A 109,278-nucleotide genomic window follows, 5' to 3' on the forward strand; every position below is an offset into this window, starting at 1 on the left:
AGCTAGGATTCTTGTATACATCCCAACATATTGATGGTGTAAAAGGGCAAAGGCAAACGACAGCTCCCAAAGTTAAGGGTAAGACCCAAGCCAAAGGCAAACTCTAATCTTATGCATTGAAACCTAAAGGCGGGGAAGAGAACTTGCTTCCACTGTGGTAAGATCGGACATTGGAAGAGAAATTGCAAATTGTACCTAAAGGAAGTTAAAGAAGAGAAGTGAGACTTCTGCCTCAAGTATGTTAGGATCGACCAGGTGCGTTGTGCATGTTTATACGTTTTAAAAACGTGCACAGCAAAAGAAAATACAATAATAAAATCTAAATTATTATAACACCCGTAACACACGCATGTAAGATATAACATGTACATGGCATAGCTAAGAAATTAAAATTTTAAAAATAATAATTTTATTCTATGTATACCTGACGTATGACACTCAGTGGAAATGACATCAATCAAGCGGCTCTGTTAAAATCCACCTCTATCGACAATCCACACCAAGTTCTCATCTGGACGGCTTCTCAAGATACAAGTCATGTCGCTGTCTACGGTACTAGCTGTCAACCAGCAACGGTCGATACAAGAGAAAACCCTAATATCAAAAACGTGCAAAAACACACGTTGCATTCGTTTCTGGGGCTTTTTAACTATCGTCGACAATTCAATTTTTGATGAAGTTATGATGTAAGACACACGAACAAAACCTTTTTGGCGAAGATGGAAAACTCTGAAAATCTCGAGCTTCCGACAGTGTATATTGACAGCGACCCGACATTCTGGCAGCAACTCCACAACTTGGCAGCAGCTCCGTCCCGACGAATTGGTAGCAACTCTGTAAACCTTCTCCTTAGTGACCGGCGATAACCCTTCACAAGGGCTCCGGTAGCCGGTGGGGAGGCAGGATCTAGCAATGAAGGGAAGCTCCGACAGCATAGTGGTGGTCAACGACCGAAAGAGAAGGAGGTACAAGTGGATGGTCGATTTTCTTCTCGCGGTTGGCTGGGAACAGGGGCACATGGAGGAAGAGGAAGCTTTAGGATTTCTCACACACGATCTCCAGGCAGCTGGCGACCTCCTTTTATGGAGGAAGAAGCCAAATCACACCAGATCCCTTTCCTTCTTTGCATGGCGGTCGATCGGAGGAGGAGATCAAATCTCCTTCCATTCTTCACGTGTGAGGCAGACGCGATTCCCTTCAATTCTTACTCATGCGTGAGGAGATATGAGGATTTCTTTCCTCTTTCATGCATGTCGACTATCGGGGATTTGTTTCCCCTTTTGCGCGAGCAAAAGCTAGCAACGGAGCACGCGTGATGCGTGTGAGGAAGAATCGGGGAGTGCCTGAAACTAGTTTGGGTTTGTTTCGGGTTTGGGTTCAGACCGATTTTGGTTTAGTTCAACTTGGTTCATAACCAAAATGTTTGGTTCAATGATCAAAACATCTCCGATTCAAACTAAATCAGTTTTGTTTATTTCGTCTTCACAAGATGAAATCCATCATCGCTTCCGATCTACCAAAGCCTCTTCCATTAGGAACCAAAATAATTTGATTCATTTTATCTTCACAAGATAAAATTCCATCATCTTTACCTTTTTTCTAGTCCAACCAAACTTATTTCTCTCATTCTGAGAATCTAATTCTTAAACTCATTTTAAGTCCTTTTGAGAAATTTATAGTACGTGTGACCCAATAGGTTCCCAATTATGTTGGTCGTCCGTAATTAACCCTTAATTATGGATCGATCATGAGTGACACCTAGTAGTACATCATGACCCCCAATTGACCAAAAAATCAATGATTGATTCCAGAACCATTTATAAATCCTTCAGCAGCTATAATAAAATGTATCTCATTCCTTTCATCGTCTTATACCTGTTGGATTCAGAACATGGTCTAATTGTGTTAGTCCCCATTAGGCTGACTACGTCACCATAGCCTAAACTTGCTTTCTTATCCTATGGAGTCAAGTTACTCATATATGTGTCCAAGAATATCATAATCTTGACATATAATACTTTGGCCAAAGACTTTCAGTAACAATCCTAACAAGCAGTCGCAAAGTATACATCTCTTTTTACAAAGAGCGGTGAATTCTCTATGGATTATTCAAATACCTTCGGGCACTTTGACTTATACCCAATCATCTTGGGTCCACATCTCCTCGGAGATGATTTGCTTAAGATGTCAAAGTATAAGCCTCCATGACCAAGGTGACTTGAATACCGCAAGTCAAAGGAAACTCGCACTTAAGCTGCACTGAGATCTTCATTGATATATGTATAGAATCATACAAAGTCTCAGGGTAGGTCACTCCAATAAACTAGTTACCTTTAACGAGGCATCCACGTTTAACTCTCAACATCCAATGTTTTCAATTAGTGAGAACAGCTACTTAGTAAACCAAGGAGTTTAAAACATGCTAGTCTCAATAGGATCGATGATGTCCACGTTCATCAATTCATCGACTAGAGATAATTTCAATACATTCATAATTGCACATGTAAAGATGCTCACAAATTGTGATCCAATCATAAATTCTCTCATGCTATGAATCATATTACAGTCATTCAGTAAATAAATTTAAGATTCAATCAAACACATGAAAAATATGCACTTAAATAGTAAATTTTTATTTATTTAATAAATAGTATAACCGTAAGGCGATTGCCTTAGGACATCTCTCAAATATAACAAGGTATATATGTTATAGAAGTCAATCTATCTATTTCTTCTTCATGTGTATTAGATATCGACTGTGCATCTCACATTTACACTAATGTGCAGGGCCTAAGAAAGACTAGATCGTCGATAAAAAGTGAAGTGGATCTACAAGTATGCAATGATGCAAGAGTTGCTACTATAGCTGTAGGAACATATTCTAATTTATCTTTGCCCACTGACATTATTTTGGAACTAGAAGAGTGTTATTATTTGTCTGCCTGAACTAAGAAAGAATATTATTTCTATTTCTTGTTTAGATAAGAAATGTTTCTCATTTATAATAAAGAACAAATATTATTGTGTTCATTTAAATGATATATTCCATTATAGTGCATTTCTTATGAATGGACTCTATGTTTTGAACTTTGAAACTCAATCTATAACATAATACCAAATAGTTTAAACCTAATGATTTAAATCAAATATATCTCTGACATTGTCGCTTGGGTTACATAAATGAGAATCGCATATCACAACTCTATAAGGATAATGGGCTTTTGGACTCATTTGATTTTGAATCATATAAGGTATGTGAATCTTATCTTTAAGGTAAGATGGCAAAGACTCCTTTTAGTGGACATAGCGAAAGAGCTAACGATTTGTTAGGACTCATACATGATGATGTTTGTAGCTCCCTTTCAGTATTTTCATTACTTTTACTGATGATGTCAGTAGATAGGTTATATGTATCTAATGAAACACAAGTCAGAATCTTTTCAACAGTTCAAAGAATTCAAGAATGAAGTACAAAACCAACTTGGTAAGCATATTAAGATGCTTTGATCAAATCGAGGTGGTGAATACCTATAGACAAGAGTTTTGTGACCATCTCATTGAGTTTAGGATCATATCTCAACTTACTCCACCTAGAATACCACAATGGAATGGTATCTCAAAGAGAAGAAATCATGCTTTATTAGATATGGTATAATCAATGATGAGTCAGATAAATCTTTTTACATTTTTCTAGGGACATACTCTAGAGACGGCTATTTTCACACTTAACCGCATTTAGTTTAAAGCTATCATGAATACACCATATACAATATAAGCTGGAAAAAGTTTCAAGATATCTTTTATGAAGATTTGGGATTGTGATGCTTACTTCGATGTCAAGTCTCAGAGAAACAATCTGATATAAGTGATATTTTGTAGGATATCTAAGGAAACAAAGGGATATACTTTTATAATCTTACACAAGGCAAAGTGTTTTTTGCTAGAAATGATATTTTTCTAGAAAAAGAGTTTGTTTCTAGAAAGACTAGTGAGAGTAAAGTCAATATTGAAAAAAATCAAGATACACAAATTAACACTGAGATCTTAATGAAAATTGAACAGACACCACAAAGAATTGTGGATCATGAATTTGTTACATCGCAAGAAGTTGTAGAATACCAACATGTTTGAGTAGAATAAGCTCTACGCAAATCTGATAGGGTACATCGTCAACTTAAGAGATATTCTTTTCTCTTGTCTAACCACGATGATATAATGCTTGTTAGTCTCAATGAATCTACATCCTATCAAAAAGTGATAATGAGCCTAGATTATGAGAAATGGCTAGAGGCCATAAGGTTTGAAATGAAATTCATGTACACTAACCAAGTATGAACTTTTGTTGATCCACCTGAAGGGATTAAACCTATTGGGTGTAAGTGGATCTTTAAGAGAAAAGCTGACATGGATAGTTATATGCATATATATAAAGGGTGATTGATAGCTAAAGGATTCAAGCAGGTTAATGGTATAGACTATGATGAAATTTTTTCACCAATTGTGATGCTTAAGTCTATTTGAATTATGCTTGTTATTGTAGCTTACTATGATTATAAGATCTGTCAAATGGATGTTAAAACTATATTTTTGAATGGAAATTTACTCGAGGATGTATACATGACACAACTTGAGAATTTTATAGATCCAAAGGATGCTGGAAAGGTATGTAATTTGCAAAGGTCCATTTATAGATTAAAGCAAGCTTCTAGAAGCTAAAATCTTCAATTCGATGATGCAATCAAAGCTTTTGATTTTATCAAGAATGAAAATAAACCTTATGCCTACAAAAAGATTAGTGGAAGCACTGTCATATTTCTCATCCTGTATGTAGATGATATACTTTTCATTGGAAATGATATCCCCATATTGTAGTCTGTAAAGACATAGCTTGAGAATTATTTCTCAATGAAAGACTTAAGTGAAGCAACCTACATTTTGGGTATTACGATCTATAGAGATAGATCTAACAAATTGCTTAGCCTAAGCCAGAGTACATATATTGACAAAGTACTTAATCATTTTGTCATGCTGAATTCTAAAAGGGGATTCCTGTCAATGTCTTATGGTGTGATCCATGGTGCTGATCAGATTCCTTATACATCTACTATAGGGTCTATCATATACGTCATACTTTGTACTCGCCTTGATGTCTTGTATACGTTAAGCATGAAAAGTAGATACCAGTCAGATCTAGGTGAAGGTCACTGATCAGTCAAGAATATTCTTAAGTACTTGAGAAGAATGAAAAATTATTTCTTGATATTTGGAGGTGATAAGGAGCTCGCTATATAAAGGGTTACAGCGATGCAAGCTTCCAAATTGATAGGGATGATTCCAGATTGCAATCAGAGTATGTATTTTACTTAAATAGTACTATTGTGTGCTAGAAGAGTTTAAAGCAAGACACAAATATAGATTCTACTATGGAGGTGGAGTATATTGCTGCTTCTGGTGCAGTAAAAGAGGCTGTTTGATTCAGAAAATATATTATAGAGCTTAGTGTAGTTTCTAGCATAGCAACCCAATAGACCTATATTGTAATAACAATGGTGCAATTGCAAAGGCTAAGGAACCTCACTCTAATGAATGATCCAAACACATATTACGTCGGTTCCATCTCATTCAAAAGATTATCGATATAGGAAATGTGAGGATATGCAGAGTATCGACTGATGCTAACATTGCGGATCCTTTGACCAAAGCTTTGGCATAGAGGAAGCATGATGGTCACACTAAACCAATGGGTGTTAGATATTTCAGTGATTGGCACTAGTTCTAGTAGGAGATTGTCAGTGTTAGCCCTTAAAGATAATCATGAGATGATTGACAAAGAAATTTTGTATCATATTTCATTAATTAAAAGCAAAATTTATGGTTATCATATTTACTTCAAATATATGCTAGATGAATAAGTATAATAATGTCCTAGGGTAGTAGGTTCTAGTCTACAGCATATCAATTGGTTGAATTAATTGTGAAAAACTATATATATATATATATATATATATATAATACTACTCTTAACTATTCCTAGTCAAGCTTTAATATACAAAGGCAATATTAATGCATTGAGACTAGCATGTAAGTAACTGATGACTTAATCTCATAAGTCATGGATATAAGATATTAAGTTGACACATGTGTATATATTAAAAAATATATACTGAATTGACTTGCCATGAGAATATTTCATGAATCGTTATATGAGTGTCATAAATATTCTTATAGTGACTATTAGTATAAATAGTCCTTAAACCTAAAGTCACTACGATTCCCTACATAAAGAGTTAAGTACTTTAGTATCAGCAAATGTCACTTGTAATAAGGTGGACTATAAAGTCAATCACTGGATATATAATAAATTATGTAGAGGCATGTGAGTGATGTAGATGAGATTTATCCCTTCCATATGACGAAACTGATATCAGTGGGCCCCTTGATTAAGTAGAATTATTAAAATGTATAGTCATGCTCAAATAAGTTAATATGAGATATTAAGCTCATTTGGTTAAGTGAGTCTATTTGAAAATCAAGAAACACAAAGATTGATAAGGGGATGACACGGGCTATGCCTCATGGATCAATCTAGATATCGAGGATAGAATGACTAAGTTATACAAGATAATAGATACAGAAAGATTAGATCGGATCTTGACATTCTCATCACTTGAGTAGTAATAATACATTGTTAGATGTCACTCATTGCTTATGTATCTAAAATATTATTTTAGATACATTGTTAACGTTATGAGAACCTATTGAATCACATACAAAAAATATGTTGATTTAGAGATGAGTTTATTTTAGTTTGACTAAAATATGATGGACTCTAAGATTATAGGTTAAGTCTAATCCGAGTTAGATTCAAATGAATCCAACCATTGGATTATTAGATTGAGTCTAATCTGAATTAGACTCATTGGATTCGACTCAACCACTAAAAAAAATTAATGTCCATTAATAGAGATTAATAGAGTATTTATGAAAAGGAGAGCAAAAAGTAAAAATCTTTTGTATTCATTGGATGACCTTTTTGTATTCATTGGATGACCTTTTGTATTCGTTGAATGAGTATAAAAGTCATTTTTAGGCATTTTCATGGATGATTATTTTTCTAGTCTCTTCTTCTTCTCTTGGCCGAACCATCCAAGTTGCTAGCACAACGAAGGTGCTTCTTATCTGAAGGCTAAGTTTGTGCGACGAATGAAGGACGTATTCATGTGGATTGTTACGTCCCGGGAAGCCGTCCGAAAAATTTTGACAGCATCTCCCCTGTAACAATGACTATTCCCTAAATACATGCAAATATACTCAGCCACAGGCGACTGGAATAGGACAACTCGTCCAATCAATACACAACACAGAATGCATATAAGGCCTCCATGGCCACAATCACCAACTCATGCATGTATTATCAAATCTGCAATAGCATATAGAAAATCCACGTATCGAAAATCTCGTAAAAACCGACAAAGCAAATAACCACGAACAATCCAACACAAATACAGTCCATAACACACTACAAGTCCAAATGGAACCACAACTATAACAATACGAATACCAACTAAAAATACTCTCAGATGTGAGATAGCAGCAGTCGACCGAATCACCAAGCTCCAAGTAAACTATCTGATACCTGGGGAGAAAACAAATAACCCCAGGGTCTGGGTAGTGAGCATTAGATACTCAGTGGGTACAGGAAAGAAGTGCATGTAAGGTACAACAACAGGAATAATATAAGAATCAGACTGAAATGAGCAGAATAGACTGAGTAAGAAATATACTACAGCTAACAGGTATCCGCATGGATCAGGGTATATCAACTAACCAGAATAGGTATAAATCCTACTGTACAACAGGTAAAGAATAATCCACAGGTGTCATGAATCAAAGCTATATCATGGTATATCAAGAATGAGTCATACTGTGCAACAGATAAAGAAATCTACATGTATCATGTATGACATGACATACAAGTGCAACAGTCATAGCAAGCAAGTGCAACAATCGTAAGCATATGTTGGGAATAAAATAAATATCTATATCAACCTACCAACGGTGCATGTAAATACGTAGCAACCATAGCAACCAAAATATCCGTCACTGTCCGCACTCTACATTCCCCAATCACCCCCATAGAGCAGTGAACTGAGGGGCAAGACAGGACATACTGCCAGCTCCGACAACTGACCACTAAAGATAAGTGGGGAGGGGCAGTGTGGCAGGAGGGCAATGTAGCCAGTCCTGGTGCACCCAACTGTAGTACAACATCTTACCTGTGCATGGCACCACAACACGGTGCAGGTAAGATCCACCAACAGAAATATCTACAACTATCATGGATGTATGCTAATCATCCCAACATGTAATAGCTAAAGTCAATTAGCATGCTCAACAGAATCAGTATAGATCAATATAGGTCCATGTTATCAGAGTTAAGACTAATCTAATCATGGATAGATCAACTAAAGATCATACAACGAGTGTCAAGCAACAAGTCATACAGGTATCAACATGATGAAGATATCAAGGGTATCAACATGGCAACAGTAGATCATCATAAGGTCAAAAGCAGGTATCAAGCAAAGATGATCAAATGTATCAACTAGATACTATCACAAACAACAGGGGTATCAACAGGATAACAAGATAAAAATAATACATGCACTAGAATAGAATAACCTGTAGTGACCAAGTACAGGGTACCCACCTGAGTCAGGCGTCTATCAACAATCGAACCCCAAAAAATATAATAGGACAAATCCAAATCAAGGTCCTGCAACAAATGATAATATACACTTATTACTGTATCAAATTACAGTAATTAAACTTCATAGTTTAATATAAACCATCCAACTAATCCTAACCCTTGGTTAATGATCATCTCACTAATTGGTTAACTTAATCCAAACCTTAACATAGGTTAAACCCAATTAATCGAATCCAAGTAATCTATTAGTTCCAACCTAACCAGATCCATCATCCATAAATCAATCAACACTTAATCAATTCCTATTGAACAAAAATAACCAAATGCAAGGTAATAATCTCACCCAAACCAACCAAGAAATCCAACAGTAACCATCTCAAATTCAACCGAACAGAACCCACCTTATCCATCTTCCATCCATAAACATTCATTATTCATAAATAACAATCAATTGAAATCCACCATAAACTCACCTCAATTGGATCAATTGCCCTAGATCTCCAGCTAGCTTAGGTTAGACTCTTTCCTTCTTCCCCCTTGCTTGCTGCCGAAACCCACAGACGACCAAAACACAACAATAGCTGAGAACAAGGAAAGATCCCTCAAAACCCTATTCACAAATTCAAGCCCTGGTTTCCTCAAACTGAGGTGCATCAACATAAATCCCAATCAGATCAATAAAAAGGAGAACTCACCTTGATCTGCTCAGAATCCTAACTCCCAAGCTTCGGTTCTCCCTTCTCCTTTCCCTCTTCTTCACCGATAGCTCAAACAGAGCAAAGATCAAGCCACACGCTAGGGAAAGAAGAAATCCAACAGCAACCTAAAGAGATTCAAGCCCATAAATCCTAGATCTAAGCTCAAACCTAGAAATCCAAGATGTTTCAACTTAAAACTTACCCGATTCTCTTCTTCGATTCACCGCCGATTGCAGCTGATGAAACCGCCGCCCGATCTGCCTCTGCTCGACGCCACCACCACACCTCTACCGAAGATGCGTCGGCAAAATGTCAGTCGCCGGCAATCCTCCGCTCCGGCACCGCGTTAGCAGCTCCTCCAGTCGGCGTCGACAGCGAAGGAAGGAACAGAGGCGCTCGATCGGGAGAAACTAGAGAGAAGCTCGCGATCGGGATCTGAAGCCGGCCCCTTTTAACCGGAGTTAGCGGGTCGGATCCGGATACAACCCATTAAACCATTACTTCCTAATTGGGCCTAGACTCATTGGGCTGAAATTGGGTTGTATTTTTGGGCTTCTAATATGGTATTTTACATTTAATTAATATTTGAAACAAATCAAAATAAGTTAGAATACAGTGAATTAAAAAATGCAGTTAGGAGATCGAATTAATCAAGCTAAATAACTTAATTTGTAGTTTAATTAACCTCATTTGTTTAGCAGCGATCTTTTCCTTGATAAAAATGCACTTCAATTCGTTTAAAAGGTCCATTTCATTCTTGCATTATTCTTTTATTCTATCGTCTTGCACAACGTCAATCACTTTGCAAGGAGAGACATTTCCAAGCTCCTTTAAAAGCCAAATGCTTCCTCGTAGTGCATGGTTTGTGTCGATCCTCGGCTTGAGTTGGTTACGATAGAGCAGAGTTGTTGAAGTGGGTAAGGGTAGAATCTCGGTGAAGTCGAGATAATGCTCTCTTTCATCGTGGCCAATTGCAACTTCTCGATTTACCTCCTTTCAGATGGTTGTGGAGCCGATCATATGAGACCATTGGAGTGACGGATTCCACCTTTTACTGAAGTGTTGATCCTCGATCTGTGTTGTGGCCTTGCCTGCGTAGATCGTATTACTTGACACGAGCTTATATCAAGCATGATCCCAATTGCGTTGTGTTATGCCAAGCCAAGAATATTGATAACTCCCTTCAACCCACTTGACACCTAAGTAATAATTTTATTGGCGGAATCGACTCTTGATTAAGTTGATGAAATTTGAATTGTATTGTGATATTTGATTAATATGTTTGATGGTTGAGTAATGTGTTAAATAGATAAAAATTAATTGAATATTTAATAGTGAAAAAATTCAAATGAATCAATATTAACTGGACACTTAGAAGTCTAATAAGGAATTGACAAGGTAGATATTCAAATGAGACAAAGTTAGTAGGTTAGATAAACTAGACATTTGACAATGAAAATTCAAATAAGTGTTAGCAATGAAAGTCCTAATAGATTATAGAGAACTGAATATTAAACACGTGAGAGAAAATTCTGACAAGTCATGAAAAACTGAATGTTTTACACATAAGAGAAAATCATAATAGGGCATGGAAGATTAGATGTTAGACAATGACGAAAATACAAGTCATGAAGGACCAATGGCGGAGCCAGGACTACCGATCTACTTGGGCTGATCTCAATCCCCAACTTGCCTTCTTTTTTCTCACTGTCAACTCATCTGACATTCTTCTTCTTCCTAAGCCGTCTTCTTTTCTCCCACGGCCGACTCACCCGACATCCTCCTTCTCAACATCGTAGCCATTGTCGGGCCTCGACTAAAGCAGAATAACATATAGCTCCACCCTTGGATATATATATATCATGTGACATACCAATAATCTGCTCTGACCATGTAATGAATACAATAAAAAATAACTAATACTAGATATATGGTCCTCTAGTAATTCTTAATTGGATCAATAAACACTAATTGGTTCCTGATCTGTTTGATTTTTTTGGACTATGCCAACTTTATTTGGTCATTGAACCTTATCTTTCTACAACTTTGATAACTCATCTTTCTTTAACAAAATAAGATGTACTACTCCTTTATGTAGATATTCACAATGCAAAAAAAAAAAAGCTTCATTGCTCTCTGAGCCAATCAAGAGTAGTAGTATGTTATAAAGATCATACAAATCACTTGTGATAAGTAGATGGTAAAGATCTAGTCTTCATAGCAACTCAAGTTTAGGCTAGTATTAGATGAGATAATTAACAAGATAGGTAATCAATAAATATGAAAGTGCACCACGTAGTCCCATACACTTATTTGTGTTTATTTCAAAAATGAAATTTAGTTGCATTAATGTATCAGTGTGATTCACATTTTCTTTCCATGTGCCGAACAGAGAAATCAAATAAAAATGACCAGACAGCTAAAAGAATAATTAACATTCATCTAATAGAGAATCTAAAGAAATAGTTAAAAAAGAAAAAAATAATAACAAATAATAAATTTCTTCACAAAATCAATTTCTATATAAAGAAAAAAATTCCTACCAATTTATCCAAATTGAACTAAAATACTTCTCTAACTAACACCATCTTTTTTGTTATAGAATGCTTTTCTATTGTACCTCCAACAATTATAATTGAATAACATTAACCCACGCAAACTCTATGTTAGAATCTCGTTTGGGCATGGGCAGAAGTTCCTTCCATTTCATGTCATTATCAAGCATGTAGACATCACTGTTTACAACCTGGATAAGTAAGAATAGAATTTGAGGAATATGAAAATAAGAGTGCTAAACTAAATAACCGCTAAGAAAGAAGTCACTAGCTGAAAAACATGGAACACTATAATATAAGTGTTGCAACGCGAATACCATGCCAGTAAATTCAATCTCACCATTTGGGACATGATTTTGAATAAAATACATCAAAGTTTATAAAAATAAATAAATATTAAATGATCCTATAATCTTTAATACTTGAACTCATTTTTCCTTTTGAGCTCATGTTTGACATTTACACTCTAACTGGGCACTAGATATTTTTCTATATCACATGTAAAATTCACTATAGGTATTTTTCTCGATCACATGTAAAATTCAATCAGAAACAATCACATTAGGCACTTTCATCAATACCATGTTGGATACTCCTATTGAATATAAATAACAATCTACAATGAATTTTTTTTAAGTATTGACTTAAGAATGATAACTAACCTCACTTCTTCAGGCACATTTGAAAGAAAAATGATGCATTGCAGGAAAAGGTAGCAGGAAACGTAGCATGATACACATGGCATTCCACGTGTATCATGCCACGTGGATTTTTTAATTCCTTTCCTGCTATGCGCGCTCTTCGTTTTCGAGTAGTGATACCTTTTCAGCCTCTGCGCCAAATCCTTTTCCCTCCTCCCTCGAAACCTTTTCCCTCCTCCCCGAAACCCTACCTTCCCCTCCTCCCCGAAACCTCTTCCCCCGCCGCATCCTTCGCATCCCACCTTCCTTTCGCGTTGAAGGAGGAAACCTTCGAAACCCTTATATCCTTCTCCAACGCGACCGTCGCCGCATCACTGTCGTTCGTTGCCGATCACAAGAGGAGACCGTACAAGAGTTCCTGTTCCGGCTGATTGGAGTTAGAGGTATGTCTTCCTTCCGCCCGCACCCCCCTCTTCCGACTCCAGTCGGGGGGCCACCTCCAGCGCCCAACCAGAACCGTCCCTTCCCTCCTCCCCTTAACCTCTAGTTCCAGCTCTACCCATCCCAGCCCCACGGCGGCTACCCCGCCTCCGTCGCCGACACCTCTGGTTATGGATGGATCCCTCCAGGCTCCGCTCCCCATCCTGGATTCGCCGGTTCATTCAACCTGTCTGCGAACCAACAGCAGCCACAAGCCCCTTCCATGGCTCACAAGCCGCCACCGCCCTCGGGTGCTTACCCGCCTCCACCCCCGCCGCCGCAGCCGCAACCTTCTATGTACTACCCTTCTTCACAGTACCCTCCCCAGTATAACCCTCCTTCTGATCAGCCGCCGCCGCCCCCTCCGCCAGCATCGCCACCTTCCAACCCTTCTATCCCTCCGCCGCTAGCAGAAGCCGTCGCTCCCCCTTCACTGAAGCCTCCCGCTTATTCCCTAAAACAATTTCATCGATTGTGTGAATGTTTTACATTCTTTTTGTATTCTCATGAACTAGGCATGCTTCTGTTCTTATTGCATGATTTCGGTTCATCAACATTAAATTTTCTTGCATGATTTCAGTTCAAAAAAAATTCATACACTTGTGATACAAGTCTCGTATTCGTGTATTCTGATACAAGTTCATTGATTTTCACCTTGTTTGAATTTAGGTCCTAAAATTGTCATGGAGCTAGTAAGGATTGAATCATGTGTGCCATTGAATGATAGTGATTTACAAGTATTAGGTGATTCATCAAGCAGTAAGGAAATTGATACTCCACAAGTTGGCATGTTTTTTTCATCTGAGGAGGAAGCTCATGATTTTTACAAAACGTATGCTCAAGGTCTTGGTTTTGGTATTTCAAAAATGTACTCTAAAAAAGGGGATGATGGTCAACAGAAGTATATTTCATTTGGATGTTCAAAAAATGGTAAGAGCGTTCAAAAAGGTAAAAATTCCTTTTATCCTAGACCTTGTAGCAAAACGGATTGCAAAGCACGCATGAACATTAAAGTCCAGGATGATGGGTTATTTCTCATTACTAGTATTCATCTTGAACACAATCATGCGTTAAGTCCAAGGAAGTCAAGACATTTTAGATGCAACAAAGTGTTAGATTCCCAAACTAAGAGGAAATTAGAGTTGAATGATCAAGCGGGAATAACATTGAATAAAAGTTTTCAATCATTTGTTGCTGAAGCAGGTGGCTATGAAAATTTATCGTTTGATGAGAGAAAATGCAGAAATTATGTGGTTGAAGCACGCAAATTAAGACTTGGGCATGGTGATGCAAAAGCATTAAATAATTACTTTTGTCGAATGCAAAGTAGAAATTCAGATTTCTTTTATACGATTGATGTAGATGAAGATTGTCGTATAAGAAATATATTTTGGGCTGATGCTAGATGTAGGGCTTCATATGAGTATTTTTCTGATGTTATTACATTTGATACTACATATCTCACCAATAGTTATGATATGTCGTTTGCTCCATTTGTTGGAGTAAATCATCATGGTGAATCATTGTTACTTGGTTGTGGCTTAATATCCAGGGAAGATTCTGAAACATTCATTTGGCTATTTAAATCATGGTTGACATGCATGAGAGGGCGAGCTCCACGAGGCATTATTACGGATCAGTGCAAAGCCATAGAAATTGTAATTCTTGAGGTATTTCCAGACTCTCATCATCGCTTTTGTCTTTGGCATATAATGAACAAAATACCAGCCAAGTTTGGTAGTCATGTCAACTATAAGTTGATAAAGAAAAATCTGAAAATTATTGTTTATAATTCTTTAACTCCTGAAGAATGTGATAGCAATTGGAAAAAATTGATTGAAGATTTTACTTTGGAGAACAATGATTGGTTGAGTTCTTTATGGGGTTGTCGTCATAAGTGGATGCCTGTGTATGTGAAAGATAAATTTTGGGCAGGGATGTCAACAAGTCAAAGAAGTGAGAGTATGAATGCCTTTTTTGATGGTTATGTTCATTCGAAAACAACTTTGAAGCAGTTTGTTGAACAGTATGACAATGCTTTGAAAAGCAAGATTGAAAAGGAAAATAATTCTGATTTTGTATCTTTCAATTCAATTATTCCGGTCATTAGTGGTCATCCAATTGAAAAGCAATTTCAAAGTGTTTATACTAATAAGATATTCAAGTTGTTTCAGGATGAAATCAGGAGTTTGATATTTTGTAACACTTCCTTTGTGAAGCAAGAAGGGTCAACTATCTTATATGAAGTGGTGGAAATTGTATTGGGAAAAGAGGGAACAACTCCAAAAAATATTTCATTGTTGGTACAATATAATGAGGTGGACTGTGAGATGAAATGTTTGTGCCGTCTCTTTGAGTTTCGAGGAATTTTATGTAGACATATGCTTTCTGTTTTTATCAAAACAAATGTCACTAGAGTTCAAGAAAAGTATATTTTGGAACGATGGCGCAAAGACATTAAACGTCGGTATCAAGGTATCACCAATATTTATGATGATTCTTATTATAATGAAGAAGAAAGACAAAGATATAATAATCTTCAACCCTTGATACAAGAAGTCCATCAACTTGGGTCCAAAAGTCCTGAGAGATTTTCTATTTTAATGGGGATATTGAAAGATGCAAAACAAAGACTCATGGATAATAATATTGATGATTCGTTAGATGGTGATCATGATAGCAACACGATACATGGGGAATCAAGACTTGAGAACAAGAAGTTCCACACTCCACTAAAAGTAAGATCTCGTGGACGTCCACCAATGAAAAGAAAGCAATCTAAGGTTGAGCAACTTGTGAAAAAGGCGGCGACAAAGAGTAGAAATCAAGCTAAGGTTTAATTGATTTTACTTTGATTTTATCTTTTGGATATAATTTATTTTAGTTTTTGTAATTTGTTAATATTGAACATAAGTTCTTTGTTGACAGGATGTGAGAGATGGCGGCAAAGAGCAAGAAGATTTGTCAAATTTTTAAAGATTTATAATGGGAACTTGTCATCTCTGCAGGAGCATTGTACAGATCAGGCAATGAAGGTAAACAGTCATTTATCTTAGTGCCAAGGCAGGTTAGTGACACCTCTACTAGAATTGAGACATTTTGCAAAGTCTGTTGATTATGTCTGCAGTATGTGTGTATTCTTTTTAAACCTCATGCCTTCATGGCTTTCACCTCTGTTGTCATTGGCTACTAGGAACATAAAGGACTCTGATTTGGAAAAATCAATAATATCTGATTTTTAATTTGTCAATTGACCAAATCGATCCAGATTGTTCAATCTTGATGGGAATTGGGTGCTAGAAGATTGAAGATTTATTGATTTCTTAACTGGACTGACTGGCGTATTGTTGAATATTCTGCAGGATGTCAAGAACTGTCATAGAGGTGACCACTGAAAATTTTGTAGGAAAGTCCACCAAAAGTAGTGTTTAATTGCATGGAAATGTGTGTTGTAGTTAACTAATTAGAGAATGGAAATCCTACTCTGGAGTTCAGATACTTAGAATATGCCTCATTACTCTATCTTCTATTCATGACTTGTACTGCTGGTGGAAATTTTGTTTGCATGCATGATTAGGTAAATTTTGTTTGCATGCATACCTCATTACTCTATCTTCTATTCATTCAGATACTTAGTATCTCTGTGCTGCATATGTAGTTACTATTTCTCTTTTCTGGATGCAGGATACAGAGATGACAAGTTCTTCATTAGTTGAGTTGGAGAAAAAAGGTTTTCAGTTCTTTGTCTACGGTGACAAGGGAACAAGCCCTTTATATGTCTTCAGTGATGTCTTCAGCAAAGTTCCAATAAATTCACAAAGTTCCAATAAATCAAATCATTCTGCTTAAGCTAAGATTATCTTATCTGGAAGTGGTCAACTCCATGTTGACAATGTCTTTTAAATTTAGATCCATTCAAGGAAGATGAATGTCCACCCTAATGTGAACTTTGAAGAGCTGGCAAGATCAACAGATGATTTTAATGGAGCACAACTTAAAGCAGTTTGTGTTGAAGCCGGCATGCTTGCCTTGCGTCGGGATGCAACTTCAGTTCTCTTTTGTGCCTGCTTTTGTTGCTTTTAATTTACATTTGCGAACAGCTTAATCCTGCAGTTTATTCCTTGTTCAATTATTGTATTTGCAAAGTCTTCTAGTATTAACTTTCAGTGCACTGATAACTACACTTCATTTGACATACTGGTAGAATACAAGTCGGTGCCTCCTAAGTTAACTCCTAATTTAGTGTTCTTTACGTTTGAATCATTTCAGTCAATTTGGCTTTGATGAGGTTAAATTTCTGTATAGCTTTAGGGGCCAAATTGAGAAAATCAAGGTTCAAATCGATGCACATTTATAATATCAACAATTGAAACTTCAGGATCCATTATATATATATATATTTTTAAATTCTTCGGGTCAAACTGGTAGCTTGGGTTTCCAGCAGCATATTTGCATTCTATGATTGTTGTCGTTTGTTCCCTCTATACCTTGATCCATAGGGAGTCTTCTGGTATTGTTAGATTCTCTGTTTACTTGAGATGCTTCTCATTGAATACAGAAAAGTGAGGCAATACTTCATGAATGCTCTTTTAATCTAGTTGACATTGTATACATCTTGATTGTGTTGTCTACAAGTCAGTTGGGCTATCAGGCAGTGAAGGCTAAGAAATGGTGAAGGTATATCATTAAAGAATGAATGCCAACACAATTCTGTGTTTTATCATGTTCTGTTGGGAATTGGATCATTGTTAGGCAATCTGAGGCATCAAAATTGAATACTCTTCATGTTTCTTTTTTCTCTATCAATACTTCAGAAGTAGATGTGTTGTGCGCTTTATCACTTGTGATGTACACAATTGCACTCAGATGGTGGTTGTGCTGATTCCTTTTGCTAAAGATGTCTAATATGCAAGTAAAATGTACGATGCTAACAATTATAAACTTGGAACAGTGAAAAAGGAAAAGAGGTCTAATATGCAAGTAAAATGTACGAGAGGTCTAATATGACAACTTAAGCATCAAAAGTAATACAACTTAGGCATTTATAGCTTTCCAAGCATACTTTGCCACTTTTAATGTTCCAAGCAAAAACAATTATAACTCCAACTACAAGTTTGTGAAATATAATAAATTAAATTCAGTTATATTCATCTGAATAGAAAGCTACACGTGTGACAATCCACATTATCAAACACATCATCACCACAAGTAGTTGTCGATTTCTTTTCTTTGTTTTATCCAATTCAAAGAGTAACTTGCAATTTTGGATCTTCAACTCCTTCATGGTATCCTCTACACTTTTGGCATTAGCCTCTAACTCCTTCATTACATTCTCTGTAGTTCTAGCATCATCCTCCAATTTGGTTATTCTTCTTAGCAATCCTGGTATTACTTGTGTTGATCTACTACACATCTCTTCATCAACCCATGCCCAGAAACCACACCCCCCCTTCATTCTGCAATTCCAAGTTATTTATGAGATTAAATGTCCATGTTTTGCACACAAAAAATTGACAAATAATGTTAACTTTTTCCTACCTCAAATAGTGAGCATATAGCAAATCTCCTGCCTGGGTTATCAACAGTCCATGAGGTGATGATTTTCGCCATTCGTCCACATCTGCATTTCGGTGTATTAGTGGTGTAGTACTTAGGCATTTTTAACCTGCAAGGACAAACATACCTTATAAATTACAAACTCCAAACATCACTAAAAAACTCAAACTTCAATAATATATGAATCAATTTGCATCATCACAATATTAACATACAATAATGAGCCGACATCCTATGGCAGATATCATGGTATACACAAAATAAAAGAATTTAAAGATTATACTGAAAACAAGCAATAGAACAACCTAACACTAGCTCAAAGTTCTGTAATAGCATGGGCATGTCTAACTTCTATTTCAAAATGCAAAAAAATTATTAATTCATTTCCTTAAAGATGACATACACCTATTAATAAGCATTAATAAAATTAATTAACTCAGTCCAGACATCACAAATCAAAAGACCCCGATCTGCACTCCAAGTGCAGGCTAAAACCTTTGCATGTTTCACAGAAGTGAAAACCTGTTCATATGCATCATGTCCACAAACATAGAAACCATCACTATCCACTTCCAGATGACAATCAGATTCATCTTCACAAGGTAAACCACAAACATAAACATGGTAGAAATTACCTGTTTGCTCAAGACCACAAATCCATCAAAAACCAACCGCTATCGATTGAGATGAATGATATGAAAGAATCGAGGCACAATCATGTTCATTACCAAATATCACTTCTTACCTGTTCTTTCAGTAGTGAACAGTGAAGACTTTTGCTGCAAATCAAGTAGATGCGGCGGTGGCGGAGAGGAGGAGGAAAGTAGATGCGGCGGTGGCGGTCACAGAGGGAAGATGCGGCGGAGAGACTGAGGAAGGAAGATGCAGCGCAGAGGAGGAGGAAGAAGGAAGATGCGGCGGCGGTCACAGAGAAGGAAGAAGGAAGATGCGGCGGAGAGGCTGAGGAAGGAAGATGCGGCGCAGAGGAAGGAAGATGGGGCGGCGGTCGCAGAGGAGAAGGACTTGGCCGGCGGAAGCAGAGGAAGAGGAGGAAGAAGGAAAAGGGCGGAGAGGCGCAGAAGAGGAGGAAGAACTTGGCTGGCGGAAGTAGAGGAGGAGGAGGAAGAAGGAAAAGGCGCAGAAGAGGAGGAAGAACGGAAGCAGAGGAGGAGGAGGAAGAAGGAAAAGGCTTCGGGCATGGAAAAAGTTCGGCGAGCGAGAGAGGAAGGCTTTAGGTTTTTCTTCGTCCTAATCGGCAGCGGGCTCTCGTGGCATGACATACGTGGACTGCCACGTATGTCATGCTACAATTTCCTGCTACACTTTCATGTTCTCTATCACTACTCTATCATGCAATGGGATCCACATCCATACAATTGAGTATGTCATGTTGAATTTCATGTTACATATTTTATATAGCATATCATTTTTCTTTATATTTAACCCTTGACAGAGAACATCAGCGTTGCTATTTTATGGGGCAACATAATAATATAATAAATATATGAAAGAAAAATGATACGCTATTTGAAAAATGTAACATAAAATTTAACATAACACACTCAACTGCATGGATGTGAGTTTTACTGTATAGATATAGGATCCACTATGAATGTGTTATGTTAAAGTTGGCATGGGAAGCTTAAATAGGATATTTAAAATGTCACAAGGTAGAATTGAATAGGAAAGCTTTATATTTGATTTAATTTATAGAGATATGGTTTTAAACGGTTTTCACTAAATTCTACAAAGCTGATAACCAAGGAAAATGGGTACAAGACATTGATTTGCTACTGGACATTTGGACAGAGGGTTTTCTTTTCGGACACCGACTATATTCGGAAGGTGGATATCTCGACTTATCTTTTAGATATGTCTTTTTGATATGTATGATTTCTGCTAGTGCTATTAGTAATTTTCATGTCTTTTACCACTGCCCTGATATGCTACTACATAGTCATATTGTATGTCTCTCTACCTACTACTTATTTACTTGTCATATTACATATATGTAGTGATATACTGTTTCTTTACTCACATAGATTGGTCATTTTACACGCATTAGTTTTATGCATTATCCTTGCATGATTGTATGCTAGCGATCATCAATTCCTTTGTAATTTTACTATATAGATATAGGATCCACAATGAGTGTGTCATGTTAAATATCATATTATATTTTTCATGTAATCTATCTCAAATATAAATAATTTAAAATTCTATGAGTTTTAAACTTTGACAATAGAGGTGAAAAAGGGTCGCGTAAAATTAAATTTTTCCAAAAACAAACCGATCTGCCGTCTCCTCTCTCTCTCTCTCTCTCGCTTTACCCTTCGCTTCTTCTCTCTAAATTTGGTGACGATTTGAACCGACACAGTTCGTGCTCTCCTTCGTGCTCTCCCTCGCCGATGGCTTCCGATGGCTTTGCCGACAGGAACACTGTGTTTAGGAAGCTCAAATCGAAGCCCGAGAACAAGGTACGCCTGTCCCTTCTCTCTCCTCGCCGTTGATTCCCTTACGTCGCGTTTTATATCGATTTCCTTGCGATTCTGAACGGAAACCGAACGGATCTGGAGGGACCTCTACCTAAGGCTCCAGATCTCGTTGACTCTGATGCGTGTTTATATTTGTTTCACTAGATGTGTTTTGATTGCAACGCGAAGAACCCGACGTGGGCGTCGGTGACGTACGGAATCTTTCTCTGCCTCGATTGCTCCGCCGTTCACCGCAGTCTCGGCGTACACATCAGCTTCGTGAGGTATGGAGACGAATTCGTTGTTGTATTTTTGTTACGAAGGAACAGGCTTGATGTGTTGGTTTTACACTATTGGAATTTTAGATCGGTGTCGGGCTTGTTTTGTTTAGGATTAAACCATCTCATAATGTGATAGTACTAATTTACTTTCGTCATCATCATCTAACATCATCATCAAACGATGCTACTCCCAACTATTTGGGAGGAGGTGACACATATCTTATCTCTCCAATGAACTCTATTTGAGTTTTAAATCATCTATGTTGTGCCAAGAACAATTTTATCTGGCCTCTCTTACGTCTAATTGATTCAACTAATGTAACTATAGAATATGCCATCTTTGAAGATATTCATTTTTTTCCCTATATATTGAAGCTACCAGATTGTGGTTCTCAGATAGCAGTATATTTAATTTTACATTTTCCAATAACCTTATATATTCATGCATTCTCATATTACCTATGCTAACTTTTTGTACGTATTGTTTTCACCTGTTGAACATTGATTTGTAAAATATGATAGGTCATATTTTGGTCTTATAAAATTTTTCTTTTTTAGCTTAACAAATATAGGATGATCACAAGACATGGATGTCAAACTTGGTTGATCCCCATATAGATTGGTCGAGTTGGATTGGGATTGGCAAGAGCTGATTTGATTTTAGCCATATCTCAGGCATGTGTCTGAGGGTTGTCATAAAATGAAATCATGGTCAGGATTTGCAAGATTTTGATGTAAATTGATTGAATCAATGAGATTTTTTTTCTTCTCAAAATCAGCATATTTATCTCTGAGATCTTGTTTGGGAACAAGAAAAGAAAGAGGAGAACCAGGGATGTACCTTTGATTTCATTGTTTCACATCTGAGAAGAAAAGAAGATCCAGCTTTGATAGAAGAGGAAGCGAAGGAAGAGAAGGTTTAGTTTTTGGTCTCCAAGATAAGAGGGAGCACCCAGGAGAAGATATTCCATCTTTGATCAGGGGAAGGACAATGGATACATGTGTTCACTAGGAGGAAAACACTCTGGTTTCTACTTGGAGGAGGAAGGAATATTTCATTACTGTGATAATATATCATTACAGTAATTTAATTAACAGTTAATAGTTTAATAGTGTTAGGCTATTTTCTAGGTAAAATGCTAAATAGTATTAATTATTAGATAATAACAAGATTGAGTGCTGATAATGTGTACGCATGTAATTTATTTTCATTTTAAGTATAGTATCAAAAATTTTACATATTACATATTATCTATTAATCAATATATATAATAAATTTGTTATTAATAAGTAATAAATTTGATAATAGGTAAATGGTGTGATAAAATATTTGACTAACAATAATAATATCAATATTATTTCAGTGCTCTAAAAATATCACATTAAATAAATTTAATCAATAGATAATTATAAATAAATAATTCTGTAGTTATTCAATAAAATTTAGTTGAGTAATGTTAGAAATCATAATATTATTTGTTGTATATTAGGTACCAATTAATGTTTAATTAGTTTTGATAAAAAGAGTTAAAACTGTCTATTTGATTAATACTAGGAATAATAATATCATTAATTTAACAATTACTATTGACAATAATTGAAAATAAATAATAAAATCAATTAATCTTTTAATCAATTTATCTAGAGGATGAATTGAATACTAATAACAAATTATTCATTTTATTATATATATATATATATATATATATATATATATATATATATATATATATATATATATATATATATATATATATCAATAAGAAAAAAAAAGCAGACTCAATAAGAATTACTATTGACATGCTTGATAAGAATTTCAATAAAAAGCAGGAACCAGCTTGATAAAGGAAATAAACAAGTTTCAACAGGCTCAAGTTCGTCTTAGCTCGTTTTCGCTCCTAGTTAAAGATGAAGACTAGTTATTGAGAATTATTTGTTATGCTCCAGTAACTCTAAAACCAGTAACAAGCATGTCATATTGATATAGTTACTAAGTTTTTTTTTTTCTTCTAAATTCCACCATAACAACTATCTTGTGTTTCTTGAATATAATATATCTAATTTATCTAATTCTTTTTATTTGGTTATTTTGACGTGTAATACTTATCATTCTGGTAAACACGATGAAATCTGCCTGTATGTACAAGGTTCTCAGAATTTGCTTTCCCCCCTTTACGTTCTGCCTTCAATATTTTTGGGCATGATGGTGTGGGCATTTGGATAGTATCCGTTCATTGTGGGTGAAATATGTTACTATGTCTTTGAACGTTTGTGTTAAATCCTGTGTGGATTGTTTCAAATATGAATGTACGAAATTTTATATAGCTTCAATGATCATGAATAGATCTACAAACTTGGACTCTTGGGCTCCTGATCAACTGAAGACCATGGCTTTTGGAGGCAACAACCGTGCACAAACTTTCTTTAAACAGCATGGCTGGACAGATGATGGCAAGATTGAAGCCAAATATACATCAAGAGCAGCTGAATTGTATCGGCAGTTGCTTTCAAAGGAGGTTGCTAAGAGCTTTGCAGAGGATACTAGTTTACCTTCTTCACCTGTTTCAGCATCTCAGACACCAAATATCTTGAATGGACTTCCTGAACTTAACCTTGTAGATTCACAGAATAAGGCTACAGATCAGACAATTGAACCTGAAATTCCTCGCTCGCCTAAAGCTCCAATCCGTTCTGCTGTTATTAGTTCTGTCAAGAAGCCCATTGGTGCAAAGAAGACTGGGGGTCTTGGTGTACGGAAGCTTACAACAAAGGTAAACATTAACCTCAATCCTTTAGTTGACCACTAACTTCTCTAATCTTTTGTCCTTGCCGTGAGTATTGATCTTATCTTTATTCTTACTTTAATTTTGCTTATTCTTTTGTTTTTAATAAAGAATCATTGAGTATTCCATCTTTACTTTGCATGAGATTCAACTGTAGTTGAAACATGCTTTTGGGGTATAATGGTGGTGTCCTAACTGTTGTAATCTGTTGACTGCAGCCAAATGAAAATCTTTATGACCAAAAGCCTGAAGAACCTGCACCTGTATCTGCACCAGTCTCTGCTAATTCGAGGACAAGTGGTCAGTCATTTCCCTCTCGGTTTGAATATGTGGAGAACACACTTTCTGCTGAGAGCAGTTCTAGTGGCCCTCAAGTTCTGAGTCATGTTACTCCACCAAAATCTTCTAGTTTCTTTGAAGATTATGGAATGGACAGTGGATTTCAGAAGAAATCTACCTCATCATCAAAAGTGCAGGTATTATGGTTACGACTTTATTCACTTGCTTTGGTTGAATCGAATCTATTCAACCTTGTCTTGGTAGTGATTTGTGAATTCTATAATTTATTTTATGTAAGGGTTACTTAACCAGACGGTGACTTTTATCCCGGGGTAGAGACTCTTATTTTGCATTTTACAAGAGATTGATTTACGAGACTCAAACTCACCTCAAGGTCACATGATAGCAATTTTACTGTTGCACCAAGGCTCCCCTTCAAGGAGTTTGAACGAACAATATATAAATTCGTTAAAGAGATTAGCTATTGGAAATCAAATATAGAATATTCACCATCTTTTCTCAATTTCTAGATTCAAGTGTATGCTGATATTTACTCAACATCTTGCATATGAAGCTTGTTTTAATTATCATGCTGATCAGATTGAAGAAAGTGATGTGGCAAGGCAGAAATTCTCAAATGCAAAATCAATATCATCAGCCCAATTCTTTGGTGATCAAAACAACAATGAGGCTCAAATTTCCCTGGAGAAATTCTCGGTATGTTACTTCATTATCATAAAAAAAAACAGCACTAAGGGATGCTAAGTGGATCATAAAAATGACTTCTTGCACTTGTATTATAGCTTACGCTTGTACAATTGTATGCTGTTGGCATAATGGCTGTTCATAGAGTCAATTAAATCTTCATGTCTCTGACCTACAGAGTTCCTTTAAGCAGTTGATTTAATAGTGCTTTGTTTGTCATTTTATTCCGGATGCCTTGTTAATGCTTTTTCAGTACTGTCCATCAGATTTCTGAGATGTTTGGGAATCAAGATTTGCTGCATATTGTATATTAATCCACTGAAAAGTAATATGATTTGGAGATCCTTTCTCATAATGTACGCAGTCTAGCAAATAGCTAACATCTCTCCCTTAATGTCTTAATTTGTCTTAATCTTTGATTTTGTTTAGTTATTATGCCCACAAATCTAATCCTTAATATGGTTAGTTTAAGCATCATAAGCTTACAAGCACTCTCATTTGGTTTATATGCTTTGTATAGGGGTCTGCATCCATTTCTAGTGCTGATCTGTTTGGTCATGCAAATAATTCTACAGTTGACCTGACTGCTTCAGATCTCATTAACAGAATCTCATTCCAGGTACCTTCTTGATAATGTTTATTATAAGTTGATTGGGTAGCATTCAGCTCGCAAGGAACCATCAAGTTTCATGCTGCCTTGTTATACATTTCTTCTACAAACATTTAACTGATGAGAATTTCCACAATATACTGTCAAATTTTTCATAGTTGTGTGTTTTAAGCAAATAAGCTTTTTTTTTTTCAATATGATTTGCTTTTCTAGGCATCCCAAGATATAACCTCTCTCAAGAGCATTGCTGGTGAGACAGGGAGGAAGTTGACATGCTTAGCTTCGGGTCTCATCAACGACTTCCAGAACAGGATCCTTTGAGCTAACACATCGAACCTACAACTCCAACGTTAGCAGATTCGCTGTGTTTGCCATAGAAATTCCCAAAAGCTTTAATCTTTGCATTTTTTTTTGTTCTTATCCGAGTCGTATAAATAAACTTGGATAGTTTTTCAAACTGCTCGTGATGTATTTGGACCTGGTTAACATATATCACAACCATCTTGAACAAACCCATGTATGTCTGCTGATCTCAGGACGTCTACTTGTGAACTCGGCAAAACAGATCCCTGAAGAAGTTCATTTGTTTCAACTAGTTGTGTAATTATTCAAGAATGCAGTTAGTTTTTATTTGTTAAGGAAGCGGTTGCTTCAGAGATTATGAAAAAAAGGGCAAATTTTTCAGGGAAAAGGAATAATATTTACCATTTTGGTGCAAATACATGATCAACAGATAATATTTACCCTTGGCAAAGCTTTTGAATATGAATTTGTTGGTTCAGCCAGTTAACGACTTTCAACTAATCCTGTTGGCGAACTTAACAAACATTTTCCGGTCTGACCAACCATTCCACATGCACAACCTCTTGGCTGATGAATGGTTGATCTACACAATACAATATGCTACTTGTACCAGCTCCAAACTTCTCTTCTTCCAAAAAAATAATAATAATGATACACTTTCAGATTTACTTTGATATCTAATGAGAAACTTAGATAAAGTTGGATTAATTAAAATTGAATACTTAGATTAAACAAATAATAGATTGGTCAATTTGAAAAATTCCTGCTCTGTTTCCAAAGTCGTTATTGCTTATGACAGCAAGGATCATGAGCAGATTAAGTAGAGGTCATGTGAGCTGGTTTACTCACAAAGATGCCAATACAACTAGTTAATGATCAAGTATTATAATGATGATACCTAATACAACTAGTTAATGATTAAGCATTAAATAATTTTTATTGTAAAATGAGACAATGAATTCAGTAATGGAGTTGAATATTTTATATCAGGTTGAATTTCATCTTTTTTGTTTTTTAATTGTTTTATTAAAACATAACATGCTGTTATTTAGCAAATCATGCATCAGCCTTATTTTTTATATATTATCTTCAATCTAACATAAAATGAGACATCATCTGAAAACCTAAAATAGATACACAAGTATTTTTAGAGTGAAATCCATAAAGTCATTGTTATATTGAATCCACAAATTTAAAATGATAATTTAAAATATAATTTATGTCCACTTAAAGACTCAGTTAATATTTTTATTAATTCTTATGATTATTTTATCAATGTATCATATCATTGGAGCTTTGTTTTTCTAATGAATTGACTGAACACACTGATCTTATCGATTTAGTAAAAAGTAAATTAAAGGGAGTAAATTGGCGTGCATTAGCAATAAACAACTAAACCATAGTCCATAGAGAAGAGAAGGTAGAGAAGGGATAAGAATGGAGGATCCCTGTCATCTCGATAAGAATTCAAACCCCTCTTCCACTTCTTCTCCCTCAAGGCCAAAGCTTTTTCGCTTCCAAACCACTTGTCGCCAACTCTGTTTCGATCGGTGGAGAATTAGCAGAATCGAAAATGGTGGTGGACCAGGAATCCTCTCTGAAAGAGCTCAATCTCAAGAACAAGCCAGTCATGGTGAGGCTTCTGTCAAAGATTGAATTTTTTTTTTTGTTTTCTTTGATTCGAACTAGAAAAATTGGATTTTTTTTTTGGATTGGGAACAGGGAGGAGGTTGGCCGGAGGAAGCGGCGGGGCGGTGGCCCCAGTGGCTGCGGCGGCTGCTGGCCGTCCGGTTCTTCGGGCAATGCGCGCTCCATGCCGACGCGCACCGGAGGGAGTGCAACATGTTCTGCCTCGACTGCGCCGACGGCGCCCTCTGCTCTCTGTGCCTCGCCCACCGCCACCGCGACCACCACACGATCCAGGTTCGGAGAGGGATATTCCCTCATTTCTTCCTTCCTTCGCGTTCGGTACTTCGATTTATGATTCCGACGACGGCGCGGTGATGGATTGACGATGATGATGCAGATTCGGCGGTCATCGTACCACGACGTGATCCGGGTGTCGGAGATCCAGAAGGTGCTCGACATCGCCGGCGTGCAGACCTACATCATCAACAGCGCTCGGATCGTCTTCCTCAACGAGCGTCCCCAACCTAGGCCAGGCAAGGGCGTCGGCAACGCCTGCGAGGCCTGCGACCGGAGCCTCCTCGACTCCTTCTGCTTCTGCTCCCTCGGCTGCAAGGTCCTCTTTTTCCCCAATTCCAAACCCTCATTATCTCATCCACCTCTCGCCCACCAACTGTTCGACGAAATGCTTCCTTAAGGTTGCCGGCACCGGCAAGAAGTCACCACTCGAGAGGCAACCGACGGCGTCGGGATCCGACGACTCATTCGCGAGCTCCAGCCTCGAGAGCGCGAGGACGCAAAGCTTCACCCCCTCAGCCTCGCCGCCGTCCGCCCAGAGGAGGAAGGGCATCCCCCACAGAGCTCCCTTCGGCAGCCTCATCTTCGACTACTAAAGCACCAAATTACAAACACTGCTCGACTGCATTCTGGATATATTCAAACACAAGGTCAACTGCGCTCAGTTCATCTTCATTTACGGAGCCGGAGAAGAGGATCACGATGGAGGACTGCCATTTTCTGGGTCCGATCACGATACCTCGTGATCAATGACGTGTAATAAACTGCTGATCTTCTGCTTCGTTCCCGGACTTGCTCGTTCGAGTTTGCAGAAACCTATGTGATTTTGATCTATTTCCCACTGCGGCAATGCGTCGAACACACGGCATGCATTTGCCATCGTCGGTTGACCATCGCCGTCGAGCCTTCTGCCTCCCGACGGCCGACGAGTGATTGGCCGTTCGCTGTTAAGCCACGTAGCTCGCGGTCGATAGATTCTGTGTCAACGAGAATTAGATTCGCCGGCGGATTTAATCTCAGCCGTTCATATTTTTTTTCTTAAAAAATTTACGTTGTTTGTAAAGACGACACGTGATTATGCAAATGCCCGTACGGAGGAGGGAGGGGGACAGCACATGCCTTTGAAGAAGCGTAAGCGCCCAACTAGTGTTTGTGGAAATGCCCCACAGGCAGGGCAGGGCAGGGCAGGGCAGGTGTTGGGGTGGACCCACAATAAAGTTTGTAAATTGAGAGATCGCATAAATTGAGAGGATGATGACCTTCTTCCCTTTTCTTTTGATGTGGCAAAGTGATAGGCTGAGTAGGAGGGAGAGGCATCTAATTCCCACTTGTATAATTCTATGGATGACTTTCGAGATGGGTGTGGGACAGCCGCATAAATAAGTGCAAGAGATAGATATTCTTTTAAGCTCTTCTAAAGCTCAATGAGTACACATTTTGAAAAGTGTTTACTTTTATAAGGGAGGATAGAAATTGTGTAGAAGTTCTCGGGATTACTACGCGATGATAAAAGATAGAATAAATTTTGTAGACAATGAGAATTCAAATCTCATTCAGAACGCATTATGTATGAGAAGTTTAAAAAATTTATGATGTTAGACTATCCGTCAGTACTCATCTGCATTTCCTTTGTGAGATCGAGTCGATCACTTTCAGAATTAATCGAATCGTAAAAATTAAATATCTAAATTTAAAAAAAATAAAAAAGAGAGAAATTTTATAGAAATGTCTAATTTGCCTCTCTTGCCACAAACAATAGAAGATGGTGCTCGTGAATGACAAAGGTGAGTCTTCATCTTAACCGGTCAAACATAAATAAATAATGCATTTAGTGATTTTTTTCCCTCTTCGTTTCTCTCTCCACGTATAATTGAAACAAAATAGAAGGATAAATAGTGCAGCCATTAAGGCTTAACAGAGATTCTCATGGTATCGCGGTTCAATCATCTACTAGGACATGTATTGATGATGAATTTAATGAAAATTTTGAATTTGACGTTCGTAGGCCAAAGCACCCATGAACGAAAAAAGTCCATAAGTTTGTCTTCACGAGTAGAGTATCGATTTGACATTAGAGGGTTTTATTAGGACGATGAAGATTGCGAGGGTCGATTGTCGATGACTTAACGTTGTGCTTCCGTGATTTACTCTTGGAGATCGATAAAAAATCGTATGTGGAAGTAAGAATTGAACATCTAGGTTATAAAAAATAATGGAAGACAACACCTCTTCTTTGTTATTTTCATAAAAAAATATTTTACATTATTATAGTAGCTATACTACAGCTGTTACAACGTAGTGTAGTAATTATAATTAAGTTGCGGTAGTTTTGAGTGGATATAATTAAGTTGAAGTGATTTTGTTAACTTTGAGGTAATTTTAATTAAGTGATAAGGAATATTTTAATATAATAGTATTTTTATAATGATTTATATCTAAATTAATTAAAGCATCTTTATTTATATACATTACAGTTAGTACAATTGTAGCTGATATAATAATATTAAAATAAGATTATTTTAAAGATGACAAGTAAACTTGAACGTCATTTAGATATATATATATATTTTTTTTTGAAAAAAAAAATAATAAGAAGAAGAAGGGGTGAGCTTTTTATTGTTTTTTTTCCTAAATAAGATGTTAAAGTGTTAAAGTGATCTGATTGGCACATGTCAACTATCTATTAGTTACCTTGCAATCACGTATTTACTTCTGTTTGTAATTGGAAAATTCGTCCCCGGGGCAATGGTGCAATGGTAGGACATCCGAATTGTAACCTAGTGACCCACGATTCGATCTCCAGCTACGGCGCATTTATAGGAATTTTTCTCCAAATAGGGAACGCAATCAAAGGATGCTGGGCATCTGTATTTATAGGAATTTTTCTCCAAATAGGGAACGCAATCAAAGGATGCTGGGCATCTGGATTGATCGCCGTATGCGCTTCTCGATTTATCCTGGTGGTCGGTGGGAAACTCCGTGGAACCGAATATCATTGGCCACCCCAGAGATGTGGCTACTGGGATTATCATTTTTTTTTTGTAATTGGAAAACTCAACAAATAAGTGGGTCTGGAGCCAAATGATGATTTCCCACGTCATAAATAGAGCTATTGTATAAGTCAAATCCATAATAGAGTAGGTTAATTTATTAAAAATTTATGATATGACAGAATAGAACAGACTGATCATCAACTTAGCAGATTAAAAAATTTCTAATCCAATTTAACCCAAGATGAGTTGCAGATTAGACAGTCCAACTTATGAGGTCTGTCAAAAAATTTAAAAAATATTAAAAATAATAAAAATTTTAAATTGAGATTATAGTTTAAATGAATCAAGTTGAAATTTTTAATTTTGGATTAGGATTTAGATGAATCAAGTCCATTAATTCATTGAATTTTTTATTTTAATTTTAAATTTTGAAGAAAAAATTAATAAGTTTTATCAATCCGTGGGGCAACTCAAGTCCGTCGCGGACCGACCCACATGTGTCGTGAATTTAGGTGGATCGATCTATCTGAATCCATCTTAAAATAGATTGATAAAATTTTAATTAAATTTATTTAAATTATTTAATAGGATAGATTAATCTAATAGATTCGATCTAAATTAACGACTCTAATGATAAATGATCACAAACCAAAATAAAAAGACATGCCCCCTTTTTATTGTAATCATGACAAGATTTTTTTTATATCAAAATAACATTCATTCCATCTCAACCCATATTTATTTTTAAAATACTCTTGTTCCAAGTTTTTCTAATAGTTATAATTCATAATTATTATAAACGATCAACACCAGCAGTAACAGTATAGCAGTTATATATAATTCATAATTATTATCATCAATATTATATTATAACATATACTTAATTATTATATAGAGATAGTTCATTTATGATTAACACTGTTTAATTTTATATTATTATCATAGCTATTACATAACGAGATTATAATTATTATACTAAGATTCTAATAAAACAGAGTATTTTTTTTAAAAAAATTGCCCAATGATCAATGATACATTACTTAATTTACTATATTTTACATTTAGTCGAAAATAAAAAGAAATATGACATTTCCTCTCCCTCTGCCTTGATAATTAATATCTTTCAATTTAGACCACACGCATAAAAATCCAAATCTAATATTTTTAAAATGCATAAATCTAATTATTTTATTAAAATAAAATTATAATAATGCCATTAATGAATCAGTTAGCTTGTCTGCACAGTCAATGCATTTGGCGGCCGCCGTCACCTTGCTTGTACCTCCGGAAAAGTTGATCGGTCTTCGCGCTGCGGTAAGCGAAGCAGGCCATGGCGTAGACGAAGACGAGCGCGACCAGCGTGATCACCAGCACCACGTCCGCCTTCCTCCACTCCCTGCGCAGGTCGGCCAGCAACCCGGCCTTGCAGGACGAGCAGGCGTAGCAGAGCGCCGTCTGGTCGTTGCTCCACAGCGCGCAGTCGACGCCGGCGAGCGCGCTGATGGGGCTGATCCAGTACGTCGGGTTCACGAACGTGTACCCGCACGCCGTCGGCGGCTTGCAGCACCCGGACTGCGCGCGCGCAAAGTCTTATATCAACCATGTTAAGTAGATATCGTCGTTCGGTGATGGTCGGAATATTTGAGTACCTGCAGGGGCGTGAGCCTCGCGGCGAAGAAATCCTCGGCCGACCGATACGTCTGGTTCAAATCCGCGCACGCGCTGGTGGAGCTCAAGCACCGGCGGATGCGCTCCCACCTGTGCCGCCCCTCCACTCTCCGCCGGAGCCAGCCGGAGTAGTCCTCCAGCTCGTACTCCGAGTAGGCCCTGTTGGTGGCCGGATGGGCCGAGCCGTTGGCGGTGACGGCGTAGATGAAGATCACGAGCCCCGCGAGAGCGAGAATGAGGAGGAGCATGGCGGCGAGGTGGAGGAGGAGGAGACGCGGGATGCGCCAGAAGGCGCCGACGACGCCGGCGAGGGCGACGACGAGGAGGGCGATACCGAGGACGAGGACGGGCCACTGGAGGAGTTGGACGCAGGAGTCGGGTGTCTGTCCGGCGAGCCAGGCGCCGACGACGATGACGGGGACGGCGAGCAGGACGGAGAGGAAGTTGATGGCGGCGAGGAGCGTGTGGTCGAGAGCCATTATTGTCGATGGGGGAGGTGAGAGGTTGAGTTGGATTAATTAAGAATCGGCGGCGGTTTCTTGTGGCGAAGGGAAGGGAGGAAGATAGCTTGGCTTGAAGGTTCTGTTTCCATGAAGAATTCTTCTTCTTCTTCTCTTTAGCAGCCGGGCATGGGCATGCAGCCATGGCTGATGCTAAAGCGTAAAGGTGATGAAAAGAATTCCTTTTGGCTCTTTGAATCTTAATGAGCTGTTTGTTCCATTCCTGTCTCAAGCTTGGATATTAAATTAAGAGTGTTTCGATGTCCCGTAAAGAAGATTAGCTAGCTGTAAGTGATTGCTTTTGGATAGCTCGATCGATCGAACACATCAACAAAGTGAGAGACGTATACAGAAGTTAGCATTGTGAGAGTAGCTTTTAGGTCTCCTGCGCTGCCAGCTTTCGACTACTCCCTGCACTGCAGTGCAGTGCTGGAACAGAGGAATGGAATATATTCCATGTCCAAAGTCTCGCAATTCGTCCAGAATCAATACCCAACTCTCAGACTCTGAGTTGTGGAATCTTTCGGGTCAAATCTCGATGAAGTCGAGATAATACTTTGCTCCATCATAGTTAAGGCAATACCCTCTTTCATCGTGATCAACTGCAGTTTCCCGATTTACTTTCTCATAAATGATCGTAAAGCTGATCGTGTGAGACCACTAGGATGATGGATTCCACTTTTTGCTGAAGAACTGTGGAATCTACAGCTAGCTATAGTGGGAATGGTTGAGTTCAGGGGCGGCTCAAGCCTCCTAGAGGCCCTAAGGGAATTTCAATAAATTTTTTATATAAAAATAAATTTTCTAGTTTTTTAAGATGCAAAATTATTAATTAAATTTTCATATTCAAGTTTTAATAATAATATTTTTTTTCAATTGATAACATTGCTAAATTATTTAATCTTTTTTGAGACATAGTTGAACGTAAATAAGATTTTATTAATTTTAATTTTAAAAAATTTCTTTCTGCTGAAGCTACACTAACAGGTATGGTAAGTAATATTCTATAAGCTATCCATGCATTATAAAAAGAATTTAATTTGACAGGGAAATGAGGAAGGCGATACCTTTAGGTCTTAACATCATCAAAAAATCTGTAACAAAGACTTTTTATTATGATTCTTCCTCTCCTTGCACCCCTTGTGATGATCTCGAAAATGTTTTGAGGAGAGAAAACAAGCTATCAAATAAGTAAAATATTTGAAGTTGAGTAAAATAGGTTGTTAGGTTAATAAGGAAGGAAGGAGAGGAATATAAAGAAACTAGTAAATTAGAGTTTTGAAAATTAAATAGTATTAAATATATTGGAATCATGCCAAATCTCTACAAAATCAAATGATCATGCAAAATCTTTCTAAAATCCAATAAAAATATTTTAATAATTTTTTATTCTCTTTATATATATATATATATATATAATAATTAATATATAAAAAATATATATAATAATTAAATTTAGGGCCCTAGGCATAGGCCTTAATAGCCTATGCCTAAAGCCTTAAGTTGATTATAGTTGGATAGATATATTACAATAGATAAGGATTGAATTTCGACGAAGTCGTGATAATGCCATTTCTGTAGTGATCAATTACAACTTCTCGATTTATTTCCTCATAGATGATCGTGAGACTGACCATGTAAAACTATTAGAATGACGAATTTTATTTTTTACTATAGTACTATTGTTAGTTGCAGATTGGTGGACTATATTAGACACTGTCTCATGGAGAGTCACTTCTACCTATGTAAAGAAGAATTTTTTTTTCTTTTTTAATTCAGATCTCCAATTTGAAAAAAGAAAAAATTTCATCATCGACCATTCAAATAAATTCAAAAGTATGAATAATACATCGCTTTGCAACCAACATCTTAAAATTATCATAATTAATGATTAATAGATATCTAATAAACTACGGAACTCTTCCCCCGCGTGGTAGTCCGGGGGTGGGATTGGCTTTTTGTGGTCGAAGATGGCGGCCTTAATTAGCTTTATCTTCTTCCCCTTAGCTTTAATTTATTCCTCCTTGACCCATGCACTTTCTCTTTCTTTCGTGTCTCTCGCTCATCGACTACATGTGCCTCTTTCTCCTCATATCTACCTCTTCCAGTTAATTAATTTTGTGCAGAATATTTTCCAAAAACAAAAATCATCTATGAGAAAACTATTTTTTGTGCAGTTAAGGAAATATTTTTCCGACAGAAAATTAAAAGGAGGACATTTTTAATTACTACCGTTAAAAAATATTTCTTTTTAGAAAAATTATTAAAAATAGATGTTTTATTCTAATGGCCTTCTAAATTTATTTCACGTACGGCTTTGATCTATATCCTTTTAGAACAGTTTTGATCAAAATTATTTTAGTTTAAAATATAATAGTTGTGATCAAAATTAAATTAAAAATACTTCAAGATGGTGACTGAAAAAGCTTCTAATTGTCTCCCAAGCTACGGTGTAGTGGGTTCATTCAAAAGAATATTTTTCTCGTGTGAGATCAAAAGAGCACCTCTTATTAAAAAGTATACTTTAAAAAAAAAAATCAAAAATAAATATTTCATCCATAATTTAATATCTAAAATACTAGCTTCTCTTAATTTTAATCAAAATTACATCACCTTAAAACAATTTTGATCAAAACTGAATCAAAATTATTCTTAATTAAGTACGTAGAGCAACTTCAACTAAAATGAGATCAAATTTACTCCAAAATGAAATTTTGGTCAAAGCTACTTCAAAATGAATCATAGAAAAGTATTTTAAAATTTAAATTATCCAAAGAGCACTATTTGATAAAAATTTAAAAGAGAAATATCTTCTTTTGATAAAACTTGCATGATGCATCAAGCCATCTTCTTCTCTATTGCCTACTTTCTTTGTCATTTTTAAATTTACTTGATGGATAAAATAATTAAGATTTAAAATCCATGACCTATGCAACATTTGAATAATTAGTGATCACTTTTTAAATTTACTTAATGGATAAAATATAAGACTGTACCGTCTATTTTAAAATTAGTTGATGTAAATTGGATATCTAATAGGAAAAAAAATTGAGAGAAACCTCTCTTACCAACTATCTTTTTTTTCCAAATGTTTGTTGTTTACCCCCTTTAGTTTAATCTTAATTGTTTACTTAAATTATTGATCTCATGGAATATTTGTTGAATATGATTTTAATTGATTTAATGAAATCGTAACAACTATCATTAATTTTTTATATCAAAAGTGATCAACAACATGCTCAAAAAAATAATAAAAAGAATATTAAAAGCATAATAATACCCATTTATTATAAAATTGATTTTTTTTAACTATTCACAACAATTGATGGGATGAAATAGTATTTTCGAGAAATAGCAAAGTAGCTTGGTAAAAATATAAAGCATAATGCATCTTTTTTTAATATTTAGTAAAAAAAAAACACTCTTAAATTTGTTTGATAAAATGTCACGGCCACCAACTCTTAATGGTGTTTAAGCAAAACAGGGGATACCTTAGTCGACCAACCAGCATTTCCCACGTATATAGACAATTGGCACAGGAAAGAAGGGAGATGGTAGATAAAGTTGCTCAGCTGCCTCTTCCTCCCTACTTTGCTTTGATGCCAAGCCAATTGGATTCCTTCTTTCTCGCAAAACAACAGCAAGATCTTGATAATTTATCTCGATTTTCTCTAAAAAGGTAGTTCTTTTGATTCAACCACTGCCTTTTTCTGCTCAGGGAGTAGTATTTTGCAGCAATCGGGGAGCAGGGAGCTTCTCTGCTCTCTGTGATTGCATTCATGGCCGCCGCCGGCGACAACCAGCAGACCTGGGTGCCCTACGTGCCGACGAGGGACTGCTCCATGGGCTTCTGCAGCATCTACTGCCCGCAGTGGTGCTACGTCATCTTCCCGCCGCCTCCGCCCTCGGAGTTCTCCGACGACGGCTCCGGCGTCACCTTCTCCCCCCTGGTCATCGCCATCATCGGCGTGCTCGCTGGCGCCCTCCTCCTCATCTGCTACTACACCGTCGTGTCCAAGTACTGTGGAGGCTTCCGGTCGGTGCGCCGGTGGCTCAACCCCCCGGGGGCCGCCGGCAACAGCCTCGATCTCCCCGGCGGACGGCCGCGCCGCAGCGAGGCCGGGTGGCCACAGGACTCGCCGGCGAACGGCGTCGACGAGGCGTTGATAAGAAAGATCGCGGTGCACAAGTACCGGCGGGGGGACGGCGTGGTGCAGAGTGCCGATTGCTCCGTTTGCCTCAGCGAGTTCCGGGAGGAGGAGAGCCTGCGGCTGCTGCCCAAGTGCGGCCACGCCTTCCATCTCCAGTGCATCGATACGTGGTTGCGGTCGCACTCCAACTGTCCGCTCTGCCGAGCCAGTATTAACATTCCCCTACATCCGCCGCCGCCGCCGCCGCCGCAGCCTCCGGTGGCTGCGACGGCGGAACGGGTGGTCCTGGAGGCGCCGGGAAGTGACGAGATGGCGATAGTCGTGGAGGAGAGAGTGCAAGAAGAAGAAAGGCGGGAGCTTGGAAAGCACGCGCCCCAAATTACGGCCGAGCAGAGCCGGCACAGCAAAGTCGATATCAGGGAGGACGACGACGAGGAGGAGGAAGAAGAAAATGATCGGCGACCGATAAGGCGATCGTTCTCGACTGAAAACGCGTCGAACCAAGACAAGGTTTCAATCGCAGACGTCCTGCAGATGCGAACGGAGGACGAGGCGTCGTCGGCCGCGGCCGCTGGCACCAGCACGTCGGCGCACGGTAACGACGGCCGCCGAAACAGAGCACCGCATGGCGCCGCGAGCAGATCGCTCCCCAGTGGCAGATTCTGCTAATTCCAACTTAATAATTCTCGAATTACTTGGTTGAATTCATGAATCCCTAAAGAATTTTTCCCAGGCAAAAGAATCCAATCCGAAAGAATTCAACAAGTGTCTCTTTTTTTCCAGTTCTTTCTTTCTTTCTTTCTTTCTATTGCTAATAATTCAACAAAGAAACAGAGCAAGCCAAAGTTCTCCTCGTCGCCATCGCCATTGGAGTCTTTTCTTCAGGGCCACGAGTCAGCTTTCGGTGGGTTTGACAAATCTGCAGGGACGACGCCATTGACGCAACTGGCAAATGGATCTTTTGCGAAAGGGAGGGTGGTTTAGAAGACTGTACTGTAACCGAGAATTGGAGGTTGGGAGAGTGTCGTTGTCGATTTAGGTTGGAGGAGGAAGGAGAGTTGGCAAGTGATTCAAAGAAGGTGGATTAAAAAAAATCAAGATAAGGTTTGGAGAATGGCGAACGGAGGAAGATGATGACAAATCTTTTGATCAGTAGGTGGTGTAGGTTGAGACGTCGCCCCAGAAGAAGAGCTAATCATAGAGTGTGTGTGTGTGTTTTTCTTTTTCTCAAATTATTAGTATTGATAAAAAAAATGAAAAAGGTGCTCCTTTGGTTATCATCAAAAGCACATTATTTCATGTTTGAGAAAAAAATTCAACCGGTTTGATTTCCAAATTTTTTTAAAAATGAGATTCATCTCATCTTTTATCATCATACTATATTATAGTCCTAGAATTAGAGTTCGAGCTCCCGAAACATAGCTGAGTTGATTACGATACAACAGAATTACAGAAGAGAACAAGGATTCAAATCTTGACAAAGCCAGATAATACTCTCCTGCGTCATGATCAACTGTAGTTTCTCGATTTACCTCCTCACAGATAATCGTGAAACCGATCGTGTGGGACCGCTAAAGTGACACACTCCACCTTGAGCAGAAATAGAGTTGGAGTTTGAAGTCAAAAAAAATATCCTCTTCCTTAACCGATCATGTGAAACTGATGAAATGACGGATCATGATCCTCCAATGTCTTGATCCTATTTAGAAATCCTTCCATGTAATAATTTTAAAGACAATATAAGATGAGCATTTTGGTAATAGCAATGTTGTCTTTGTACAATCATTTGTATAGTTTCTTGTGCATACTCATGCACACCCCCACAAAGTAGCTGAGTTAGTACTCGAGTGATAGATTTACAACATGAAATAAAATTCGAATTCCCACATATACATACTTTTGAAAAATTAATTCCTCCCACCTAAGAGGTTGCTCGATACCGTGATTTATCTTCTTCGTGCAGGTTTACCGTGGCCAGAGAATTAGAGTCTGATGCCTTGATTCCGCTCATATTGACGCTCATCGTGTTTCCTGCCATTTGCTTGCTTGTGCTGTACTATGGGGAGTAAATTTTGGGACATCATTTAGGCATCTTCGGAATAAGACTACTAGGTCATTTAGGCATCTTGTGCCGAAGCACCTCTAGATCATTTTACTAGACAACACAGTCTCAATATGATGCTGTACCTGCGCGAAGAGTAAGTATGATCCTACTGAACTGAACTATCTACAAGATCTAAGGTGTAATGGCCAAGTCTTCCAGTTCTATAAAGCTTTAGTAATTTTGTAGCAACTGTGCTATGTCTGTGCGCACTTGACTCTAGAGAAACTTTAAGAGGCTCTTGCAATGCTTTAATCTGAGATTCGATCAATCTCTCCATGTCACATTCATTTTCCAAACCTCCCTCAAACGATGATATGCAATCGAAAAGGGTTTGACGAACATCTTTGACAATGAAATCCTGCACAGAATCCTAATCGTCAAGTTCTGCATGTTGGACGAACACAACCATGCGAAACAAAAGTAGAGGGATGAAAGTAACATATATTAATATGCTCCTGATTTTATGATAAACTTTGGATCTGCTGACCTGTGTAAAATCTGAAGCATATTGCCCCTTTCTTCTATGTTTCTCTAAGCTACCAGGCATGCTATCTGTAGTATCCTTCGGCGTTGCCCATCGTTTGTATTCTTCAGACAAGTTTAGAATAGCCAGAAAATACCGAGCGAGTTCATGCTCATCCAATAGATTATCCTTGATAGCTCCTGTTGTGGAGAGAGATAAGAAATGTACTGATCCAGCAAGGAACAGAAAACAAGATAGAAGTTCAGGCAGCTTCAAACCTGTCAAGGCTAGTTTAGCGCCTGAATGATAGTGAGCAATTTCAGGTCGAAGAATACCAGGTGTATCCAATACGTAGAGGTTGGGATGGCTTCCAAACTGTAAAGACCATGTTTCAAATTGTTGAAAATGGAAACTAATATCATAAGGTCTACATGAAAGAAAAAAACAAGGGCATACCATTATTATCATTGTTTTAGCAACTTGAATGAGATTGACCTTAGATTTAAACCGCATATTGACCTTAGATTTAAACCACATATTGACCTTAGAATTTTCTTGGATTAGACTCTACTAGGTGAACCATGAATATAGGGTAAGATATATCAACTATCTTGATTAATCAATCTACTCATTCAATTTGTTAACGGTTTAGATGGATGTGGATATAGTTATTTTATTTGGGTTTTTTGAGTTGCATTTCAATTACTCAGCATACTTGAAAAGTATACAGTGTCAACTTGTGATTGATATGGACCAACATAGATGCTACCTAAAGCACTCAAGATCTTATTTAATCTCGAATTTGAAAATGTTTGGTGTGATATTCATTAATGAAATGATTTATTTGACTACGATGTCAAGGAAGAACCACATCGTTTTGTCCCCACCAAGTGCCACCTATGAACATACGGCAGAGGAACTAGACTAGCATCATCAACACTAGTCCTACGAAGAATGCCTCAGTGATGGAGTAAGATGCTTATGGATTATGTCAGCACCATGGCGAGCATCATGAAGCTGAGAAGGAAGCAAACCTAGAAGTCATTGATTAGTTGGCCATCTGGGATCCTCTATAGCAACCGACGCATCATCGGTCAGACACAAACGAAGCAGAAGTTCATGAAGGCAAACCCAAAGAGGGTGATTTAGAGAGATAACAACTCCGAGAGGTCAAGCGTGAGGGTGAAGAGGGTCCACACGATGGCGTTGTTAGCCATGGTGGCGGAGATGAACATGTGACCAATCTTTGAGTTGAGCAGTTTGGTCTTAGCGAGGATTTGGGCAAGGACGGGGCAAGCGATGACAGAGTTGAGAAAGAGCAAGCACAATATTCATTGCATACCTTGCGAGAAGAAGTTCCGTAGGGCGAGGACGGTGGCAGAACTGATGCCAAAGGTGAGGATGGTGCTGACTGTTCTAATGACGATGACCGTCTGTCCTGACCTTTGCATCACTTCATTGTCCTGATGCTGACAAGGAAGATGACAGATTCATCAAACATAGCAAAGAAATCTGTTGGAGTCCAACTTGCTTAAATTGATGGGCATTCTTTGTGGCAATCCGTGGGTTGATGGTGGTTGGAAAAAAAAGAAGAAGTGATCTAATACCATGTTGAAATTGTTAGGACCGATGAAATAAATATATCTCCACAATGAAGAATATTGTCTACTTTGGATCTAAGTCCTCATTATTTTATTTTTGGGCTCTATCCAAAGGTCTCATACCAATCCTCCCCTCAAACAAAGGACCAATCCTTCCCTCAAATAAAAGACCAATGGAAGCCCCTACCAACATCCCATGGTCCGAGCCTCCCTACCTTCTTTGTTTATTCCTGAGAGTCCCCATATGGCTCCATCTCCCCTACCTCCTTCGTTTATTCCTGAGGGTATGACTCTGATACTAATTGTTAAGACCGATAGAATCAACATATCTTCATAATGGTATTATATTGTCTACTTTAGGACTAAGCCCTCATGATTTTATTTTTGACTTTACTCAAAAAATCTCATACCAAGATATCTTCCATCTTATAAACACATTATTTTTTCATATATTTTAAATGTGAGACTTTGATTATATTCCAACAAAAATAGATAGAGATAAAAATAAAGAATAAAAAGAAAAGTAAAGAGAAGATAATTGCTTCAAGGCTAACAAACCTATTTATACATATTCCTAAAATAATATATGAAAATATAATAATAATTAAGGTAATATATCATGATAAACATGGTAATAATAAATATGATTGAGATTGTAGTCTAAATATGATTTGTAATCAGTAATTTGAATTCAATTTTTTATTCTTATATGGGTTGTCATCTTTATTCTTATTACCATCTTTATCCTTATTATTTTGTATTTTGATGGTGTTCTTCCTTACCCGCTTAAGATCCTTCTCTCTTTATTCCTTCAAATCTGCGATGATATCTGTTTTTTGATGGGTTTGCTTTCGATGTCCTATGCTCGTCAATCAGTGATCGGCATTGCCAGAGTGACCCCTCCAACGGTCAAGTAAGTGTTGGATCGAGATGTGAAGCTTGCGGGTGTGTGCAAGAAAGCGAAAGGAGTCAAAAAAGATAGAGAAGATTAGTATTTGTGTGAGAGAAGAAAATCATTCTTTCACTTACTTTTACGGAGCTTTATATAACCGTGGAGGTGAAAATCCCACTTAGGCTATCAAATGAGCCTTAGGCAAGCCATGTGTGTGACCACACGAGTGAGGCATCGATCGTTGACTTGCCGCAAGCATGGAGATATCACATTAGGGGGTGACAGTTGTTAGTTTATACTCCTGGCATTGTCGAACCGTTATCCAGGTGTCACTCTTCAAATAGGTAACCTTGCTAGGGTCATTCTCGCGTTAGGGGATGTCGGAGGTTGAGATCAGAGAGAGCCCACTCGGTTAGGATTCCTCATTGTTTAGGAATCATTGTGGCCGTGCAAAAAAAGGTTGAGACTTGGTGGGGCCCTATTCTTATGGAGGGCGTCGGCCGGTGTGAAAAAAAATAGGATTTTACACATACAAAACGTATGGGAAAGAGAAAAATATAATACTACTGACAGTAACTTCAAAAAAAAGAATTTCAAAATTAAAATTAATAAAATATTATTTACATTCAATAATGTCTTTAAATAATTTAATAATTTTATCAATTGAAAAACAAGGATTATCAAAACTTAAATATAAAAATTTAATTAGTAAATTTGCATACTAAAATGTCATAAAATTAAATTTTATATAAAAATTTATTTTAATTTTTAAATTTTTTAAATTATAAAATAAATTTAAAACCATCAATCGATGTCGGTCTCAAGTTTAGATGAAAAAAAAGATGAAAGTGAATATTTATTTATTTATTTATTATTGTTATTATTATTATTTTGCCTAAGCTAGGTCCCAAACTTGATTGAGACGGCCTTGAATGAGAATGAGAGTAAAGTTGATGAATTTTTTTATGAATGTTACTTGACAAGTTTTGATGAAACTAGTAGTTAGAAAAACTATCAAACTCCTCTAAGATGTCCATATAATAATTTTGACTAAAAATAGTACATAATTATTTTTACTCAAATGATAAATTTGAGTGAATATATGTATTCTAAGAAGCCTGTATAGTGTTAGATTCTCTACGATCGTGTTGTAGATTTATAGCAATTTGCGAAATACAAGAGATAATTAAATGTGAAAACAAAATAAAAACTTCAAATCACACCTGAATCCAAAGAGATTGTTATCTTGAAATTTTGAGGGCTAACAGGATTTGATCTTCCATAGAGGTTAGGGTGGTATCTCCTCTTTGGATGGAAGAAACGAAGAGTCAATCGTAATTGATTATCTCTCCACACTATGGGGACAATAACCCTTTTATAGCCTTGAACCCTCTTTTATTATCAGCACATCAATAATAATATAAAAGTGAGTTAACAAATTTTTACTCACATAATACTAACATCCATTAACCAAACCCATAATGAATACATCCATTAATTACTTTATCGGGTTTAATCCATAATAAGTGTGTTATAAATTAACATATAAGCTCACCAACCAACATATAGTCCATCCATTTTTTAATACTAATATAACATGTTTCATATCAGTACCCAACCCTTTGGTACCCTAAAGGCTTAAATGATGCAACTACAAAGTATTTTTATAGTTAGCTAGATATTCATAGATTGGTTCAAATTTTAATTTTTTTTTTCTGATGGGAAGACAATCCTAAAACGTTAATTGTGGAGCGATGATCTGTTCACACTTTCTGATTTACCTTGATAATTGATAAAAAAAATTTGTGGGACTAAACTGGTTGCCTTCAGAATTAATCTATTCAAAAAATTAAATATCTAAATTATCACAAAAATAAAGGCTTACTCCTCGCATAACATGTTTCATATAGTACCAAAGAATCAAGAAATTTTTACCTTATAAAAAAAAATCAAAATTTAGGCATTTTTTTTTATAGAATCTATCCTTTTTTGGCTTTTCTCCTCTCTTTATTAATGATTGTTGCACAATAAAGCCGTCAAATCTTTTTCTAAACTTACCAAGTTTTACATGCGGGAATCTTTTATTCATTAAATATTTCTTATTAAATGATGTTTGCTCTCCTTTCCTCAAACTACCTTTAATCTTGTGTATAATAAATTAATTTTTTAATTTGTGGTCAATATTAACAATCAATTGGATTTGGAGGAGAGCAGAGGAAGCATCGTTTAGCACTCATTGAATAAGCATCGTTATTGAATAAGAAATATTTGATAAAAAACGTGGCCAAGTTTAAAAACTATTTGACAACACTATTGTGCTACAACGTATAATAAGGAAAATGAAAAAGAATTGATGTGCAAAAAATTGAATAAGAAAATGTTTATTGTCTGCAATCATCCATCCATTTAATCATTTTTATTGCATAAGAAAACGATTGCTCCACTATTGATTTATACATTACTCTTCCCAATTGCTCAATCCAACTCAACATCAGGGATAACAGTCGACTGATAGCACCATAATAGTTGACTATTCCATCATCATTCAAGTTTTCGGATTGACTATAAAATTTTTTATTCGTTGCACAACATCATTAATCGAGTTCATCAATTAATTGTGAAATCAGACGATTGGTAATCCTTAACAATCAAGTGTCGTACAAAATCCTTGAATGAGTGTGGCAAACCCTGAACAATTTGTGGTTTGACAAAGGCAATCGACTACTATATTCATGGTAGTCGATTGCTGCCAATATCCTGCCCTATCAAGCAAGCCGAACACTCCAAGTTTCAGGTTCATTAATTAATTGATATATCTATATCAGTGGATTGATAATTCTATTTCAATCTTATCAAGATTGAACTCTTATTTTGTTAAGCATAATTTGATCAACTTTGATTTATTTGTACCGTACAAGATTAATTGATATATTTTCATTTATAGCGTGGTCTTATCCTTTCTTGGGACCACATTGAGTGGAAGTTTGCACCGGACTATTTTTTTTTCTTTTTTATTTTGAAAAAAATATTAATAAGTGAGTGCGAACTAAGAAAATATTTCAGCCTCCCCACTTCTCCTCTATTTAAGTGTGCCCAAATGCTTATTCATGAACCATCTACCAATCCTCAATTATTTCTACTCTGCATTGTTCATGGCTAACCTGCTCGTGTTCTTCCTTGGGGTGAGCAAATTCACAGCACTCTAAGTATTATTAATCAATGGAAGTTGTTTGGTTGAATCAATCAGTAATCTGATTCAATATATTTGCCTTGTACGACGTTTGTTTGACTTCTTCAATTAATTATGTGCACATTGGTTGCAGCTCCTCGCCGGACTCGTAGCCCATCCATCAGTTGCACTTGCTTCGTCGCCGGAGCTCTACTGGAAAACTGCTCTCCCGAACACTCCCATCCCTAGCAACATCCATGACCTCCTTCACCCTCCTGGTTTTATTTATTGATTTTTATCCGCGTATATTTTCATTACTATATAATCTTATTAATTTGGAATTCCAATATATATATATCAATTGAATTGCAGAGACTAGCCCCGGCGTATGGACGTCGCCGGATTCCGAAGAAGAAGAGGTGATTCCCGGAATCACCTCCATTTACTACAATGCCGCCACCGCAAAGCAACTCCGCGACAAGTCCTCCCGGTCTCTGTTCTTCCTCGAAAAGGACTTATTCCCCGGAGCCACCTTCGACTTGCAATTCAAGCAATCCATCCCCAAACACGCTGACCTCCTCCCTCGCCGCGTGGCCAACGCCCTCCCCTTCTCCTCCGACAAGCTCCCCCACGTCCTCGCGCTCCTCTCCGTCGACCCTGACTCGAAGGAAGCCCGGGAGATGAGCGCGACTTTGGAACGGTGCGAGCGCACGTCGAATGCACGGGAGACGAAGCATTGCGCCACCTCCATCGAATCCATGGTCCACTTCGCAGTCTCGGCTCTGGCCACCGACGATGTCAGCGCGGTGTCGACGGTCGCGAATGCCACGGCGGCGGCGGCGATGCAGCGGTACGGGGTGGAGGGGTTCGAAAGGATCGACGGGGAGGGGGTGGGCGTGTTCTGCCATGCCGAGCCGTACGCGTACGTGGTGTTCCACTGCCACGCGGTGGGGAGGGGGATGATGAGGGAATACACGGTGAGCTTGACGGGGAGCGACGGGAGCCGAGTGGAGGCGATCGCCGTTTGTCACTTGGACACGACGTCGTGGAATCCGCGGCACGTGATGCTCCAGGTGCTGCAGGTGAAGCCGGGGAGTGCAGAGCCGGTATGCCATTTCCTGCCCATCGACCATGTCCTGTGGACCCCTCGCCAACAAATGCTGTGACCTAGTCTCAAGGATTGCCATATACGTCTCTGCCTATCGTTGCTTGTGCCTGTCTACCTAAAGTATGTAAAACGTGTGCTTATGTTGTTTGCAATAACGACTGCAGTAGTCGAGTGAAGTAGGCCTGTTGTAATATATAGTGTTGTCGGCGGGTGTATGCATAGGTTTGCTTAATTCTACATAAATATATAAATAAATAAGTTTACTAAATCACTTCTAAGTGAAATTACCAAATCAACTAAAAAAAAACTATTATAGTTAAATATTTTTTATTATCCAAAAATATCTATAATTATAAATATATCTAAAGCCAATGAACAAAGATGAATATCTTCTCAATTACTTTAAGTTCACATAAATTATAAACTTACACAAACAATATTACAAAATTAATAATTAAATATAATATGTAAAAAAAATATTTTTAGTAAACTAAATTAATATCTTAAAAAATAGAAACCTTAAAAGTTACTTAAACTTAATTAGTTTCGAGCTAGCAAAACTCATAGTGCGGAATGAGCACGCAAATAGATCGGTCAGTTGAGCTTGCAATAGTGACCACTGAACGCGGTGACCACCGACCACGGTCAGCACGACGAACACCAACCGCGGCCAGCAGCGAACACCGACTGCAAGTGGCTGCCCCTGGCCAATGGCCAACGGCGACCATCGATTGTGGTTTGCTGCCCCAAGGCAATGGTCGTTGCCCCTGCAACCCCTAGCCAAAGCCCATGGGCCCCGGCTAGTGGCCGATGACCCATGGCCCGTGGCCCCTCGCCAGTGATCGGCGACCCACGACCCGCAGCCCCTGACCAACAACCAATGGGCCGCGGCCCTTAGCCAACGATCAGCGGGTTGCAGGCCATGGCTCTGGCCAGCGACTGACGGATCATAGTCACTGGCCCTGCGGCCCCTGGCCAACGACCCCAGACAACGGGGGTCAGCTTGGGCGGCGGCGGGTCGCCGGTGACAAGCAGGGAGGAGGGAGAGACGATCTAGTTCAATGAGAGAGATGCAACAGGGAGGAGAGAGGAAGAATACCAGAGACAACGAAGGACTTCATTCGTTGGAGAGATCTGGCAGTGGAGAGGGGACGGCGGCGATTGTGATCTGGAGAGGGTGCGGGAAAATGTGGGAAAATGAAAAGAGGGATCCGGAGATTTAGGGTTATGCTCTAAATTTGACGATGAAATCAAATTCGCTGCCAATTTGGCGATGAATCTAGGTTTCGTTGCCAACTTGGCGACGAAAAATTATTTTCCTTACCAACTTAGCAACAAAAATAATATTTGGTCGTCAATTTGGTGATGAAATTTTATTCGTCGTCAATTTAAATACAATGAATTAATATTTCATCACGCATTCGTGATGAATAATTCATCCTGTCGTCAAATTAGCGATGATTTTATTTTTCATCCCTAAATTTACTACGAATATTTTTATTTGTCATAAATTAATGATGAAATATATTTTCGTTACTATTTTATGACAAATTTCACAACAAAATATTTTTCACAATGAAATTTATAACGAATTTAATATGTTGCTAATTCTGCAATAAAATAATTTTCACTATAAAATTTATCATAAATTGACGATAAAAATATATTTTATCCCTAAATTTATTATAATTTTACGATGATTATTTTTAGTCATTAATATTCATCTCAAATTTATCACATTTTTTATGAAGTGACAGTGCTTATGGAATAACCATGCAATTTGCATTGTCGAATAATAATAATAATAATAATAATTTCATATCTACTAAATATTTGTGTTAAATACATATAACAATGAAAAAGATATTAATATATGTTTTGATAAAACTCTTGAGTTATCCATGAGAATATCAAAAGTCCAATTAAAAGAAGTAGTAGTTTAAAACTCATGAGATTGCTGCATCATTTGTACTTTTTTTTATATCTTTCATCTAATTGAACTTTATATACATATATATTATTTTTTATATCTTTCATCTACTAATTAATTTAACAATTGGATTTATTTACCGTAGGACAAAAGGATGAAAAAAGGAAGGAAATTAAAAACTGTGGAGAAAAAATAGAAAGGATATCGCAACAACTCTTAATTGATCTGTTTGTCTCCTTGTTCTCCTGGTTAAGATCGCCAAGGTTGAAGATGAGGACAGCAATAGAATCATCTTTGAGGTGCCCACAAATGAGAGATTAGGAGAATAGTGCGAATTCGTGCATGGCTCTAGATAGGCAAAAGCAATTTAAATCAAAATTAATCTTCTCTACTTAAAAGGATTTTAACTTAGTTCTACAAGAACTTTAGTATTTGTTTAGTCTTCTCCATGTTAAACAGGCCTTAGTAGGGTTTTTACTCTACGTGCAATTAATTAATTAATTATTCTACCCATTATGCAACATGTGAATGAATTGAATATTTGTGAATAAATTTGATATTAATTCAACTTAAATAAAATTTATTAGGGTCGCTTCTGGGACATAATTGAGTTGGTTACGACGAAGTAAAATTACTAAAATGGACAAGGGTCGTATCTCGACGAAACCGAGACAATGCCCCCCTCCGTCGTGGTCAACTATAACTTTTCGATTTATCTCTTCATAAATAATCATGATCGTGGAGCTGACTGTGTGAGGTCGCGGATTCCATATTTTGCTGAAATTATGGTGGAAAAACACTTATTGATCAACAGCCACCTAACAAATTGGGCTGGCAAGGCAACCCATGAAATCGGGCTTCCATTTTTTGGACTAAAGAAGTTTCATGTTGCACCTCAATTTTAGACAATAAAGCCCATGGAGGCTTCTTATTTCCTTTCAAAGATCCTTGTGTTATACCTCGTGAGCTTGTCTTTCCATCCTACAAGAGGCTACTTAGTTTTTCTTTACTCTTGTTTGTAAATTTTTAAAAATGTTTAATATTGGTTAGGTTTTAAAATTTAGAGTGCTCTTATTTTAATACAAAAATTATTGATAGATTGTAAGAATCTAGGTATCATCTACTTCTATTAAACTTTATGACCTCCTTGAAAGGGAGGTGCACTAATTATCTAAAAAGGTGCATTGGTAAAATCGAACAACTGCAATAGAAATGGCCAACCTAAAGAGGTGGCTTAATTAAACAAAGGGATGTGTAAACTAAGTCTAACAACTATGCATCAATGTGACTAACTTGAAAGGATGACCTACTATTTGAAGAATTGTGTTCAAAGGCGGAGGGAACCATTTATTTATTATATAAAATTATTTATTTGAGCAATCTTAAATCTCCAAATCAAATTTCATGATCAACTTGAGGTGTATTTGATTAATCTTAAATCTCTAAATCAAATTTCATGATCTACCTGAGGACCTATACTTTTATCATTGACTGATCGATCTGGTAACCGAAGGGTTGTTGACTAGGGATGCCTAAAGTGCTAGAAAACATGTGCTATTTGAAAGGTGTCTAGACTATTAAAAATAATATGTTTATCTAAAACGGGTGCCTAGACTATTTAAAATGGTGTTTTTACCCAAAAGGTATCTATACTACTAAAAAGAATAGGACTAATATAGAGGATTGTCTAAACTATAAAAAATGATGCATATATTTGAAGAAGTCTTTTTTTATCCTCGGGGCATGGTTAAGTTAGTTATTGCGGGATAAATTTATTGAAGTGGACAAGTTTTCTAATTTACTTTCTCATAGATGATCGTGAGACAGATCGTATGGGGCCATTGAGGTGGCGGATTCCACATTTAATTTTGTGGAAGAAGAAACCTTTAAACTAGAAGAGATGTTTAGTTAAAGGGGTGGATAGAAAAATCAAAAGGAGTGTATTTAGTTGAAGATATATCTAGACCTACTCGAAAATGTACATCGATCCAAAAGGATCGGATGGCTCAACTATTTAAAAGGGTATACATATAATTGAAGGGTCATGATTCATATCGTCAATCCATCAACTGACCAATTCACCACCTAAAAACATAAAGTATTGCTTAACATATCAATTAATGCAATATTGTTTATTACTGTAAGTCAAGATTAAAAAACAATAATAGCATTTTTAACATATTAAGAATATAATTATTATTTTCGTTCCATATGAGCTAACTAGATTTTGACTTATTGAAATGGCGATACTGCACGTTGGCGGTTGGTGCGAACGGGAGGGCATGGGCTTGCTAGTCTGGTAATCCATGATCTCTAAGCTCATATCCTACCGGTTCGACACCGACAATCTCTAATCTCTCTTCTTCAAACTCGATTTGAGATGATATTTTTATTTTCCTTTCTTTTCTATATTTATGGTTTGTACTATTACACGACCTCTTGCGTTGTTTGTTTGTAGAGTTTGATCCATCGAAGTTTTTCGATTGAAATATAGAATTATATTGTTGTATTTTTTATTTGATTTTAAAATTAATATAGTTGGTATTTTAAGTAAGAACTATAAATTTTTTTATGTAAGATTTTGTATTCAAATGTCAATTAAGATATTTTAATATTTATTTATTATCCAGTTCTCTCTTTTACATGATTTTTAAAATTATAAGAGTCAAGTTCTGATTTTTTAATTGAGCTAACTCGAAAATAATAAAGTTTTGATTTTTTATTTTGTTAAGCGTTAGATGCATTATAATTATGAAATATAATTTCCAAAAATTATTGTATGTAGTGGTGAAATAAAATATAAGTTTGGGACTTTTAGAAAAAATTTATTTGCTATTTGTTTTTGAATTGTTCAGAAAAAATAGTCATTTAAATTAGATGATTATATTTCTAAAATATTATGTTAATGGTAAATTAAGTTAAATAGTAATGTTGAGGTATTTTAAGAAGATGTGAGATAAACCTTCTTCAAATAAGACATCTCCCCCTCCACCACCTCTTCCTCCTCTATCTTCTCCATCACCTCTTAATGTTGACTCAAATGAGTATGCTAGTGATCCTGAGCTAAGAAAAAACATCCTCAAGGTATAATGTGAATGGAAGAGATATTGTTTGACATTACTATTTGCAAAAAGGTCTATTTCAATAAAAAATCATGAATTTCTTTGGCATTTTTGTCCAAAAGAGAACAAGTCGAGGTCAGAACCTGAGGCTTAAAGACAAGGTTAGGGCCCATAGACTCAAGGCTTAAGGCCAAGGCTGGCGGTCGAGATTGAGATGAAGTCGACGTATAAAATCGAGTAGAGGTCGAGGTCAAAACCTGAGACTTGAGATCGAGGTCGAGGCCTGAGATTGAGTAGAGGTCGACATCCAAGACTGCGATGAAGTCAGCGCATGAGACCAAGTAGAGGTCGAGACCGGGACTCAAGACCAAGTAAAGGTCGAGGTCGGAACCTGAGACTTGAAGCCGAGGTTGGGACTCAAGGCTTGAAGCCGAGGTCGGGACTCGATGCTCGAGGCCAAGGTTGAGATTGAGACTTGAGGCTGAGGTTGGGACCTGAGGCTTGAGACTAAGCTTGTCAACTTGCTATCCTTTGAGATTTATCTAATCGTCCTTGATTTTAACTAATAGCTCAACATCATTCCGAATCTCATGAGCCACGAGGCAACCGCAGGCTTCCACCGTATCATTGGTCAAAGTGGATGTGACTTTTTGTTATTAAGGGATTTAAAAATTGGAGAAAGAAAGAAAATTTTGATAAATATGTTGGAAATCAGAGCAGCATTCACAATAGGTGTATAATGGTGGCTTCTGACTTAATGGATCAAAACAGCATATTGAAAACTTATTTGGTCAATCATTCTAGTAAGATAAGTCGTGATGAATTACTACTATATTAATTGATGAGGTTCTTGATATCTATTAAAGAGAAATTGATAGTTGCTTTATGGTTTGTAGATGAAAGGAGAAATATTGTTGAATGCTTTCTAAGCATTATACATATAAGCAACACTATTGTTTTATCATTTAAGATTGCTATTGCTTCTTGATTGTGCTCATATGGGTTATCTATATCTAATTTACGGGTGTAAGGATACGACAAAGCTAGCAATATGAGAGGAGAAATCAATGGCTTAAAAAGCTTAATTATGATGGAGAACAAGTCTGCTTATTATGTTTATTATTTTGCTTATCAACTACAACTTATATTTATAACTGTTGTTAAAAATCGCATGAGGATTTCTACTCTTTTTTTGATGTGATTGTACAATATAATTGAATAATATTGTTGGAGCGTCATGCAAGTGAAGAGACATACTTTGTGATAACTAATTTGAAAAGGTTATTAAAGGAATTTACAATGGTGATATCTCCATTGGGCGAGATATGAATCAAGAGAAGACATTGAAAAGAGCTGGGGGTATACATTGGGGTTCACATTATAATACGTTATTGAGTTTGATATGTTTGTATTCTTCAATTATTGATATCCTTTTAATTGTTGAAGAGGAGGAAAAAAATCACAAGCAAGTTGGAATTGATAGGAAAATATGAATTTATATTTCAAATGCACTTAATGAAGAATATCTTGAGAGTCACGAATGATTTGTCAACCGAATGTGCACTTAATAAGAATATCTTAATGTATTCGGCAACCGAACGGTCGCCTTGCTTAAGGTTCAGAAATTCCTGACGCTGTGTCATGCGGAATACCTCTGAAAGGTATTCCCCCTCAAAAGCCTCTCTGAATGCTGACCACGATGAGCTCCGATCTCCGAGTACTGTCCGCTGAGTCTTCCACCACGTGACAACCTGATCACGCAAGTAGAATACAGCTAACTCAACTTGTTCCGCCTCAGTGCAAGTGATATACGTGAAGGTGTCAATAACGCTCTCTAACCAAGAATGTGCAAGCCATGGGTCAGATCCCCCATGGAACAGAGTCATCCGGTCCTTCACTAATTTGGCCAGCGCGAGAATTCGGCCCCTATCCCCCGTCTTACTAACCGTAGGCTGTATCAGGTCTGTCGACGGTATTTCCAGAACTTGAGAACTCCGCCTTACAGTTGGGGAGTTACGGGTCTGTTCCCGATTCTCCCTATCATCCTCAGAACTCTCTGTCTCTACAAATCTAGCGGGGCGTCTCCGGAGTCGACCACGTGCTTGGTTTTGTCCAGAAGCCATATCAAAATTTAACCTCACCTGATGACATAATTACTATAAGTTTCTAGAAATGGATTAGATATACAAGGTGACTTTACTTACAATTGCTTGGAGATCATGCCTCTGTCTGTCCCATCTCACAACCTGGATCGAATAGCATGAAATCCGATAACCAAATATGATTATTAATTCCTAAGAAGTAACGATAAAGCCGATAACAAATCCAACAGAAAATAGACCCCGAAACCATGAAATACGAAACGCAGATAAACCAAACAATGATGAATTCGAAAACAACCTAACCTAAACACTAAACACATGTGATGAAAAAATTCTAAACACAAACACTTAACATAATAAGGCTACAATGAAGTATTAACTACTGAAGACTACAAATACTTAATGAATCCAACAATAAATCCAACGAACACCGAAAAACTCGACACAATTGCAACAAAAAAACCACAGAACTGAGCCTAGGCTTGGAACCGTGGGTTATGGGTCCACCACGCTTCCGTTGCGCCACTCTGATATCACTAAATTGATATCAAATAGGCTACCATGCAATGGAAATCCAATGACAAATCCCGAAAGAACCGAACTTGCTCTGATACCACTAAATTGTCACGCCCCGGGAGGCCGTCCGAAAAATTTCGGCAACATCTCCCCAGTAACCATGACAATTTCCTGAGTACATAATAACATAAAGGCCGACACGACCAAGAATACGATTCAACATAAGTAAATACAAAACTACTACATCACCAAAGGCCCACACGGCCACATACACATATCCAACACATACAATTAAAACCCGAAAACCGCACATCGGAAACAATACAAAATTTCACATCCATGTAAAATTCGGAAACCATACAAAGTACTCACAATCCAAAAAGAAACACACAAAGGAATATCCACGTCGCCTTGCTGTGAGATGGGGGCAGTCCGGCCGATCTCCAAGCTTCAAGGAAAACCTATCTGGGACCTGGGGAGACAGAAAACCCCAGGGTCTGGGTGGTGAGTATAAATACTCAGTGGGTACTAGAAGGAAAGTGCACGATATAGCAAGGTATCAATATAAGCATGGATGTTAAACAGTATACAGTTTCAACATGATATTACAGAAGCAAAATCAATATCCAATATGTTAATCATGTATGTCATGTCATACGAATGCAGCAGTCATATAACAATAATTCCATAATCATATAGCAACAAGTGCAGCAACTATAAATACAGTAAACAACAAATGCATGTCAAAACGTACAAACAACGAAATCAACAACAAGTCACTGTCCGCACTCTACACTCCCCAGTCACTCCTCGGGAATGAACTGAGGGGCCAAACAGGACGTAATCCAATGTATGTCACTGTCCGCACTCTACACTCCCCAGTCACCCCCCCTCGGGGCAGTGAACTGAGGGGCCAAACAGGACATAATCAAGTGCAAGTCACTGTCCGCACTCTACACTCCCCAGTCACCCCCCCTCGGGGCAGTGAACTGAGGGGCCAAACAGGACATATTGCACATCTCAACATCTGATCTTTAACAATACTAAGAGCCAACAACTAATAATCAAGCAACGATATGCAATCAAGGTATCAATTAATTAACTAGCATAGATAGTATGACAATAATAGATCCCAATAAGGTCGACAAGTAAGTGTCAAGCAACGATTATCAAAGGTATCGACTGGATAATAACATGAGAAGTAAAGGTATCAACAGGATAGATAACAGCAATAATAATCATAAGGTCGAAGTATCAGATTAAGGTCAACAGTAAGCATCAAGTAATGAATCAAGGAACAACTGTAATAAGGATAGCAACAGGATAAACAAAAATCATGCACTATGAAAAGAAGACCTGTGTTGACCAAACACAGGAGTACCCACCAACAGGTATAGGAAAGTGATCAAGAGACTAATCAACAACAATAGAAAAGGAAAATATGCATTGGAAAGAGAATAGATCTGTATTGACCAAATACAGAGATTACCCACTTGATTGATGAATCGTCGAAATAAGAACTCCTCCAAATAACCGGATCTACAACTCAAAGTCCTGAAATTTAAAATAAACATCTTCTAAATATTATATTCACCTTCCAACAATGTAAACCCTCTTCGATTCTAAGATTAATCTAACTCGATTACTACTTAATTAAAATGATCTAATTATTAATCTGATTAATAATTCAATTAACCCCAACTGAATTACCTAATCATTAATTAATTATAACTGTATTACTTTACTTAAGTACATCAATCCATTCTCAAATTCATTTTTAGTAGATTAATAAGTTAATAACTTAAATCAACCACCATAACCATCTAATTAAATAATTAGTTATTTATTTGTTCGATTACACAGATTACCTCTCAATATTATATTGATTAAACTTAACTAATTAACTGCTCATTAATTGTCTAACTTAACAAATTAGTTATTAAACTAATTAATCAAGCAACTTAATCAACTACTTGTCAGCTAATTATAACTAATCACTAAACTGATTAATATGTAGTTAACTAGATAAATTCTCCTAATCGATTAACTACTATAATTTAATGAAGTAGTTACTAAACTCCTTAATCCATGAACTAACCAAAGAAATTAATTACTAACTATTACCTAATTAACAACTATTAAACTGATTACTAATTTAATTAACTAGATTAACCATCTTGATTAATCGCATATCCTGTGTTTAAGCCTTAATTAATTACTAACCTTAAAATTAACTAATCTAATCAATTAATTAACTAATTACTTACCCTGACCGGCGGCAGAGTGGTGGCAGAGCAGAGGAGGGGATCGGCGGTGCAGGAGGAGCAGCGCTGGTCGGCAGAGGGCAGAGGGCAGTGGCGGCGACGGCGTCAGCTGGCAAGGAAGGTGGCGTCGGACGGAGGGTGGTCACGGGTTCGGCGGCGTTCGGGCGTCTTCTCCACAGTAGGCGGCGGCGACGAGCAGAGGAGGCGGCAGCGTCGAGTAGAGGAGGCGGCGGTGTCGAGCAGGGCTTCTTCTTCGTGTGGGGAGGCAGCGGCGGAGCGGCTCCGTGTGCTCCGGGAACAGGGCTTCGCGATAGAGGGCGATCGCGCGGCGGCAGACTGCTCTGCGGCGGCGGCTCTGGATCGCAGCAAAGGGCGGCGGAGGGTTAGGGTTTCGTCTGCCCTTCTCTTATAGCCCTTTCCGGCTCGAGAAAACCGGTGAAAAGGTCGGCGGCGGACGAGGTCCGCGCGAGGAAAAATCGCGCGGAACAGGGGCTGGGTCGCGAGCGGAGAAAAAGAAACGGAACACTGTTTATTCCTTAATGGGCGTGCGGGTTAACGGGTTTACATCACAACCCTAACCCTTTAATCTAAATAGCTAAATTAAATATCCTTTAATTGGCTTTAATGGGCTGTAATTTAGATTGGTTTAATGGATTTAATAATGAGACTTAATCTTATAAATACCTAACATTAAATGATTTAATCTAATAATTAACCTTTTATTAATCCCTTGTAGGGTTATTAACCTCTAAATTTCTTGGTATTTTACAGATCTTCACTGGACTAATATGTGTCATGATCCAGATCTAACCATGTGGTTTCCCTTCAGTGGGTGCTCCCGTGTCTGAACAAAGACCACAGTAGGTCCCCTCTCAAACGGAGGGGCAAAAAGTCCTAGCTGCGGTTAGGTGGGAAGTCCTAGTAGATTACATAAATACTCCATTATATCAAATAAAAGGTATAATATATAATGATCAATTTAAACACATTATATCATGTCTCTATTGTTGGATTGCAAGAGTGCAAACATAATCCCACATCTAAAGTACATGGAAAAGATCATTGGGTTAAAAGGAAAAGTATTTCCTTGAGAGAGCCCAAGAACAAAGCTATTAGGACTTAGGCCCAAAGTGGACAATATTATACCATTGTGGAGATATTTTGATTCCATCCGTTTTCGGTCCACCTGACCTACTAGGACTTCCTGCCTAGCCGCAACTAAGATTTTTTATCCCTCGGTCCACCTGACCCACTAGGACTTCCTACCCCTCGGTTCACCCGACCTACTAGAACTTTCTGTCTGGTGTCTGGTCCTCTTAATTTAGACATGGGAGCACTCACTTTCTTTGTTTTAAGGTTCAACCTATATGCTTAGATCTGGATCATGACTCTTTTGACGATTAGTCTGGTGAAGAGCGACCTCGCTCTGATACCAATTGTAAGAACCGATGGAATCAAAATATCTCCACAATGACATAATATTGTCTATTTTGGGCCTAAGCCCTCATGATTTTGTTCTTGAGCTCTCCCCAAAAGGCCTCATCTCCAAGGATGTATCTTTCATCCTTTTAAACTCATGATCTTTTCCATGTGTTTTAGATGTGAGACTATGTTTGCACTCTTGTAATCCAACAATAAAGACATGACATGATGTGTTTAAATTGATCATTATATATTATACCTTTTATTTGATATAATGTAGTATATATGTAATCTATTTTTTAAATCATTAATATCATTTAATATTAATAATTACATGAATTTAAATTTTATAAAATTTTAATTATATTTATCAATTATATATATAATGTAAAATATAATATAAAATATATTTGGAAGTAAGAAAGATGAATAAGATTCTAAAGAAATTATTAAAAGTTTTTTAATAATAAAAAATAAATAGAGTTTTTTTTTAAAATTTCGGTGTGAAGTTGATATGGCATGGTAGGGATTAAAAAAAAAAAAAAAACCTCTCCAAGATTACACTGTTCGAGATGTTCAAACTCGGCCCTCTGATGATGACATTAGCAGTCACTGCGGTTGATTCCGTAGAGCACGCGGGAAAATAGTTGCTTGCGTGGGGAGCAACCGCAGCGGTATACATCAAGTCGACTAATCAACCACGATACACATCCCTCACTGCGTCAGAACCTTCTCGTGACATAAGACCATACGTAAGCTCCATTCTTCCCTTCCCCCCCAAGCTCGATCCCTATAAATATATCGGAATCTCTCGCGTATCAAATTAGCCCAAGAACTGCGATCCCGAACGTTGCCGAAGCAAATTCTGAGCTTGCTGTGCAGCCAGTTGGAACAATGGCGAGGAAAGGCTTCTGGCGCGTCCTGCCGCGTAAGTACTTCAGCCGCCGCCGTCGTGTAGATGATTCTCCGTCTTCGTCGTCAGAGGAAGCGTCGAAACTGGAGGAGACGGTGGCGCGAGCGGAGGTGGTTGTGGTCAAATGGGATCCGGACTCTTCCGCCTATGCCAATGTCACCTCCCTCTTCCACGAGGACCGCCTCGAAGCGCGACGCTTTTTGGCACGAGTCTGCGACTTGCAGCGCGGCATGCTTGATTTCGTCGCGGAAGCCGCGGAGCCCTCCCGCCTTTCCCACCCCTGCCTCGTCCGTGCGCAGACGCTGATGCAAGCTGCGATGCGCCGGCTTGAGAAGGAATTCCACCAGATGCTCGCCGCCAACAGTGACCTCCTGGATCCGGAGTCCCGCTCCGTCCGCTCCTCCCGTTCCAGCGTCTCCGACGACCAGGGGTCCGACCTCTGGGATGAAAGTGCCTCACCTGATCAGACCGACGCGCTCGCGGCCAGGGAGTCTATCGCCGAGATCGAACGCGCCGCTGCGGTCGTCATGACCGACCTCCGGGCCATCGCAGATACCATGGTATTTGCAGGGTACGGCTTTGAGTGCGTGAGAATCTACCGGACCCTCCGCAAGTCCGTCGTGGACGAGGAGCTTTATCGTCTCGGTTTCGACAGGTCTCTCAGCTCGCCCCAAATCAAGAAGATGGACTGGACTGTGCTCGAACTAAAAATCCAATCTTGGCTCGGCGCTTGCCGTGTCGCCGTGAGTACTCTGTTTCATCGCGAGCGCGTTCTCATCGACCAGGTCTTCTCCAAATCAAACATTGTTCGAGAGGCTATCTTCTTCGGCGTCGCCGGCGATGCCGCCCTTCAGTTATTTGCATTTCCGGAGTGGGTGGCCAAATCAAAATGGTCGCCTGAGAAGTTCTTCCGGCTTCTGGACATGCACGACGCCATTGGTGAAGTTTGGCCGGAGGTCGAACTCGTCTTCTCCTTTGAGTCCGCCTCTTCCGTGCGAACACAGGCCCTCGCCTCGTTCGCTAAGCTCACCGAGGCTGTGCACGGCGCCTTCGCCGATTTTGAGTCAACGATACTAAGAGAGCCCGCGCGGTCGGTCATTCCCGGCGGCGGAGTTGACCCGATGACGCGCTACGTCACGAGCTACCTCACTCGGCTGTCCAACTACCATCTCTCCATCTTGGAGATCTTTGCCGAATTGCATCCATCGCCCACGCAGTCCGCTGCCTCCGACGCGTCATCAGCGGTATCCATCTCCGCCACGGGATTCGCCGCACGGCTTGACAAGTTGTTCGAGGCGTTTCTCAGTCATCTCGAGCGGAAGGCTAATTTATACCGTGACGCTGCCCTTTCGAATCTATTTCTGGCGAACAACCTCCACTACGCAGTGAATAGGATGCGATCTTGCGGACTGCTGGGGGAGCAGCGGGCGGCGCAGCACTCGGCGAAGGTCCGGCAGTACTTGGCCGGATACGAGCGGATGGCGTGGGGCGGCGTCGCAGCAACAGTGCCTGTGAAGGAAGCGTCGTCAGCCGCGGAGGCGAGGGAGCGGATGCGGACGTTTGCTGCGGCGCTCGACGAGGCACTTTCGGCCCAGGCGAGCTGGGTGGTGGCGGACGCCGGTATGATGGAGGATATCAGAGCCACGGTGCGGGAGATGGTAGTCCCCGCTTACCGAGCGTTCTGCAACCGGTGGCGGGACGTGGCGGTTGGGCCGCAGCTCTCGCCGGACGAGGTGCGGGATCGGCTTGGGCGAGTATTCTCTCAGTCCTCCGGTTCCGATGACTCTGTCCGTGATTCGAATCGGTCCGGCAAATCAAAAATAAACCGGCTAATTAGTGGCATTTTAAAGAATTAGTTGGATTCACCATTCCAGATCGTCTCATGTCCATTCAATTGGTATTTTTTTGAGATATAATTGAATTGGTTATTACATGACAGGTTTATTACAATATATAAAGATCAAATCTCGATGAAATCGATGACTCTGTCCGTGATTCGAATCGGTCTGGCAAATCAAAGATAAACCGGCTAATTAGTGGCATTTTAAAGAATTAGTTGGATTCAATCATTCCACCTAAGGTCGTCTTATGTCCATTCAATTGATATTTTTTGAGATATAATTGAATTGGTTATTACATGACAGATTTATTACAATATATAAAGATCAAATCTTGATGAAATCGAAATAATATTGAGATCGATCATATGAGATTGCTGAGATGGTGAATTTTACTTTTTACTATAGAAAAGAGGGAAGATATTCTGAGAATGTTTTTTATTTATAAAATTAAAAAAAAATTGTTCTAAAGACGACCCCATAGCCTCGTAATAAACTTCAAATTTGTTGGAACTACCTTTTCAACTCTTTAATCGCTTGTCGTGCTTCTCTCTCACGAGATTGAGAAACATCTAAAACAGCAAAATTCAAGTGTCAGAATGTAAACAAGTCCTCGCAATCAACACAGAATTTCCAGTGATAGAAGGAATTTAGGCTTAAGAATCAACCCACAACTCTCAACTAAAGGAGTGAAGAAGATCATGGGTCTGGTGTATCCTCCTACGTATTCGTATATTCTCTACAAATTGCAAGAAAACTAAGACAATTTAACTCCAAGTTAATCCCGCGATCGACTATCGATCGCCATCAACCTCAATCCGCCACATCGAACTTCGTGCCGCAGAAGAGTAGGAGGGAGTGAACCGCCGTGGTCAGCTTCTTGCGCCCCTTCTTGCTCTTCTCCATATTCTCACGACGGCCGTCGGCGCTCCGGGCGGTGGAGAAGATCGGCGAGACGGCGGCGCTGTCCTGGAGCTTCCTGACGCACCGCCGCGTCTTCTGCCGCACTGTCTCCTTCTTCGTGAAGTTGTAGCTCCGCAGGTAGAGCTGCCGGCATGAGAAGCCGTCGACGAGGCTGGGCGACCGAGCTCCTCTGCTCTGCGCCGACGCTACCGACTTGACGAAGGCGATGTCGGAGTCCGGCCACTTGTATGGCACCCTATGGATGGCCTTCAAGGGCTCCTGCGAGTCGACGCAGTTGAGGGACGAGCAGCATCCGGACATCATGGCTAGCGGCCCTGCTTCGCCGTCTTCTTGGGATTTCTTGTTCGTTCCCAATTGGGTGCTATTTATAGGAGGGGAAGGATTCCTAGTGGTTTTCGGAACCTCCCTTAAACTATGGAATTTATAGAAAACCTACAGCTGTCAAAATTTTCAAAGCAATTAATTCGGATTCAATCCATGATTTGATAGATATCTTACTAAAACGCAGTGTCGTTAGATTTCATTAAGCAATTTTTTTTTAAAAAAATAAATCTAATTTTGGAAACAGTGGTCATTAAACGAAACACGTGTACCTAACTGAACAATTCGTAGTTAAGCAAATTGACATGTATCTAACATCTTCCTTAAATGAATAATGAATTAGGCTCCAAACTTTTTAATCAAATCAAGAATTATTCTATCAAGATTATTTCCTTATATTTAGTATAAAAGAATTAGAGAATGATGAATAAAAACTTTAAGAGAGCAATAAAATAGGTTTATGCCTATTACCAAATTTTAAAATACTTTAATAATTTTAACTATGGTGATTTTAGTTAAAATCGTTACATGGTGCAATCTTACTCAAAAGTGGATACAATGTGATGTGCGTCTTGAATAGTCTTGATCCATATAACAATTTCGGTTAGATGAATGCATATTGCAATTTATAAAATTTTGGAGACACAATGTATTGTTTGGCCAAACATTAACAATTTAGGAAGATAAATGAAGCCAGCTACATCAGAGGAGGAAAAAAAGGATGGCACGAGCAATCAGGTGATTGGTCGTTCCTTTCATGTTTCAAGCACTAAAAATGCAATTTCCCCTAAATTTATACGAACTGTTCGACTGAAAAACCAATAACCATCACCCTTTTATACATTCATGTCTTGTTTTCTAAGACATTTTTAAACCAAAACCTAGATAAACAGATATTTTCTAAGATTCTTGAAGACATCAATTACTCTAAACAGCTAGTTTCTGAGATTCTTGAAGACATCGATTACTTCTCATGTGGCATAAGCTCCGAATTCCAACTAATCTCCAGAGCAAAACAGTTGGGATCTATGCCTACCTGACAAATTAGCTCAGGTTTTCACAGATTTAACAGCAGAAAATTCGACAACAGGATTAATATTACAACCCAGAAAAGTTGTAGTTTCAGCGGTAAGCTTTATCAGCACATGTTCAAATAGAAGTTCTCATACAACAGACCCATCGTTATTGTTCATCTAATACAGTACACTACATGGAAACTGACTGCATGGTGGCTTATCATCTTTAGCGAAGAATGATTTTAGTGAAGAATGATATATTTTGCTGACTCGGTGACACTCGCACTAGAAAAGGTTGTAGCTGGGTGTCATCTGTCTTTCACTTCGTTGTTCTGTGCACACACGATCTTTCTCACAAACTGCCCACGCACACGCGGCCTCTGCTCTGCGAGTATTTTCCTGCTCTGGTAACGTACCTGAAAACAGAACCAACAGAAGGGACAGCCCACTTCCATCCAAAGTTCCAAATTACGCAAGTGTAAAGTAAACACCCGACAATATGATAGAAAGAGGGTTCCATGAAATATCTGATATGGTCATGATTCTAACAGAATCAAAGTTGACTTGAGATTTCATAAGGTACCCAAAAAATGTTGTCTACCTTTTTTATGAAGTTTCTTTCTGTCCTCTTTTCCCGGAACTTCTTCAAGGCTGCTTCTCTTTGAGCAATACGGATCTGAACAACTCCGCTACCACTTCCACTGCAGCTTGCATTGCCACCTCCAGGTCTGCTCGTCTCTGTAATATGATTAGCAACTAGTATGTTTAACATTGCAGGGTTTGCAGTGGTGCTATTTCCATTATAGCCATTGCAGGGTTGATAAATGGCTGAATTGCTTCCCATTACGCTATATTTTGAAGAATTACCTTCAACTGGACCAACAAAGGCATTGGACAACCAACATTGTGGAGCTGGTGATGCCATTTTAGGCGGCAAGTCATCCAGATCTGGTGGCTGCTGCTGCTGCTGTTGCTGCTGTTGCTGCTTCTGTTGTGACATACTATGAACGTGCAGGTGATGGTGGTGGTGGTGGTGGTGATGATGCTGCACTTGGACCTGACGCTCTATTCCTCTTGCTTGTCGTGTAACTCCGGCAGCCGGTGGCTCTTCTGTTTTCTCGTGGACAATTTGCTGATTTGTGGAGGTTTGAATCTGCTTAGGAAGGGGAACTGCTGTGGTCTGGATGCAGTTGAATGCCAATGTGGATGCTGTTTCTTTCTTGTTAGCTTCAGGTTGGGCAAATGCATTCATGGAGGATCCCGTGGCATACTTGTTACTGCTACCAGCAGAACCTGGTTTCAAAGGAGCTGAATTTAAGCAAGTCGTCACATTATATATAGAGTTGTTCCTGGTAGTGGTGCCCATATCATTGTTGTTACTACTGCCATTGGAACCTTGTTTTAGAGGATCCACATTTGAACTGGATATCATGTTGTATATAGACTCTGCCCTCATTGCCTCGGAGCTGTTATCAGGCGGAGAACAACTTCCTCCGCAACCAGTTGGAGCTTGATTAGAAGCAGCAGATTTGTGATACCTTGCACAGTGATAGAGTTAGTCAGAAAGCTTCTTTTTCTTAATTGAACAAATACAAAACCATTTCGTAATTTTGTTTTTGCACCTGGAGAATGCTGACTGTTCTGAACGTCTTAGAACATTGCGGTCATCAAGAGTGGCAGAAGATCCACATTCCCCCCTTGATCTAAGCCTCTTCAAGCTCAACTCTAGATTTGGTAAATCACTAGGATTATCAGTGGTCTTTTCTTGACATTCTGGAATCTTGGACAAACCTTCAGGGACTTGAAGTGCAGATAATGGTTGTGTATCAAGGTTATTAGCCATTGCACGGATCAAATCAAAAGCTTTTGTGCTTCGTTCATCAGAGGTAGACGCATTATTGCTCTCTAGTGTAGGAATTTTCTTGTTTTCGTCACTATCCAGCAGTTTGTCCTCAATCATGTCCCTTTGCTTCGAAAAGTTCATTACTTTTCTTGGATGAGTTTCATACTGTATCTCTGCAATTATTGGTACTCCTATCTTCAAGTCTTGACCCATGATCTCATCTACGCAGCAGATTATCCATGATGCAGATGCTCAAAAATAGAAAGAAAAATGCTTCATTGAATCTTAATGAAGCATACCAGTAACCTCTTTTTGTCCTTGGCACCCTCCATTAGATGATATGGGAACCCAATCATTAGAAAAGGTTCCAAGATTCGGATGAATGACCTGTGCACAAGTACTGTCAGGTGAATCAGCGATCTGATCTTGTGGAGACATATGTTGAAGGCTCTCAACCTCTATTGCACGTTTTGTGTAGGAACTCTGCATCGGAAAGTCAGTTCACTAAGACAAATTTAACAGTGAGCATATGCTATTGTTTGAAATAGTGGTATAGAAGGATAACAAATTGATTGCAAAAGTTGATAAAACTATTTCATCCCTTAAGATGATTGTGGCACATGCTTTTATGATTTCAAAAACATAAGCAATACATATTTATCATAATAGTAGAAGAAAAGAGGAAGCAAGAGAGTTCCTACTCTCCCATTTAGCTTGCTCGATCTAGTTCTTCATTCTCAATTGTCATTTCACTTTCCTATTTGATACCATGTGATACCGATTCTACTGCAAATCAACAGGTAATGCATAAGTCGCCCTATTTCAGTCCGAAATTCCTACTTACGCATACAAAGACCTTAGACCAAAGGATTGAACCTTCCCAAGAGGTCGGCAGGTCAATCGACCTCTCCCAGGAGGTGGCCTGATGCAGTGGAGTAAAGGCAGAGTCTTCGAACTAAGTAAAATAGGTGTGTCTAATTTGAATTGTCTTTATTATGTTTCCATTGGCAATATACTTGACACGACAACTTATACACGAGCACTCACATGCAACTAACCCTTGAACTAAGTTTTATTTTTAGGTTTGACTATTCACCACTCCCCTTCAAGCCATATTGAACCACATCCAAGTCTCTTCCAAACCAATCATCAATCCTACACTTACTTGTATAAGATATCTTGTTAGGAGTGTGGTTGGTTAAGAAAAAAACTCCGTCTTCTCACCAACTAGTTCTAGGTTAGTCTAGAACTTATCAACTCATCATCATTTCTTTTAATGTATAGTTCTTGTGCTCGACGTCACCAATGAATTGAATTAATGAGTTGTGGCTTGGTGAATTATGACCAACTCAAAGTAAAATTCTTCAAATAGATTTTTCATATTCTCCTCCCACTGTTGTTTTCTTTTAATCTTGATTCCAAGTAATTTTCAGCCCCATTTTTGTAGTATTTAAGAACTTCAAGGATGTCACCTTTAGTTCTTATAAATAGACAATAGTATTTATACATAATCAAATGCTTTTTTCTACCTCTCATCTATACAAATTTTTAAGTTATAAATGGCACTATGAATAAATTTTAGAGGTATCACGTTCCTTTCCACAGAAGGAATGATATCTTTAGTACTTTAGTTTCAACACAAGTCTCACACTTTCTCAAGCTATCAATTGCCCACGAAATCATCATTTTTGTTAATCGCAGTTTGGTCAGCCTCAAACACCATTGACCAGCTTAGGTTTTATGTATATTAGGATTGTACAAGACATCAATAAGCATTAGTTCTCTTTCAAAAGTCATCTTCAACATACTACTCTACATTGAGGACGATGATAAATTAACCATAAAGAGCTTGTGTTTGGAAATCAAGGTTTAGAAGGAGAGCATCTCTTTGAGTGTACAGAGTGGCTAGTGGCTCCAATGTCAACCCACCACTCTCTTGAGATATCCACCATATTAGATTTAAACATTTCCTTAGTTACATTCACCAGATTTTGGGGGCTTTGCTTTAGATTGTATTATTTCTTCCTTTTGGATCTGTAATCCTCGGTGTGGTTGCTAGCATTGTTGTTAACTTTCCCATAGATGTAGCAGCCCTCTTGAATTTTTTAGTCTTGCTCGGTTGACCACTATCAGTGTGCTTCTGTTTCATTAGCCCTTGCTTCCATAAAAGGTGTTTCATTAGCCTTCTTGGATACTCTATTTTGTTCTCTATTCAGAGTCAAACAATTAAACCTTCAAGTTTTATCTCTTTGCATTTAATGTTGAGAACTTCAGATAGTTCTTGAAGTTCTTCTACATTGATGGTAGCTTCTCAGTTGTTGCAATGGCCTGAAAAGGTTCATATAGCTTCATGCCCACGATATGGATCCCTTATACTACTAGTAGCAGCTCTTGGACCTAACCCATTATGGACTTGGAGTTCACCTTCTTGTAGTCCAAGATGTTGGTGCAATGATGCTCGTAAGTGGTTTGGGCAGATTGTTGGTGCAACAATGCTCATAAATGGTTAGGTTCAATGAGGATATTTTTATGTGTTTGGCAAAGGGTTTAAATTATATTTGTTTGTATTACCAATATGTGGTTTGCAAAAACATGGCATGTGCAACACATGGATCTTGTGACTCAATAGGATTGAGTTGTAATGGTTGACTTGATGACCAAGTTGTTTTGGATTGGCTCAATAGCTCAAAGGTATGATATGAAATGGACTCAGAGGTGATCAATGAAGGATGATATGAAATAATTGAGTCAAAAAATTCCTAGCGAGATGGACGTTAGGATGTGGAGCATGGAGAGATTAATGATTGGATAATTTTGACAGTTTGAAATGAGATGATCTCAGTGGCGAATGAAGGATGAAGGACTGAATATAGGTAACCCAATGAAGGATGATATAAGCTAAGAGGGCATATAAGGAACTGAGCACCTGACTGAAGATGAACTTGAGGGCAATGTAAAGTTGCGACAACTTGAAGACCAAAAAGATGGTAAACTGTGAGAGATTAGGAGTGATTAGTAGTATGAGTATATGCTTTTTGGGCAACATCATCAGGAGATAATGTGGGTATGCTAGGTAGGGGATACCTAGTCAACTTGTAGAGTCTTCGAACAAGGAGCAATAGAGTTTTGGTTATAGTTTGTAGTTAAGAGAAATCATTGAGCTTATTGAGTTGACTGGATGTTGATCCAATCGACTGGAGTGATGAGTCGACTGCAAACTATTTGTTTGGAGACAAATTGCTCTCTATTGGACTTGAGTCGATCAAACTTTGGTTCCAGTCGACTAGATAGGTTCAGTCAATTGGAGAACTATTTGAGTCGACTACCTGCCTATTGTCTTACAATAGATAATTTGAATTTTAGTTGACTAAACTTGTTCCAAAACTAGTTGTTGCAGACCATCCTATATGAGTGATGGACACATTTTTCTCCGGATAAAGGTGTATGAATTGAGCATTGTTATTCCAACAACTTAGTAGTGTAGAAAAATGACAAAGAGTTTAAGAAGGCCTTGTCTTGGAAATCCTTCTCTTGCTCTTATTTGTTATATGTATGAGGTTTCTTCACCTATGTAAAAGGAGGTCCTCATTGGATTTCAAGAGTAATATGAGTAGGGCAGTAGACCGTGGGTTGGAATTGAAGTCCAAATCATGTAAGATATATCATATTAGTGTTGTTATTGATTATCTTATTCCAACTATGAATTAACACAACATAAGTTACATAACCCAATCCACACATAAGCACCACATGCGTACAGTGTACTAACAAGTTTTTTGTCATTATGTGTGCAAAAGAAAGTCATTTTTAATTTTCATATGACAATATATTTACCCCCTAGCTGTTGACCATCCATTCCATGCTAATCTTAACATAAGAACCTCTTGATAATAAATTTCTTCTAACCATCATCCTTCACTTTATATTTCTCATCTATCGACTCGCATAAAGCCTTGGGTGTTTTTGCATAACTATTCACATTCTATAGGGTTTGGGGTGTTTGGGTTGAGGGTTCTCCAACTTGTTGAACAACCTTTGAGGATATAATTTTTGCATAGGAAATCTTTATAACTCCATGCCTCTAATGTCATTTTTGTTTGAGGATCATCAAACTTGGTAGGTAATTCTCCAACAAGAACCCTACTAGGTTCAAAGTCATTAGGCAACATAACATTTTCCATTGCCATCTCTTAAGTTGTTCTAGGAGAATTTCTCCCAACTTTCACCGAAGGCGAACCTATGTCTCCATTTAGGGATTATTATCTTAAGATTGTCATATACCCTTTGAGTCTATGAGGTCAAAAGTAAGTTCAACAACCTGGCAGCTCGTGACTTGAAAGTGGCTTGGTGGATCATTGATTCGACAATGGCTTGTTGGTTTGAACATGGCTCTTCTAATGGTCATCTTGAATGTCGATCAGATTGAGAATTTGTTTGAAAATTAATGGAAACTAATTTCGTTGTGACAAGAGGTGGGCTCTCTCTCTTCTTAATCTTTAAGATACTTGTCTTGCACGGTTTTCCATAGTTCGATAATCAACTCCTATGATATAATGATCACTCATCTTTGAACAAAAGCACTCTAAATTATATAACTCCATAAACCTATAAGGCCTTGGAAATCTCTATGTATGGAAGATAAGAAGGTTTAAAACTCAAGAAGAGAGGATGCATGAGATGTTTTTGGATGTCTACCTACCTTTATTTTTTTAAAGGTTTTAACCTCATTCGGTTACTATTATCAATAAATCAAATCAAAACTTACCATAATTTATTGTCTCCTAAATTATTATTGTTTGATGCTCCTCTTTACCCTTATACCATGAAGCATTTATGAGGCTTTGAATAGTAACGGAAAGGCAATAATCAACAGCCTTATACAAGATCAAGGCTATTCTCTTCTTGTTCCTTCAACAATTGCAAATCCAAAATGCAATTTTTAAGTTATAAAATATTAAATTACTATGCCAGCGGTAGTTAATTTCATACCTGAGTTCCACTACCATTCTCACTGCCATCCGTTTCATTCAAATCATTGCAACCGTTATCCTCATCATTGCTGCCCCTGTTGGTTTTAGAGTCAACAGGGCTTCTTGATTTGGCTGACTTTTGGGTCTGGATACCACTCTCGCTGCCACTGCCGCTGCCGCTGGACTGATAATGAGTAATAAACTTCCCGATTAGAAGGATAAGAGGAAAATATTAGTTTGGACCTTAAGGCAAATGTACCAAGCACAAAAAATTTACAAAACATGATGAAGAAATTAGAAACGATAAACTGGATTTCGATGGACGAAACCACCATTTATGTTGATTTTTATAGGCTTAAGCTAGAACCTAAAATGCCGAAACTTAACAGCGCGAATAGAAAATTACACTTTGAAGTCTCCTCCAGACATGTTGCCATAGATTCTTAAGTTCATTCTTACGAATAGGCTTCACTAGAAAGTCCACTGCACCTTTTGACAAACATTTAAATGCAGTACCCATGGAGTCGTTGGACGACATCACTGCACATAAAGCTCATCAGTGTAGCAATTAAAAGTACCAACGGAAATTGATTCCATAACAAAATCCAAAATGGCATCAACTGTAATTTAGGAACGATACTCACTAATCACAGGAATATTCTTCCGGGTCTTATGGTTCATTATCTTGCTTAGAAGAGCGACACCACAGAAATCAGACATGAATACCTCAGTCAAGACAAGGTCAATATGATTAGAGAGGTCTTCTAAGATTTTCCATGCTTGCAAACCATTAGCAGCAACTGTAACTGTGAAGGGAGTGAGAAAGTTTCATCAGCTACAGTAATTCTGTATAGGTACATAAAGACTATGGCTAGAGATAAGAAACTGAACTGTTTAGGTAAACACTGAAGTACTAGAAATTAACAATCTGAGAACTTCAAAATTGTTACGGGAAAACATTATACATCATGCTGTGGTTATCTGCAGGAAAACATTGTTCACTGAATGCGGATTCCTCTCACTGCTCATTTTATATCGGAAGGCATAGAGCTACCTTAATAACATTGTTAGGAAACCAAGAGATGCTCAGAAAAAAATAATACGCGAAAGTGCAGGGCAGGGTTGAAGATGAAAGTTAATAAGAGGAAAGTGAGAGTTGTTGGAAATTATTTGCATAACCAATTAATCAAATAAGAACACAAATTTATTAGAAATTATTTTTCATAACCAATTAATCGAATAATAATAAGAATGGGTTATCTGGTCAGTAATTCATCGCTAATCAGTTCCTCAGATAAATAATATATATATATATATATATATATATATATATATATATATATATATCAAATTATTTATGGAATGAAGGAAACCATAATGTTCGTCAATTTGGTTCGATTTGATTAGATAAGGATATGCAAGCATTTTTGTAGATGTAAATATATGGATGATAATTTGAGTAAGTACAAATGCTAATTCTTATGGGATCAATAAAAAGTGTACAAACGATTTTTTAATCTAATTTGGCTGAGAAAAATTGGGATCATCAAATTCTAAAGTTAGGTTACGAACAAAGGCTAGATCTAAGGTCAGATTTAATTGAGATAAAAAAGAGCTTAATTAAAATAATAAGAATAATAATAGCAAAAGTAGGCATATAATCAAATGATCATTTAGCCAATGGACCAAAAGAGTAGGTGGGCTGCATGGATGAACTATTGAACAATGGCCTGGGTAGCATAAAGCAGCAAACAACTGCCTTCGTGGCACAAGCAGCAAACAGTTGCACATGCCTGCAAGCAACCAACAACTGTCTGCATCCAGCATCCGGCATCCGCAAATCACTAAACCACCAAGCTCACACTAATAGCTGCGACTTTCATGTCGCACACACACTGATCAAAAGGCACAATACACAATACCTAACGACATTGTGCATTCCCAAAGGTCAAATTGTGAAGGTCACACCCCTTCAATAGGTAGATTTTCATCCTTATTTCCTACAATTTCAATTTCACTCTTCTTGCTAAGCCACTCAAATATCTCTTGAGTTCCTTTCTTTTTCTAAGTGTTTGAAAGAATTGAAAGTGCACTTGGACTTAAAATCTGAAATGTTCCTATTTCAAGTTGAAAGTTATTATAGTTTAGAAGATGACTGTAAAAAATTGTAACTATGTGAGTGGAACAATATTATTTTAAAGAAAAGAGTCCAACTTGCGCATTGACATTACTACTTACCCAACAGAGTATATTGACATCCCAAATGGATGTTCGCATCACTAATGATAATAAGTCAGTGCAAGGACGGAGCTAGAAATTATACTTGGGGGAGACTTGAATTAGAGTTGATGGGAATACTTACTTTCACCGCAACATCTTACTCTCCTCCTCTTTCTCACTTCACCGTTGTCGGCAGGCGGCAAAGCTGATTGCTTTTTGTCTTCTCCAATGGTGACATTCAACATCTGTTACTATCGAATATTGATCTCACTACCTCGATATACTATTCAATATTTGTTACTATTGAATAAACTATTTGTTGTTTGCTGGACTTAGGGCGAAGGACAACAAGGCTAGACAAAATAAAAATTAGAGCTTCCTATTATGGGATGAAAAACTGCTTTGGTGATTTGTTCTTCCCACTATTGGCATTTGCTAAAGACTAGAAATAAAGTAAGCCAAAAGACTAAAAGATAAATCAAACAGAACAGTAGGAACTATTGTTGGTTTGCTTAAACTGACCAAGGGAAAAATGAATAAATAACAAAAACAACTACAAAAATGAAAGGAATAGAAAACGAAAGTTTTATCCTCTTTTTCGATGGTTTCAGGTAGCTCCGACGATAATAAATGAATTATAGTTGGGAAGAAAAAAAAATGAGGAAGGAGAAAATTAGAAGAAAAGAAGAAGAAGAAGCCGGTGCATGGAGGCTTGCTCGCGAGGCGGTGGGAGCTAGGTACTATTTTTCTCAAAAATTTCCTATTGGTTTTTAAATCGATTAAACCGATTTAATCTAATTAAACTTGCATCAACCATAACTTGGCCAAATCAGATCCAAATTAATTCCATTTTGGACCAACATATTTCTTGTCTTTGCACTTACCCGATGAATTTTGTTCGACCCCAATCCGATTTTAATCTAACACCTTCATTTCGTGTTCGATGATTTGATTAATTAATTAATTAATTTTGTTAAAAATTCAATACCTAATATAATATAAATAATAATAAGCCACGTGGGACTTATTTATTTTGGACCACGTGAGCGTTGGGCTATAGCCCAGGGCAGCCCTCACGTGGCTCCGTCTTTGAGTCAGTGATACTAAACTCAAAGGGATATATTGACTACCCAAAAGAGTACATTAACATATTAATAATTGTGACCCACTTCACCATACAAATGATTTGCAAGTCAACAACTGTCGATACGACAAGCTCACCATCCGACCAGAGATAATTGGATCGTGACTGTTGGGTTGCAAGGGTGCAAACATAGTCCCACATCTAAAACACATGGAAAAAGATCATGGATTTAAAAGGATGAAAGATATCTCCATTGGTATGAGGCCTTTTGGGGAGAGCACAAGAACAAAAACATGAGGGTTTAAGCCCAAAGTGAACAATATTATGTCATTGTGGAGATATTTTGATTTCATCGGTTCTAACAAGTGGTATCAGAGCGAGACCGCTCTTCACCGGACTAACTGTCGGAAGAGCCATGATCCAGATCTAACCATGTGGGTTGAACCTTAAACAAAGGAAGTGGGTGCTCCCGTGTCTGAATCAAGAGGACCAGACACCAGGCAGAAAATCCTAGTTGCGGCTAGGCAGGAAGCCCTAGTAGGTCGGGCGGACCGAAGGGTTTGAGGGGGGCCTGTGGTCCTTTGTTTGAGGGGGAATTGTTGGATTACAAGGGTGCAAACATAGTCCCACATCTAAAACACATGGAAAAAGATCATAGGTTTAAAAGGATGAAAGATATCTCTATTGGTATGAGGCCTTTTGGAGAGAGCCCAAGAACAAAGCCATGAGGGCTTAAGCCCAAAGTGGACAATATCATGCCATTGTGGAGATATTTTGATTCCATCGGTTCTAACAGTGACAATTTCAAGCCTATTGCTCTAGACAGGGGTAGAGCTAAGATATTGATTCAACATAAGCAATAATATAATATAACTAATAAAGCAAAAAATATATAAAATCTTATAATCATAAAGCACCACAAAATAATTATCTTACAATTGTTCTTTTCAAGTCTTCATATTTTGAAACCTTTGTATAATTGTTAGAAGTGTATCTTTCTCTACATAGACAATAAGACTATCATTCATTCAATTACCACTCATTCGATTGCGTAACCTATCTTTCATAATTCTCATGACAGAAAACAGTCTCTACCGTCGTAGTCGCAACCGGTAGAATTAATGTCAATCTTAACTAATAAAGCAAAAAATATATAAAATCTTATAATCATAAAGCACCACAAAATATTTATTTTACAATTGTTCTTTTCAAGTCTTCATATTTTGAAACCTTTGTATAACTGTTAGAAGTGTATTTCTCTACATAGACAATAAGACTATCATTCATTCAATTATCACTCATTCGATTGCGTAACCTATCTTTCATAATTCTCATGACAGAAAACAGTCTCTCTACCGTTGTAGTCACAACCGGTAGAATTAATGTCAATGTCAAAAACTTATAAAACAATGGGTACACCATACTTTTCTTTGACATAATTAACTTCAAGATCACCAAAGTCTTTCAATCCTTAAAATGTTTTGTTAGAACACATATCACATATATAAGTTTCAAGTTGATCATCAAATACAATGAGATCAAATCTTGAGAAATCCTGTGGATAAAACTCAACTAATTGAATCAATTTTTTCTTGTCAAAAGTCAAAAAGAAGTTTTGTAGACAGAAGCAAGCTAAACCAAAAAATAACTTTGTATCTGCCTATAAGAAACGATCATTTAACTCTTAAAGTTGCATATCGATAATACGGTAAAATAAATCGGCACGATAGTGATGCAAATTTGTCACTTCTGGTAGATTACAATGAGGACAACCACGTGATACTCAATGTGTGAACATATCATCCATTTTGAGAATATCAACGTAAATTTGCTGATAAAAACAACAAAATCAGTGAACCTTTTCTAAAAATAAATCTCAACCATTATCTCTCATACTTTGGAGTCGGTGTTTGCATATTTGTACGAAATCTATTGTATTCACAATATCATATTCTTTCTTTTGTAATGTTGTCGACAATTCACTCGAATCTCTAAGACATGTTCATCAAATGTAGATTGAATGCAAAACCAAATAAAAGTATTGATTTCGATAAATTAAATGTCTTAATTTTTTGATCACAAGAAGCAAAATCATCTTCTAAAATCATTTCAAGCACATCACTGACAGCAAAGAACATAGAAATCAAACTAATCAAAGAATTATAATACGACCCTCAATGTGTATCCCCAGCACGTTAAAGGATAGTTTCTTGATTAAGTCCCCGACCACTTGAAATCTCACCGCCTCTCCAATTCCTCAACAATAAAATATGACTGTTTCTCCTGAAAAAGATCTGAACATTTGCAAAATGATCAAACAACATTTATCACATCACCAACAACATGAAAGAAATTAGAAATCGGGAGATTTTTCTTGGCCACAACTATAAAGTTAGTTGAAGTTAATGGGCAAAACAATGTAAAATGCACATGGGTTCTGCTTTAAAATGAGTGCTTTTAGACCATTAAATTTACCCTGCATATTATTTGCTCCATCAAAACTCTGTCCTCTCGACTTAGAGAGGACACATTACAAGACAACTTTAAGTGAGAGTGTTGTATTTAGAGAATATCTTATCAATGACATGCACAAATTATATTTAGAGAATATCTTATCAATGACAACTTTAAGTGAGAGTGTTGTAATACTGATGAAATATTCAATTCCAATAAAGCGCTCATTTACATACCCACTACTATCCACATAATGCAAAACAACTAACATTTGCTCCTTTGTTGACACATTACAAGATTCATAAACTAAATAAAGAACAATGAATCACCAATATCTCTGATAATAACATTAGTTGTTTCAGTTGCACAAGCACTTACTATATCTTTCTAAATATCAAGTGATGTTAACTTATAATTTTTAAGAATATTTTTCAATATCACATCATTAATCTCTTTATTATGAGCACCTAAAAACTCCAATTAGATAAGAAAGTTAGCATTGAGACAGATACGATAAATCATTCTGCATTTATTTTGACTATTTGTGTAAAATTAATTGAATGTGCTCATCTTGATTCATCAAAGCGTCACAATTCATTTAAGTTTTATGATGTTCACTGTCATGTTGGCTAACATGAATATTTAATCTATCTTTACGCTTTCAATTAATGAATCCTTCGCTAACAAAAGTCTCCCCACCTGCTTATTTTCCCTTAGTTGTCTTGAAGTTATAACAATATAAACAATATGTGATATCTTTTTCTATAATATATTTCAATCAATCATCAAATTCCTTAAATCATGAAGGATTAAACCATCTAAATTAGCTTACTTTAAATTTTCATTTTGGGAATTCATAACCTAAAGGTTGACATGAACCTTTTTACAAATATATCCTTTGAACTTGATCCTTAATGTTAGCATTATAAGCACAAATTAGAGTCCTTAGTCCAGGATCTACCGGTAGTTGCAAAAAAATCAAATTCTTCAACTCTAACATCTCCAATATTTTATTCTTCTAGTTTTGGATTTTTTTTCTTTTAAAAAATCTATGCATTATAGATATAGTGATTTCCTAATATAAATAAATAAAAATGAACTAACAATCCAAACTTAAACACTGAAAATCCTAAAGCCATCTAATATAATAAAGCATGCTTAGTTGCTGAATTTTGTGTGTGTGTGTGTGAAAAAAAAATGCATGCATAGTTGGGGGGGGGGGGGAAGCTTTAGAATGCTAGAGTTTTTTAGTTTAGCAGCAAACACAATTTAGTAGTAGCATATCAATGTGCAAAAAGGAATGAAAACAAAGATTTATGCCGATATATGTATATGGAACTGCAATTTATAATTACTGTATAATTATCATAGGAAGGCATAGTCTATTGTGCTGCTCAACAAGGCAGCCTTGCTAGTGATTGCTGCCCCGTCGGGCAGTGATGCAGCTGCTGCCCAAGCAGTGACACGATGGCGCAAGGCAGCAGCCGCTCGCAAGGCGACCGCGTCACTGCCTGGAGAGGCAGTGACCGCGTCAATGCTTGGTGGCACAGCAACCGATCGAGAGGTTGCCAGGCAGCACGAGCAGCAGCATCGCTGCCTTGCATTTTTTTGCTGAACAGGAAAACAAAGTTTTAAGGTTACCTTTGAACAGAATTCCTTACTTGCTGCGGAGGACCTTGCTTGCTACGAAGAGGGAAGGAAACGAATAAGAAGTTTAGTATAAAAAATATGTAATAATTTTTTATATATTTTGTCTAGGCCCAGTGTGGACAGTCCAATATGGGCAGTTGCCCACACTGAACCCATGTAAGCTCCACCCATGGCTCTAGAGCACCTTTTAGATTATGATTAGTTTGAAAATTCATGCTCTCTATCACCATAAGTGTAGATTTGATCAGAGAGCAACAGTTTACCTTCATTAAAGGCTGGAGCACTATTAACTGCACTATATGCTTTTAAGGAAATCAAGTAGTGCATATCACACATGAGTAAGTAGTGGCTCTAAAATTATTTCAAGAAAGCTTTTGATGGTGCCAGTTGGACTGCCTTGGAACAAGTTCTCTTAGTCTTGGGTTTTCTTTCACTCTTAGGTCATAACTATAGTTGCTACTGCTAGTGGGGCAGTCATCATTTACGGATTGCACACGTGTAGTCAAGGTTTAAAATTTTAAATTGTGCTAAACTTTTGATTTATGATCAGAACAATACAGTTTCAGTACTATATCATACCATACAGATATAATTTTAATACTTTTTAAATATAAAATATATTAATTAAAAAAATTGTATTAATATTTTATTGCTATAAATGTTTACTATTAGGTTATATTTGAGATGTTGAATATTGAGATCAAATTTTAATATTATCTCATGAGATATTTAATATTTATTGAATTTTTCACAATAACGGTTGAATGTATAACTTTAAAATCTATTTTTTATTATGATTATACGATATTAAATAGTCATAATTATAATTTTATTATAGAGGCATTAAGTCCAAGAGGTTGCATTTACACTAGTGATGAAGATTGATCTTCAATTTTAAATTTTATTACAAAGGCATCAAGTCCAAGACCTTGTATTTACAATAGTCATGATTCAATTTCGACACCTTAGGATTTTAAAGATTGATTATGTTACATTTATTTCAAAACTTTAAATTGTTTATAGATTAATGCATTTTTATTTTGAGAATATTGTATAGTAAACGGATAAAAGAATGATGATTTATATATTAAGTATATATATATATATATTAAATATTTTATAAAATAATAATTGTTATGGGTCGGTATGACCTGATCCAGAAGGTCAAGATCCGGTCTGATTAGACGACACATCAGACAGAAGACTTGACTCTAGAGCTGACTGGCTTGGTCCCACGCCCTCTCCTGATTCATTTCCAGGTCGGGCGTGCGAAGCTTGCCCTTCATCAAAATGTTGTGGAAAGCTCACCGGTTTGAGTGGGATAAAGCTTGTGACAAGGGTCTCGAAGACCTCAAAGCTTATCTGATGCACTTGCCTCGGTTATCCAAGCCTCTGCCAAGTAAACCACTATGGGTATACCTCTCGGCCACTGAGTGGGCGGTCAGCTCGGTCTTAGTCAAGCAAGAAGGTCAAGTCCAACACCCCATCTATTTCTCAAGCCACTTGCTGAAAGATACCGAAACCCGATATACTGATCTGGAGAAACTAGCCTGGAGCCTAATCTTAACAACTCACCGACTCAAACCCTATTTCCTGTCTCATCCGGTCAAGGTGATGACCAACAGCAACTAACGAGTATTGACTCACCCGGAAGCCTCAGGAAGACTTATCAAATGGACTGTGGAGCTCGGCGAGTATGATATTCACTACCAACCTGGCACCACTATTAAGGCTCAAGCCAACTTCTTGACTGAGATCCCCAAACCTGACCTAGAGGGCCAGTGGAAAGTGTTCGTAGATGACTTAGCCTCCAAGCAAGGAAGCAGAGTAGATGTCCTACTGATCTCCCCCTGATAGGAGGTGATCCAACTTTCCATTTGGCTAAGCTTCAGGGCCTCTAATAATGAAGTCGAGTATAAAGCTTTGCTGGCAGGCTTGCAAGCTGCGAAGCAAGTCGACACAGCTCGGGTCCTGATTCATTCTGACTCGCAACTGGTAGCTCAGCAAGTCAAGAGAAACTTCGAAGTTAAGAACGATCGACTTAAGAGATATACTAAAGTCTTCAACAAATTGAAAGCTGAGTTCCAGCAGTGCTGCCTGTAAAAGATCTCCCAAGCTGAAAATTACAAAGCAGATGGGCTAGCCAAGATGGCTAGTTCCTTGACTAAATGGGAAGCTAAGGAGCCTATTACGCAAGAATCCTTGATAGCTCAGATTGACCGGCCAAGAAGTCAGTCGGAGCAAGAAGAGTGGAGGACTCCTCTCCTGGCATTCCTACAGAAAGGCAAGATGCTCGCCGACTCAAACCAAGCCCGCCTCCTCAGAAGAAGGGTCGCTCGTTTCACCTTGATATGAGACAATTTGTGCCGACGAGCCTTCTCATGCCCTTTGCTCAAGTGTCTCGGCCCCAAGTATGTCGAGTACATCGTACGTGATACAAGAAATTCACCAAAGTTGCTGTGGAAACCATATCAGAGGTCGAACCTTGATGCGGAAAGTTCTCTTAGCTGGTTACTTTTGATCCACTTTACAAGCCGACACAATTCGGCTGGTGGCCACTTGCATTCATTATCAGAAGCATCAACCCATCACTAAGCATCGGACTGAACTCTTGAAGACAGCCACCACTCCCTGCCCTTTTGATCAGTGGGGTATGGACATAGTCGGATCTTTTCCAACTGGACCCCAACATAAGAAATTCCTCCTGGTTGCTGTGGATTACTTCTCCAAGTGGGTTAAGACTAAGGTCTTGGCCCGAGTCACTGAGGATGTCGTGCTCAAGTTCCTTTGGAAGAACATCATATGTCGGTGAGGCATACCTCACTGACTAATCTCAGACAACGATTGACAATTTCAGGGGAAGAAGCTCAAGGAATGGTGCAAAGGCCTCAACATTCAGCAAACTTTCACGTCGGTAGCTTACCCTCAGAGCAATGGGTGCCGAAGTGGTCAAATCGGAAGATAGTGCTCGGGCTCAAGACCAAGCTTGATCACTAAGGGGGTAGCTGGGTCGAGGAGCTTCCTTGCATTCTTTGGTCCTACCGCACTACACCTCGGGAAAGCACTGGTATAATCCCATTCCACTTAGTCTACGGGGGCGAAGTTGTGGTCCCCATTGAAGTTGGGATGGAATCGGACCGACGAAAGCTCTACGATGAAGATAATAGCAGGCGAAGGCTTATGGAGTTCGACTTAGTCAGTAAGGCCCGAGATAAGGCAACTGCTCGCTTGGTGGCATACCAACAGAGGATGTGCCACACTTACAACAAAAGAGTCATCCCCCAAACCTTCCAAGTCAGGAACCTCGTGTGGAAGAAAGTAAGGCCAATGGGAGACGTCGGTAAGCTAGAACCACACTGGGGATACCCGTACTGAGTCGTCCGAAAGAAAAGCTCGAGTGCTTATTACTTAGCCGATCCCGAAGGCAAGGAGCTGACTCGGCCATGGAACTCCGCTCACCTGAGGCCTTACCAAGTTTAAGTCGACACCCCTCAGAGAGCCGACTCCGAGTGGCCTCGATAGACTCCTCCCCCTTTATGTATACCCTTTTGTACTCTCTTTGATGACTCTAATAAATATGTTCTCCTTGTAGGCTACCTATGTTCTCAAGTCTCTCTTTATATCCCCCTGGTCTCGGACCAGCGGCGTCCCGAAACTTATATCCCCTGGTCTCGGACCAGTGGTGTCCCTTAGTATTTGCCCTTCTTAGGGTTCAACCTCTCCCGACTTAGACATAGTCATAGATCGAGCTCTTTATATCCCCTGGTCTCAGACCAGCGGCGTCCCGAAGCATATCCCCCTAGTCTCGGACCAGCAACATTCCTCGGCAATTGTCTTTTTCAGGGTTCAACCTTTGCTGACTTAGCTATAATTGTGGATCAAGCTCTTTATATCCCCTTGATCTCGGACCAATGGCGTCCTGAAACCAATTGCCCTTTTTAGGGCTCAACCTCTCTCGACTCAGACATAGTCACGGATCGAGCTCCTTCTATCCCCCAGTCTTAGACCCAGAGACACCCAGTCCTATTGGCCCTACCTCGAGCCCAATTCCTCCTAATTCGCAACACTCCACACTCATCCCCGTCAAGGATCCTTCTCTCGTCACTCAAGCCTAACTACGGATGCACCTTCGCCAATTTCTATTAAGTTAAAAGATACAGTAACAAAACAGATTCTTCATTGAAAAAAAGCCCCGAAGGAGCAGTACAAAATCACCTAGGAATTCGGGGGAAGGGTCATGTCTTACCTTTACTGTTGAGTGGTTCATTCGACCACCGGGTTCCAGAAGATCCACATTTCAAAAGGCCTCGAGCCCTCGTATAGCCCTGATCCTGTCCATGAGATTGTGCCTCTCTGCTCCCGAGGTCTCGATACTAGCCCCTAGGCCCGATTCCGTGGGGGAACTCGTCTCGCCAAACTACGTAGGACCAGCTCGAGGAAGCATTGTCGATTGGTCGACGTCAGCCCGGTTAATCAGCTTCATAGTAGGGTCCCCAAGGGGAGCTTTCAACTTTAGACTGTCGGTGGGAGCCTCAGCCAGGGAGGTCAACCTTATCAAGTCACTCTGATCTAGCCTGGTCAGCTCGGGTACAGATTCAGGAGCTGAAGTACCTAGGACTGGAGTTGGAACCTTGGCCGCTCGCACCTTCTTCTAAGACCTCTCCTCTTGGGCCATGGAGAGCAGTTTACTATTCTTCTTCGGTCGGGAGGACGAAGACTTCATGAGGCCCTCGAGGGCCTCTATCACGGTGGATGGGATCCCTTCGGGCTCCCCCTCCCGTGCGCTTTGCCCTTATTCGGATGGCAAAGGGGCCACATCTGGCTACACCTCCTTCAGGTTCCCAACTTCTGGGCTCCCGACTCCTCCAAGATTCTCCTCCGAAGCTACTGGGGTCATAAGGCTTCAAAGGCCGCCCGATCCCACTTCAAGTATTTGTTCACCGAGGCGTTCATCCAGACATCCTCTGCATAAAAAATCGAAGATCAGTTAGTTCTCACAGAAATGAACTCAAAGTGAATGCTTACTGAGTGGTTGGAGCAGGTCGGCTTCCATTGGACTAAGGCGCCCCCGATACAGCAGACCCTCCTCGCCTACTAGTTTGGTGACGTTGAACTTTAGGTCCTTCAGCAACTCGACTACCTCTATGAAGGCTTGCTCCTTCTGGTACGATCCTAGAGGGGGGAGACTCGATGGCTCGGGTTGCCACTCGGTCAGGAAGTTCATAGGGTCAGGGCACCTCACGAAGAAGAATCGGGACTTCCACCCTTTGTGCGAAGTCGAGTACTTATCTAAGAAGTTGCACCCGGGCTTTGCAGTAAAGTAGAAGACGCCTTCTTCCATCCTCTTTGGGTAAAAGAAGAAGTGGAAGAAGGCGGGGCTGAGTGGGATTTGGTAGACTCAGAAGACTAAGGTCACTCCGTAGAGGAGTCGAAAGGAGTTAAAGGTGAGTTATTAGAGGGGGATGTGGAAGTAGGTCGAGATATCTTGAAAGGATTCAGGAATGGGAAAGCGAAGGTCACCGGCTAGCTGGCTATGGAAGAAAGTGATGAAGCCGGGCGGTGGGGTATGTGGCCTTTGGTCCAACTCAGGTATCCTAATCCTATAGCTACCGGGCACTTCGAACATAGCCCTAAGTTCCACTCTGGGCTCAAGGGTGAAGGTGGATGAAATAACGTATACCAAGGGGCTGGGGATCCTACGGGGTCCATTTCCAAAGCTAGGAACCCTACTTGAAGAAGAAAGGAGGAAGGGAAGGGCAAATTTACACACTACCGGTACAGTGATCGCAACAAGAGTTGTTCGCCGGGGACAACAGAGACGCTGGGACACAAGGGGATGAGAAGAAGACGATGAAGATAGTGAATGCGCCGCGCGTCTACTCCCTAACCCTCATATATTCACGCCCTTACCTGCCGAGCCATCCGATCTGCTAGCGCCAAAGTGCGGGATGCGCCGCGAGCCGTTGGATTAAGCTCGGCATCCCATCAAATCTCTGCAATAATGGAAATTCGGTTGTCGCATCAGCGATTTCACCCTCATAAATGTGCCTCGGTAAGGATCGAAGCAGATGCGGCGTGTGAGGGATGACGTGCATCGCTTCATTCGAGGGCACACGTCATCTAGCACAAGTGTTTAGGAGGATCCGGTTTACCGCCCCTACCTCAAATCTAACTCAAGCTCACACCGGACAAACTAGTCTAGTCAGTCTGCCTCATGTCTCCTTCGACTAGACTTATGGGGAGGTTCATGTTATGGGTCGGTATGACTTGGTCCAGAAAGTCAAGATCCGGTCCGATTAGATGACACGTCAGACAAAAGACTTGACTTCAAGGTTGATTGGCTTGGTCCCACGCCCTGACTTGGCTTTGCGCTCACGCTTCTAACCCTGGAAAGGTGGTCGGGCCCCAATTCGGCCACCGACATAGATCGAACGCATTGCATAATGTGTCGCGTGAGCTCTACGAACGCATTGCATGAGCCCTACAACAATAAGCTTATAAAACCTTCAACTTACTACATAACATGCATAGTATTTATGATAAATTTATTTCCATTCAAGATCCAAGGAAGGTGAGTAACATAAGGCATAAGTCTCAAGGTTCATATTGACTATCTACATCATCTCTATGTGCTCTTGTGGTTAACCCTATTTAGAATTCTCTACAAATATACAAATGCCTTGGTCATTCGTGCCATTTTAGACTTCAAAAGGTAGCTCTTTGTTTATCTCATATGAAGAGTCTTGAGTATGAGTCTTATTAATTGAGAAAACATATTTATCCATCTTTCTCCATAGTGTTTAAAGCCATGCTTCTACAAAATTTCTCTTGTTTATTCTAATATTTAGAGTTGTAATTGAGTCTTTTCCAAAGTTGATTTTTACATAATTTGTTATGACTATTCAAAAATGATAATTTTTATAGTCGATGGTTTGAAATTTACTCAAAATTTCCTTCTATTTATGTGGAGATACAATCTCAATTTGATGTACTTTTTTAGTTGAGGTGTTAAAAGTGATAATGCCAAGAGATGTTTCTATCAGTTCTTTCGATCTCTTATAACCCCCCCCCCCCCCCCAAATGGAATGGTAGAGTTGAAAGAAAAAAATCCTTGATTAAGACTTGCTCAACCACTTCTAGTTTACATAAACATTTCCTTACACTCAATTTTAGCATGATATTGTTCCTATTATATATTATCGTATAGATTTTATGTCCTCTATTATTAATGGCCAGTTTCCCTTGCCAATCTATTTCCTTGTGATCATATCTATCATCTTCCACCTAAAGTATTTAGGTGTTATTCTTTTGTCCACATATTATTCCGGACAAAAATAAATAATTACCTAAAGTGGTCAAGTACATCTTCCTTGGCTATTACTCTTGGATACAAAAAGAATATCATTGTCATTCCGCTAAGTTATAATCTATGTTGATTCACCTTTTTGAGAGTCCACTCTATTCTTCTCAGACTCACCATCTACTTCAGTGTCTACAGTTGAGATGCTTCTAGTCCCTACGTGATTGTTCATTTTATTACCTTCTCCTATAGGACTATCAATATTAGAGCCTCCATCATTGAAGACCTACAGTAATGACCTCAAGACTTTGATGCTTGCCCAACACCATCTTTGGTTTTGGATCCAACATCTTATTTAGATCTTCTTATTGCTCTTCAAAAATATACTTGCAATTGTTCTACCTCTTATCTCATTTCTCATTTCCTATCTTATGTAGCACTCTCAACTGGATATTCTATATTCATTTCTTCTTTATCTTCACATTCTGTTCCTAAGACTTTCAAAAACTCTCGCACGTCTAGAATAAAGACAAAGTATGACCGAGGAGATAGCAGCATTGCATTCTAATGCTATTGGAAATAGGTACCAATTTTGGAAAAAATACATACTAAGTTGCAAATGAGTATTCATAGTGAGGAAATCACTTACATGCATTATAAATGATTAAACGCTCTACTAGTGGCTAGTGAATACAGTCAACTCTATAGTTATGATTGCTTCAACTAAACTGTGTTTTACCTTAGCATTTTATTTAAGTGCTTCATTCACTAGTTGGATATTAAAAATGTTTTTTCTCTATGATTACCTCATGAAAGAATATACATGGAGCAACCTTCATAAATTTGTTGCTTGAGGGAATCATCTAGTATGGAGAGTAAAATAAGTCTTAGTATAATCTGAAGCATCTCCTAGAACATGGTTTAGAAAATTCATTTTTGCCTTTGTTCAATTCACATGATTAGTAATTCATCTTACCTCAGTGTTTACGAACTCCATCCTCCTTATTTTCTCTTTATATTATATTTTATATCATTATAATTGATGATGACTCTACATGGATCAAAAGGCTAAAAGTCTATAATCATGAACATTTTCAAAGCAAGGATCTCAGTAATCTAAGATAATTTCTTAGGATAGAGAAAGCTTGCTTATGAGGAGATATTTATATTTAATTAGTGGCAGAAGCAATTACAAGACTTCTCAGGAAACTGAATTATACAATTACAAGGACCAGACATGTCATTCCAATTAGTGTAATTAGTTTCTTAAAAATTTAGAGACCACGTTAAGGATTCATGGTATATGAAGAATGCTCCAGAAAAAGGGTAGAAACTCTTTATCAAGATCAAAATCACCTTTAGATTAGATTGTAAGGTAACGTTAACTTACTTGGTAGCTTCTCCCACACACAAGATCTATATCACACTTCCATATTTTCGGTAGCTAATCTGATTTCTTGAAAAAGCAAGAAGTAATGTCTTTTATAGCTAGCATCAGTGCAAAGGCAAAGTACAGGGTCATGGCATAGCTATATATGAGCTATGTAAGTTAAATAATCAACAATTGAGTTGGGATGTTCATAAAGTACTAATAAAGTTGTATTTTAACAATCAGTGTGTCATGCACATAACGTATTTAACTAGGAAGCAAAACCCATAGAGATCCACACTTTATTAGAAAAAGATGTAGTTCAATTAAATCATCACATAATTTGTCAAATTTAAAATTTTTTTGGATGAACAGTAAATATTATAACTTCAAAAACTGTTGTACATGTTTACATGTCTACAAAACAATAGACATATGTCTGCACTTTGCAAAATATCCATCTATATGAGGCACATCGCCCTCATATTGGCATTTATTCCTAGCTTGCCACAAAAGATATATCATGTATGTAACAGTCCAAAGTCGTGCTTTGACCAAGCGCCCATTGCCTCGGTATGTCCGTCGGATGGTGCGCAATAGTCTTGGAACGCTAGGAAGATTCTATCGGATGTCTAGTCATCTCCTCACCTTTGTCCATACCTCCATATTGACAGGGCATTGGAAGAAGAGATGTTCCCTCGATTCATTAGTTTGCTGGCACAATGGGCAAGTCTTGCATGGTTCATATGGCAATTGGTCCTTTGTCCGCAGCCTTCCGTGAGCAAGCAACTAGAACATAAACTTGTGCTTGGGCAAGAAATACGCCTTCCACATAGTTCTGACCCATGGTTGTTTGGTCCATTTCGGTCGGAAAAATTCATATGCCTTGGTCGACCCTTCTTCTCTAAGATGTATTAGTCAATGAATTTCATATTGGCACTGCTCTGCCGCTCGTTTGCTACACAATTTGGTCCCCTAGTTGTAGCATTCTCTTGATCAATGGTGAATCTGAGGCTTTGGCTCGCCACTGTCATATGTCCATGTGCTTGAGGTATTGGTGATATATCCAGCGCACCCATAAAGAGTCCATTTTGTGATGTATGTTCCATAATGCTCTACACAACAAGGTTGAATTCCACACATACAAATTTTGTGCTTCGTAGCCTCCTTCCTCTTTTGGTAGGCAAATGATGGCCCAGGAAAATAGGGGATGCTTCGTTGACCATACGAAAGATCTGCATATGCCATAGAGTTTGTCGATGACGCCACTTGGGATGCGAAGGATTGCGAGCTAAAAACATTCCACCCCTTGCAGCACTGTCTTCATTAGTTCCTTACCCGCGTATAACAGCATGTGTTTTGGCCAAGAGGTCATCTTCCGCACCACTGCATCAATAAGGGTGTTGTAATTGTTGATGCAGAGCTTCTCAATGGCTAGTGGAATTCCAATGTACCGGAACGGGAAAGCCCCCTGTTGGAAAACTATAATTTGCAACAACCTTTCTTTGGTCTATAGATCAACACCCGCACAATACAGGTTGGATTTGAGCAGATTAGTCGTAAGTCCAGTAGTGTCACTGAAGTTCCTCAAACAAGTTGCTATTAGGGTGATGGTGGACTCATCCCCCCTTACGAACAACAGCAAATCATCCGCATATGCCAAGTGTGTGATGTCGGTGTCTGCGCACATGGGTGGAAATAAAATCCAAGCCACTTTGATACTTCCTTCAAGGACCTTGAGAACACTTCAAGGCATAATCCAAAAAGTAAGAGAGCCAATGGGTCACCTTGTCGAAGTCCACGTTGGCCACGAAAGAAACCATGCAACCCTCCATTGAGGCTGATGAAGTATGAAACTGTGGTGGGGCATTCACTAATGCATCCGCGAAACAGTTGGGGAAAACCAAAACCAGCAAGTGTCGCTTGCATGAAATCTCAATCCACCATGTCGAAGGCCTTTTGAAGGTCCACCTTGAGCATACCACACGGGAAGATTCTTTCCAGACATACTTCTACGGTAATTCTATGCGCTAAGTGTATGTTTTCCACAATGGAACGGTCCCATATAAAAGCCGCTTGCACTGGGTCAAATAGGTTATCCTTTACCTCAGCTACTTTGCAGGTCAGGATCTTTGCAATGGTCTTATATACAATTGTTCAACATGCAATAGGAGATTGGGTGGTAGTCTGACACCCATGGAGAGGTGCCCAGATTCTGGAACCAAAGCAATTAGCATATGGTTCCACTATCGGAGCAGCTCCCCATCAAGAAAAACTCCTGCACTACACGTTGGGAATTGGCCCAACTGTGTCCCATGCTGAGGTGAAAAACTTTGCTCCATATCCATTTGGACCTGGCACCTTGTTGCTGCTAATATCGAACACTACAACTTTGATTCCCTCTAGAGTGACCGGATTGACGAGTTCCTGTTGTTGGGCATCCATAAGTCGCTGCCCTATCAGTGTTCACTGTCCAGCGATGTGCAATGCGTCATGTGCCCTAGCAAGTTCTGAAAGTGATTCACGAATTTTACGGCAACCTCATCAAGACTCGTGGTGGGTTCCCCTGAGGTATTCGTGATGGCTACAATAGAGTTACGCTTGTTGTTCCTCTTCACCAGGTCATGGTGGAACTTTGTACATCTGTCACCCTCCTTCAGAAATGTGCATTTTGCTCGCTACCGGTAAAATGACTTTTCTGCCTCCGCAAGCATTGTTACACAATCTCGCAATTGTGCATATTCAATAGGGGGCTCCCCCAAGAGGGCTCCCTGGGCAGCCTCCTTAGCATATAGCGCTTGATGTGAGATATGATGAAAATGTTGCTAATTCAGTGTTCACAACTTTGCCTTTAGTCTGCCCAGTTTACCTTTCAGAATGAACTGATCGGTGTTAAGAATTGAATCTGCCCACACTTCTGCAACCAAGTCTTGATATTGTGGATGCAAGGTCCACATGTTGAAGAACTTGAAAGACCGACGTACTCCTACTCTCTCCAAGGAGGGAGATGATGTAGCAGGAATGGTCAAATAAGCACCCCGAGGGAAGGAATTCCATATAGCCATTGAAATCTATCATCAACCAATGGGAGTTAATCGAAACTCGATCTAATTTGCAAGAGACCATACCATTGGTCCAAGTCAAGCGATAGCCAATGGATCACAAATCCACCATCAATCGACTTTGCACAAACTGTTCAAGATCTTGTAGCTCATAATTTATGGTCGGTTGCCCACCAACTTTGTCATCTGCTAAGAACAAGGCATTGAAATCTCCCATGATCGGCCAAGGCTTGATGATGTCTCCTCCAAGCTCCTCCAGCGATTGTCATAGTGGCCACTGAGTGACAATGGAGTGAAGTTCGTACACGAAGGTGGCAAGTACCCACTAATCATGCATCGTATCCGACAGTGAATGAGCTGCTCGGATGTCTTCGGCACCTCCAAATCCGTAAGTTGCTTGTCCCATAAGAGAAGGATGCACCCACAGTCAGAAAGGAGAAAATTGTACATTATGCCCATACCTAGGAACCGTCGTTGGGTGATGGTATCCAACGCACCCTCCTTGAACTTAGTTTCCAGCAAACCAATCACATTGATGCCTCCTTGAAATTTCACAAGCCCCTTATGTTCCATTATGCAATCTTCATCGGTTAGTTATTCGGGTTGCTTGCACCCGCAATTGCCTTATGTTCTATTTTACAGTAGACCGCCCTTTCGAGCCACTATTTGATGTCGATGACAAAGTTTCTGTTTGAGTGTTTCCATCCCTACTTGCATGACTTGCGGTCTCAGATGAGATAACAGAGGTTCCGCTAGAAGAGCTAGTAGTTCCCGCACTATTCTGCACGAAGGAGATAGTGGAGGTACTCTCTTGTGTTGCGGCGCAGCCCAGATGGCTTACTGTTGGGAGCTCATAGAGTTTGCCACTACTGCATATTGTTGCTCCGCTTGTATCTGCATCAGAATCGCTTGCACCACAAGTTGCATGACCTACTATTGTGCTAGGTCCTTGTTGCATTAATGCAAGTAAGCAGACTTGCTAACTAAGCCCATAAGAGGTCCTAGGACCGAGTATATTTACACAAGCTTTTTATAATATCCTTAAGCTAGGGAGTGTTAAGGATGTTATTGCAATTATAAGGTTATATTTGTGATTAGCTTATATTATAATGGCTTGAATGTAATATTATACTGGTGAATAATATAATAGGTAAAAAGGACTACTTACATAATCTTTTTCCTTCCACACTTTTCTTTACGTGGATCTTATGGAAGAGGTATACATAGAGTAACTTTGTGGGTTAGTTGCTCAAGGAGAGAGTGGTCTTTAGATGCCTTTGGGTTAGTCTCATAGGGCATGATATTTGGTAAATTGAATTCTATAATTCTCTAATTTAGTATGATTAAGAACATATCCTATGGCTCAATGTTTTATTATCTTTCTCAATCAAGAGTGCACATTCTCCTTATAGTTTCATCAACATTTTCAAACTAAGGGTTAGGCATTATAAACTATTTTCTGGTATATAGAGTGTTTACTTAAGAGATATATGTCATAATGAAAGAAGTAGGTTAGGAAGTAAAACCATTGATACTCCTATAGATCCTACATTCTAATTATGCAAGTGTAAAAGATTAGTTGGAATAATTAGACTTACATCTCATTTATTGTAAGTGTGAACACTCAATTCCTTGGGATCGTCATCATCATTTAGAAGTAGCTTTAAGAACTCTAGGAAATCTCAAAAATGATCCAAAAGAGTTTAATAATCACGGTTATCTATAAATTATTGGATATGCAAATATCAATTGGGCAAACTCTCACATAAATAGTATATCAACATTGGGATATTATAAATTTGTTGAAGGCCAAAGTTTAAAGTTTCTACCCAACATAAAATTTCAGCAAGCTAGCAAAACAAACAATACTAGTTCAAAATAGTATCATTTTATTTTGGTTGGCTGTCAGTTGCTCTGAAGAGGAGGAAGAGGATGGTGGAGGATGAATTGATGAAGGAAGAGGAACTGAGGAGGAGAAAGAGGAACAATAAGGAGAAGGAGGAGGAGGAGGCGACAAAGGAAGAGGGCTAATAGAAAAAGAGGAGGAGGAGGAAGGGAACCAACAAAGGAGAGGACGGAGAGGAAGATAATTGGTGGTGCAGAGGAGGAGGACCGATAGCAACAATAGAGGAGGAGGAAGAAAGAGAAGAAAAGTACGAGGTAGAGGAGGTGGTAGACAAGGTAGATGTAGAGGCATACCACATACCTTAAAGAAATCTCTCCATACCACATATCTTAAAGAAATCTCTCCCATCAACAAAACATTAGTATCCTTCGTCGCTTGTGGAGGAGGAAGATTTGGGATGGAGGAACACGACTCGTGGTTCCCATGGTCATGTCAATGTCTCATGCTTTCTCTTGTGGCAAAAAATGATAACGCTCACCCCAAGTACCCCTCACTCAATGTCGATCCCATGGCGATTTGAAGAAAGGTAAATCACAATGACTGAACAACCTCTTCAGGTGGAAGGGATTTTATTCCCCAAGGGATTATTCCCCCATGGATTCGACCCCTTCTCTCTTATGACAATCTACCACCTGAGTATCAACTCAATTATGCCCGCAGGGGCAACGCCTCATGCTTTCTCAACTACAAGTCGGAGAGTGAACAAAAAAAAATTTGTCCATACTGACCAACATGACACTAAATTTAATTCTTTGTCAGAGACAACATGATATTTTTGTAAAAGAGAGGAGTAAATTATTCTAGCCAAATCAAACTCAAAGATGGAGTACAAAGCTACCACGCTTAGGACATATTAAGCTTATTTGATGGCTTAAGTAGTTAATAACCAGGTTGGATAATGTTTCTATTCAACCAATGAAAGCTATATTGTATATTGTAATAGTCTATGTTGTAGTGCACGTTGCTTGTGGTCTAATCTTTTACAAAAAAATACTAAACATACTAAGATCGATTGTCAAAGAAATAATCACCTCTTTAACCAATTTCAATAATCATCAATTGATAGTTTTGCTATGTCTTTGAGAGGCCCAAATCGAAGTAGATCTTATAATATTTATGAACCAGCTTAATGTTTAAATTTTAAACACCTAAACGTTCTATAATAAGGACTAGGATACTGCGATGCACCCTAATAATTTTTTCATTGAACAAATAGCATACTAAGAAGGCATTTCTTAACAAACTTTACTGGAAATATCAAAACAATATATGATAGAAAAGGAGTATGAGGCCCAGTTTGACTTAGATTAGCAGTTTAACAATTCTATTTTATTGATTCTATAAACTGGGCTAACAGCTTTTGTGGCTATATATTAGGTCCTATTTAGACCAAAATATTAGTGATTCATCATTAATGATCACCCCTTACGACTTAAGTTCACAGACCGTTACCACTTAAGTTGAAGTCTTGGATCCAACATGAAACATAAAACCACGTGCTAGTAATACTCTTTGTTAAAAGAAGGGAGATCAGGGACCTGTAGATTCAATTAATCGCCTTATATAATTAAGATTCCCAACTATCTGGAATGGAATACTTCTTCCCTAAAAAACCATCACTATTAAGAAAAAGACATTATATATCATTGAAATAAAAACAAGAATACGAATATATTTTATGATCAGGTGATTTCTGACGATCAACGGCCAGAAACCACCAAAAGAAATATCATTTTGCAAGGATATATCAATGAAGCAGAGAAAATAGCTAAGCTCGTTACCTTCGTAACTACAATTACGTAGCAAGGCACTAACGACTTGGCGAGTGGAATCATCATTTTCCACAAGTAAAACCTTGAGAGCTCTGACAGGAAGGAACCTCTCCCACCTTACGATTGGCTCAGGAGGCTGCTCAGACTGCACCTGGAGTCCAGCCTGATGTGCTAATGGTGGGAGATCCTCTCTCCCTTTCAGATCTTCAAATGCCACATTGTTCCGGGAATCATCGTGTTCAGAGATTCCCTTTCCCTTCCCGAAGACACCATCCCTGCCTTCCTCGTGCTCACACAGGATGTGTTGGTTTCTTTCTTCCACCCCGTTGGGACTAACCTGGTGCATAGTTCCCATCGACCAGGCTCTCCTTTAGATTTTGTTGTGTTGTCGGTGAAGTCTCAAAGCAGCGAACACATTCCGTTGCCTTCACGACAACATGATGCGGAAGCAGGGAAAACAAATTAATGATAGTTATTAAAAGAGCAACTCCTTATGGACAAGAACACTCCAAAATTGCATCGTTTCATATGGAAATTTCTACTAAAAGAATCAGTTCTGTCGGAGAAGATTCCAGGAGCAGAGGAATAGCTGTCACTGCGCTCATAAATTAGCAAAACCAGAACACGGTAAACCCGATCAAAATAGAACGCCAAGAAGAAACCAAAACGAGGTGACAGAAAGCCCTTTCTAATTTCTTTGAGATCGAAACAAACAGCTAAGTTAGCAACAGTATCACAGAGTAACATTAAAGAACACTAAATCTGTAGGAAGCTGTAGGAAGGAAAGATTATCTAATATTATTCCGATCGGCATATTGAGACTCAAACGAATTGGGATACACTACAATCAGGAAACAATAACACACAACCCAATAAACGAGGAACAGAGGATCCACCGAGAAAGCAGCCGAGAAACATTATAGAAAAGAAGGTTCTCCATGTCTCCAACGAATAGCAAATACGCGTTTAAGCTAGGAAGTTACAAATACCATAAACAGGTAAAGAAAAACACGACAAAGAATCGAAACAAGAAGTAAAGAAAGGGGGTCATGAGCAAAGAATTTGAAAAGCCCATCGGAAAACTCGATCGAAGGGCAAGGAAGCGTCTCGAGGAAATAAAGGTCCGAGCACTACCTTCGCTACGGTCGAAATGGAGAAGGGGAGCAGAGCCCCAGGATCAACCGCCGGCGAACGGAGAGATTGAAGGCTCTATGGAGAGCAGCGAGAAGGAGATGACGATGGAAAAGGAGAGAAGAGATCAGGTCGGAGTGAAGGCGGAGCTCATGGGGCGGTGGAGAAGGCTGGCCATTGCGAGGGAAGTATGAGGACGCAGAATGAGAGTGGCCTAGTCCGAGAGAAGTAGAGCCGGATGATACCCAGAAGCATCGAGGGCCAAAGCCAGAAGCGGGTCAGATACGAACGGGCCCGCCGAAGAGGAGTGACGTGGTACAAATGGCGGTAGGGAGCGGGCGAGATATCCGACGTGCGCTGCGAACCATATCAAATGCCGGTTGCTAATGCCCAGCGCGTATCCCCGAGATTGGATGCCACGCGTGACACGGACCAACGGCCCCCACTCCCCCATCTGCTCACGTTGCCACGGTGTCGGCCCGAAGCAAAGACCCGGCGTCGCTTTCTAAAAACACTGAAACAGCGCACCCTCTTTCGCCACTTGGGTATCGTTTAGCTTTCCTGGGCCTGAAAACCAATGTCTGCCGAGATCATATATTAATTGGGTCAAAGAAAGATGAGTACTAATCTCTATTTTCTTTAATGTTGTGTGTGTTTTTAATCATTTTTTTTCTTCTTACTATTAAAACTCAACCTCAAAAGGCAAACACGAGGAGTTCAGACAAATTCAAACTTTGATAACTACCATATTTTGGCCCTTCAAAATCGTTTCTCATAGACTCTTCAGAGGAGACGTAAAAGTTGATGCTTACTGAGTTTGTTGGCACTAACAAATTGTTTAACAGTTAAAAGCACTTCAATGCAAATATGCCTGAAGAATGTTCCGTTGTGATTTATGTGGTGGAAGGCATTGTCTCTTGGGGGACCACAAGATCCGGATTGAATTGAACCATCATCAAGATTTAAAAAAAAAACTGATTCATGAAAATACATAAACAACATAACGTAGCATGTGAACGATCAAGCAATCCGTCGTGGAAGACAGACTCACAAAACGGCATTACTGCAATTGTTTAGTTGTCGCCTAAAAGTAAGCATGCAGCTAAGTATTGTCATCATGCGAAAACTAAAACTCCACATGCAACTTATTGAGTTGGATCGAATTAGAGATGGCACAGTGTGACGACTAGATTCCCTTTGTGTTTTTTGCTCTTTTGTTGGTTGTGGCGGTGAGGCAGTGCTTTAGCTTTGCATCTGCTTTTATTTATCCCTTGTTTGCCTGTGTGGCTGCCGTTGGCTTCTTTCAACGCCATGCTTTTAGTTTCTTGGTGCAAGATGGTGCTGCGAAATGGTAGCGGCTTTCTTTATTCCCTGCTTTGGGATTGACTTGAATTTGTGCTTTTAATTTGATGGTATATTGCAAGGAATCTTGCAAGGATGAATGTGTTGCTTCGTTAATTTCTTTTGCTTGGTATGGCTGTATATGTGCAGTACTCGATGACCAGGAGCAGAAATATTAGGACTGACAGTAGTAAATGTTTCATCTACTTTGTATTTGTGTTCTTACTAGAAAATTTTAATCGAAATCCTTGGCGTGAATTATTGTGTAACGTCTGTATAGGTACGTACCGCAAGGACGCCGCTTCGGCCGGTGTTTCGCCCGGGTGAAGATTCCGGGTCGCTTTTGAAAAAATCGATATTCGGTGGTTGGGTCACTGAAATCCGAAACGCCAAACGAACCACCCTCTTTCACCACCTTGAGACCATTTAGCTTCGCGGGGCCCGAAACACCAACATCTGCGGCGTGGTGTACGCATGGGTTGCGGAATTTTTACCAACTACTCGTGGACTTGTTGTTATTACTCAGGCGGGGCTTAGTATAATCTTTATTATTATTATTATGTTGAATAATGTAGTCGGCACGCCATTGCAACGGCGTACACGATCGAGCATACATTCGGATTATTCGAAATAGGATTGAGTTTAGCAGAAGAAAAAGAAATAGGATTGAGTTGATTATTATAAAAAAAATTTATTACAGTGAATAAAGATTGAATTTCAGTAAAATTGAGATAATACCCTCTTCTATAGTGGTCAATTATAATTTTTCGATTTATTTCCTTACAGAAAGTCATAGAATCGACCGTGTGAAATCGTTGAAGTGGCGGATTCAACTTTTTACTGCATAGTATACATTCGTATCAACTGCAGTTTCTCGATTTACCTCCTTATAAATAATCATGGAGTCGATCGTGTAAAACCATTAAAGTAACATAATCCACCTTTACTGCAGTAGAGTATACATTCGGATGTCTGAGACCCCCGCATATTCATGCATATTTTGATAACAAAAACAAATAAAAGTATATGAAAAAATAATAACACAAAAAAATATGATATGTTCGATAATGATCTAAGTCAATGACTTAAGTAAATGAAAATTTAAGGTTTTGGGATAATGGTAGCCCAATCAAGATCTAAGATCATATTAAAGCGAATATCTTAGTGTTCCAAACTTCACTTGTTTAAATTGATAGGAGAAACCAAGTATCGTTAGACCTTGGCCCCTCTAACTAATTAGTTAACCACACCTGTGTTTTGTGATATTTTTATTCTTTTTGTACATTGATATTTACTTAATTGTGTTTGCTACTAAACTAAAAAACTCTAACATTTTAAAGATTCAGATAATTATACAATGAATTTTTTCCCCTCAAAATTAGTTAACACTTTTATTATGCAATTAACAATAAGCATGAGTCAATCTCTGATATTAGGTAGTTTTATGATTTTCAATGTTTAAATTTAGGTTGTTAATTTATTTTTTTATTTGTTTATATTAGAAAATCATATATGTATAATGCATAGATTTTTTACAAGCTCCAGAACTAGAAGAATAAAATATTAAAGATGCTAGAGTTGAAGAATTTGATTGTTCATAACTATCAACATATCCTGGACTAAGAATTTTAATTTGTGCTTATAATGTTAACAATAGAGATCAAGTTTGAAGGGTATATTTGCAAAAAGGTTCATATCAACCTTCAATCTATGAATTTCTAAAATAAAAATTTAGAGTAAACCAATTTAGATGGTTTAATCCTTCATGATTTAAAGAATTTAGTGATTAGTTGGAATATAGCATAGAAAAAGATGTCACATATTGTTTGTATTGCTATCTCCTCAAGACAACTAAGGGAAAACTAGCAAGAGAATAGGCTTTTGTTAGCGAAAGATTCACATATTAGAAGAGTAAGGATAGGTTAAATATTCATGTTGGCCAACATGATAGTGAAAATCATAAAGCTCAAATGAATTGTAAAGCTTTGATGAATCAAGATGAGCACATTCAATCAAGTTTGCACAAACAGTTAAAGCAAATACAGAATAATCATCATATCCATCTCAATACTTTGATTGATTGTATCAGAGTTTTGTTATGACAAGGGAATTCATTTCGGAGGCATAACTTTCTTATTCAACTAGAGTTTTAATTAGGTGTTCATAATAAAGAGATTAATGGTATGATATTGAAAAATACTTCTAAAAATTATAAGTTAACATCAATTGATATTCGGAAGGATATAGTGAGTGCTTATACAACTGAAACGATTAATATTATTATAAGAGATATTGGTGATTCATTATTTTCTATCTTAATGTTGGGAAAGAATGATCTCAATAAACCTGTTATCAGATAATTTACAGCGGAATAATAATAATTCTTTTTCCCACTTTGTGTAATCAAATAGACAATGCAAACCAGTCAATCAAATCTGACAATAACAAATAGCTAAATCAAACAGAAATTTAGAACGCCACCAATTTTAGCGTGGAAAACCCCAAATTGGGTAAAAACCACAAGACCGAGTTGGCCACTTAAATCTTCCACTATCAACAATAATAATGGGAACTCCAATGTTCAATACAGCAGCATAATCATCATTATCATAACCATGATGAATATAAGAGAATAATTAGGAATAAGAAGAACCTCACAAAATTGTGGAAATCCTAGATTTCTCCAGTTCGTTTTTCTAAATTCGGACAGACTTACAGATGTCAAAATCCGATCTCCACCGTTCAGAATGATGCCCAAGATGTTACGAACACGCTGTCAAAATTTGACGATGATCCAACGGTTCAAACTCCAGCAAACTGAGTTTTTCCGAGACTGCGCTGGAGAAATCTGCAAACCTTCTCCTCTCTCTCCTTTTGTTTCGTTGCTTTGCTGCGCTCGTTTCTCTCGCGGCTGCATGCGGCGGCGCTCAAGTTTAAATAGAAAACCGTTAAAGTGGGCTTAGGTTAAAAGCCCAAGTGTGGCCCATGTGGAGGGACCACAACAAATCTCCCCCTCCCGATCACATGGAGGAAGGTTCCCCCATACCTGCAATATCTCGGCACACTACAAGCTTTTCTTTTGGCAATGCCTTAGTCATCATATCAGAACCATTTTCATCGGTATGAATCTTCTCAAGCTGTAGCATCTTTGATTCTAACACATCACGAATCCAATGATACCTCACATCGATATGCTTCGAACGTGAGTGGAATGTGGAATTCTTGCTGAGATGAATTGCACTTTGGCTGTCACAGTACAAAACATACTTTTCTTGCTCGTGGCCTAACTCTTGTAGGAATTTCTGCATCCACAATACTTCCTTGCAAGCTTCTGTAACTGCTATATACTCAGCCTCTGTAGTTGACAAAGCAACACACTTCTGCAGTTTTGATTGCCATGAAACTGCTCCCCCTGCAAAAGTAATTAAATAACCAGACAAGGATTTTCTTGAATCAATATCACCTGCCATATCTGCATCTGTATAACCCTCCAACACAGGTTTATCATTCCCAAAGTGTATACATACTTTAGAAGTACCTCTGAGATACCTGAGAATCCATTTTAATGCTGCCCAGTGCTCTTTTCCTGGATTTGAAAGAAACCGACTAACAACACCAACGGCATGAGCAATATCTGGCCTTGTACACACCATGGCATACATCAAGCTCCCTACTGCTGATGCATAAGGGACATTCTTCATTTCTTGTTTTTCTTGCTCACTTATAGGACATTCCTTTGAAGAAAGCTTAAAATGACCTGCAAGTGGAGAAACAACAGGTTTTGCATTGCTCATATTAAATCTCTCAAGAACTTTCTCAATATATCCCTCTTGAGATAACCAAAGTTCTTTCTTCTTCCTGTCACGAATGACTTTTATGCCGAGGATCTTCTTAGCAGCACCTAAATCCTTCATGGCAAAGAATTTGCTGAGTTCTCCTTTGAGCTTTTTAATCTTGACAGTATTGTGACCAATAATTAACATGTCATCAACATATAACAGGAGAATTATAAAGTCACCTTCAGAAAATTTCTTCACAAATACACAATGATCACAAGTAGTCTTACTGTACCCATTTGCTTCCATGAAAGTATCAAATTTCTTGTACCACTGTCTTGGCGCTTGTTTAAGCCCGTATAAACTCTTTCTCAACCTGCAAACAAGATTTTCCTTACCTTTAACTTTAAAGCCTTGAGGCTGCTCCATATAAATCTCCTCCTCCAAGTCACCATGGAGAAATGCAGTCTTCACATCAAGCTGCTCAATCTCCAAATCCAGACTAGCTGCTAATCCCAAAACAACTCGGATAGAGCTCATCTTCACAACAGGTGAGAAAATCTCATCAAAGTCAATTCCCTTTATTTGACCAAATCCCTTCACAACCAATCTTGCCTTGTACCTTGGTTGCAAAATATTCTCTTCAGTCTTCAATCTGAACACCCATTTGTTCTTCAATGCTCTCTTGCCCTCAGGCAACTCCATTAAGTCATAGGTGTGATTCTCATGCAAGGAATCTATCTCATCTTGCATAGCAGCTAACCACTCACCTTTCTTTTCGTGAGACAAAACCTCCTCATAAGTCTCTGGTTCTCCCCCATCAGTCAGCATCACATAATCGTTGGTGGAGTATCTTGTAGAAGGTTGTCTCTCTCTTGTGCTTCTTCTTATAATCTGATGATCAACTGGCATTTCATTTGGGTTCTCTTGAACTGACTCACCATCAGCTAAAGTCGGATCATCAACAGGTACATGATTATTATTATCAATAGAAACCATAGGTGGACGCACCATACCTGTATCAACTCCTTCACAGCTAGACTTTGACTCTTCTGACTTCTCAAAATCTGCTATGGTCTGATCTTCAAAGAAAATAGCATCTCTGCTTCTAATAACCTTTTTGTTGACTGGATCCCAAAATCTATACCCAAAATCATCGTGGCCATATCCGATGAAAATGCATTGTCTCGTCTTACTGTCAAGTTTAGATCTCTCATCTCTAGGAATGTGCACAAATGCCCTGCAACCAAAAACTCTCAGATAACTGTATGAGACATCTTTTCCTGACCAAACCCTCAATGGTACATCATGGTTTAGTGGAACTGATGGAGAAAGATTAATCACATCAACTGCTAATCTCATTGCCTCTCCCCAAAAAGACTTTGGCAATTTTGCATGAGATAGCATACAACGAATCCTATCATTAATTGTGCGGTTCATTCTCTCTGCAACTCCATTATGCTGAGGTGTTTTTGGTTCTGTCTTCTTTAACTTGATTCCTTGGATTCTGCAATATTCTTCAAATGGCCCACGATATTCACCACCATTGTCTGAACGAATGCATTTCAGCTTCTTACCAGTTTCTCTCTCAACTGATGCATGAAAATACTTAAATTTTTCAAGAGCCTCATCTTTAGTCTTTAAAGCATAAGCCCAAACCTTCCTAGAATGATCATCAATGAAGGTAATATAATAACGAGCACCACCAAGACTCAAAGTATCCATAGAACAGATATCAGTATGTACTAGATCCAACAAATCTGTCTTTCTAGACGGAGAAAATGTCTTAAAAGAAACTCTATGTTGTTTACCAGTAATGCAATGTGTACATACCTTTAAATCTGTGTTCTTCAAGCCAGGAATATTTTGTTTCTTAGAGAGCATTTGCATACCTTTCTCACTCATGTGTCCAAGTCGCAAATGTCATAGCTGAGCAGACAAATCACCAGCTACATTCACTTCTCCCCCATAAGATTTAGCCTCTGTCACATATAAGGAACTATACTTGTTTCCCTTGGCAACTATTAAAGTTCCTTTAGTGAGCTTCCATTTACCTTCACCAAAGAAACTATGGTACCCCATATCATCTAGTATACCAGTGGAGATCAAATTCAAGCGAATTTCAGGAACATGTCTCACATTCTTCAAATGCAACTTGCACCCAGTATTTGTATTCATGTAGACATCACCAATGCCTATAATCTTGCATTCTGCATTGTTCCCCATCTTCACATTACCGAATTCACCATTTGTATAGCTGTAAAACACATCACGACGAGAAGTGACATGATATGATGCACCAGAATCAACTACCCAATGAGAATCCTGACATGTGAGATTAATGTTATTAATATCGCAAATAATAGTCACATCACCATCTGTAGCGATTGTTGTACTAACATCTTCATTCTTCGCTTCACCTTTCTCACTTTGTTCCCTTTTCCATATCCTGCACTGAGACTTCTTATGCCCTGGCTTATCACAATAATAACACTTAAATGTGTATCTATTATGAGATTTACCTCGTGACTTGTCACGACTATCATAATTTCTTGGTGTCTTGCTTTTGCTTCTTCCACGCTTTTCTGTAACTAAAGCTTGATTATGCATAGTTAATCCTCGCTCTTTTCTTCTATTTTCTTCATTCAACATACTTTCTTTCACCATCTTCACAGTGAGCTTACCATCTGGAGCAGAATTACTAAGTGAAACAACAAGTGTCTCCCAACTGTCAGGTAGAGAACCAATTAAGCATAGAGCAAGTATCTCATCATCTAACTGTATCGCCATCCCAGTCAACTGATTTACTATACCTTGAAAAACATTCAAGTGCTCTGAAACTGAGGTGTCATCCCTGTACCTGAGATACATCAATTTCCTGAAAAGAAAAGCTTTGTTTTGTGCATTCTTCTTCTCATATAGCTCCTGCAAAGTTCTCCATAATACACTTGCATCGGTCTCATTAGCAACATGTTGATATACACTATTATCAACCCACTGTCGAATTTTACCAACAGCCTTTCTATTCAATTTAGCCCATTGAGCATCTGACATATCTTGAGGTTTGCCTTTATCACCTAAAAGTGTGTCTTCATAATCAAGACAGCATAATAAATCCTCCATTCGCGACTTCCAAATTGAGTAATTGGTAGCCGTGAGCTTAATCATAGTATTGTTGTTATTACTTGATTCCTCCATTTGATTAACACAAAAAATATATCAAGCCAATCAACCTCGCTCTGATACCACTTGTTGGGAAAGAATGATCTCAATAAACCTGTTATCAGATAATTTACAGCGGAACAATAATAATTTTTTTCCCACTTTGTGTAATCAAATAGACAATGCAAACCAATCAATCAAATCTGACAATAACAAATAGCTAAATCAAACAGAAATTTAGAACGCCACCAATTTTAGCGTGGAAAATCCCAAATTGGGTAAAAACCACGGGACCGAGTTGGCCACTTAAATCTTCCACTATCAACAATAATAATGGGAACTCCAATGTTCAATACAGCAGCATAATCATCATTATCATAACCATGATGAATATAAGAGAATAATTAGGAATAAGAAGAACCTCACAAAATTGTGGAAACCCTAGATTTCTCCAGTTCATTTTTCTAAATTCGGACAGACTTACAGATGTCAAAATCCGATCTCCACCGTTCAGAATGATGCCCAAGATGTTACGAACACGCTGTCAAAATTTGACGATGATCCAACGGTTCAAACTCCGGCAAACTGAGTTTTTCCGAGACTGCGCTGGAGAAATCTGCACACCTTCTTTCTCTCCTTTTGTTTCTCTCGCTGCGTCGTTTGCGGCGGCTGCCCTCCTTAGTTTAAATAGAATATCGTCAAAGTGGGCTTAGGTTAAAAATAAATGTGGCCCATGTGGAGGGACCAAAGTGGTACTACAATACTCTCACTTAAAGTTGTCATTGATAAGATGCTCTCTAAATATGTGAGCCCATGAGAGGATAGGATTTTGAGAGGACCATTGGTCTAAAAGCACAGAGATCGCTCTTATAGTTGTGGCTAAGAAACATTTTCTAATTTCTAATTTCTTTCATCTTGTTAGTGATGTGATAAATGTCGTTGGATCATCCTACAAACATTTTGATCTTCTTAAGAAGAAACATTCAAATTTTATTATTGAGACATTAGAGAGGAGTGAAATTTCAAGTGGTTGAGGACTTAATCAAGAAACTACCCTTCAACATGTTGGTGATCCACGTTGAGTAATACAATTCTTTGATCGATTTCTATATTCTCTGCTGTTGATAATGTATTTGAAATGATTTCAGAAACTGATTCCAATTCTCTTGATTAAAAAACTAAGACATATAATTTATTGGAGTCAATATTTTCATTTGATTTTGGATTTAATCTACATTTAATGAGATATTACAAAAAAAAATCAAGATATTATGAATGCAATAGATTTGGTACAAGTATACAAACACCAACTCCAAAGTATGAACAATGATGGTTGGGATTCATTTTCAAAAAAAGTTCACTATTTTTGTCGGCAACATTACATTGATATTCTCAAAATGGATCATATATTCATATGTTGGGCACCACGTGGTCATCCCATTATAATCCACTAGAGATGATAAATTTACATTACTATTGTGTTGATTTATTCTATGGTGAAATTAATATGTAACTTCAAGAGTTATTAATGATCATTTATCAGATACAAGTACAAAGTTACTTCTTTGTGTAACTTGTTTGTGTCCATAAAACTCATTTTTGACTTTTGATAAGAAAAAATTATTACAACTGGTTAGTTGTATCCACAAGATTTCTTAAGATTTGATCTCCTCGTACTTGATGATTAACTTGAAATGTATATATGTGATATGCGTTCTAACGAAGTATTTCAAGGATTGAAAGATCTTGATGATTTTTTAGAGATGTTAATTATATTAAAGAAAGTATGGTGTACCCGTTGGTTTATAAGTTTTTGATATTGATATTAATTTTATCAGTTATAATTACAGAGAAAGTGTTTTCTATCATGAACATTTTATTGTGAAAGACAGACTATATAATCGAATAAGTGATAATTGAATGAATGATAGTTTTATTATTTACATGAAGAAACATATGTTTTTAATTGTTGATACTGAAATTATTGTATAAAATTTTAAAATATGAATACTTGAAAAGAATAATATAATTACAAAGTAATTATTTTGTGATGTTTTATGATTATAAAATTTTATTTTTATTTTATTTATTATATTATATTATTATCTATATTGAACTAATTAATATCTTAGCGCTGCATCTGTTCCTATTGCTCGTCTCTCAATTTTGATTTTTTAATTAAAGTTTTATATGAATTTTTGTCTTAAAAAAAGATATACGGTTCTTAATCAGCTTATGGTATTTATTTTTTTTAATCTTAATTTTTAAAATTATTTTAATTTTTTAATAAATTTTTTATTTAATAATATTAATGATTTAGTTCGATATAAATTAATTCATTTGTTTTAAAAATGTCAATATTAAATTATAAATTAAAATTAATTTTTTAATTTATTTATCTTAATTTTTTAATATGAGACTATTTTATTTTAACTGATTAAATTTATTTATTTGATTTAACTCTTAATTAGTCATTGGCCTTATTTCATTTTTTATCTATTTAATAATGTTGAGTTTATAGATACTTTAACTTTATAATGTTGGGTTGTAAGGGTGTAAATATAGTCTCACATCTAAAACATATGGAAAAGATCATAGGTTTAAAAGGATGGAAGATATCTCTATTGGTATGAGACATTTTGAGGAGAGCTCAAGAATAAAACCATGATGGCTTAGGCTCAAAGTGGATAATATCATGTCATTGTGGAGATATTTTGATTTCATCGGTACTAACAATTGGTATTAGAGCGAGGTCGCTCTTTAGTGGACTAACCGCGGAAAGAGCCATAATCCAGATCTAACTATGTGGGTTGAACCTTAAATAAAGGAAGTGGGTACTCCCTGATCTAACCATGTGAGTTGAACCTTAAATAAACCGCCGGAAGAGCCATGATCCAGATCTAACTATGTGGGTTGAACCTTAAATAAAGGAAGTAGGTGCTCCCTGATCTAACCATGTGGGTTGAACCTTAAATAAACCGCCGGAAGAGTCATGATCCAGATCTAACTATGTGGGTTGAACCTTAAATAAAGGAAGTGGGTGCTCCCTGATCTAACCATGTGGGTTGAACCTTAAATAAAGAAAGTGGGTGCTCCCGTGTCTGAATCAAGAGGACCAAACACCAGACAGAAAGTCTTAGTTGCGACTAGGCAAGAAATCCTGGTGGGTCAAGGGGTGGACCGAGGGGCAAAAAGTCCTGGTGGGTCAAGGATTCGGGCATCAAACGGAGGCTTTCCGTTTTAGGTGGTCCTTTGTTTGAGGGGAGATTGTTAGGTTGCAAGGGTGCAAACATAGTCCCACATCTAAAACACATGGAAAAGATCATGAATTTAAAAGGATAAAAGATATCTCCATTGGTATGAGGCTTTTTGGGGAGAGCCCAAGAACAAAGTCATAAGGGCTTAGGCCCAAAGTGAACAATATCATACCATTGTGGAGATATTTTGATTCCGTACTAACATATAATATATTTAATAATTAAATTATCAAGAGATATAATTGATTTAATAATAAAATTATATATATATAGTAAAGATTATAATCGAATATACAAAATTAATTCAAATATATAATTTATATAATATATATTTCATCATATTAAAATATAATAATATTAATATTAAATAAAAAATTAATATTAAAAAATAAAAATGACTCATATTTTCTACATCTGCTCTCCTCTTATTTTTTTTTGAAATTGAAGGACTATTTAATGATTGGACAAATTAAAAAATAAAATAAAATAAATATAACTTTTAAAAGAATAAATAGAAGATTTTAATATTAAAAGAATTACTAAACTACGCGACTTTAATTCCCTTACAGAATAGATAAACTTAAATAAATTCATACTTTATATATATATATATATATAGGGAAATGATATTTAACATGAAAAATCCCAACATGAATGGAGCATGACACTCACATTGATAGTGGGTCTTCCCAGTGGTCAAAAAGGTATCTTCATGCAGTGAGATCCACTGCATGCATCATTGTGAGTGTCATGCTTCATTCATAAAAAGTTGGATTTATATATATATTGAGAGACAAGACATTCGTAAGTCAAAAGAAACAAAAAAATAAGTGTGAGACCATTAATGTACTCCTAGGTGTCTTGATGGTGTCCTGCTAGCTTGCTCAGGCTCCTCTTTCCCCTTTCTCCTTGAACCCATCACTGTATCTCCTCCAACCGATCAAATCATAGTCTCTTACTAGTCAAAGAGCATCAACGGGCGTCGACGTGACTCCTCCGACAGTCAAGTCAGCTCGGAGTTGAGAGTGGGAGTTTGCGGGTGCGCAAGTTATCGAAGAAGAAGAAGAATAGCTTAAGAGAGAATAGTACGTGTCTTTCGTATATGAGAAGAAAACCATATTTTAATCTATTGTTGTCAAATCTTATAGAGCCAATGGAAGATAATATCCATGTGGATTGACATGCAAGCTATGTTAGTTGTCGTACGAGTCACGTAGTCTACCACATGAGTAAAGAGCCGAGAGTAGACTAGCCTGACGATGCCAGGTTGGGTGCCCGAGGGGATAATAGTTGAGTCGTACATCTGGCGCAATCAAGCATCGGCTAGGTGTTGCTCAGCTGTAATTGTTGAGCCATGCGCCATTTTGGTAATAGAGTATCGTGGCTGCGGTTGTTAGGAATTGTCGGAGGTTGAGATCGAAGAGAACCAACTCGACAAGAGATCAGAGGTTGTTACTACTTGTTTGCCCTTATATGTTTATTATCACTTCCATTTGATCCCTGTATAGTTTATGCATTAAAATTACTATCATCTAAGAAATGACAAAATCATTTAAACTTACTATTGAGTTGAGCAAAAATTTACATGTTTGTCTAATGAAAATCCAAGTGTATATGAACTCCAATCCCAACAGCCACCTATAGTACAAAAAAATATATGATATCAAAAATTAAGATACAATTTAAAACATAAACAATATATAAACCTCAAACTAAAATAAAAATATACAAAATTAAAAATGCATTCACTAGTAATTTTTTTTATTGATTTTGAAAAGGATCAATTATTTTTAATGTAAAATATAAATTTTATTGTGTAGAGTTGAAAAAAATGATGCCAAATTTTATTTTATTTCATTTTATCAAACTGAAAAAAAATAAATAGAAGAATTAAAGTGGGTGGCAGTGGTTAAAAGTTTGATTCTTATAATCGTTAAGAATGAAGGAGGATTTGAGTCCGGCTTAAGGAGGAAAAAGGTGAATAGACAATGCTTTTTGATGATAAAAATAATTGAAACGTTAGTTGCTTGAGGGTGCTTATACGTATTTGTTTGTGTCAAGTAGACGAGTACATAATGTATTTGTTTGTAAGCCTCATAAAGTTTGAAACTAAACTACCACAGTAAACCATGACTTCAAACTAACAGTGCCTTAGTTGAAGGCTTTACAGCAAACCATTAAGATATTCCTACCTAATTAAATACATCATTCACAGTGATATCGTCCTTTGTAAACCCCCAATATTACAATTCAATTTCAGTCCATGCAAATCTTCAATCACCGAATGCTCTTTGCTATAAAGTTTGTCTCACATTAACTCTCCAATTCTTCAAATGGACCAAACTCTCTAAACTAGCTTCATTCAATCCTATCCTTCGCACCTATAAGTCCACCTCATCTCGAGACTCCCTAGAGTTTAGGTCTTAGGCCTCTATTCCACCAAATGTGCCAAACTCTAAACTCCTCGAGGTTGCTCTATGCTATTTGATCCTTTGTGCCTACCTTATTCTAAATTTTCACAATTACATTTAATTTGCAATATCTCAATTCTCCATATCGAGTATCTTGCAAGCTCTTCCAAAACTCTAACACTTGTTCTAGGCCTTCGAGTCATTAAACAAAGACTAACTCAACCACCTGGAGACACTTGATGTGCGTGCTCCATGTGCATTATGTTGAGTTCCTAACATTTAATACACACATAAAAAATAAATGTAAAATCAAACTTATATCCGTTATCAAATACATCAAAATAATTTGGTGGTGTTGATCAAAATTAACAAAAATCTAAAGATTATTATTGCATTTGATAAAGATGAAAGCATACTCAAGAATATTTGATTGATATTTTTTTTTACCTTACTGCTTGTTTACTTATGGTGAAGGGAGAGGAGAAAAGAGGAAGGAAGAGCACATGGAAACAAATCTCTTGGAATCTATTTGCTTGGTCTTCATCGAGCAAGAAGAGAAAGAATTAATGCCACTCAAAGACACATGTCAGTTCATTTATCATGTTGATATTGCATCCATTTTAAAAGAGAACGTAAACCGGTCTTGAAATATGCAGACCAGGGCCGGCTCTAGGCATAGGCCACTAAGGCCTATGCCTAGGAGTGGCCTATGCCTAATACCCTTCGGATTGGGGCCCAACTTTCAATATATCAATATATATATTAAAAAATAAAAATTATTAAAATAAATTTATTAATTGGTTTAATCGATTAGAGTCCCGAAAACCCCTTAAAATTCTCAAAAAATTCTAAAAATCGTTCACCTTCCTTCCGCTCTGAAATATGAATCCCCGATTCTGAAACCGAAATTTCCAAGTCGCCGTTCGCCTTCACCTTCGCCTTCGCCCCGCCCTGTGGCCTGCGCGCCTGCGCCTTCGCCCAGCCTTGCCCTACGAGCCCTTCGCCCGGCCGCGCCGTCGCCTTTGCCTTCACCCGGCCCTGCGCACCTTTCGCCCCGCCGGCCCTGCGCCTTCGCAACTTTGCAGCTTCGCCCGGCCCTGTGCACCCCTCGCCCGACGGCCCCGACCCTGTGCCAGTGCGCCTTCGCCTTCGGCCGGGCCTGCGCGCGCTTCGCCTTCGCGCCTACGACCTACGCCTTCGCTTCTCGCGCCCTAACCCTTCGGCCTTCTCGCCTTTGTCGGTGAGCAATGATTTTTTTTATTAAATGATCTTTATTATTTTATAAAATGACTTTTATTATTATGATTTATTTCATCATTAAATTGCTGGCATGTTTTGATGATTCAACAATCAGACTAATTACTTCATTTAATTTGATCAAAGATAATTCTGATTGACGGAATGAAAATATAATTTTCATGTTCATGAACGAATTGAATTAAAAAATAAATATATATTGATAGAATATGTAAATAAAATATTATAAATTGATCTTTCTTCTGCATATTAAATAATTTTTTAGGGTAAAAATTAATGTATCTGATTAATGATTAATGTATGTGTTTCTTCAGGGTGAAAAGTTTTTAGAAAGTTGAAAGTCTTGAGGGCTTATTTT

General features: G+C 38.2%; 9 protein-coding genes and 1 long non-coding RNA gene across 13 annotated transcripts; 5 read left to right on the forward strand and 5 right to left on the reverse strand.

Annotated features, from left to right (window-relative positions):
• The first annotated feature begins 20,982 nt into the window (after positions 1-20,982).
• Positions 20,983-26,431, forward strand: LOC141844126 (putative ADP-ribosylation factor GTPase-activating protein AGD8). Its single transcript, XM_074732132.1, has 7 exons — positions 20,983-21,117; positions 21,280-21,398; positions 23,740-24,166; positions 24,397-24,654; positions 25,058-25,174; positions 25,683-25,781; positions 25,986-26,431. The coding sequence occupies exons 1-7, from the start codon at positions 21,049-21,051 to the stop codon at positions 26,091-26,093; spliced, it is 1,197 nt and encodes a 398-aa protein (XP_074588233.1). The 5' UTR covers positions 20,983-21,048; the 3' UTR covers positions 26,094-26,431.
• A 1,122-nt stretch (positions 26,432-27,553) lies between these two features.
• Positions 27,554-28,782, forward strand: LOC141844177 (protein RGF1 INDUCIBLE TRANSCRIPTION FACTOR 1-like). Its single transcript, XM_074732208.1, has 4 exons — positions 27,554-27,708; positions 27,798-27,998; positions 28,102-28,317; positions 28,400-28,782. Exons 1-4 carry the CDS (start codon positions 27,649-27,651, stop codon positions 28,592-28,594), a joined length of 672 nt encoding a protein of 223 aa, XP_074588309.1. The 5' UTR covers positions 27,554-27,648; the 3' UTR covers positions 28,595-28,782.
• Positions 28,783-32,133: 3,351 nt separating this feature from the next.
• LOC141844560 (protein TORNADO 2-like) lies at positions 32,134-33,208 on the reverse strand. The gene is made up of 2 exons (XM_074732597.1): positions 32,641-33,208; positions 32,134-32,563 (listed from the first exon to the last, which is right to left on the reverse strand). Exons 1-2 carry the CDS (start codon positions 33,136-33,138, stop codon positions 32,237-32,239), a joined length of 825 nt encoding a protein of 274 aa, XP_074588698.1. The 5' UTR covers positions 33,139-33,208; the 3' UTR covers positions 32,134-32,236.
• Positions 33,209-36,765: 3,557 nt separating this feature from the next.
• On the forward strand, positions 36,766-38,520 carry LOC141843736 (E3 ubiquitin-protein ligase Os04g0590900-like). Its single transcript, XM_074731761.1, has one exon. It carries the CDS (start codon positions 36,939-36,941, stop codon positions 37,977-37,979), a length of 1,041 nt encoding a protein of 346 aa, XP_074587862.1. The 5' UTR covers positions 36,766-36,938; the 3' UTR covers positions 37,980-38,520.
• Positions 38,521-39,050: 530 nt separating this feature from the next.
• Positions 39,051-41,328, reverse strand: LOC141843901 (DAR GTPase 2, mitochondrial-like). The gene is made up of 5 exons (XM_074731924.1): positions 41,220-41,328; positions 40,836-40,911; positions 40,156-40,304; positions 39,902-40,077; positions 39,051-39,772 (listed from the first exon to the last, which is right to left on the reverse strand). Exons 1-5 carry the CDS (start codon positions 41,326-41,328, stop codon positions 39,521-39,523), a joined length of 762 nt encoding a protein of 253 aa, XP_074588025.1. The 3' UTR covers positions 39,051-39,520.
• Positions 41,329-45,473: 4,145 nt separating this feature from the next.
• LOC141844422 (BURP domain-containing protein 6-like) lies at positions 45,474-46,915 on the forward strand. The gene is made up of 3 exons (XM_074732482.1): positions 45,474-45,552; positions 45,694-45,817; positions 45,912-46,915. The coding sequence occupies exons 1-3, from the start codon at positions 45,478-45,480 to the stop codon at positions 46,703-46,705; spliced, it is 993 nt and encodes a 330-aa protein (XP_074588583.1). The 5' UTR covers positions 45,474-45,477; the 3' UTR covers positions 46,706-46,915.
• A 7,564-nt stretch (positions 46,916-54,479) lies between these two features.
• Positions 54,480-56,668, reverse strand: LOC141843799 (uncharacterized). Its single transcript, XR_012603074.1, has 3 exons — positions 56,525-56,668; positions 55,751-55,811; positions 54,480-54,729 (listed from the first exon to the last, which is right to left on the reverse strand). It is a non-coding gene; the product is annotated as an uncharacterized LOC141843799 (long non-coding RNA).
• A 2,169-nt stretch (positions 56,669-58,837) lies between these two features.
• LOC141843902 (exocyst complex component EXO70H1-like) lies at positions 58,838-60,712 on the forward strand. The gene has a single exon (XM_074731925.1). The coding sequence runs from the start codon at positions 58,838-58,840 to the stop codon at positions 60,710-60,712; it is 1,875 nt and encodes a 624-aa protein (XP_074588026.1).
• Positions 60,713-61,303: 591 nt separating this feature from the next.
• Positions 61,304-61,939, reverse strand: LOC141843822 (uncharacterized). The gene has a single exon (XM_074731844.1). It carries the CDS (start codon positions 61,919-61,921, stop codon positions 61,508-61,510), a length of 414 nt encoding a protein of 137 aa, XP_074587945.1. The 5' UTR covers positions 61,922-61,939; the 3' UTR covers positions 61,304-61,507.
• Positions 61,940-63,003: 1,064 nt separating this feature from the next.
• On the reverse strand, positions 63,004-93,902 carry LOC141844114 (two-component response regulator-like PRR37). 4 transcript variants are annotated; one of them, XM_074732119.1, is made up of 10 exons: positions 93,720-93,902; positions 92,595-93,010; positions 70,413-70,574; positions 70,175-70,308; positions 69,788-69,970; positions 65,098-65,281; positions 64,578-65,019; positions 63,823-64,493; positions 63,557-63,693; positions 63,004-63,371 (listed from the first exon to the last, which is right to left on the reverse strand). In XM_074732119.1, the coding sequence occupies exons 2-10, from the start codon at positions 92,938-92,940 to the stop codon at positions 63,264-63,266; spliced, it is 2,367 nt and encodes a 788-aa protein (XP_074588220.1). In that variant the 5' UTR covers positions 92,941-93,010; positions 93,720-93,902; the 3' UTR covers positions 63,004-63,263. The 4 variants fall into 4 exon arrangements, with proteins under 4 accessions (XP_074588220.1, XP_074588219.1, XP_074588218.1 ...); XM_074732118.1 differs by having other exon boundaries at positions 63,557-64,493; positions 69,788-69,952; XM_074732117.1 differs by having other exon boundaries at positions 63,557-64,493.
• Positions 93,903-109,278: the final 15,376 nt, after the last annotated feature.

The sequence above is a fragment of the Curcuma longa genome, chromosome 13 (genome assembly GCF_044706935.1).
Source record: "Curcuma longa cultivar G26 ecotype Majalengka, Jawa Barat chromosome 13, ITB_CL_G26_1.1, whole genome shotgun sequence".
Classification (NCBI taxonomy): Eukaryota; Viridiplantae; Streptophyta; class Magnoliopsida; order Zingiberales; family Zingiberaceae; genus Curcuma; species Curcuma longa.

Excerpts from the sequence above, each read along its gene's own strand:
- LOC141844126 (XM_074732132.1), top strand. The coding sequence starts at position 21,049 with ATGGCTTCCGATGGCTTTGCCGACAGGAACACTGTGTTTAGGAAGCTC. Across the intron at positions 21,399-23,739 it reads GTACACATCAGCTTCGTGAG|ATCTACAAACTTGGACTCTT; the intron begins GTATGGAGACGA and ends GATCATGAATAG. Across the intron at positions 24,655-25,057 it reads CCTCATCATCAAAAGTGCAG|ATTGAAGAAAGTGATGTGGC; the intron begins GTATTATGGTTA and ends CATGCTGATCAG.
- LOC141844177 (XM_074732208.1), top strand. The coding sequence starts at position 27,649 with ATGGTGGTGGACCAGGAATCCTCTCTGAAAGAGCTCAATCTCAAGAAC. Across the intron at positions 27,999-28,101 it reads GCGACCACCACACGATCCAG|ATTCGGCGGTCATCGTACCA; the intron begins GTTCGGAGAGGG and ends ATGATGATGCAG. Across the intron at positions 28,318-28,399 it reads TCTGCTCCCTCGGCTGCAAG|GTTGCCGGCACCGGCAAGAA; the intron begins GTCCTCTTTTTC and ends TGCTTCCTTAAG.
- LOC141844560 (XM_074732597.1), bottom strand. The coding sequence starts at position 33,138 with ATGGCTCTCGACCACACGCTCCTCGCCGCCATCAACTTCCTCTCCGTC. Across the intron at positions 32,564-32,640 it reads CGAGGCTCACGCCCCTGCAG|TCCGGGTGCTGCAAGCCGCC; the intron begins GTACTCAAATAT and ends GCGCGCGCGCAG.
- LOC141843736 (XM_074731761.1), top strand. The coding sequence starts at position 36,939 with ATGGCCGCCGCCGGCGACAACCAGCAGACCTGGGTGCCCTACGTGCCG.
- LOC141843901 (XM_074731924.1), bottom strand. The coding sequence starts at position 41,328 with ATGCAAAGGTCAGGACAGACGGTCATCGTCATTAGAACAGTCAGCACC. Across the intron at positions 40,912-41,219 it reads ACGGAACTTCTTCTCGCAAG|GTTTGCTTCCTTCTCAGCTT; the intron begins GTATGCAATGAA and ends AATGACTTCTAG. Across the intron at positions 39,773-39,901 it reads ATGCTTCAGATTTTACACAG|GATTTCATTGTCAAAGATGT; the intron begins GTCAGCAGATCC and ends GATTCTGTGCAG.
- LOC141844422 (XM_074732482.1), top strand. The coding sequence starts at position 45,478 with ATGAACCATCTACCAATCCTCAATTATTTCTACTCTGCATTGTTCATG. Across the intron at positions 45,553-45,693 it reads TGCTCGTGTTCTTCCTTGGG|CTCCTCGCCGGACTCGTAGC; the intron begins GTGAGCAAATTC and ends CATTGGTTGCAG. Across the intron at positions 45,818-45,911 it reads TGACCTCCTTCACCCTCCTG|AGACTAGCCCCGGCGTATGG; the intron begins GTTTTATTTATT and ends ATTGAATTGCAG.
- LOC141843902 (XM_074731925.1), top strand. The coding sequence starts at position 58,838 with ATGGCGAGGAAAGGCTTCTGGCGCGTCCTGCCGCGTAAGTACTTCAGC.
- LOC141843822 (XM_074731844.1), bottom strand. The coding sequence starts at position 61,921 with ATGATGTCCGGATGCTGCTCGTCCCTCAACTGCGTCGACTCGCAGGAG.
- LOC141844114 (XM_074732117.1), bottom strand. The coding sequence starts at position 92,940 with ATGGGAACTATGCACCAGGTTAGTCCCAACGGGGTGGAAGAAAGAAAC. Across the intron at positions 69,971-70,174 it reads TCTGGAGGAGACTTCAAAGT|TTTATTACTCATTATCAGTC; the intron begins GTAATTTTCTAT and ends CTAATCGGGAAG. Across the intron at positions 65,020-65,097 it reads AGGACAAAAAGAGGTTACTG|ATGAGATCATGGGTCAAGAC; the intron begins GTATGCTTCATT and ends TCTGCTGCGTAG.